The following is a 119061-nucleotide window of genomic DNA, read 5'->3' on the forward strand; positions in this document are numbered from 1 at the left end:
ATTGAAAAAAGAGTTCGCTGCTCCCACCAGGCAAAAGCAAAGCCAGGAACTGAGCCACCAGAGTGGGCAAACCCTCTAGGAACCACTGCAAGCTCCTGCTTGCCATGCAGACATGGGCCGAGGGACAGAGAACAGGAGCAGAGGGACAGAGAGGTGGGGAATAACCTGAGACAGGAGCAGACTGGTTCTTCAGCTGCCTGGGAGGTGCCTGTCCTGACAGGGGAGGTAATGAGCCTGGCCGAGTTCCACCTCAGAGCAGATAGGGGGTCCCTCGGTGTTTTGAGGGTAGCAGGGTGTAAGGGGGAAAGGTCTCTTTACTGGCCAGCTCTAGATGACTTTAAGGACCCTCCCAGCTGTGATGGGAGAGGGGACATTAAAATAGTCCCATGGTACAAACCAAAATAAAAACATCCCCTCCCCACGGGCCGAACACTCTCTGGTGAAGTGGGAGATGGTTGCTGGGTCTCAGAGATTCATTCCAAAAGACATGTTGGGGTTTTACCTTGAGACACCAGTTGCTTATATCTCCTCTACCTCCCCACACAACCCTCCTCCATCCCGTCATATTCTCTCTCACTCCTGGGGGAGAGAGAACTTGGAGAAAGCTCTCTCTGACATGGATTACAAAGAACCCCTCTTGATAAAGTCCCCCCTTTCCCCAAACCTAAATATTAGGCTACCCCAACAGAAGAGAAGCTTGGGAGATGGGAACCCTTCCCCACCAAACTTCCTATTTACAGTATTGCTTTTGCTCGGGACCATGGAGTGAGAGACTTGCCCAGCTCCTCTTTGTGCTTCAACTGTGACAGGACCTATCATTTCCTTCCCCTCACCTCCACTAGCTGCTAGCCACGTGCCACGTACAGCGAATCACTGGGAGAGGCGCCAATGAGGAGGCCTGTAGACAATATACACACACAGGCACATAGATCACGCAACAGCTGGAGTCTCAGCTCCCTCCCATAACAGCTCCTCCTCTTTTCAGTGCCCGAAGGTGGCAGCTCTGAGAAACAGCCCTTTAAAGATAGACACTGCAGATAAAAACATGTATATAATTGTGTACAAAGGAGGGGATTCCTCACTAGACAGTTCCTCCCCCCATTTTGGGGCTGCGTCTCCCTATTTCTCCTTCCCCCGCATTTGGGGAGGGGTGTGTGGCAGGGGAGGAAGCTAGTAACCTAGATCAGTGGTTTTCAACCTTTTTTCATTTGCAGACCCCCTAAAAAAATTTCAAATGGAGGTACAGACTTCTTTGGAAATCTTAGACATAGTCTGTGGACCCTCAGGGGTCTGCGGACAACAGGTTGAAAACCATTGACCTAGATGTTTTGCCCTGCTCTCCTGGCAACCCAAGTTCAATTCCCAAACCTGGCAGGAACTAGGAGTCCTAACAGTAAGTGCTCTGCACTGCAGGGCCGCCCAGAGGATTCAGGGGGCCTGAGGGCAAAGCAATTTCAGGGGCCCCTTCCATAAAAAAAAGTTGCAATATTATAGAATACTATATTCTCGTGGGGGCCCCTCCGGGGCCAGGGGCAAATTGCCCCACTTGCTCCCCCCCCAGGCGGCCCTGCTGCACTGCCACCTAGCACACCTGTGTTCCATCCTGGATCTCTCAATTCCTCAAGGTGCTCTGGAGAGTGGCCACATGGTTATTGTTCTGTACTATCATACTGCCCTGGTTCTGCTCCTGATCCCTCCATCCTAGAGGCTGTGAGCTCTGCCCAGCTCAAGCGTGGTAGCCTAAGAGTTAATATTCTGCACACCCATATGAGATACCTAAGCTTTGGTTCCTGGCCTCATTTTCTTAGGGCTTGTCTACATGGGGAAATTGCCCCAAATAGTTATTGTGGAATAGCTCCCACTGTGGACACTCTATTCTGGAATAAAAGTCACTTGTAGTCCGGAATAATTAGTGTACTTCCAAAGCTGAGTAAGGATTCTGGGATAAAAAAACCCATATTTTATTCCAGAACAGAGTGTCCACACAGGGAGCTATCCTGGAATAACTGTTCTAGTGGATTTCCCAGTGTAGACAAGCTCTTAGGCTGCCAGGAGCTAGGGGCTGAGGATGGAGCACTGACATCTCTGAAGAGCTGTAAGATAAACAAAGACCATATTTCAGTGGGAAGAGAGTGCAGCATGGCCCGTCCAGATTTTGCAACGGCAGGGGGAGATGCTCCCCATTCAGCTCACTTAGCAGAGCTGCTGTTTAAAGATCCCTCTTAGGTTCCCTGATCCAGTCTCAGTCAGGATAACTTTGGGGCAAACACAAGAGCCCCGCTGCTGGGGCCCTTCTCATTGGTTACACCCACTCTAAGAATGTCTAGACACCAGCTGGCAGAAAAGCAGCAGTATTTCTTTCCAGCAGGGCGAGAAGCTCCATTGGGAGTCCTGCCCTGTTTCTCTGGGCTCCAGAGAGCGTGGCACAGATGCCCAGGATGATCAGTCTAGGACAGGGGTAGGCAACCTTTCAGAAGTGCTGTGCGAGTCTTCATTTATTCACTTTAATTTAAGGTTTCGCGTGCCGGTAATACATGTTAACGTTTTTTAGAAGGTCTCTCTCTATAAGTCTATATTATATAACTAAACTATTGTTGTATGTAAAGTAAACAAGGTTTTCAAAATGTTTAAGAAGCTTCCTTTAAAATTAAATTAAAATGCTGATCTTACGCCACCAGCCTGCTCAGCCCGCTTCCAGCCTGGGGTTCTGTTCACCTAGGCCTGCAGCGGGCTGAGCGGGGCAACTCGAGGTCAGGGCAGAAGGCTGGGGGTGTGTGGAGGTGCAGAGCAGAAGGCTGTGTGTGTGTGGGGAGGATCAGGGCAGAGAGCTGGGGTGTGTGGGGGGGTTCAGGGCAGAGGGCTGGGGGTGTGTGGAGGTGCAGGGCAGAAGGCTGGGGGTGTGTGGGGAGGATCAGGGCAGAGGGCTGGGGGTGTGTGGAGGTGCAGGGCAGAGGGCTGGGTGTTCCGGGGAGGTCAGGGCAGAGGGCTGGAGGGTGTGGGGGTGCAGGGCAGAAGGCTGGGTGTTGGGGGGAGGTCAGGGCAGAGGGCTGGGGGTGTGTGGAGGTGCAGGGCAGAGGGCTGGGTGTTGGGGGGAGGTCAGGGCAGAGGGCTGGAGGGTGTGGGGGTGCAGGGCAGAAGGCTGGGTGTTGGGGGGAGGTCAGGGCAGAGGGCTGGGGGGGGGGGTGTGTGTGAGGTGCAGGGCAGAGGGCTGGGTGTTCCGGGGAGGTCAGGGCAGAGGGCTGGAGGGTGTGGGGCGGTGCAGGGCAGAAGGCTGGGGTGCTCGGCTGGTGGGGGTGCTCCCAGCCCCCTGCCCTGAGCGGCTCATGGCAGGGGGCTGGGAGGGATATGCCCTGTTCCACCCCCAGGCCCGTCCCTACCTCTCTCTGCCTCCTCTATGGAGCAGGGAGCACGCTACCGCTCGGCTCTACTTCGCTCCCGCTCCCCTTCGCCGGCAGGGAGAGGGGGGAGGAGGAGGGGGCCGGAATGCACCACGTTGTGGGAAGAAACGGGGGGGGGGGGAGCTTGGCTGCCACAGGACCAAGCTTCTGCCTCCTGCCCCCGCAGGGGAGAGCGGTGGGTGGGGGGGCTGAGTGGGGCAGGGGGTGGGACCCCCCGCACTGTTCTCCCCTGCAGGGGCAGGAGGCAGAAGCTTGGTCCTGCGGCAGCCAAGCTTCCCTCCTCCCCCTTTTTCCCCCCAGCTTGGTGCATTCCGGCCCCTCCTCCTCTCAGTGGGCAGCAGTGTGCCACTCAAAATCGGCTCACCTGCCCTGTTTGGCACACGTGACACACGTGCCGTAGGTTGCCGACCCCTGGTCTAGGAGCACAGGGTGGGTGGAATCTCTCTAACTCCACCAGGGATGTGGATTCAACAGGACTATAGAAATGAAAATTCACCCATTTTCGTCCTGCACCTTTATTCTGGGCAAAGGCCACAGCGCTACCAGAGATGGCTGGCAAAGTTCCCCTTCAGCTGGTGTGAAGCTGGCTTTTCCCCAAATCAGCCCAGTGCCTTCCTCCTCATCCCGTGCTAAGCCAGTTGTGATCCCTAAGCGGAAGAAGCAGGGGACCGAAGGGAGTTCTCAGGAGTTTCTCTCAAGACATCTTCCCCACCCTGAGGATGCAGCTTGGTTCTGGTTCTCCCTAGAGGAACGCAGTGTTAACCTCAGAAGGGTGCTTACATGGGGATGGGGAAACACCTCCAATCCAATCGCCTGGGGAAAGAGGGATTCTCATCGCATAGCCCATCTAGTCCAGTCCTGATTATTGTCTTGGTTTAAATTCTACCAATGTCTTTGTAGTTTTCGATGGTGCCTGCAAAACTCCACCCCCACCCCATTTTCTCTTTCAACCCCCCATCCCCCACCCTCAATACCACTCTTCCCTACACCCCTGAAGATAAACCACCAACAACTTCCCATACTGTCTTGTACTGCTGAGAGGGCAATACCCCATGGGACAAAAGGGTTGTGATCTGCCCCATTGCTTGCACATCCACCCACCCCCCACACTTGCACGCCTGCATGCTTGCTCTGACCTCTCCCTCCCTCACACACTCCTCCCCCATCTCCAACTCTCCCTTCCACACACACAGACACACACGCATCCGCTCCAACACTGTAGTTGCCACCTTCTCTCCCCACCCGCCAGAACCGCTTGAGCCTCTCCACCTCTTAGGCCTTTGCTTCCTGCACTGGTGCCCTTGTCACCCTCCCCTGCCCACCAAAAGACTGAGCTGGATTCTTGCCCAAAGCTGCTGCTCACTCCCAGGTTGCCAGGGGAGCTTTTGCCAAGACAGGGACAGACTTGGGAATACACAGTTTGGGTCTGGTGGACAATTCAGAAGGAGGGAGGAACAGTTAGGGATTTTTTTTTTCTTAAAAAAAACCACCAATAAATAAAAACAAATGGCCCAGAAGGCTGGAGCATGGCCAAGGGCCACCTGTTGTGCTGGGACACACCTGTCTGTTTTGTGCCGCGGCCTCCCACCGGCAGAGGGAAGGGGGCAGAGGGGAGGGGCACAGGAAGGGGCACCAGTGTAGCTCAGTAGTTCTGTGTTTGGTACCCCTGCGTCTCAGCGTCAAAAGCGTCTACCGGAGGGGGCTGCTGGTACGTCCCCACCGTGTCTGTGGCATCGTCCTCGTTCGTGTAGGGGGCGTAAGGCAGGCCGGAGTCCTGGCTTGGGTCCGTGTAGTCCTGGGAGAAGAGGGCCGAGTCGGCACCAATCCGGTAGCGCTGGTACGCCAGAAACGCCTGGCCCACCTTTAAGGGAGGACAAGGGGAGAAGGGAAGCAGAGAGAGAACAAGGCAAGAGAAAGGGAAGGAAACACGCCAAGGAGGAGAGACAAACAAAAGCCGAGTTAGTAGTGGTTAAGGATTAGTGCACAAGGCATGACTGGAAATCACTGGTTAAACACACCCAAGTGCAAGAAGAGTTAGTGTGCCCCATGGAGAGTGTGAGCCCAGGACAAGAGAGAGAATGCGTGAGTGTGCCACCCGCTGCTTGCACTTGCTTTGCCCAGGCCCACAGCAGTCGCTGGGGTATGCTGGGTCCATCCTGCCCAGCGACGGGGTTCAAACTGTGCAGGCATAGACGGCCTGCAGATATACATGTATAACGTCCCCTCCCCAGCCAGGTGATCTGCTTCACATCCACCTCAGAGGTCTTGCTCCTTTGGGCTGGATCTGTGACCCATTTCATCTTAGACCCCATTGGGGCTCCAGACTGATCCGCCGGAGGGAGGAGATGGACGTGAGGCAGTGGCTGTTCCCATTAACCCTTTCACTGCCAGTCATCCACTGAGCGACCCACTATGCTGCCAAGAAAAAAAATCACAGGCCTTGCTGGGGATGGGAGGAGAGGAGAGGGGAAGCAGATGCCTTCCCTCTGGGAGAGCAGTTAGAGTAGGTCCAGCCTTGTTCCTGCTCCCTGCCTCTGACATTGCTTTTGGAATGCTCTTTGGTGTGACAAGGTCATTGGGGCTGGGGCTTATTGAGGGTCAGGGACCAGAGGACTGCATTCCTGCAGCGTCCCAGACATGTTTGAATGGGTCCAGCCACCCAGGGACCATCCCAGCGTAGTGAGTGAAAGGGGCAGAGGAGTGAGAGGAAGTGGAGATGGGAAGTAGGGATTGTGGTGAGGGGAGCCCTGCCTGGCTAAAATATTAAGACTGAGCAGATTCCAATAGAAAGGTTTACAGGTGTTATTCAGCATTAGTCAGGTGTGGGAAAGTGGAGGAGGAGAGGTGGGTCACTTCCTTCCAACTCCCCAAAGGACAATTAACGTCCCATCCCAGTTCCAAGGCACATCGCTTCTCTCTCTCCCCACCATGTCAGCTGCACCGACATGGCAACGTGCATCTGTATTCTCAGCCCCATCCCCCACCCCGATCCTGGGAGTTGGAATCATCTGCACTCCGACCACCTCTTCCCCTATGCACACCCCTTCCCCGCCAAGGCCCTGGAGGAATGGCGCTAAGCGCCCCCCTGGGGAATGGCCCTAAGGCAGCGGTGCGGGGGAGCTAGGGAAGAGAGTGTTGTATTCTTCCTGAAAGCTAATGTGTCTGAATCTCCGGAAAGCCAGAAATGTCAGGAGGCCCTGTGAGGAGAGAGGGGGAGGGGATAAGGAGAAGAGTCAATGAGGGAGACAACCAAACAAAGTCACGCGACTGAAATAAAAACCCCAAGAGACACCATTAGACTCCCCTTCCTTCAGCCAAACAGGGAGAGGAGCTGGACCCACACCTCCCTCCTCAGGCCTTTCATCTCATGGCCCTCTCTTCCTGTGACTGAGGAACCCTGGTCTGTGGGGAGAGCCCTGCAGTGCCACTCATTGGGTACCTCTGCACTGGAACTGGAGGCATCATTTCCAGCTCCAGCGGATGTACAGGTGCTAGCTTTGATTGAGCTTGCGTGCTAAAAATAGCCATGTAGCAGTCATGGTGCTGGCAGTGGGATGGACCAGCTCTCTGAGAATGACCCTGCCCTGGATCCTAGGTACTTACTCAGGTGGCTAGCCCATCCTGCCATGGCAACACTTCTATTTTTAACACCCTAGCTTGATCAAAACTAGCATGGGTATGTCTGCCTGAGCTGGAAACTACACCTCCCACTCCAGTGCGGACACACCCAGACAAAGTTTGGGAGAATGTGGCAGGTGTTGCTCTCCTTTGCCACATCTCTCAGGGGGTGAAGATGCTGCCTCCACAGCTCTTCCAGCCCCTGATTTCCCACCTCCACTGACAGCCCCATCTGCACTAGAACTACAGAGAAACATCGAGTGAAAAGAGCAGATTCTGGTTGAGTGGGATGGCAGCTATGCCACTGGCATGATCTTATCATCTGCGTACCACACATTTTCATTCCTAGGAGTGTGTTGGCTGCTATTTTGTGCGGGGGGGGAGGGGGATGACACAGTATCTTGCAAAAGACAGACACACTGTGCTCTCTTGTGCAGACTTTACTTATGTTCTTTCTTGTTTTGTTCCATCTCTTTATTTGAAATAAAAGACTGAAAGTACAAGGAGGCTGTTTGTGTATGGAAAAAACCCAATAGGTTACATTGAAATGGAGCCCCAAAATCTGGACAAGTAGAGAAACTCCGTGATGCGGGTTGGGGGATAAAAAGGGAAGGGAAAGGAAGCTCTGGGAAGGCTCCAAACAAATTCTACCATTTTCTTCCTACCAAATGAATAAATGAACTAGGGATGCCAGCAGGGGGGCAAACCAGATACAGAGAGGGGGAAGACCATATGCTGTGCTACAGGATGTTAACAACCATCCCCTCCCCCAACACAGCTGCTGAAGCCCCTCCTGATGTCAGGAATGCTAACAGCACATCCTGGAAAGAGAAGCAGACTCTTTGTATGGTACTTATACAGTAGGGTTACCATATTTCAGCAAGAAAAAAAGAGGATGGGAGGAGCCCCGCCCTAGCCCCGCCCCTGCCCCTCCCACTTCCCGCCCCCCCAGAACCCCCAACCCTCCCCCCGTTCCTTGTCCCCTGACTGCCCCCTCCTGGGACCCCTGCCCCTAACTGCCCCCCAGGACTCCACTCCCTATCTAAGCCTCCCTGCCTCTTGTCCCCTGACTGCCCCAACCCTTATCCACACCCCCACCCCCAGACAGACCCCTGGGACTCCCACGCCCCATCCAACCACTCCCCACCCCCTGACAGCCCCCCCCAGAACTCCCAACCCATCTAAACCCCTCTGCTCCCTGTCCCCTGACTGCTCCGATCCATCTCCCCACCCCTGCCACCTGACAGACCCCCCCAGAACTCCCAAACACTCCCCCCCTGCTCCTTGTCCCCTGACTGCCCCCTCCTGGGACCCCTGCTCCTAACTGCCCTCCAGAACCCCACCCCCTACCTAAGACTCCCTGTTCCTTGTCCCCTAACTGCCCCCTCCTAAGACCCCCCCCAACTGCCCCCCAGGACCCTACCCCCTACCTGTACCCTGACTGCCCAAAACTTTCTCCACTCCCCCCAAAAAGCCCCCCCCGTTTCTTGACTGCCACCTCCAGAACCTTCCTGCCCCCTGACCTCCTTACCCTGCTGCTCAGAACAGAGTGTTGGGCTCTGTGCAGCCGAGCCGGACACGTGGCTGAGCTCCCCAGCACAACAAAACCCGGTCCCTGGCCCTGCACAACAAAACCCGGTCTGGCCCTGCACAGTGCTGCTGGACTGGGCTGCAAGGGAGCTGCCGGCTCAGAATGCAGGGCGGATCCGGCTCCTCTACAGCTGCTCCTGAGTCCAGCCCGGGACTTCCCTGCAGCCCTCCCAGCCACTCGCTCTGCTAATCCCGGACATTGTGAGTGCTTTACAAATTCCCCCCGGACGCTATTTTTAGCACACAAAAGGAGGACATGTCCGGGTAAATCCGGACGAATGGTAACCCTATTATACAGTCCCCATTGCTACAGTATCTCACAACACCTCGGTGAAGTAGGGCAGGGCTATTATCTCCACTTTACAGACGGGGAGCTGAGGCACAGGGAGGTTAAGTGGCTTTCCCAAAGTCACACAGAAAGTCTGTGGCAGAACAAGGACTTGAACCCAGCTCTCCTGAGTCCTAGGCTAATGCCCTACCCATTTCTTCCTCCATTTCTTCTACTGGTCCTCTCCCAGAAGCCACTTCAGCTTCTGTTCCATTGGAAATGCAGAAGGAGTCAGCTCTAGCCAGGGGACCTTCCATCTACAGACGGCTGGGCTAACCCTAAGTGGGGTGGAAACCGCTATGCAGGGGAGCCCTGATCCAAGGGCCCTAATCAGGGTCCCGGCGGCTTTACTCACCCAGGTGAAGATGGAGAAGAAAGAGAAGGTGATGGCTGCTCGGGCTGCATCTGCCCCCTCATTCAGCGGGTTGTTCTCATGCTTTGAAACTTGCCACTGGTTGGCCAGGAAGCAGAAGCCAACAAACCAGAGGAATGCCCAAAAGGCTGGGAAAGGACAGCATTAAAACAAGATAGAGAGAGAGGGGTAGGGTACGGGTAAACAGTAAATACATTAAGTTTCTCCAGCAATTTCTATCCTGCAAGACCCCCAAGTGTTTTACAGAGTAGGCCAAATTCTGATTGTGCAGTCCCACTAAACTCAGCGGAGAGGCATGGCTGTAATTGAGGGCAGAGCAGTCACTCTGGGGTGTGCAGCTGCAGAGAATACATTTAAGGTATGGTGTGGTACCAAGGTTTTATCAGCATGAGCTTGGAGGGGCACATGATTCACGGGAGTGAGTTCTGCAGGGCCTCCCAAATGAGGCCCTGCAGCCCTTCTGAACCAGTTACGCTACACAATATGGTCCTGGAAGGACAAGTGAAGAGCAGATTCTCCAGAACAAGCGGCAAAGGAATTGTAGGCAGCCAGACTGAAATTACACAGTGATTGGAATTTAGACAGGACACCAGGGCTAATGCTTTTACACTTATAAAAAGTGCCATGGGATCTATAATACAGCTATATGATGACAGACAGGCCCTCCGTTTTACATCTCTTCCAAAAGATGGGCCATACACACTGGTAATACACAGAATAACGGTGCTCCTGCTCAAGGGACTGGAGAATGAGTAAAGAGAGCAAGAGAGCAGCAGCATTTTGATGGAAGAAAACCCCTGGATCACAGCTCCCCTGGGGAGGGATGATAAATGAGCAGGATCAGAGTTCTAAGGGGAGAAAGGAGTGTGGATGATCCAGATCGGAGCATCAGGGCATGGGAAAGGGGCTGGCCTGGAGTTCCTGGAGGGAACAGAAATTGATGCATTTACCCCCTTTCTGAGGTACGACCAGATACCTTGGGAGAACCAGGTAGGATGTTTGTTCCGCTGTACTGCACTCAGTTTCTCTAACACACTCCCTTCCGCTTCTCTGCATCTCACTGTTATTTATAAAGCACTATCGCTGTGCCCTGGCTAGACAATGCGCAACGTTTGCTAAACAAGCAAAAAGACCCCTGAAGGGCTTGCACACTTAAAGGCCAAAAGAGGTACAGGAGAGTGAACAGACATTGGGCCTGATCCTCTTTGTGCAACCGTTTTCCAGTGGGGTAACTCCATTGGTGTCAGTGGAGATACTCCTGACGTGAGCTGATGGGAGTTCAGAATCAGGTCTGCAGAACGTGGGGGGGTGGATGTCATGTTGGGAAGGCTTTGCAGAACAAGTGATTGTGTATTTTATTTTAAAGGCAAGAGGGAACTGTCTCAGTGCACATTCTTGGGAAGCTGTTCCGGGTGTCTTGGGGCTGTGAAAGAAGGGATGAAGTTGGGAGGGAATGAGCCAGACAAAGGGAATAGTGAGGAGCGAAATGTCAACATGAAGGAGAGCGCGTGTGGGGACGTCGGAGGAGACAAGGACAGATGAATGAGGGAGTAGAGGACAGGAAAACTTTGGAAGAGAGATGAGGGAACTTGCTGCAGAAGATGATGAGACATGGTATGAAAGAAAACAACTTTCCCTGTGACACCCACTACTCATTGAAGCCTCCAGCTGAAGTACCAGGCACACAGGTGCTGCTCTGCAGCTCCAACAAACTAGGGACCATGGGAAGCAGAATGTAAGTTAGAACACCCCTGGGTGCCAGGAGCTGGGCAGGGGCCTGCAATGCCTCAGAACATGCACAGAATTTATAGTCAGACTATTTAAAATTCTGTGGATTTTTTGGGGGGGATGGGGCGGGTTCTCATTTGATTCAAACGCCCGGCATTGGAAAGAAAAACCTCAGTTACAAGATGTGTCCCCCTCTACTCCTTCAAATAAGGGCCTAGAAAGATCCTACCCCAGTTTTCTGGTCTTCCAAGAAGACCTCTAGCAAAAACCAGGGAAAATGAGACTTGATATTTCTAAAGGAAAAAATAAGGGCAAAAAGGCATCCTTTCAGGCTGTTTTTATGCAGCATACAGAATTAAAATAAAGGGGCATAATGTTTCTTTCCTTTGCAGGTCATTTTTAAGGCTTGCCATTTTTAATCACAGGAATGCAATTTGTACATATGCTCACATCTCCCACATTGTGTGAGGAATGCTTGAGCTGCCTGTGGTGTCATTATCCCATCATCAAATCATAAGGCAGCAGCAGAGGCCAGAGAGAGGTCAAAGAGAGACGGGGCAAAGAGGAAGAGGATGAGAGGAGGGTGGGGGAAAAAGATGATGAGTTAAGAGGAAGGAGAGGATAGGGGACAAGAAGAGGAAGGAGAAGGAAAGAAGAGAGGGAGAGGAGAAGAGGAAAAAAGAGGAGTGGGCGTAAGAAGGGGGCAGAGGAAAAGAGGACAAGGTGAGGGGGGACAAGGAAGGAGACCAGTCAAAGAGCTCCTGTTCCAGGGATATCTGGCCAGCTAGCTTATGAAATAAGACAGGCTCCTTCCCTCAGCTCAACTCCCTGAGGAAAGGGGTTCTATGCCAACCAGCCAGGAAGCTCACCAGAGACACCGATGTCCGAGAGCACTGCCTTCTTGCGGTCCTTGACGCTGCTGATCTGTGGGAAATAGACATCCAGAGCCAGGTAGAGAAGGCAGCTGAGGAAGGCGAGGACGCCCACGGTGATGCCATAGTTGCAGGCGTTATGGTTGCGGTTGAAGATACAATGCTCCTCCACCTCACTGGGGCTGTTCAGGTAACCTTCATTCACAATGGAGCCGAAGACAACAATGGAGAACACCTGAGGAGACAGAGGCAGGAGGAAGGTGAGGACCATGCCTGCCTCCAGACCACCAGGTGACTAGTGCAGTGGAGAAGAGGTCTCCCAAGACTAGCTGGTCCTCATACTCCTTCTCTGTCTGAGTTGCGAGCCTGTCTTGTTAGCTTGTTTGGACTACATCTGAAAAAAACTGAGTCACTTAGAACCATAACTGATTTTGGAGGATTTTGGAGGGGGGTTCTCAACAAAACGAAAAACTGAAAATGGGTCAAATGCAATTTTGAACATCAATATGAAACAATATTTGGAAACAAAGTGTCAATTCCAAACCAAATGGTTCATTTTGACATTTCCAAAATTTTTGTTTTCAGGGATTTTTTGTTTAAAACTATTTGCGGAATTGGACATGAACTCAAATAGTTTGGTGCCCCCCAAAATGCACTTTTCTGTGAATTTACTAATTGCTAAAAAAGTTTTTGCCCAGCTCTAGTTTGGGCAATAGTTGAGGGGAAGTTTACCTGAAAAATGTTACTTTATTTCTAAGAATTGCCTCATAATAGGATATTCTAAACTTATAGTTTTATTTTATTATTATTTTTACAAATTGAAGCTAAATTGAAATAGGTAAATCTCCATCTGAAATCAGAGTGCCCACACACAGCCTAGTGCCAGATTAAGGAAAAGGGTGAACTAGGACTGGTTTCATTTCTTCGGTTTTAGTTCTTGGGTAGGTAATCTCTGAGGGTTGGTCTACACTGAAAAGTTATATTGGCATAGCTACAACTCTCACGGGTGGAAAAATCCACACCCCTGAGCAACGTAGTTAAGCCGACCTAAGTCCCCATGCAGACAGCACTAGGTTGATAGAAAAATTCTCCCATCAACCTAGCTACTGCCTCTCAGGGAGGATTTACTACAGATGGCAGTGTCTTCACTGATCCATTACAGCGGTGGAGTTGCAGCATTGTAAGTGTAGACAAGCCCTAAATCCTCGCAATCCCATACTCTATAGGCAGCCATTCACCCTCCCACTCCACCCTCCACCCACCAGCTCTCTCCAGATGGCTTTCCCTTCTATTCATTGTTCCCTCCTCCCCGTTTATTCACTTATTTTATCTGTCCAACTTCTTCTCCATTTCTCTCTTCCCCATTCACCCTCCCATTATCCACTACTCTGCATTCTCTACTTATCTGTTCTCCTAACAATCCTTCTATCCACACCTCCTTATCTTTTCTATCCATCTACTCTGTTCACTACATCCTTCCCTCTATCCAACACATAACACTAGCCATCTGTCTACTAATATTCTCATTCTATCCATTCAGCCACTGACTGATTCACTCTTTCCTTAGCTATGGATTTCGCAGACATTTTTGGATTGGAGCACCGTGGCCCATGGATAATCACATAGCACATGCAATACATTCACTTCTGGTACTCCCAAAATCACAGCCCAGCCTGCTCCATGCGTATCAGATCACTAACCCAGCAGCATTCTGCCCATGTGCTCCTTTCGTTTGTCCTCCCTTCTCTCCATCAACCCAGAAAAGGTAAGTGAATAGGTGACTGAATGGACTGTCTAACCCAGTATGGCCATTCTTATGTAAGCTGATGATCACTTTCCTCTCACTTTTTACACACCAGTGTAAAAAATAAGAAGAGTAACTTCAGTGGGTTTCCTGTGGTATAAAGGATCAGGTCCTCTGTGCCTGTAGTGCAAGATGGGCATAAATCTGGTTTAGAGGAGTCAATTTACATCCACACAGAGGGTGAATCAAAACCGAGATTCTGCAATCAGTAGTGACCCATACAGTGTGCAACTCACTAACTGATAGGTCAGAATTCAGGTGGCTTGTTTCTTGGTGCGGTAGCAACAGGTGTATCCATGTGAACAGTGTCCCCCATCCCCCATTAGGTGCAGGGAGTGGAGGAGGCACACAACTGTCCCACTGTACATATCCCACTGAGGTGCCAGCTCACAGGCTGGAGCAGAATACACAGGGCTGCAAGAACACATGAAAGACCCAATTCTGCTCTCATTTGCAGCAGTCTATCCTCACTGGCTCTAGTTTTCAAGTGAAAACCTGACTCACTGAAGGCAGTTTTACTCCCACTTTATACAACAATGGTGCTGTTTAAATGATAAGCATTCAGAAGGGGAAAGCAGTGATTCCCTTTGCCCTTGCACTGGTATATGCGGGGACAGAATGTGGTTGAATGAAGGCAGTGTACGACGGAAATCAAATAGGGAAATGTAGAGGGAAAGCACTCAAGGCTGGCACTCTCACAAAACAAGCTCACAGCCACCCACAGACATAACAGTGCCTCTGGCACTGATGGATCCATTTTAGATTAGTAGCCAGGGGAAGCTGTCAAATTGATTGCCTGTTCCCATAGGGCCCAAGCTATATTAAAATTAAACAGCTGAACTGTCCAGTCAGGGATCTTGTTCCTGACCTATAAACTGACATGGACTTGTAACCAAGTGGGTAAACCCAATTGTGGGGTTTGAAAAGACCGACACCTACCAAAGCCCTAAGTTGGAGAGGGGTGATCCCTAGTAAGCTTTCAGCACGAGTGTAAGTCATTTTATTGTTTTTAGATGTTTTCTCTGTAAAGCGTTTACCCTAAGAAGAAAAGCAGTTTGCTGTGTGAAGGCTGGTTGGTAACTGCTGTACCCTGTTCTAGCCCCTGGAGAGAGGTTACCCACAGGGGCTGGATGGGACCCTGTCAAACCTGCTGAGGAAACCACAGTGAGGAGCAGAGGGGCTGTGAAACCCCTGGTCTGGAGGGAGAGAGACAGGGGCCTCTGACTGAGAGAGGTGACGCTGGGAGCCGGAAAGCTTAAGAGCGTGCCCTCGAGGAATCCCAGGTGGTAGGTCACAGGTGCAGTTAACCCTGAAACTGCGAGAGGCACCAGTAAAAACCTTGAAAGAGAGAGAGAGCTAGAATCATTCCCCACTCCCATGACTAAAACTGAGAGCAAAGAGATGTGACTATCAAGTTTCAGACAGTGAGCAAAGATAGCCAGGGGCCCGACTAACAGGAATCATTCAACTAAAACACCACCCATTCCCCTGTGTCACTTACAGGGTATAAGCACCATTTGAATTTTTGCTATCGCAATGGACCAAGAAATTTGAGACGCTGTAGTGCCAGGGTGGGAATAAATTACTGGTCAGTTATTTCCAATCTGATACATAATCAGCCATCAGCAGGGTTTGGAATTTGAGATCCAAGCACAGGCATCTGCTCCTTGACTGGAGTACCTGACAGCACTAGTAGGTTGTCATCTGCTACGTGGACCAGGTCCAGCACTAGAGGGAGATTAGATGCACACTCTACCAGTGCATTTCACAAATGTTTGCTGACAGCAGAGGAATGGTGAGACTCAGGAAATCTATGGTTCCATTCCAAGTTCTGTAGTGGAGTGTGCTCTAGTGGGCACAGACCCTTCTGCCCCATTCCCCCCAGATCTGACCCCTTTTGCCCATATCCCCTCCAGCCTGTCCCTATATCAGCACTGTCTCTCTCTCTACCTTAGCCCAGGCATCTTGTCTCTTCTTAGTCTCACTTCTTTCCTGGTCCCAGGCCAGGTCATCTTGCCCAGCCAGTCCCGGTCTCTTCCCCACAGCTCCTTATCTACTCTCAGTCCTCCCCTTCCCAACACATAAGCCCCCAGTCTCTCACCCATCTGCCTGCCCATGTTCCCCACCAGCTCCTACTCCCAGTCTCCTTGCCCAGCCAGTCTTAGTTTCCCCCTCACCTCTTGTCTCCATCTTCCAGTCCCAGTCTCCTATGAAGCTCCTTTTCCTAACCTATTCCTTCCATTGACCCCACCCCACAAGACAGGCTCTTGCGGCTCTGTACTCCATTCAGGCTCCTTCTCCCTCCTCGTTGCCTGGGCACCAGCAGGGGTCGCATTCAGAGCACAGGAGCCAATCTCACTGCTCTCCCTTCCTGTACCCAATGCCACTGTGAGCTGTAGCAGCCAAGAGAAGCAACTGCAGGGAAAGTCCTGCTCAGTTCCTCCAGCCTTGGACTGGCGCATGTTCAGTGCGAATGGAATCTTCACAGAATGTAGCTGCCAAACTCCAACAAGCCTCTACTGAGTATGTGCAAACAAAGATTTTTCAGTGGTTTATAATTTGGGCAGATGGCAAAAGACACACCCTTAACAGCACGACGACCCCCTGCTGAATTTCAAATCCCTGCTCCACAGCATGGAGTCTCTCTAGCGTCACAACAAAACAGAAGAATATTTTTTTTTTCATACAGAAAAAATATATATATTTTTCCTTAACCTTGTTCTTGGAAACAGATGAGGCCTGAGGCAGATGCCCAGAATGGAAATTTTCAGCCCAAACACAGTTAAAGTTTGGGAAAGTTATAAGCAGCTAAAAACGGTCTCTTACAATGGGAAGTGTCAAGCAAGCTTAACTAACGATGGTGCTAACAGCTCTGCCTATAATTAGGGCCCTACCTATTTCACGGCTATGAAAAACTCGTCATGGACCGTGAAATCTGGTCTCTCCCTGTGAAATCTGGTCTTTTGTGTGCTTTTACCCTATACTATACAGATTTCACAAGGGAGACCAGCGTTTCTCAAATTGGGGGTCCTGACCCAAAAGGGAGTTGTAGGGGGGGTCACAAAGTTATTTTAGGAGGGTCATGTATTGCCACCCTTACTTCTGCACTGCCTTCAGAACTGGGCGGCCGGAGAGCAGCGGCTGTTGGCCGGGTGCCCAGCTCTGAAGGCAGCGCCCCACTAGCAGCAGCGCAGGAATAAGGGTGGCAACACCATACCAGGCCAGCCCTACTTCTGTGCTGCTGCCTTCAGAGCTGGGCAGCCAGAGAGTGGCGGCTGCTGACTGAGGGCCCAGCTCTGTAGGCAGCAGTGCAAAAGTAAGGGTAGCAATACCGCAACCCGCCCCCTACAATAACCTTGCAAACCCCCCTCCCAACTCTTTCTTGGGTCAGGACCCCTACAATTACAGGTTTAAATAGCTGAAATCATGAAATTTACCATTTTTTAAATCCTATTACTATGAAATTGACCAAAATGGACGTGAATTTAGTAAGGCCCTACTTATAATCATTTGCAATAATTGTTACAACTCCTACCCTGATGGAAAGCTGGCAAACTTCTCAATGTGATATAAAAGCAAGAGGATGCAACCAGAGGTGACACTGGCATCCAAGTTGCCTGACCGCCTTGTACTAGGTGATGAAATGTGTATGCCCTATTTGCCACATAATCAGACAAGAGAAATTTAGAAGACCAGAAATGCCATCCAGGTAGGCATAAACTAGAGCTCATCTTGGTTTTAGAGCTGGAGATGGGTATAATTTATATTCCCCATTATGATCAGATGATTGCTTCCTTTAGGCAGCTTTTGGGGACTTATTTTCACTCCTGGACCTATTGCAATACCCCTCACAGAGACTAAGGGTTGCTGTGGAGTTCCATTCCTCACTAATGGACTACATTGTCCAGGCATTAGCACTTTTGGCCTAGCAGGACACTATACTCATCTGCCCTTCACAATGACACAGAAGCACCTAGACATATTCTTGCCCATTGTCCTTGCAGGTCACCTTGGCTTACAGATAGCCTGTGACATTTAGTTGTATAAGGTCCAGAGAGGGGGACAGGGTTTGTCTTTGTATCTGTTCTTTCTATTAGTATATTCCCACCCTTTGCAAAAATGGTTCAGAGACTTGAAATTGTACAGGACCCATCACTGCCCCTCTAGTTTCAGACAGCAGTGGTGGCTCTAACCACACTTTTCCATCTGCAAGTGGTGAAGAAGTTGTAGCCTTTCCTCTCTGAGGTGGACCTTGTCAGGGTCATCCAGCCAAAGGCATGATTTACAGCAAAGCACACTATTGAGGGCTACCCTTGTAGATGTCTCAAAAACTTGTGATTGCAGAATGCTGCTACTCCATCTCCTGAGTGGATCCAGCCCCTGAAAACATACACCACGCATGCTCTGCACTGGCTACCCAGCTCTTCCCAGTGCGTCTCTAGGTGTTGGTTTTAATCTATAAAGTCCTATGTGATTGGGGACCTGGAAACCTGAGAGGCCATCTCCTTCCTTATATACCTTCCCCACAGCTGAGATCAGCGGAAGCATTCCTGCTGACAGCCCAGAGAAGGAGTGGAGAGCTAGTGGCAGGGTGGGAGGCTTCTCAGCTTTGAAACTGGCTCTCACTGTCAGCCCACCACCACTCTGGTAGACTGACTATGAGAGCACAGTGCAGTGAGACTCATCTATTTCCGTAAGCATTCAACTTGATAGGGGGCCAGAATGGGGTGATTTGAATGGATGGGCACAGTTGGGCTGGCAATTGTTGCTGCCTACAATAGGCACCAGCCTTGGTGTTTTTCCAGTTATGTAAACATGCCTAGAGGATGCGGGGCCGGGCGTGTAATAAATCATCATATAAATAAATAATGGCTTGGGAGAATCCACATTTGGCAGTCTTCAGAATGGAGGGTAGGGCCTACCTAGCCCCTGGCAGTTAATCCTGCACATGAACAGTGAAGGTGGCTTATCGAGAAACCCATTTGGATAGGTCTTACATTTGCTTGATTTCATGGTAAAGTAATGATATAAATGTTTAATTAGATCACTAATTAAATAAAACTTCCCCCTCACCCCCCCATAAATATCCCTGCATTAACTCAGCACTCAGGTTTCACAGCTAAAATGTCAGAAATGCCAAAAAGTTACAGGGATACCAACATAAAAAATAGGACACTCTGGCTGATAGTGTTGGGCCTGATTCACCACGCCTGCCAGCCACGTAAATCAGGAGTTACCACGCTGAAGTCAGTGGCGTTACATTGCAGTAAGCAAGAGGAGATCTGGGCCCTTGGTACCTGTTACTAATAATGCCTAATGTTGCTGTAACAAGACGACTAGAGAAAAAATATTACATATTTTCAGCTTGCTTGCATCGTGCACTTTGGGTGTAGTCACTTTCCCTGTGTAGTAGCATTATTTATTATTGGTGAGTTTAGGGGCCCCAACAGAGATCAGGACCCCATTGCCACAGGGGTGGCGTATATACATGGTAATAGACAGCGCCTTTCCCAAAGAGTTTACAATCTCAACAGACAAGACAAAGGAAGGATTATCCCCATTTTACAGATGGAGAACTGAAGTGCCGAAAGCTGAAGTGGCTTGCCTGTGGCCATACAGGAAGTCTGCGACAGGCAAAGGAATTAAATCCTGATCTCCCAAGTGCCAGCCCAGCACCTTAACCACAAGGCTATCCTTCCACTCTGCATAGTTAGTTAGGCTCAATCCTGCAAACACATGTGCCTAACTTTATGCAGATGAGCCATCTCATTGACTTCAAATTGGACCATTCATGTGAATAAAATTACACACGTTGGTGTTTGCAGGATTTGGGTCCGGCTGGTTTCCACTGGTATTTGTGAGAGTTTCTCATGCTGCAATTGAGAAAGAAAAAATATTTTAAACATAGAAGAATGTGATTGTAAAACTTCAAAAATTGGGGGGTGGGGGTCTGAGAGGCAAGGGCATTACCTAAACCTACTTTGAAATCATTGTTGGAAACTGCCTAGATTTCAAAGCAGATAGTACCCTTTTAAGAGTCCAAGAACAACTTTCCTTTGGCCATGTTGCACATTCTGTACTGTATGTTTTATGCAATATATTTTACAGCAGAAAACATAATATATTAAGCTACCCATTCAACTAGAAAAACAGGGTTAGCACATAGTATTTCCATGTGATTTGGCTGAGTTAGCACTGCTGTCGGAACCCTAACTTTTATAGTTCTTGGCTTCTTGTGGTTGTGAGCATGTAACCTTAAACAATGAATTAACACAGGTTTTTGCAATTACTTTTCTATTCTTATTTTTAAGAAACAGAAAAAATAAACAAAATCCCAGAGCTAGTCCTTTTGCAGTGCTAATAAGCTCTGCCAGGAAAACTTGTAGCTCCTTGCTATGCAGCTGTTTGGCTTGCAGCGCTTGCAAGGTACTGAACCAGAAAGCGCTCCCCTTGGGCTGGGTCGCGCCATTTAGGCCCAGCTCTAGGCACCGTCCGAGGGAGAACACTGAAGACGTTTTCCTCAGAGAGGCAGAGTTCCTCCTGCGGCTGCCCAGCATACAGAGGAGTGCACAAGCTGCTCCAGGTGCTGCATCATTCCCACTGGATCAGGGACTGTGAGTTATATGGGCCTGTGATGCCCTTGCTCCAGCAAATTCAGGGCCTGGGGACCCGGCCCCACTAATGTTCAGGGCCGGGTCTCTTCCCCGGCCCCCCTGGCTGCCCCGCATGCCTCCCCCGGAGTGTCCCTGCCTGCGCCCTGGGCGGCTGCCCTGACGCTCCGCGCTGCGCTCCCTCGCTGGCTGCTGCTGGCTACAAAAGGGAGCGGCGGCAGGCTGAGGCAGGAGGCACATACATACGATGGCAGCCCTCCCCCCCGCACCCACCACAGGGGAGGTGAGCCTGGACCTGAGAGGGGCCTGGCCCCTAAGAGCATGTGCAGTGATGGTGCCGGGTGAATGTGCTGTTGGGGGGACTGTGGAGTCCTCCTCTCTGGCCCCAGCCCCTGGGGCAGCCTGCCTGCATCCCAAACTCCTCATCTCCAGCCCTGCCCCACCCCAGAGCCTGCACCCCCAGCCACAGCCCTCACCCCCCTGCACCCCAACCCTCTGCCCCAGCCCTGAGCCCCCTCCCACACCCCAAACCCCTCATCCCTAGACCCAGCCAGACCCTTCATCCCCCACACCCCAACCCTCTGCCCCAGCCCTGAGCCCCCTCCCACACCCCAAACCCCTCATCCCTAGACCCAGCCAGATCCTTCATCCCCCACACCCCAACCCTCTGTACCATCCCTGAGCCCCCTCCCACACCTCAAACCCCTCATCCTCAGCCACACTCAAGAGCCCTCACCCCCAGCCATAGCCCTCATCCCCCCATACCCACCACATTGTGCAATATAGGGAAATTGTTAAATGCTTACTGTTTCCAGTCCATTTTTACATTATTTTAAAAATATATATATCAGCTTACAAGGCAGGTGTGGGGAGGAGGCGGGACTTGGACCCATTCTGGGCACCACCAAAAATGATACAAACCTGCCGCCCCTGCACTGGATGGTGACTAACTCTGCTTGCTGGTGCTGGGATGCTGTGCCATTGCTCCACCAATTCTCTGCCCCCTTCCAGGCACTGTGCACTGCTGCAGGAATAGCTAGGGATCAGTCCCTGCACGCCTGGCTGGCTCTGACACGCCCTGCTCCCACCCCTCACTGCATGCTTGCATAAAGACCAAGCAGAATCTAGTGCTTGTCTAGCACTTGTTCAGTTAAACCCGTGGGCCCTAATTCTTTTCTCACGTCAGTCCAGCAGTCAACATAAGCCAGGGGTTCTCAAACTCGGGGTCATGACCCCTCAGGGGGTCACAAGGTTATTACTTGGGGGGTTGCGAACTGTCAGCCTCCACCCCAAATCCCACTTGGCCTCCAGCATTTATAAGAGTGTTAAATATAAAAAAAGTGATTTTAATTTATAACGGGGGTTGCACTCATAGGCTTGCTATGTGAAAGGGGTCACCAGTACAAAAGTTTGAGAACCACTGACATAACCCCACCGACTGCTGTGGAGTTATGTCGGAAGTACACTGGCCTGCAAGTTCGGTCAGGCAAACTCAGAAGTTCCGACCGTGCTCCTCACCCACCCTACGGTGGACTCGCTTTATCACTTGCAGCCAGTCCTCCTCTTAGACACCCACAAACTATTACCATGCATTCCCATGGCACATCCCCCGTATCAGAGTGCAGTAACGAAGGAACAGGGCCGGCTCTAGCTTTTTTGCCGCCCCAAGCAGCGAAGAGGGGGGAAAAAAAAAAAGCCGCGATCGGCGGCACTTCAGCGGCTGCTCTCCCGCACCGCTTCATTATTCGGCGGCCAGTCCTTCCCTCTGAGAGGGATTGAGGGGCCTGCCGCCGAATTCCCACCGAAGACCCGGACGTGCTGCCCCCTTCCATGGGCCGCCCCCAAGCACCAGCTTGCTGCGCTGGTGCCTGAAGCCAGCCCTGCGAGGGGGCAACTGACAGAATGGCCAGAGGAGATCAAATGAACACTGGCGTGTTGAAGGGGGAAACCAGGGAGCTGAACCTGCTGATAGAATCGCATGCTGTGCAGAGCGTGTGTGTCGTGTGCCCGTGGCAGGGGAGAAGGGGCAGGGGAGCGCCTGGGGAAAGGGAAGGCAGCTTCCTTCCTGAAAGACATTTTCCTCCTTGAATTGAAGAAGCTGATTTAAACAGCAGCAGAGGGAGGAACCACACTCTGGGAAGCAGAGATTCCCTCTGCTTGAGGCATTGCTTTCCCCTCCGCCCCAACACTGCAGGCTGAGCCATGTAGCCAGCATAGCAGAACCTCCTGAGTGTCATGTGATGCTTCCATCATGCTGCCCATTTTCAGCAGTGCATTAGGCCCTCCTGAGCATCACATGATGCGTGCAGAACACTGCCTGCTTTCAGCGGTGCATTAGAATTTAATGACTATCCCATGAGGAATCCAACACGCTGCCTCCACTCCAGAGATCCCCAAGATTGCCCTACTGTGGAGTTGTCTGCCATGCTTCCTGCCCTAGCTAACTCCCCACAATTGCCTGCAGTCACAAGGCTGTCACGCTGCCTGCTTTCTCCCCTTCCCCTGAAGCCCTTATTTCATTATAAAAAGGAAATATTTTAGTGACATACTATTCCTCATGGGGCTTATAATTAAATCCTGCTCAGACAAACAAAGCAAAAACCTCTCCTGCGTTTGCTATCGGTAGTGACCCAAAATAAATAAATAAATCAAGCTAGGCTAGCAAAAAGAAGCAGGAGAAAGACAGGCCTGCTAGAGATTATCCAGCTTTTATTTTCATCCAGGCACCCACAACTAGAGTTCCTGGAAGGCTCTGGAGAGCCCAACATAGATACATTTCTTTCTGCGTCTACTTTGATTTATTGCATCTGAAGAAGTAGGTTTTAGCCCACGAAAGCTTATGCTCAAATAAATTTGTTCGTCTCTAAGGTGCCACAAGTCTCCTGTTCTTTTTACTTTGATTTAGGTAGTTTTGAAGAAAGCATATACTTAGTTTCTTTGGTAAACGTCTGTGACAGGTGCTGGATCACCAGTCTGGCAGCTAAAGGCCTGTGTTTACCCACACAGCAAGGTACTGTTCAGGCAGCCAAAACTTCCTAGATGCCACCAGTGTTCCCTCTAATTTTTCCCACCCATGTGCGGAATGAATTTTGTTATGTGAGGCTGGGCTGGGCTGGGTTGGGGCCAGGGGAGGGGCACTTCTCCCTTGGCCATGGCAGGTCTGTGGCTGGGCTAGGTTGGAGCCGGGGGAGAGGAATCTCTTCCCGCCGCAGCACTAAGCACCTGCCCTGTGCTTAATAAGCTGCTGCGCGGCCCCGCAGCTTAGAGAGAATTTACGATGCCACCCTCCTGTTGTGACTGAGCCCTGACCGGGAGGGTCACCTCTGTGCAGGACAGTCCATCTCCATGACCCATTACTTATTTGGTTGCTCTGCTGAGACAGTCAGCTGGGGGTGGGGGGAGGGAATGTGGACAGCAATCCCAGTAGGAATTGAACAAAACCCACTAGCTCACTTCATCCTATCAGTAGCCAGATAACAGCTTTTAGTCACTGCCGATCTGGGGCTGACCTGGAGCAGGTGATATAGAGGTAGAAGGCTCTGGAATCCTAAATTCTCACAGCCGGTTCCCACTGTAGGACTTGAAATGGTGTGACTGAGCTGGCCCACTTTGCTACACAGCGCTGAGGTGCTGCTCCCTAGTATTAACCCTGTTACATCCTGCCGGAGTAGCGCTCGAGAAGTCTATATAACAGAAGAAAGCATCCTTTCTCCGCCATCGTTCTGTTCCTCTCCCTCCTTGGCAACCCAACCCAGCTTCCACTGAAGTGCTCCTCCTACACTCGACAACAGAGACAGAAAAGACCTACTATGTGACCTAGGCCTGGTAACTGCACCCAACAATACATTTTCTAGTGCTTTGTACAGGCCGTCTTATGTGTCCCCTAAGGGGCTTCTATCACGTCTCCTTTGGAGAGTAAGGATGAGATTTTTCGAAGGGATCTGGATTAAAAATTAAAGGGAATTAAAGGGAATTGTTCATCCAGATTCCCATAGGCAGCTTTGAGCTCAGCCTAATCCAACGGATCCCCCTACCAAACATTCTTCCTGATCTTCAGGCTAAACAATCTTCTTAATTTCATCCCATTACTCCTAGTACCACCCGAAAACATTCCTCTCTAACTTTGGTGTCAATACCCTTCAAATGCTTCCAGATGGTTATTCTATTCCTATTGGTTATTGTTCAACCTAGCAACTGTACACATATTTAAATCAAATTTCATCTTTCCTCATAAAGGGACTGGAGGGCTTAATGATCTGTGTGATTTCCCTTCTCACAACACCCTCTAATTCATCAATATCTTTCTAGTAATGAAGTTCTCAGACTGAATACAGTATGCTAGGTGCAGTAGCACAACCTTTGTAGAGAACTATTATCTCTGTACCCCATGATGTAACTGATGTCTCTGCATACATGCCTTAAAGGAAAAAAAAATCACACTGGCCCTGTTTGCTGCCATCTCCTATTGTGGGTTCATGTCTAATTTACAATCCACTATCACCCCTAGGTCCCTCTGCTTTATTGCTTCCCAATGGTCTCCCTTATTTTTCCATCAGTGTATTAGCCTGTATTTTTCCAAGATGAATCTAATTTTATTACTTTTTTGCTCATGTTTCTAACTGCTCTTGGTTCCTTTGTGTTATTTCTCCTTCCTCACTGGGGTTCGCAACTCTGCCCAATTTAGTGTCACCTACAAATGTCAGTAACATGAGGCTTACTGCCACTCCCGGATCATTACCGAAATGATAAACAAAACTCGACTTAACAGTCCCTGCTGTAACCCACCCGGCATCTCCCCCAGATCAATCTAGTGTTATGTATCGTTATTCTTTGGTTATTGTGGTCTGTTAGCCAGTTCTCAGTTCACATGACAGCGTCCCTGCCCAAGCCCATTTGAATTGTTGTTGTCAATAAGGCTTCATGAAACACTGCACCCACTGCTTTAATTAAATCCAAATACATTTTATATGCACTGCTGTGCTCCCTTCAGCGGCCTATCTGCTGACATACTAGAAGGCAGCCAGCAAGCAGGTGTGGTGGGTGTGGTGAAATCATGTGAACAAGATGAGGCAGCTACCACTCACAGCACTCAGTGCTATTTCTGGCAAAAACCGAAGGGAAGAACCCAGGCTGAGCAAATGTGGAAACTCATGAATGCCGCTCTGCTACCAGAGTGAGACTGGGAACTCACTGTGGGGAAGCACAGAGCCCAGCTTTGAATCCCCTTGTCACCCATCAGAAAGGTGAGGGGGTAAGTCCCTCTCCCAGAGACTCAATAGCCTGAAGTAAGTGGAGGCACCACCAATGGAAATGTCTAGGCTGAATTCAGCAGTGACATACATGGGCTGTAAATTACAGCCAGTTTCTGACCAACATACATCTAAAGTAGTAACAGGGTCATTTGCAATGATTTAGCAGTCAGCATGTGTAACTTCCACACCTGGCCACAGGGGTGGGGTGGGGGGAGAAAAAGGGAATAGCAGAAAAAGCCCCTAATAGGGTTGTAAAAGAAGGCTGTTTCTCTATTCTCACACACACCATCCTCCACACCGTCAGGGACATTCAGGTCCTAGTGGAAGTGGGTATAGCTGCCACTGACTTACAGTACTACACACCAAGGACTGGATCTGCTCCCCAAAAACCAAATCACTGTAAATTTCACTGCTTCACTATTTACACCCATTACTTGACTAACCTGTACTCCGAATGCCGCTTACACCCTCATTTACATTCCCACTGGACTTGGCCCCAACATTTAGCAGTCCTGTAAGTGCAGGGCTTGGAGAGAGTATGATGTAGTGCATAGGGCACTCAATTAGGCACCTGGAGATCTAGGTTCTATCCCAGCTCTACCATTGACCTGCTGTGTGACCTTGGGCAACTTATTTCCCCTCTCTGGGCTATAGTTGCTGTGTCTGTTTTGTGTATTTAGACTGTAAGCTCTTTGCCGCAGGGACTCTCTCTCACTATGTGTTTGTAGCGGGCCTAGCACAACAGGGCCCTGATCTCAGTTTAGATAGAAGCTCTAGGAGTTTCTGTAATTAAAAGAGATAAATGATAACAGCAACATGGAGTGAAAGAGGAGAGGGGATAGTAAGGGGCTGTTTTTATTATCCTATTATTATTTATTAGCTGATTCTGGAGCTTACATATGGTTGAAGGAAACTTTGCTTTTCTAGTCGCATGGCAACATTTTATTCAAAGCTTTCACTGAGCAGCTGCTGTTTGAAATGCACAGAACCAAGCCACCTAACTGAACCTATTTCTAAAACAAAGAGACACTCCCAAGCTGTTTATGTTTTTTAAACTGAATGATGCTTCAATCTCTGGAATTAACAGTGCCCAGCAATCAGGAAACCCTGAACAATAAGCAACAAGCCTTTTCTCAATTAACACTTTATTTATTTGTGGAGTCAAAGCTAGATTCAAAAGTGGGCATGTCCTGGGTGGATTTGATTTAAATCAAATTGATTTAAATCACTATTCAGGAAGACTCGATTTAATCATGGATTTCTACATAAAAGTGCATTCTTGTTGGTTGTTATAACCTTAATACATATTCTTCACAACTCGGAGATAGATGTAGGCTTCATTTTTAGAAGGTACACACTATACATTTTTTAAGTGATTTACTTTGAAAACTTTTCAGATTAATTTTACAGCTATATCAGAAAATGAATGATTATTTGGATGTTTCATTTACCAGAGCTAACTGAAGCAGACATTTATGAAGTCATTGGGAGGTGAACTATCTCCAATTCAACAGGTTAATCATTAATATTTGGAGGATTTTCTTGCCATGCTGTATTAGGAGGAGAACATCACCAGACATACATTTAAATTGTTTTATTTAACTATTTCTCACCCCTATTTATTTATTTTAAAACATTTTTGCTGTTAACAAGCAAATCCACAGTTTGAGAACTGCAAAACTAAGTATCTCTAATGGTATCTTCTAGACCAGAGGTGGGCAAACTATGGCCTGCGGGCCACATCAGGCCCATGGGACTGTCCCGCCCAGCCCTTGAGCTCCTGGCCGGGGAGGCTAGCCCCCGGCACCTCCCCTGCAGCCTCAGCTCGCCGCGCCACCAGTGCTCTGGGTGGCGGGGCTGCGAGCTCCTGCCGGGCAGCTCAGCTGCGAGAGCCGCAAGACTGTCCCAGTGCTCTAGACTGCACGGCGGCGTGGCTGGCTCCAGCCGGGCGGCACAGCTGCCAGTCCTGGTGCTCTGAGCGGCATGGTAAGGGGGTGGGGAGCGGGGGGATTGGATAAGGGGCAGGGGGTCCCAAGAGGAGGCAGTCAGGGGAAAAGGAGCAGGGGGGGTTGGATGGGTCAGGGATTTTGAGGGGGGCAGTCAGGGGGTGGGAAGTGAGAGGGGGTAGATAGGGGATGGGGGCCAGTCTGTCTGGGGAGGCACAGCCTTCCCTACCCGGCCCTCCATAGAGTTTCAGAACCCCGATGCGGTCCTCAGGCCAAAAAGTTTGCCCTCCCCTATTCAAACTAAGCACTGAATCCCATTGGGTAGATAGAAAGATTAACCTAAATAATCTATACAGAAGCCCCTGGAATCCCATAAGATTGGGTCCCTAACCCATGAACTATTGGAACTCATTAACAAAACTTTTCTTAAACATTACATGAATATATTGTCTCTATTTCTATAATTCTATAGAATTAGAATTTATAATCCCTATTTCATGATGATATGAAAAATATCTTTGAGCTATAATGTATCTTAATTAAAACTATCTTTAGATAGGTTTTTTCCTCAAAAAGCATTTTATCAAAAAAATCCGATTTAAATAAAAAAAAAATCCCCCCCCCCTTTTTTTTTTTTTTTTTTTTTTTTTTTAAATAATTGATTATTATCCACCCTGGGCATGTCACATCCTGCCTTAAAGACTTACACAGGCCCAAAAACCAGCATATGTAGCTGTGTGGAAGAAGATGGGAATAGCTTCTTATCTGAAACGTGGAACAGGGAATGGCTTGTTCAGTGTAGCTGACAATGGTATAAAGAGGCTGTCATCTCTAGATCACTGATTTCAGTGGAAATCACAGGTCAGGGTAAGGGTGTGACTGGATGACTCAAGCCTGGTTTCTGTAAAGCTTTCCAATGCTGCTAACACTTATGGGAGCTCTAGTATAGAGCCACTGGCATTTTACCCACTGTGTCATCTAAGGCTAGATCTATACTTGAACTGCGGCAGCTGCACTGCTGTAGCAGTTTAAGTGTAGCTGCTACCTACATCGCCAGGAGGAATTCTCCCATTGCTGTAGTTAATCCACTGTCTACACTGGGGGTTAGGTTGGCTTAACTATGTCTCTCAGGGGTGTGGATTTTTCACATCTCCGAGCAACGTAGCTGAGTCGCTCTAACGTTTTAGCGTAGAACTGGCCTGCCTACTAAGAACAAGTCTACGTGACATGGTGGTAAAAGCCTCATCTACACTAGGACTCCTACTGTTGCAGCCGGAGGTGAAACTGCACAAGTACTAGCAAAAGTGGGAGATTTTTTTTGAACAAAAAGACAGGGTCTGTGTGAAGGGGAGACAAAGCCTTTTACCTCTAAGGTAAAATACAAATACAACTCCTGTCAATGTGACCTAGTGATCTAGGCCTGAGACTCAGAATCTGTGCGTTCTATTCTTAGCCCTGCCTGCTCATTGGATGATGCTGGGCAGGTTGCTTAACTTCTCTGTGCCCCAATTTCCCTATGCGTAGCATGGCTTGTGTGAACAGAGTTGGTTGTCTCAGTCTGGTTGTCAGTGGACAAGTCCCCCCATCTCCACTGGCCCCCTTGTGGGGGGGGGGTCTCCACAAGGAGGCTAGGGACTGAACAGATCATGTACAATTAACTCCTCCACGCTCCAGTAGGTGCTGCTTTTTCCAAGCTGAGGCATGTTGATGGAGAGCAGTGTGGGGGAGGTTTGAGTGGTTACTGCCCTTGGTAAGCAGGTTTGGGGAAAACGTAGAGGACTCTGTTCTCCAGGACTGTTGAGCCAACACCTATTGCCTGCACCAAATTGGTTTAATTTTTTTGTCAGGTGTAAAGAAAGAAAGATTCTGCCCACGTGCTACAACAAGCATCCTTACGTGCGTACTGGGGAGCTGCTACTTCCTATCACCAGCAGCAGTCTGGAAACATGAGCTCCCTCACACCAATGTCCTGACAGTGCCCAGAGTCTCACTCTAGTGAAGCCAACCTCTCTACACTGGCCTAAGCCTCCTGTGTGTCAGACCCTGTCACCAGGAGCTCATCTTCTTCTCAACGTTAAACAACATACGCCATCTTCTACAACCTACCTGAGTTCTTGTGCCTCATCCTTTAAAGGTGTGTACTGCACTCATCGAAATTAGATAGCATGCTCTATGGGGCAGGGGCCAGGCAGAGGTGCTGGAACAATTTGTATAGTGGGGGAGCTGAGAGCCGTTGAACCAAACTGTAAACCTTAGATATGATGGAAACCACTTCAAGCCAGGGGGTGCAGCAGCACCCCAGCACCCCTAGTTCCAACACCTATGGGGCCAGGTGTTACTCTGTGATGGTAAAGTGCCAGGCATATCTCAGGTGCTTCACAATAAACCCTAATAATACACAGCATATCATTACAAATGCTTTGGGTGAGCCCGTGAACTCAAGGCTCTGTCTCAGCAGCACTGGGGGAGAGGCGCTAAAAAGGGGATAAAATGGGCCAATAGGAATTGGTGAGAAGAAAATGAAGTAAGGGGGAGAAAAAGGAGCACACCCCCTTTCTCCCCGTGACTAACAAGCAGGCTGTCCTTGTTGGGATGCTGACCCCAGGGTACTGCCAATGTTCTGCAGTGGGACATTTGTTTCTATAGCTAAGTGAAGGTCTGTAATGTTCTGCATAGGGTCAATCCCATTCCATCCTCTGTCAAGGTCAAGGAGACAGAGCTGGTGGTTGTGTGGAAACAGTAGGGCATCCAAGGGAATGCTAAATGCAGGGTAGTCTGTCATGGCTGGGCAGTCATTATGGAACAAGTATGGGAGTTCATGGAGGAGCCGCCAGAGTACAAGAAACAATGGAGCAGAAAGAAGTGCACAGCAGAGACCGTCTCTTGTTCTCTCTCCCTCCTGGCTTTGGGAAGCCAGAACCCTGCCTGCAGTGTTAGAGTGAAGTCGTGGTATTACAAAAAAGGGAAAGGAAATTCTGTCCCAGAGATTAGGGTTGGAAAAATCCTTTTAGGTCACATCATGTCCATCATCCTTGGCTGGAACACTCTCTGCTGCTTTCCCCAAGCCAGGCGATGGGGGTGTGTGTGTGTGCATCCATCACTTCATAATGGATTTCCATAGCAGCTTTGCGCCAGATTTACTGAACTCCCCGTCCCGCAGTAACAACCACGCTGTACTGTACCGTACATAGGCCCGGTCCGACAGATCAACTGACCATATTAATCATATCCCCAGGGATCTCAGGGTGCAGCTAGGCTTTGCAATCAGGCTGAAGGGGCATCTTCCTTGACAGAAATGGACTGTGCCACTTTGGTCACACCAGCAGACGGAGCACCTCCTTTGCACCGGCACAGAGCTTGATCTGGCTATGGGATGTTAGTGCCAGCAACAGGCTGGCCAATCCGATCAACCCGTGTCCCCCCCACCCCCTATCTGCCCTTTCCTTTCCATTTTTTCCATATACATTTAAAAAAACAAAAACAGGGAGCTGCTTTGGGGCACCTCAGGCTCATGCTTGTCCACCTTAGTGTGTGTGTGTGTGTCTCTCTCTTCACGCTCTCCTCCTCACACTGCCCCCCACCCCATTCTTAACGCAATCTCTCTCTCCAGCTCTGTGTTTGCAGCTCGCTCCCTTAATCCCCATGACCTTCCCGCACAGAGCTACAGCCATGGGATCAGCGTTACAAGATGAGAGACCCTCCTCCCCCCACCGTAGCAAGGAAAAGAGGCCGAAAAGACCCTTCCCCTCCCCCCTCTCACCGAGCCGTCCCACCCCCTCCTGCACAGAACCACAACACATTGCAGAGTGGGAAAGAAGGCAAGGGAGCCGGGCGGGCGAGAAAGGACAACACGCTCCCCCCCGCCCCGCGTAATCTCGTTCAAGCCCCCTCCCTCGCTGCTCCCTGTCTCCAGCAGCAAGCAGAGCAGACAGAATTAGACGGGCTGGCGAGGCAGAGGGGCTGCCGTGCAGAATCATCATCTCCACCCCCCGCAGACACCAGTGTTTCCAGGTCCCCCTTTTCAACAAAACAAACAAGCTCCTCCCTGAAAATGTCCCTACAACACTGACTGACCCGGGGGGACGGGGACGCCCCCACTGCACCAGATCCTACCCTGGGGAGGGGCCCCGCGCCCGGACGGGATCCCCCCGCGGGATTGTGTTTGGATCACGTCCCATTTTCCACCCTCCTCTCGGCTCCCGGGTTCTGCCCCCACCCCGCTGCAGAAACACCCCATTTTCGGGCAGCCGCAGCGGGGGACACGCGCGACCGGCACCGGAGCCGCCACCTGAGCCGGGGTTCCCAGCGGGGCGGCCGCCTCTGCCTGAGCAGAGGTGACTTTGCAGCACCGGCTCCAGCTTCGCCCCCCCCCACCCCTCCCGATGGGGCCCGGCCGGTGTGCGTGGGGGGGTTGCGGGGCCCGGCAGGTGTGTGTGTGGGGGGGGAACGGGGACCCCCGAGCGCAGGGCACGCGGCTCATTGCGGAGCGCGGCCGGGGAAGGGCATTCCCCCCCAGCCCGCTGCCTGCCCCCAGGGATCGGCCCCCGCCTCGTGCCCTTACCCAGGAGAGCACCCGCAGGACGGTGTGAGGCTGCCGGAAGAAGGTCTGGGGGTCGAAGGCGCCCCCGGCTTTGCCCGCTCCATACGCGCCCCCTTCCATCCTTGGGGCGCCCCGTGGCACGCCGCTGAGCCCCTGCGTGTGTCTGAGCCACTCCGAGCAGCTGGCCGGGGGTGCCCAGGAACGCTGCCCCGGGGGTAACGGAGGCAGCTGGGCGAGCGGGCGGGGGCTAGCTGTGCATGGCCGCGCTGTCACTCCCCGCTCAGTCACCGCTGCCCGGCTGGAGAGATACGCACGCTCCGCTCCAGGGCAGGCGCTAGTGCAGGGGCCGCGCGCTCCCTCGCAGCAGCAGCTGAGTGACGGGAACGCGCCAGGCAAGGGGTTTCTGAGTGCTTACGTGTGCTCATTTCATGTTTTCAAGAATTTCTTTGAAACCACAAAGGCTAAAAACATACTTTTGAAAAAATGAAAGCTGAGATTCTCATATAATCACCAGCTTCCAAGAGCTGGGGCTTGAAGAAAAACACCAGTTATTGAGACTCGTGGTAAAATCATGAGAGTTGGCAAAGCTGCTGGTCTGAGGTAAGACTCCGACCCTTGCTACCACCAGTGGAATTGCCTCGGTGGGAAATTGTAAAGAAAAAAAATGTAGTGGAGACATAGCTCAAGTTATTGGGCTTGATTTTCCTGCTGCATACACTGGTTTTATGCCCAGACGCCATTTGCTTCAATAGAATTACTTCTCTACACTGGTGAATTGAAATCAGAAGCAGGTTCACTGGGTTTTTAACAAACAGAAGAACAGGAGTACTTGTGGCACCTTAGAGACTAACAAATTTATTAGAGCATAAGCTTTCGTGGACTACAGCCCACTTCTTCATAGCCCACGAAAGCTTATGCTCTAATAAATTTGTTAGTCTCTAAGGTGCCACAAGTACTCCTGTTCTTCTTTTTGTGGATACTGACTAACACGGCTGCTACTCTGAAACCTGGGTTTTTAACATTTGTAAAAACCATTGTGTAGAGAAAGTCAAAGCTGTTGTGAGTATGAGCAACATTGTGGATTCTTCGTAGCAAAGCTCTGTTTCACTTTTCTTTTTCGCTCTCCTCTAGACACATTTTCTAGAAAATTTGAGCTTCTTATTTAATAATACCTAGTTTTTCATCAGCAGATCTCAAAGTGCTTCCCAACCTTTAACATACTCAAGCTCTCAACATTCCTCTGAGGTAGGGAAGTACCATTATCCCCATTTTACAGAGGGGGAACCGAGGCACAGAGGGGCTAAGTGACTTGCTTAAGGTCATACAGGAAGTCTGTGACAGAGCAGGAAATTGAAGTCAGGTCTCCTAATGGCTGGGCGAGGCTAGTGCCCTAACTGCTGGACCATCCTTCCTTCCATTTTTGTGGATTTATTCTGATGTATGAGCACGCAACCTCCTAGAGCTTTAGGTGCAACTGAATCTATTACAAAGAATTTAGGCTGAAGCAATGCCAACAAAGAAAAAACATTGCATACCGAGAGTAAACCCCTCTTCTCTCAACATAGTTAACCCACCCCCTCAGTAAAAGCCTGGAGAAACAGATGTTACAACATGCTCGAAGGTGAACAAACTTAGGCTTGTTTAATTTAGCATATTCGGACATGTGAGCTCTGCCTCTTCAAATCTGAGCAGTGCTGACGGGGGAAACTGACATTGTAAGAGGTTTTCTTAGATCTATCACATCAGGCAGACTGGCATTGGGACTAGTGATTGCACATTGCACCTGCCAGTTCTGCAGAGCTCACCGAGAAACAGGGCCGGTTCTAGGTTTTTTTGCCGCCCCAAGCAAAAAAAAAAAAAAAAGCTCAGAGAGTGCAACTGCCAAAGCAAAAAAAAACAAAGAATGGCCGGAATGCTGCCCCTGTAATTGTGCCACCCCAAGCACGTGCTTGCTTTGCTGGTGCCTAGAGCCAGTCCTGCCGAGCAACGAGAATACAGTCTGGGACTGCATTGTCTTTTCCTGGGTGCCTTCTTCTCTGGTCCTGGGGACAGCCATGATAGGGGGAATGCTTGGTAGCATGGCTGCAGTGAGGGATCAGGGCCTCCACACAGAAGGAGCTGGCCTCTGGGCTCTGCCAAATTGCGGTGTGGGTCCTGAGGCTTTCTCCACATGGAGCAAATCCCAGCCCATGGTGTGGGAGATCTCTGTAAGGGGATCTTCATGCAGATTTCTTCCCATAAAGCCTTCTTCTGTGGGTGTCACTGAGCCGGGAGAGGAGATGGAAGCTCTCTGAGAGTTTATGAAGCTTGTCTAATATTTTATATGCTAGGTGCATTCCTTAGGTATGCTTTACATTGTGTTGTGGAAGAACAACTATCTCGGCACAGTATTATACCATTCTGCTCTCAATTACATCAGTACAGCTGACAGTGGAATTTGGCTCTATATGTACATGTTTTGTTTTAACTATTAACTTAGGGTTTGCCATAATTATCAATATAATAATAATACACATCCCATTTTACAGGCTAGATTCTCATTTTTACCATATAATTATAAAATAACTCAATTGGAATATAAATCTTGTACTTACATTTCAGTGTATAGCATATAGAGCAGTATAAACAAGTCATTGTCTGTATGAAATTTTTGTCTGTACTGACTTTGCTAGTGCTTTTTATGTAGCCTGTTGTAGAACTAGGCAAATATCTAGATTAGTTGATGTACCCCCGGAAGACCACTGAGTGGTGACAGACACTGGAATCTTGCAGTCTAGCTTCCCAATGGAAGAGAAATCAGCGTTGCAGAATCTGGTACATTTTAAGCGTAAGTTGCTTTATTTACATATGTACATCAGATCTGGTATGAGACGATCAAATAGCCTACAGGGCAAATCCAATTTCCAGGAATCTCAACCCAACCCAAAGCCATGGTTCCTGGAGAGTAACTCTGCTTCAGGAATTGACTCTAATCTGAGACCAAGGCAGACAACAAATTCTCCTGCCACTAGCACAGCTCCCTTTACCTGGTAACGTGGGTAACCAAAATCTAACACAAACATTTCTTCCAATACTCAAAGCTTGTCTGTATGCGAAGGAAAAGAATTTGGGCGACCCTTGGGGATAACAGGGCTTCATGTGAACACCTGCCATAACAATAATATATACATTGGTTATCCGTCATTTTAATCTGAGTTTATAGCAAATTTATTAACACTTTCTGCCTTTCCATACTGTTTCCCTTGCTCTTTTCTTCCTCAGTTCCCTTCTTTCACTCCACTTTTCTTCTGCTGTACAGGGGCAAATCCTGCCCCCTTACACCTATTGGACACATGCCACTGGAAAGGCAACAGAACTGTGCTGTGGGTGTGGGGTTCCATTGAGCAGGGAGGATTTGCAGGGAAGATGGGGGCATGAATCCCTGATAACACATATATGTGGGTCTGCTGACCAAACTCCTGTGTATGAACTGCTGCTCCCTTGGGTGCTACACTAGTTGTAGAATAGCTCTGTTTCTCTCTGGCTGTGGAAGGGGTGAGGGATTTGTTCTCCTTACGCTCACCCTGTTTACTCAGGCTTGGTGCAGGGCAGAGGCCTTACCCCATCTTAATGTATCCATTCCTTCCTTCACACTTTTCAATATCTGTTTATCTTTAGCTTAATTTTTTCTCTTTATTGAATGTTTCCATCTTTTCTTCTCCTTCCTCCCTTTCTGCTCAGAGCACATCTAAATGATACACTGTTAAAAAACACCAATGACTGCTAATGCCCTGTCATTGCTCCTATTGATAGAGTGGCACCAATGTTAGCAACAATGGGAAAGTTTTGCCTCCCAAATCCTGGTGTAGACAAGGCTCTGTAGTGAGCTGTGTTTGCAGGAATCAGAGTTTGGGCACAAAATAATTTTTTTTCCTCCTGTATCCTCAACAGAATAACTTGTTGGTGTTTCTTTCCTCACCCCTACACTGGCAGGCCAGGGAAGGGGGCTGGAGGAACTTATTCGCCTGCTGATGACTCAAACACTACTGGGTTGTTGGCAGAACAAGCCAGGAATTCTGATCTGCTTTCCTCTTCCTCTACCTGGTGTGGTTTAGGATTTGGGGCCAGATTATGGCTGGGCACGGGCCCAGCAGTGATGCAGGTGCAAGGGCAAGGAGCTTGCACTGAAGAATTGTAGCTGTTTGGCAAAAGCTGTGTCTGAAAACAGCTACACCTCTACCCCGATATAACGCTGTCCTCGGGAGCCAAAAAATCTTACCGCGTTATAGGTGAAACCGCGTTATATCGAACTTGCTTTGATCCGCCGGAGCGCACAGCCCCGCCCCCCCGGAGCGCTGCTTTACCGCGTTATATTCGAATTCGTGTTATATTGGGTCGCGTTATATCGGGGTAGAGGTGTAGTTAAACGGGCACTAGCACAATTTCAAATCTAGACAGACCTTAGAGAGCTTCTTGACTCCAGTACTATCTGATTTCCCTTTGCCAAAGGAGGAATTAATAATTTATCTCATCCTCCAGTTCCCAATTAATAACTTTTCAGGTTGCAACTCAGCCCTATGTAGCTAGCAGAATGAAGAGATGCCTTATCAGAAACCCTTGTATAAACAAGTTATGGACATGATTTGAGCTAGCTTCTACCATCCAGCAGTATGACTTTGATTTTTATTATGCTGATTTGTATGTTAGAAATACCAGTAGATGAACTGAGAGTGATTTAATATTGGTAGTGTATGTATTACATTTTCTTATGAAGAGGTGATAGTCTCCATCATTAAGTTGTTGCAGACAGGTTCCATGATAAGGCTTATTGTTAGCTCTCCCTTCCCTGCATAATGTTAACTCCAGAGCATTATTTTGTATTGTTTGACAGAGTAGTACCCACAGGCCCTAACTGCATTCAGGGTGAATTGTACCAGGCACTTAAAAATACGAGTACATGCTTCCTGCCCTGAAGAGCTCACAATCGGCTTGATAACATGTCCCTGCTGGGACAGGAGATGTGAATTATCTTATGTCTTTTTTTTAAATCTTGAGGTGTTCAGATGCTAAAATAATAGATTCCAATATAAGAAACTAGATCTATTTTATCTGATCAATTGTTATCTAATCTAAGGATGTTTTGTTTTTTACAGTGTCTAGGTACTGTATACTGTATCTTTTTGCAAAGTATGAATAAATTAAAGGCTGTTTTTGAGTTACAAGGCATTACAAATTACCATGAACATGGAGCTGTTCAGTAGCAGAGTTAAAAGTTGCAACACTGCTCTGTGATAGGCCCTGTATTCACTTGTCTTATAACTGCAGAAGAAAAATATTTTTTGTGATTACTTAAAAATAAAACATGCTAGTGTATCCTGAACGTGAAGGCAATTGATCAAACCTTTTAAAACTTAACTCTAACCCCATATCACTGGGCCATTTCCAGGTGTCATTAAGGTTGTTCTGGGCTATGTAATATGATGACTACATGTGTACATTTATTTAGGAGATTGTATGTATTGCGAATATATTTGGATATCTGCCTTCCTCTAATTGTTCAACGGTCATACGTTTAAATGTTTAGTATTTTTAAGATAATATTTCTTGGAGTGGGAGCGTAGCAGTGACCTTCATTTAAACTTCACAAAGTATTTTGTGTGTTAATTCTCTTACGTCATTTTCAAAGACCTTACCCAAGAAAATGCTAATTGACTTTGAGATTTTTCTTATGTAAGGAATTCAGGATTTGGCCCAGTGATATCTCCTGAATAATGGAAAATGTATATTTTAAGTGTCATGCTGGAAGAAAAACAAATAAATCTGAACTCTCACATTCAGCCAATGGACTACCAATTAGTAGCAGCAGTTCATCAGATGAATCACCCATTGGTTGATCATGTCATGAGCACACTGCACTTTTTATAACAGCTTCTGAAAGGGTTCCTCCAAAGGCAGGAACCTTTCGCTTGGGAGGGTTCCCACCACCTTTTAAATTTGCAAGACAAATTCATTTACATCACAGCATCATGGGATGACATTGCATTATGGTGCCATCACAATGCAAGGCCGCTGTAATTGCATCTGTCTCATCTTCCCCACTCTTAAGTAAGCGGGGGACAATTCACCAGCCAGCTGCATCAGTGACGCTGTCACCAGTATCGAGAGTCCCTGCCCTTTTCCCAGAGATGCAGTTATTGTTCAGGCATAAACACAGTTCAGCATCAGTCAAAACTGGTGCGGCTGCCTGGTTCCTCCAACGGCCTCTGCCTTAGAGGGCTTCTGCTGCCTACACAGCCAGCAGGTATCCCCAGCCAGGGGTTTCACCTAGCTAGTGTGGCAAGCCCCCTTCCAGAGATAGGGTGAAGAGAAAGGTGAGAGGGAGGGAGAGAGAGAGAATAAGGAATAGGGGGAGAGAACTGAAGAGTCATCACTGCTCAGATGCTCCTTAATTATATTATCCAAAAGGGAAGATGCCAAGATGTTTGGGAGTCTTAAACAGTCCCTACCCTCCAGATATCCTTCTGCACAAACACTTCAGATATTCTAGAGGCTCCAGCTGCTCCTTACTCCTCACTCCATCATGCAAACTGCACTCTATAAAATGGGAAATAACCTCCCCCACACAGTTTCCCTAACGGTCAGACCCCATTGGACAGCCCTCCATCAAATAATGCAGAATGGCACCATTAGAGACGGGAAAGACCTAGAGGCAGTCAAAGATGGCCAAACTTCACAATGCCAAGGGCCACACTGGCAACTTGCATAAAAAAACCACTGGAGAGAGTGTCGAACTTATATCTGTTTTAACTTGTAGCAAAAATAAATGCCATCCAATGGAAACTGGCTTGGGTACTGCATTTTTACCGAGTGTTTTTTAATAACACTGATTGGATATTGAGACTCTTCCTGCTTCTTTATCACCTTCTTCTCTCCTCATATACTGCTTATTCAGACCTAATTCTTTTGATCTTTAAAGACCTTTTCTCTGCATTCATAGGGTGGGTTGGGGTTGTGATTTTTGTGACTTTTTTATTTGTTTTTGTTTTTTTGTTCTGCTGCTGCTCTCATTCCCTGAATACTGCAGGAGCTCAATTAGTGCCAATTGTGATGGTGGCTTTTGCAGTGTGGTCCATCTCTCTGCTAGGACTGAACTGAGATCACCCAACTCATTGCACATACTGTAGAGCACTGAACAACCTTTGCCAAAAGAACTACATGCCTATTTGATACAGATTGCTCCCTATGCTGGTACTCTCAGGAGAGAGGCCAACGACTGGGATGGCCACAGACATTGAATTGTCCCTGCCTCATCTCTCTCTACTTCTCTGTTTTCTTCCTGTTTATTCTCTCCTTTTGTCTCTTACCCCCTTTGTCACTCTTCTGTACGGTCTCTGTTTTCCTCAACTCCCTTCTCAGCCTGTCCCTCCCTCCATTCCTTCTTTTTCTCTCCTCACTCCCTTGCTTCCTCTTTGTTCCCTCTACTCTCACTGTGTCCTCCTTGGTCTCTTGCTTCTCTCTGCTCCCTTTGTTCCCTCCACAGCCCCTCACCTTCTTCCTTTACTCCATCTCGTCTCTCTGGCTTCCCATTACACTATATCCCACTTCCTGCTTTCTCCTCTTAATACCTCACTCTACATATTCTTCATTCCTTGATGGAGTTCTTATGACACATCAAGAAATATGATGAGGCCAAATTCTTATCACTTGTCATCTAAATCAGGATTTGTACCCAAATCCTCAGAGATGGTCCTCAGAGATGGACATCTTATGCTTAAACCACACTTCACCACTGGGACTCTTCCCCCTGCATTACACACCTTGTGCTGTTAGGCCCCTCCCCTCAAAAACAGGGTTAGTGCAAGGACATCTTTCATAAATAGAATACCACAAATATATGAGCTGGTCCTTTATGTGACTCACTGGACAATGACAGAAAGTATGGAGAGGTAGAGCACAATGAAAACCATGCAGGCTATCTTCAGCTGCCTCACTGTAGTACTTCTGGATTGCGCAGAAAATGGCTCTCTCATTCTCATATAGCTCTGGAATCTTACATGCAGGGGAAGAGCTGTGCCTTCCAAACTATACCTATCAGCACCCCTGCCTATGTTCTCACTGACAACCACAAACTGAAGCATGTCAGTGGATGAGGGGAAGTCTTTGAGGACTGAAGTTGTAGGGCCCTTGAAGCGGTGACTCAAGGGAACCCGGGCAGGGGGGAGGACAGAAGTGATGGTAATTAAGCTGTTGTCCTCTGAGGCAGGGTCCCATGTAGGCCTGGCATAGCTGAAGATGTGGGTGATTCCATTTCTCACTGCCAGCGCTGACATGTGGAAAACTTCTAGCACCCCATCGAGGAACCCAAAGAAGAGCGAGATGCTCACCTGACGCATGCCTCCTCGCAGCACTATCTTACAGTCCTTGCTGTCCTCCCGGAAACAGGCAGCCAGATGAGGGTGGACCCACTGGGTACTGGATGACAAGATAGCCCAAACCACTTGTTTCAGGTGCCCCAGCAGCTGCACAGCACATCTCCTGCCACAGTGCAGCAGGATGGTGATTACGTGAAGGCAGAAGACTCTGGCTGCTGCCAGGGACTGCCATAGTGCCTTATTTGCTAGCATCTCAGCCCAGAGCTTCTTGCCCAGAATTAAGAGTAAAGCAATTGCCATCTCTAGGCTGCAGCGCCACAGGATGAAGAGCCTGATCACCTGGGCAGTGACCCATTGGGACACTAGGTCTGCTACAGTGGTGAGGGGATGGAACAGTGGTTTGTAGATGTTCACAAAGATAGAATAGGTCAAGAAGTAGAGTAGCACCAGGTGGACTCGATGCAGCTCCCAGTCCATTCTGCTCTTTGTCTAGTAGTCTTCTTCACTGGCAGATGGAGATCCAACCTTTTTGGCCCTGCTCTTCACTCTCCTAGAACTCCAGCTCCTTAGCTGTGGGGTGGTGCTCATCTCGACAGTAATGTCCTCCCCTGCCATCTGTCCCCTGTATTTGGTTCTGGATAGTCCCCTCAGATGACTGGGTGATGACACCACAGTCAATTGCATCAGAAAGAGAGGAGGGGTGATGGGTCATGCTAGAGTACACTAGTAGCTTGAAAACACATGGTCCATTTAAAGGGAGTGGAAGCTGGTGATAGAAGAAAGTGGATAGGCAAAAGTGAAGGAAAAGTGCTTGCAGAGGCTTTGTGCACTGGTACACCTTGGTCCCTCCTATTCTCTGACTATGACACACCATAGTTTCATCTCCTAAAGGCTGTAATACTTAGGTCTAATTCTGGTTGTTGGGTTTGATGTGAGTGTGGCTGGGTGTTTGGTGGCCTGTGATGTACAGGATGATCACAGTAGTTCCGTTCTGGCCTTAAACCCTAGGACTATGACTAATGCTGCAAAGATCATACTGTAGCTGGCTCACATCAGGACAATCAATCCTGAGCAGTTGCCACTGCTACTGGAATGGTTTTTACTTGCCAAGGTTCTACCCCAGTTCCTGTATATATCCTGTGACTATAGCAACATATAAAGTAGAGCAGAACTCTTTACAATGTTTTAACCATCAAACTTTTAAATGTTTGTAATTTGCAGTGGTGTCAAACAGGGATTTGTTTTGCTACCAACACTCTTCAATATATTCTTCTCTCTGCTCCTTCGTCATGCTTTCTCATATAACATTTCCATCTCCATACAAGATCAGATGGGAAAACTCTCCAACAGTGCAGGTCTAAGAGCAAAAAGCAAAGTCAAAAACCTGCTGATAAGCTAACTTATTTTCAGTGATGATGTGGTGCTCATCACACCCAGTGAAGAGGAGCTCCAGCACCTTTGCAGTAGCTTTGTGCTAGCTTGTGATGAATTTGAACTAATCGTCAGTCTGAAAAAAGAAAAAAAAAGAACAACCAAAAAACCAAAACCCAATGCTTATGGCAAAAGGTGTGTTTGACTGCCCCAGAAGTTCTAATAGCTAGCATCACGCTATAAGTTGTACAGAAGTCCTGTTGTCTAGGATCGATTGTATCGGATAATGTAAATCCAGCTGGTGAGTTTAATTTTCATAACAGAAAGGCAGCCACCATATTTGCCCAACTGACCAAGTGCATGTGGGCTAGCCGGAAACTGGCACTGCACAACAAGATACAGGTCTACCAGACATATGTTTTGAGCATGCTGCTATATAGTGGTGACACCAGCTGCAGCAGACATGAGAGCAGGCTAAACACTTTCCATACCCTCTGTCTTTTCTTTATTTTGAATATCAAGTGGGATCACAAAGTTCCTGCCACTGAAATACTTGAGAAAGCAAAATTGCAAAGTCTTATCATTATTCTCAAACACAGACATCTGCGTTGGCTTTGTCATGGGCACCAGATGGACGAAGGATTCCAAAGTATCTCATGTATGGAGAACTTGTGGATGCTCCAAGGACACTGGGTCGACCTAGGCTCAGGTGCATGGTCATTTGCAAAAGGGACCTGAAAACTTTTGACATCGACACAGCAAGGTGGGAAGATGCAGCTAGCAACTGACCGTGCTGGAGGGAGTCAAAGAGACTGAAGAGAGGGGGTTGAGAGAGTGGAAAGTGAAAAGAGTTAAGAGGAAAGCACAGCAGACCTGAGGTGCTAGCAGTGCACTGGCTTCATCTTTCGGCCCTGCGCTTTACACCTGCATTATCTGTGGCAAGGACTGTCACTTGACAATTGGGCTTTTAACCACTTGCAGTGCTGTAGCACGGCACATAGCATCTGATCTGCTTTGGCATTACACCATTGTCTTTTCAGACAGATGGTTGCCATTCATTTCTAATTTTTAAGTGCACACATATATAGCTGTGAATTTCATGAAATCCAACATAGATTTTATTTATATATTTAAACCAAAAGAGAGTTCAGCTTATCTTTGAAATGATGCGAGGACGGCTTTGCTGTTCTGTCCCTGTGTTTGGCCCAGGAATAGAGGCCAAGAGGACGGTGGGAAGTCAAGAATAGTTGGAGTGCACTGCACTCTGTCCTCTCCTTAGCACACTCCCCACAGCAGGGGCCAGAAGAAGGGCTGGCAGAGAGCATTTGTGCAGATGGAATTCCCCTTTAAGTGGGAGATATTCCTTGTAAGCTGTTACTTTGGCAGTAAGGTAAAGGTACAGTAGTGCTCCAGAAAACCAGGTCTAAGGAGTTAATTATGTAGGTATAACCACTCCCCTCAGCTCCTGGGACAGGAGCGAGCTGGGTAAATGTATCATGGAACAGGAAAAATTCTCTTGTTGGTCCCTATTTCTTCCATCTGCTGTTGGAACATAGATCTACAATGCCAGCCATGTCGTTGAGGCAAAGAAATTAACAACACTGAGTGACTGAACATTTATATGAATAAAGATAATATTCTGTTATCATAGAAGCAATCTTGGAACCACTCGCAATTATCATGGAGAACTTGTGGAGGGTGAGTGAGGTCCTAAAAGACTGTGAAGGGCAAACATTGAACTGATCTTTAAAAATGAAGAACAAAGAGGACCCAGGGAGTTACTGACCGGTCAGTCTAACTTCGATACCAGGAAATTATTAAACAATCATTTTGTAAGCATCTGGATCAGTGGTTCATAACCTCTTTACCATTGTGGGCCACACATGCAGCTCTCTATGTGTTATGTGGGTCACATCCACACAATATATATACTACCTGTATGCTGAGGATGTCACATGGGCCGCAGCTGCATGCTGATTGGGTAGCAAGTGGCCTGAGGGGCATTGGTTGAGAACCACTGATCTGTAGGATAATAGGGTTGTAAGAAATAGCCAGCATGGATTTGTCAAGAACAAATCAGGTCAAACCAACCTAATTTCCTTCTTTCACAAGGTTACTGGACTAATGCATGGGAGAAGCAGTAGATATATGTGTGATATAACTTGATTTTAGTATGGCTTTACACAGTCCCATGTGATATTCTAATCAGCAAACTAGGGAAATGTGGTCTAGATGAAATTACTATAAGGTGGGTGCACAACTGGTTGAAAGCCCATACTCAAGTAATATTTATCAACGGTTATCAAACTGGGAAAATGTATCTAGTAGTATCTAGTCAGTCCTGGACCTGGTACTAGTCAATATTTTCATTAATGACTTGAATAATGGAGTGAAGAGTGTGCTTATAAAATCTGCAGATGACACCAAGCTGGAAAGGGTTGCAAGCACTGTGGAGGACAGGATTAGAATTCAAAAGGACCTTGACAAATTGGAGAATTGCTCTGAATTCAACAAGATGAAAGTCAGTAAAGATAAGCGCAAAAGGAAAAAATCAAATGCACTACTACAAAATGGGAAATAACTGGCCAGGTGGTAGTATTGCTGAAGGATCTGGGGATTATATTGGATCACAAACTGAATATGAATCAACAGTGTGATGCAGCTATGAAAAAGGCTAATATCATCCTGGATTGTATTAACAGAAGTGTTGTATGTAAGACACAGGAAGTAATTGTCTCACTCTACTCAATTCTAGGCACCACACTTTAGAAAAGTTGTGGATAAAGTGGAGAGAGTCCAGAGGAGAGCAACAAAAATGATAAAAGGTTTAGAAAAATGTGACCTTTGAGGAAAGATTTAAAAAAAATGGGTATGTTTAGGCTTGAGAAAAGAAGACTGAGGGGGTCTGGTAAGAAGGGCCCTACCAAATGCATGGCCCGTTTTGGTAAATTTCACAGTCATAGGATTTAAAAAATCTTAAATGTTATGGTTTCAGATATTTAAATCTGAAATTTCACTGTGTTGTAACAGTGGGGGTCCTGACCCATAAGGGGGTTGTGCAGGCCCTGGTGCCCACCTGTAAAGCCAGCCCTTCCCCTCCTCCCCCATAAATGACAACTACCCCCCCTACCATGCCACCCTCACTTCAGCGCTGCTGCCGGCAACAGTGCTGCCTTCAGAGTCAGCCACCCAGTTCTGAAGGCAGTGCAGAAATAAAGGTGGCAACACCACGACCTCTCCTACAATAGCCAAATTTCACAGAGGAGACCAGATTTCACAGTCCGTGACACATTCATATGAATTTGGTAGGGGTCTACTGATAAGTCTTCAAATATGTTAAGGGTTGTTGTAAAGAGGACTGTTATCAGTTGTTCTCCATGTCAGCTGAAGGTAGGACAAGCAGTCATGGGCAGAATCAGCTTCAAGGGAGATTTAGGTTAGCTATTAGGAAAAACTTTCTAACTATAAGGGTAGGTAAACTCTGGAACAGGCTTCCAAGAGAGATTGGGGAATCCCCATCTTTGGAGGTTTTTAAAAACATGTTGGACAAACATCTTGCAGGGATGGTCTAGGTTTACTGGGTCCTGCTGCAGTACAGAGGGCTGGACTTGATGACTTCTCAAGGTCCAGCCATACATTTCTATTATTCTGTTGTCAAAGCTTACAAAGAGTATTGGAAGGGATATAAATCCTCATGCTTCAAAATTTAAATCAATCTCTAACTAGTAGAGATTAGGATTAGACCTTAATGGGGGCAAATTACCCTATATCTGCCTACTGTGAGGTCTCTAACACTTTCCTCTCCACCATCTGATCCTGGCCCCTCTTGGACACAGGATACTAGTCTAGATGGATCACAAGTTTAACTCAGTGCTGCAATTCCATCCTGTAGTATCTTGGGTAGTTTAAGATCCTCATTTTAGGAAGTGTGTTACGTGGCACAAAATAACTTCTGCCACCACACAATGCTGTCCGGGCACTGTGCTCTCCTTTCCTAGTTCAACATCCTCCACGCCATGACCCAGTGTCTGCCAACCTCCCAAGTCCTCCTTCAGCTCCCTGTCGTGACTGAACATCCTCTTGTCACTGTCTCTGTGTTTCTTAAGGGCTGCTCACAGGGTATCGACGCTGTGCGTGGGGACTACAGCGTGCTGGGAGCACCTGCTTTCTGTCCTGCTCTGGTGTAACAGGGTCCCTCTTTTGAGGGTGATATCAGCTCTCTGCCCTGCTCTAGGTCTGATCTCGGGCTTCTGTGGCCAACTTTCTAATAACTGGACCACCCCGCCCCACATATTCCCCCCAGAGTACCTGCCCTGACTCTTCACCCATGGCCCTGCCCCTGCCCCGCTTCTTCCCCCCAGGCCCCACCCAGCCCCAACTCTTCCCTCGAGGCCCTGACCCCTTCCCCCACCCTCGCTCCTCTCCCCCCTCAACTCCAGCATGAGCAGCCTCAAGGGACTTTCAAACCCCAGCTCCAGCAGGCCACCTGGGAGTGCAGGTCAGAAGAGCCCTGTGGCTGCACGGGAGCAGTGAGGCAGCTTTGCTGGTGAACTAGGACGCAGCCCTCCAGCACGGCAGCCAGGGCCGGATTAAGGTTGTGAAGGGCCTAAGTATGAATTACATATTGCAAAAAAATTATGAAGTCATCAAACTTTTATCTACATATGTATTTACATATTATTTATTTATGTAAAATTAACAAGTTTATTCTACTCTCACTATACTCCATTCTTCACACAATTTCCCCCCCCTAGCTTTAGCTGTGGCAAAGTCATGAATGATGTAATTGTAATTCAAAGACCTGATGATTTCATTCTCAATGATCAAGAGGGACAAAGCATTGAGATGCTCTTCAGTCAGGGTGGATCGGAGGACATTTTTGACCCTAGTTAGAAGAGAGAAGGAACGTTCTCCACTACCGTTAGTGATCATTAGTGACAAATTCAGCCGTAATGCAGTTTCAACATTTGGGAAACATTCTATCACAGAGGTGGGCAAACTACGGTCTGCGGGACCCTCCTGCTCGTCCCCTGAGCTCCAGCCCCGGGAGGCTCGCCCCTGGCCCCTCCCCTGCTGTTCCCCCTCCCCTGCAGCCTCAGCTCGCCCTGCTGCTAGCACAATGCTCTGGGTGGCTGGGTTGCAAGCTTCTGGGGCAGCGCAGCTGCAGAGCCCGGCATGACCCGGTGCTCTGTGCTGCACAGTGGCATGGATGGCTCCAACCGGGCGCCTGTCCTGGTGCTCTGAGTGGCACGGCTCTAGCGCTGCCAGCCATCGGTGCTGCAGGCAGTGCAGTAAGGGGGCAGGGGAGGTGGATAGAGGGCAGGGTAGTTTGGGGTGGTGGTCAGGGTCCGTGGGTGTGGATAGGCGTTGGGCCGGTCAGAGGGCAGGGAACAGGGGGGTTGAATGGGGGCAGTGAGGAAGGAGAGGGGGGTTGGGTGGGGTGGCAGGGGGCTGGTAGGGGCAGGGGTTCCAGGGACGGTCAGGGGACAGGGAGAAGGGGTGATTGGATGGGGCAGGGGTCTGGGGGGGGCAGTCAGGAATGAGAGGAGGGGTTGGATGGGGTGATGGGGGGCAGTCAGGGGCGGAGAGTCCAAGGGTGGCCAGGGGGCAGGGAGCAGGATGGTGGTGGATGGGGCAGGAGTCCTGGGGGGGCTGTCAGAGAACAGGGAGGTTGGATGGGGCAGGAGTCCCAGGGGGGGGCATCAGGGGGCGAGAAGCAGGGAGGGATAGGGGGTGGAGGCTGGTCCACACCTGGCTGATTGGGGAGGCACAGCCTCCCCTAATCGGCCCTCCATACAATTTCTGAAACCCGATGCGGCCCTCAGGCCAAAAAGTTTGCCCACCCCTGTTCTATCATATTGCATTCAGTGATAATTTAATACATCCGAATAGATTTGCTTTTGTCACCTTTTTCTCTATATATATGAGAGTGATGTGAATTCAACAAATAGAAGAAATCCTTTAGTAAAATCTACTGGGAGATCATCTGGGTACTTCTGACACAGACGTTTGATATCTTCACTGACTTTGGAACTTGAAATGTTAGGCGAAAAATCTGTTAGTACACTAAAGGTTTTGTCAGTATTTTTGTGAGCCTCGATCCAATGTTCTAATGAACTCTTCAGTTTGTCAATGATTGTGATGAAGGTATTAACGCTGAAGGCCTCCTTGTCACTGAATGAGTGGGCAGTTGCATTGTTGCATGTCTTCTGTCTTTTGTGGTGTTTGGCTGACTTATACTCATAGTTAGCAGTCCTTGCAGCCCCCTGAATTTCACACTCATCAAAACTATCCCGCATTTGTGGAAGAACAGTTCCAAGACTCCTCATTAGATTTACAGCAGTGGAAAGGTCAATTTGAGTACTTTGCAAGCTTAGACTGCACCTGCTGAATGGCTGAAGTATATCATTGCAGACCACACACAAAATAACAGTTTCCAAAGTGCACATTGCATCACTCAGGATCTTTGCATCTTTTTTTGTTGCTGATTTTTCAGATTCATCATCCTTGATGCTCTCTAGCGCTTCAAGGATGGTGGGGATCCCAGAACAACTGCATTCACAGCTTCAGCGTTGGCACTCCACCATGTCCCTGAGAGTGATTTGGGCACTGGGCATCCCTTTGGTAGTGAATCTCTAAGAATCATCCAATGACTGGTTGATGCAGAGAAAAAATTGTAAAATTCTTGGACAAATCCAAAAAAAGAAACTGCTTCAACACAACAATCCATGGCAGACTGGCCAACAAGGTTGAGTGAGCGTGCAGCACATGGTATGTAATCAACCAAAGCATTGCGCTCTTTTGTCTTTGCCTGCATCCCTGAATATTTACCACTCATATTGCTTGCATTGTCATAGCTTTGGCCACAACAAAGGCTAATGTCAATCCAATTTTCGGTGAGGAAATCGAGTAGGTACTAGGCAAGTTTCTCCCCGTGTGGCTGGTGATGTTTATGAAGGTCATGAAATGCTCAACTGGTACTCTGGGTAGCACATAACGCAAGATGACAGTCAGCTGATCTACATGTGACATATCAGTTGAGTTGACGAACACTGAAAAAAAATCGCACATCTTTGATCTCATCTACAATGGCCGATAGCGTCTTCTTTGCCAGCAGTGCAATGCATTTATCACAAATAGTCTTTGATAGATATAATGTATGGCCTTTTCCATGATTTGCATGTTCATTGATGTGCTGAGCTAAGAAAGGGTCGAACTTAGCGATTAGCTGCTGGGAGTCCCCCATCCCCCGCCCGCAGTAACCGGACTTTTAGTATCCGCTCAGTACATCTCACACCGAAATCGACCCTGGGCAACCCTATGTCCTGAGCCAGCCTGGCCTAGAGCTGCCTCAGCCAGGAGCACTATCCTCCCAGCCCAACTCAGCAGCCTCCTGTCGCCCAGCCCCACCTGCTATGGAGACCTGAGGGCAGCTGGGGGGGGGGGGAAGAGGCGGCTCTTATCTCCTCAGGGGAGTTCAGTCAGGGCTGGTGAGCAGCCTCCACCCCCTCACAGGAGCTGCTGTGACTTTAAGAGGTTCCCTCCCACCCTGAGCTTGGCTCACGTTACTGCCCAGGTGCCCCCCGCAAGTGAGTTTCAGTGATGTTCACAGGCCTATTGGCATTAGGATTGCGCATTCTCAAGAAGTATGGCCCTAACCATGAGCCATAGCTCCTCGCGCACCTCAGTTCTACGGTGGGGTGGGAAGGAGGAACTGACGTGTGAACGCGCATGCGCAACGGTGATCGTACGCCCTTGCGTAAGGCAACGTGGAAGTGGCTATAAATAGCGCGTGCGCGGCCTAGCCACCCCTTTCTACTAATTCGGCGCGGGTGCTCGCCGGGATGGTAAGTGGCTTTGGAGCGGGGTGTTGGGCCGCGTCTCGCCATCCCCGGGCATCGCCGCCATCCCGGCCCCGGCCGCCTCCGCACCTGCCCCCGATGCCAAGTGGGCCCTGCTGCAGGCGGCGCGGGGCCCATTTCTTGGGTTCGCGGGGCGGGGAAGGGGAGACGGGGGCTAGAGAGCGGCCCCCGCCCGGGCGGGAGGGACGTTCGCTGCCTGGGCTTGGGGAGCGGGGGGTGGGGGAGGACCATGACAGGCCTGGGCTGAGGGCGGGGAACTGCAGAGCCCCGGGTTAGAGTCGTTTGTAGGTTGGTCTCACTCGTGCTCGCTGCTGGGTGGGGGAATGACTCGGGGAGAGCCCGCCTGCCGCCATGCCACCGACACCCGGGCTTTACAGCGCAGTCGCATGGCGTTCTCCTGTCCTCGCTTTACTGCCTGGGGCCTGCTCTGGCGTCTTGCTCCTCTTCAGGAGATCGGGGGGACAGATGGGCTGCAGCACAAAGCTTATGGATGCAGGCTTCAGCTGTAGTTGATTCACTCCCCTCACTCTTAAGTGAGGTTTTGCTCTGAAAAGGGACAGGCAGTGGCAGATCTGCCTCCTGTATACGTCAAGGTCCGTGATGCTGACTTTAGGGTTAAAATGAGCTGTTGCTGACTTGAATTTCCCTGTCCTAGACAGGCAGGGCTGTTGAGTGTAAGGGGAAGTCTCGTCTAGCTTGTGTGTCACTAGTATTTGCTAATGGAATTCCAGTTGCAGGGCCAGATTTTCTTAGTGTAATAATGCTGTTTTGATTGGGGGGGGGGGAGTTTGCACAGGTGTAAAGGACAGCATTTGGTCTTGCAGAGCCTGTTATTGTTGGTGCTAACAGGCAATTTGCAAGAAACTGGGGACAGCTTAATGAACTTTAAAAGGAACACAGTCAAAACTGTTAAAAATACTTCCTGCCCAATGTGACTGCTATAGCAGCTGCCACAAGATGAAGCTAAAAGTTTATTAGAATTCAAGGGGTTTTGACTTCTGGAAAATGGAGGGCACTGTAGTTAAATGACAGAGAAAAAGCCCAGAATTGTCCATTATAGAGGTTTTTTCACCTTCCTTAAGCATGTAGTATTTGCTACCATTCCAGTATGGATACCAGATTGGATGGACCATTAGCCTGAGTTGGTCTGACAATTCTTAGGATCTTATGTAACCCATCTTGGGATGAGTGCGCAGAGCTGGCAGTTGAGAAAACCTTGTGATTCCAACCAAGTTGGACTCCACAGAGCAGATTTTGTCACTTTTCAGAGTAGAATCACATTTTGCTATTAATTTCTGTAATCTGTAAGGACTCCCATGTATGTCCATTCACATGCACATGGTGGGGGAGGGCGAGAAGGGTTTCTTTGTGGAGAACTGCCCTGACAAAACATTTGTGGCATTTTTGCTTTCCTCTTAGTAGACATTTAACTAGAATGGCACTTTAGGGGTTCAGAACCTCATCCTCCAAAAAATCTTTGTATTGTCTTTAAATTTTCCTCACTCATGTGAACAAATCTGATTGACACATGTAAGGCCCTGATGTATTCACCATTCTAAAATGGTAACACACTTAAACTCCAAACAGGAGAGTTGGTGGAGAGAGGAACTTCTAGAAAGCAGGACATACTGGTATGCCTGTGTAATGGCCCTCTCTCTCAAAGGGAGCAAGAGAGAGACAGCAACTAGTATGCTATTAAGGGCAAATTAATCACTCAGGCAACATGAGTGTTAAAAGTATGTCTCTTTTTTTGTAGTCGCATCGTAAGTTCTCAGCTCCCAGACATGGATCCCTTGGCTTTCTGCCCCGCAAACGCAGCCGTCGACATCGGGGCAAAGTGAAGAGTTTTCCCAAGGATGACCCCAGCAAACCCATCCATCTCACTGCCTTTCTTGGGTACAAGTCTGGCATGACCCACATTGTCCGGGAAGTGGACAGGCCTGGATCTAGTATGTATTTCTCTGCTGCTCTTGTTATAGGAGGTCACTGTACAGCTTTTTTTCCTACACTGAGGCAGTGGGAGGAGACTGTCAGGTTCACATGGGTCCCTAGGTTTGATTCCCAGTCTGATTTCTGCCACGTCCTTGATGTTCTTTACAATGGCTCCTCGACTGTTGTTTCCAGTTGCTAGTTATAAAAGCAAGATCCCAATGGCTAATGGATATGTCCTCCTCACCAGTTCCAGACTTTGTGCCTAGCTGGTGGTCGGTGTCTTACTTTACTGTAACTGCTGTTCTTGGGGTGTGTGGGTGACTTGCCAAGGAGCTTGCTGGGCTGGTAGAGCTGTGTTGTAGCAGACTACTTATGATGATCTTTTCTCGACGGGCGGACATAAGGAAATCGCCTCTGGCGCTTTTTGCTGACTGTCGAGTCCTGAATGTAGTTCTGTTACCAGCCACCACCCAGCTCAGTTAGAATGGCTTCTCCATTTTACACCACAGGGCCAACCTTGGGTTTTAGTATAGCATCTAGTCACCATTATACCTTTAAGGTGCCTAATCAGGGTCCCCTGGTCCGTGAAGCCCACTGACTCCAGTTGCGTGAAGACCTTTAGGGGTCACTGGACCCTCCTGATACTTGGGGGTGTGTGTGTGTTTCATCTGCTGTGGTGCTAACTGGCACAATGTGTTTTTGTCCTTCCCAGAGGTGAACAAGAAGGAAGTGGTAGAAGCAGTCACTGTGGTAGAGACTCCTCCCATGGTCATTGTGGGCATAGTGGGCTACGTGCAGACTCCCCGTGGCCTCCGCACCTTCAAGACCATCTTTGCTGAGCACATCAGTGATGAGTGCAAGAGACGCTTCTACAAGAACTGGTAAAAAAACATGGAGCGAGGAACCTCATTTAATCTAGCCTCCAGAGCCTGTTTCTTGCATTGCTGGTTTTGTTGAATGAGCGTAGTGGTATTGTAGTTTAGTCTGAATTGTTCACTTCAGGGCTCCCACATCACAGCCAATGATTGGCCCTTGGGGATCTAGGTGCTAGGCTGAAGTTTGTCTCATCACATAATAGTATAAAACAGCAACTGGCTGGAATAGGGATTGCTTAATGCTTGTCAGGTGCTGTTTATAGTGGGGCTTGGAGATAGAGTTAACTGTCTGATGTCTGCATGAACACACTATGCATGTTTATTCCATGAATGGACATAAGGAAATTGCCTCTGGTGTTTGTTGCTGATTGTTGAGTCTTGAGCATAGTCCTTTTTTCTCAGGGAAGGGGTGAAGATTTTTTTCTTATCACTCTTCCATGCATTGCTGTCATGCTTTCACATAAGGTCACTCTGACAATAGGGCTCCAGTGGGGTTGTCAGGTTCTCCTTTGCCTATGGGATTAGGAAGGATTTCTCCTAGATGCTCTTCTTGAAGATCCCACACTGCCAGGATAAAGAGGTCCCCAAATGAACGCATGAATGGTGTTTTGGGTATTGCATTGGTGTCCTCTTACATCAACCATAAGTCAGGGTTGAAAGATGTAGGACTTTGTAGACTTGGAAGCAAGGCAAGAGTATTTACAGCAGTATTTTAAGGCAACAGATAATCAACTGATAGGCACTGTATTGTTGCAGAGCACTGCTCTGATATCTTGTGAATGTTTTATACTGTTTGCTAATATGCTTTGGATGAATTCATGGCAGCTCCGCTCAGCTCTGGCAACCCAGCCTCTGTCTGATGAGCTCCAGGCTCCGCTTGCTGGTGGAAAAGATTCCTTAGAAGCTGGCAATGAGCCGAAACCAACTCGGGTGGCAGCTCCTTCCGCTCACCCCCCTTTCCTTGGGGGACTGATGAAGGGCTAAGCCATACCCTCTCTGTACTCTGCTCCTGAAGGCACAAGTCCAAGAAGAAGGCCTTCACCAAGTATTGCAAGAAGTGGCAGGATGAGGAGGGCAAAAAGCAGCTAGAGAAGGATTTCAATAGCATGAAGAAGTACTGCCAGGTTATCCGGGTCATAGCTCACACTCAGGTGAGTGTTCTGCCTCCTTCATAAAGAGGGCTCAGACTTGGGGGTACAGAATCCACAAGGGCTAGGGGTGTCCTGCCATTGTCCACAGAAACTCACTCCACTGCTGCTCTGATTCCTTGTCCCCCCAAATCTGGTGTTCAGTGTTCATACCTAATATTTATAGAGGTAGTGTGGTCTACTGGATAGCTCACTGGACTGGAACTCCAAAGACCTGGGTTCTATTCCCAGCTCAGCTACTAGTCTGCTGAGTGAACTTGAGCAAGTCACTGCCCCTCTTGTTTCTTGTGCCTCGGTTTCACATCTGTACATGGGGCTAATGGTACTGAGTTCCATTGTAAAGCACTTTGTTTTTTACTGATTAAAAGCACAGTATAAAAGCTGGGTATGGTATTATGCTTGACTTCAAAGTCTTATGCAAACCACTAACATCCTTGCTGTACCCCTCAAAGGTAAGGCGCCCCATCCCCATTTTACAGGTGTGAAAACTGAGTTTGGATTGTCAACAGCACCCTGGTGCGTGCGTGTATATTTTGTGTGTCAGAGCTGGCATTGGAACTTGAGTTCTTGGGCTCCATTCTGTGCTCAGACAACTAGACGACCTCCTCTCTTTCCGATTATAGTTACAGCTAGAAATAGGATTGAATGTTTTAGCCTCCTGTCCTGGGAGCCTCTGGCCCCCCATGGAAATCTCCTTTACTTGGTTTTAAAAAATGGATGGCTACTATAGCTTCAGACCAAGGATATGTGGGCAGTGCTCTCCTGTGGAGACCATCAGTGGCTTTTATTAATCATCCAGATTAATCAGGTCGTTGCTAAGCAGTGTGAAGCTCTCTCTTCCCCCCTCTCCCCCTCCCAATCTCACCCCTGCATGAGTGCCAAATACTTCCAGACTGAGGAATGTAACAGGATCTCCTGTGTGGCAATAAGTGGAGTAAGCTGTCTGGTCACAAGACTTTAATATATTAGAGATGGCCTCTTGTGGCAAGCAGCAAAGAGGGAGCTGCAGCTGCTGTCAGCATTTTAATGTCAGTCCCCCTTTTCCCAAATATAGTATAGAATACTGGGTGCATTATGTGACCTTACTTAAGCCTCTGGGACTGGGTAACAGCCTTATCTTCAGTCCTTTTTTAAGATCCTCAGCCTGGCGACCAGCTGTAAAGGCGGTGTGAGGCATATATTACTTGTAAGCTCAAAAGCTTCTCACCAACAGAAATTGGTTCAATAAAAGATATTCCCTAACCCACCTTGTGTCTCTGCTGCTTTTCTTCTCATTCCCTTTGGTGATCTGGCTGCTAGAAACTTAGGCCTGTCTGCCATTGTACAGCCTTGATAACTCTTGCCCTTAACCCCAGAGCTTCAGTCTTCCAAGCATTGTGTATATTGTGACTGGGATACAGCAGAGGTGGAAAAATCCATCAGACCCAGGATGTGAATCTCAGACAGAGATTGCACTAGAGATCTCAGCGCTTTGTCTGGGTTATAGAGCTAATTTTAGGTCTGTCTTCCAGATGCGTTTGCTTCCGCTGCGGCAGAAGAAGTCTCACCTGATGGAGATCCAAGTGAATGGTGGCACCATTGCTGAGAAAGTGGACTGGGCCCGGGAGAAGCTGGAACAGCAGGTGCCTGTGTCAACTGTCTTTGGCCAAGATGAGATGATAGACGTCATTGGAGTCACCAAGGGCAAGGGATACAAAGGTAGATGTCATGGCTGCCTCCCTCTTGTTTCTCAAATGCTTCAGTCTGACCAGAACCCAGAGTTTAGTGAAGAGTTGTTTGTAATCCCCCCACACTCTTGCCCTGGTACATAGGGCATGGGTCAGATGGGGTATCTTCAGTTTTGCTCTCACATCAGAAGTGGACTGTTCAATGATGAGGCCATGGAATACGTGCTGGACACAGCATCCGACATCCATGAGGAATCATTCCATGCTGCCTTCCTTCTGAGAACAGCACCCAGGGAATAGTTTGGGAAAACATGGGCAGCTGTGGGTGGGTCTTCCACAGAGTCTTGTAATTCACAACACCCGTACCTAATCGTTACACTGATCCAAATTTCTGTTGGTGTTGCACTGGATACACATTCTCCTTACGTAACAGCCACAAACAGTGTGCATAGTGTTGTCCCAGGTTAATTATAAACACCTCTGTAATGAAGGCATATGCCACAGCTGAGCAGTTATGACAGTCCTACAATGCTGTAATGTTTTGTTTTCCTGTTTCAGGGGTCACCAGCCGCTGGCATACCAAAAAGCTGCCTCGCAAGACCCACAGGGGTCTGCGGAAAGTAGCCTGCATTGGCGCTTGGCATCCTGCTCGCGTGGCTTTCTCTGTAGCCCGAGCTGGTCAGAAGGGATACCACCATCGCACAGAAATTAATAAGAAGGTAAGAGTCTGAGATGTGTATTGAAGTGTCCTGGACAAACTAGAGTCCTGGTTCCCCTCAGTGGATAGTCAAGGTCACTGCAGAATCGCCAAGCAGACGGAAGGTTTCAGACCACAGTTCAGGGTTTAGTTGTTTGACTAGAGTTGGCGGCCAGCAACCCTGCAAAGTAATTCAGCTTCCCCAGCTTACTATTACTTGCCAGTACTGCAACTTGTTCGCATGTATCGGTGCTTAATGGAAATGGCCAGATCTGCGCGCGCGCACACACACCCCCGGTTGGGCAGGACACAAGGGCAGAAAGGGCCAGACTTACTCATATTGGTTAAAGATGAAGGTTTTCTCTAGACTCCTGTAATCAGCCTGAAAGCTGAATGTACAGTGGTCTACAGTGAGCTCAGGCTGTGCCTAGGACCAGCACTTAAGCTGCTTAGTTGTATTTTATATTTAGGGCCCTACCAAATTCGTGACTGTGAAAAATGTCTGACAGTGAAATCTGGTCTCCCCCATGAAATCTTGCTATTGTAGGGGGGTTGTGGTATTGCCATCCTTATTTCTGCGCTGCCTTCAGAGCTTGGTGGCCAGAGAGCAGTGGTGCTCCCAGCCATCCAGCTCTGAAGGCAGCGTTGCCAACAGTGGCAACACAGAAATAAGGGTGGCATGACGGGGGGTGGGGTGGGGGGAGATCACATTTTTGCAGGGGGGCAGGGATGGCCTTATGAGTGGGTAACTGCCCAGGGCACAGTGGTTGGGGGGGGGGCACTGTGGTCACCCCCCCACCTCCATACACACACAGGCAGCCCAAGTTCCCTTTAACCACTGAGTGCTGCGGAGGGGTAGGGTTGGGGGCACACCAACTGGGGGGCTCCTACTGTGTGCCAGACTCCAGCTGCTAGTCCTGACCACGCTACGGAGGGATGGGACTTCCTCTTCTCCTGCATGGGCTGCTCCCGGGGCCAGATCAGACCCACCTCCACTGCCAGCACAGAAGTGAGTGTGGCACTATCGTACCAGGCCATCCTCACTTCTGCACTGCTGCTGGCTATGGTGCTGCCTTCAGAGCTGGGTTCCCCTCCAGCATACGCCACTCTCCAGCTGCCCAGCTCTGAAGGCAGCAGCGCAGAAGTAAGGGTGGCAGTGCTGCGACACCCCTCCACCCCCCTTTTTTTGGACAGGACTACCATGGTACAACGCTGAAATTTCACATTAAATTTTACCATTTCAGATATTTAAAGATTTTTAAAATCTGATGACCATGAAATTTACCAAAATGGACCGTGAATTTGGTAGGGCCCTATTTATATGCAAACAAATATCACAGCAAACCAGTTGGAGTAGGAGAGGCTGATGAATAGTCACACCAAAAAGGGAGGCAGAGTTGTCCAGTGTGTAGGACACTTGGGTTCTGTTCTCTGCTCTGCCACTGCATGGCTGACCTTGGGCAAGTCACTGAGGGAATGTCTACACAGTAAAGAAAAACCCGCGTCTGGCCCTGTGGCAGCTCAAACGGGCTCGTGGGACTTGGGCCCTAGGGCTGTTTCGTTGCTGTGTAGACTTCCGGGCTTGGGCTGGAGCCCAGGCTCTGGGACCCTCCCACCTCACAGGGTCCTAAAGCCTGGGCTCCGGCTCAAGCCCAGAAGTCTACGCCAGTGGTTTTCAAACTGTGGGTCAGGACCCAGTACTGGGTCGCAGAATGTCAGGAACTGGGTCGCAGCAGCTCTGGTCAGCACTGCTGACTGGGCCGTTAAAAGTCCCGTCGGCAGTGCTGCCCGGCTAAGGCAGGCTAGTTCCTACCTGTTCTGACACTGCGCTCTGGAAGTGGCCAGCAGAAGGTCTGGCTCCTAGGCAGGGGGCCTGTGTGCTGCCTGAGCACCGGCTCCACACTCCCATTGGCTGGACAGCAGCCAATGGGAGCTAGGAGGGAGACGGGGGTCGGTGCCTGTCGGCAAGAGCCACACAGAGCTGCTTGCACGCCTCCCCCTAGGAGCCAGACCTGCTGCTGGCCGCTTCCGGGGCGCAGCGCGGTCCATGGTGCCAGGTGGGGCAGAAAGCCTGCCTTAGTACTCTTGCTGCGCCGCTGACTGGGAGCTGCCTGGGGTAAGCCTGCACCCCAATACCCTGCCCCAACCCTGAGCCCCCCAAACCCTCTCCTGTACCCCAGCCCCTTCATACCTGGCCCCACCCCAGAGCCTGCACCCTCAGCCCAGAGCCCTGACCCCCCTCCTGCACCCCATGCTCCAGCCCAGAGCCCCCTTCCACACCCTGAACCACTCATTCCTGGCCCCACCTCGCAACCCTCACTCCCACACCACAACCCTCTACCCCAGCCCTGAGCCCCTCCCATTTGCAGACAGAGAAATGTCGCGGGCATTAAAAATTTTCTTCAACTGGGTCACCGGAAAAAAAGTTGGAAAACCACCGATCTACACAGCATTGAAACAGCCCCGCAGCCTGAGTCCACATTGGCTGGCACCGGCCAGGTTTGGGTTTTCTTTCTTGTGTAGACATACCCTTAAACTTTTTATTTTTTTCCCCATCCATAAAAATGGGGACGAAGCTACTTTAACCCACTCACATAAAACACGCTGTGGTACTGTCAAAACAGTAGGTATTGTTTCAGTTAGTAATGAGTTGAAATCAGGAAATTCAGCATAATTGAAATTAAGACTTTTTTTAATGTAATGAGTAAGTGGCCAAGAACATTTGTACACACGAGTTTTCAGGAAGTTAAAATACTATTGATTTTTCTGTTAATAGGATGCCCCGGTGACAAGTTAAAATGCAGTGACTGAGGCATTGGTTTCATGGTAGAGACAATATTTGAGGCTCTTAATTACTGCACCTAAACACTAGCCACATTTGTTTTCTACATTTCTCTGTGCTCAGCAAACTTCAAACTTCATATGGGTTTGAACTACTGTTTCTGGATTAGGTTTTTCGCTTCTGTCAAACCATTTCTCCCAGCACATGCGAAATAGCGTTTTCTTTTTGTCATCGTAGGTCTACAAGATTGGCCAAGGTTACCAAGTCAAGGATGGAAAGCTGATCAAAAACAATGCATCAACTGACTACGATCTGTCGGACAAGAGCATTAACCCTCTGGTGAGTGGCTTTCTGGCTGTTACAGGTTTGGTGTGTGGGAAGGATATGGGAATTCAGTCTTGGACTGTGATCTCATAAACCACACAGTTTATTCTAGTGTAGTCAATAAGGAAACGCTCAGGTACTGCAGGGAATGATATTGATTCCTTAGGTTGCATTCTTCTCTATCAATATTGAACAAGTGTAGCAGTGTAGTACTGTGGATTGTTGAGCTGTGTGGGTTGCAACTTAAGAGAATGCTGTCAACTTAAAAATGACACTTCTGTGTCTGAAGTTTTTTACCTATGATGGTTACAAGTAACACCTGTGGTAAAACCCACAAGGATTGGAGGGAGAACTCAAGCAAGTGTAGGACCAGAAACAGCTAGTTCATTAAAATTGTCTAGACTTCAAGTTTGTCCCTTAACCATGGTCCTGATCACTCTTGGGCATTAGAATCCCCAGGCAACTTTTTGTAAAAATTGGGCTCCTGTGTTTTCAACTTGGATAATTCTATCAACCTAAAATTCTCTGCTGTTTTCAGCTGGAGAAGCTTTCAGTTTCGTTTCCATGACAGTGAGCTCTTGCTGTGGATCATTAAATGGTTGCTTTTCAGTAGTGTGTAACTAGAAGGTCCTCACAGAAGCTTCGAACACTGAATTTTTAGCCAAAAAATTTAAAAGAAATGTTAGCCTCTTTAGGCCTGAATTTTTTTTTAGTTCTCGTCTGAAGAGAGAATCAGTCGTAGCTGGGGATTTCATTTAGGGCAAAGTGGCTAGCCAGGTTGTAGCTCTGGAAAGTCTTAGGAAGCTGAGTGGTGAAGCGTTTATAAGTCATGCTGTCTGCCTTCGGGGATGAGCCACTGTAATGTGCCAGCTCTGCGCAGTGGAAGAGCAATATGCAGCCAGGCAGGACAAGTGGAGAGGTGGGGGCAGGAAGAGCTAACTGAACAGTAGCTTGTGGCTTGCAGGGAAAGCATAATCCCTGTGTTGGAGCCTATGACTTAGCAAGGTGAAAGGACTAAAAGTTCCTGAGGCTGCTCTAGTATATGTTGTGCTGCCACAGCTCCCTGTGGAGCCGTCCAGCAGCACAAAATAGCTGCAGCTCTGGCCACACTTCTTACTTACCACCTCCGGTCTGCCCTTCATGTCAGGCTGCACAGGGCTGCTGTTCCTATGCTTCCAGGGACTCTCCCTTGCCCTGGGGGTTTCCCTGGTAGGGAGCTCTGCTGGCCGTGACCTCTTTACAGCCAGCACGTGTGCTGTGCAGGAACCCCAACACCGGCAAAATCAGAGGCACTGTTCAGTTTAGGCCAGAACTTGCTAGTTCTGCATGGTACAGTGTGCTTAACCATCCTCTCTCTACTCAGGGCGGTTTTGTCCACTATGGTGAAGTGACCAATGACTTTATCATGTTGAAAGGCTGTGTGGTTGGAACCAAGAAGAGAGTCCTAACTCTGCGCAAGGTGAGCAATGCAAGAATATTGGTTTTGCCAATCTGTGGGAGGGAGCCAGGATTCTCTGTTCTGCCTTGCCTCACGCTTCAGATTAGAGTCCCTTTACCCCCAGAACATTGTTTTTGATAATTGGGGGTTTTCCATAGCAAGCTAGAGGAGAAGACGACTTGGGAAGAGAAAGTGCTGCCCTAACACAGGAGCGCACGCTGCCTAATGCTAGTGAAATGCTCTTCTGAAACATTTACCGGTGCTGGGACACTGGACTATTGGTCTCTTCAGAATGCTACGTCCTGTTTGGGTGTTAATGAAGGACCCCACTGGGTTTGAGAACTCTTGTGGCTCATGAAGCTTCTCTTGTACAATAGCTTAGCTTTTCCTTCTGCCTATTAATGCTAACTCCAGCCCCCTGTGCTCCCGCCTTGGTTAGTGATATAACTGAGTGACTTGCTGACACTGCTGGTGTGTTACCAGGCTCTTCAGCTCCCTGCCGTGGTGGTGGTTTGGAATCGTGTATGTTGCCCATAGAAATTTCATTTGAAAATATCCAATTATGGCAAATTCTAGCAGGGAATGCAGATCCTGTGCTTAAAATTGGTGACTGGGCTGCTACATTCTAACATGTCTCTTCCCCCACAGTCCCTACTTGTGCAGACAAAGCGTCGGGCCCTGGAGAAGATTGACTTGAAGTTTATTGACACAACTTCCAAATTTGGTCATGGCCGCTTCCAGACCGTGGAGGAGAAGAAGGCTTTCATGGTAAGGACATAGATATCCTGGAGCTCAGCTTTGTATTGCATACCTTTGTATTGTCTGGCTGCACAAGCATGGGTCAATGCCAATGCAGTGTGTTTCCACAGTGAGAACTGCAGTTAATAACTCAGCCATTGGGTCACTGGCACACGTGTACTCATGAAGCACAGCACAGGGGTTTGTTCCAAGGCTGTGTAACTGTCCAGATGAAGTTTGGAATCCTGTGGGAGGTTCATTTTTTCAAGACTTTGTGGTTGTGAACTCATTTCATCTACGTAGCCCTTGTTACACGGGGCTGGGTGCGGCTTGGATGCTGCCCCCACCCCAGTATATGGGCTGTTCAGTGATGAGGCCATGGAACTAGCACTGTACACAGTGTCCGACAGGCATGAGGAGACATTCCATGCTGCCTTCCTTCTGAGAACAGCTCTGGGGAACAGTGCTGAGGTTGCTGCAGGCAGCAGCGTAGGCTGTCTCTGCCCATGGCACATTGAGTATCTGATCTGTCCTTGGTGAGAAGCAGCAGATCTCTGGTCCCTTCTTGAACCTTGAAAGTTTTTAATGTGGCAAAACCAGTTTTTGCCTAAGACTTCCTCCACCATTTCACACTGCATGCTTTCAAGAGGTGGAGCTCTTTATAAGCTGTTTAGTGCTTTCTCAGAAAGAGGAGGCAGTGATGATGGCTCTAAAGTTAGCTTTGCCACTAGGTGGTGCCAGATTTTATATTTAAATTGTTAATTTGAGATGGTGCATAGCAGTGTAGCTTCACCAGCCTCCATTTCTGCTGCTTGCTTCAAGTTCAGCCACACACTTAAGCTAAGATCTGTACCACAAGTAGGCCTTTGATCGTTGTCTTCATTGGTGGTTCAAAGCAAAAATAACCTTCCACAATGAGGTATTGAGGACGATGGGGTCTCCAACATTGGGGAGATGGTTAGTTCTGCTAGGTAACTGCTTGTTTGGTGTTTTTTTTGCAGGGACCACTCAAGAAAGATCGTATCGCTAAAGAGGAGACTGCTTAACATCTGGAACAGTCTCTGCAGCTCTGGTCTGTCTCAGACAAATAAAACTACAGATATTTTCAAAAATACCAGCCCTCTTGCCTCTTGCTTTATGAATGTCTGGGTAAAATCTGAGATCGCTTTTCCTGTGGGTCTTATTCATATTTAGCTTTAGTTGGGTCACCATGGTAACTTGGGGCTGCATGTCCTGCTTTCCACAGCATACTTTCTCTGCAAGAGGGCTTCTACAGCAGAATGAAAATTCCCTTCTGTCCTCCGCAAATCCCTTTTTGAGGGTGTGAACAGGGAGCGGAGATACCAAAAACACAAGCCCTCATGCTCCAGGATGTAAGTCATCCTCTTAGGAGGAAATTTTCCCTACAGGGGATGTTACTCCATGATAGCCCACTTCAGGATTTCTGCACCTGGAATTAACCTTTGCTGGGGACAAGAAATTGGACTGTTACCCTGTTGTGATCTGATATGGCAACTCTTGTAAATGTAGTGCTTGGAGAAGGTACCAAGGAGACAGTCCCTGGAATTCAGAGTCCTCTCTCCATAGAGTGCTCTGCTTCCCTCATACCCTACCCCCTCCACCAGGTGCCTTATGCCTGCCCTGGAAGGATCATATCTAGTAAGTTTAGTCTCCATGGTACTTAGGCCCCTCAGACTGCTAAGAGGTGAGTAAAGCCAGGTGGAGGGCTGCCCTTGGGAGATTGACCCCCATGATCTTTACACGGGTCTCCTTTGACCTTGTCACTCTAGGTTTTTTTAAGGTGCTTTAGTGGGGCAACAGCCAAAGTATTCTGGTTCCCCAGCAGGAACTGGTGTGTGAGGGGAGAAGCAGAACAGGCTTCTCCCTGCCATGGCTGTTATCTGGAACAACCAGCTGGGGAGGGGCTAGAAATCCAATCTGAGGGAACTGTGCTGCCCTGCATTCTAGAACAGAAAGGGGAGATGCAAAGCTTCCTTGAATTGCAGATTCTTTGAGCGCTTGATCATGCGGATTCCTTGCTAGGTGTGTGTGCCACATGCAGTTGCCAGAGATTTTCCCCTCGGTGATATCCATAGGGCAGGCCCTAGTATCCCCTGGAGCCCCGCTGGTATAAGGGCATGCTAGCTCCACACCCTCTTACCACCCGTGACGGTTGCTTGGAACGACTGTACACTTGCAAGGCTTTCACTCTGATCTCAAAGAATCTCGTCCCGGATAGCCACCTGCATCTGAGCTTGTCAAGCAGGTGAAGGTTCTGCCTCTGACCATTGTGACCCATCGCTCTACAAAAGCACAAGTTTCAGCTGCGTTCCTCATGCAGTTACCAATCCTGGATATTTCCAGGGTCATGACATGGTCATCAATTTATACCTTTGCACCCCACTACACCAGTCAATAGGTCTGTGACTATGCCAGTTTTGGTAGAGCTGTGTTGCAATCGGCACATCTGAATTCTGAGCCCACCTCAGAGGATACCGCTTGTCACCTAGCATGGAATGGACATGAGCAAGCACTCAGAAAAAATGGTTACTGACCTTTGGTAACTGTTGCTCTTTGATGTGTTGCTCATGTCCAGTCCATGACCTGCCCTTACCCTTCTGTCAGTTACCCGCAAGAAGGTTGTGGAGCCAGCAGTGCCCCTTATATTGGCATGTGTGCAATGCTCCAGGGGGCGCTAGGGCCAGGCCTACAGATAAAACTAGGGGAAAAATCTCTGGCAATTGCATGTGACACGCACACACCTAGCATAGAATGGACATGAACATCACATCTTGAACACAGTTACAAAGGTACGTAACCATTTTAAAAAAAAGTGTGATAACTTCCAGGTTTAGACTCTAAAATGAGTTGAAAATCTCTATACTTCCTGTCTGGACTAGAGAGTGCCTTGAATTTCTATGGCAACAGCTGATGTTACTAACACCCAAGTGGTAGCAAGAAGAATTGTGCTGCATGTTCTGTTCCTATGTGATACGTGCCAGCAATGCCCCTCTGCCATGTACACTGGCCAAAGCGGACAGCCTCTACGCAAAAGAATAAATGGACACAAATCAGACATCAAGAATTATAACATTCAAAAACCAGTTGGAGAACACTTCAACCTCCCTGGCCACTCGATTACGGACCTAAGTCTCAATACTCCTACAAAAAAACACCTTCAAAAATAGACTGTCGTCAGTAGCTACTGGTGTGGTGCTCTGCTCTTGTTTGACGATAACAGTCGGCTGCGTGTGTGTTCCCTTTGTGTGCTGCCCCAGCTCTGCGCAGATAGCTGACACAGCAAACCCTGAGAGAACCCCCAAAGACCACAGACTCTAGTAGGGTACGAAGGAACCCGGCCAGGTTTATTGTTAAACAAACAAAGCACAGTAATAGTTTCCTATAGACTCTACAGGAAATACTACGAATATGTGCCCCCTGGCAATGGACACAGCTCAGTCAGTGGCGGGACACTCCACTGCCCCCTAGGCTGGACAAAGATGCGCACTCTGGGACCTACTTTTATACAGTTACAGGACAGATTACTCATCCCTACTGACATATTAGGTACAGCCCCTTGGCTCATTAGGGTGCTATCTCCCCTTTGATCATGTTGTTCCAGACAAACAGATCTATCCATCATGCTGTCCTGTCTTTAAGATGTACCTGCCTGTTGCTTGTTAGGTCTATGGAGTGTCCTTGTATCAGGCTGTCCAGGTGCCATCTTGGCACAAGTTCCTCTTATTAGCCCTTATATGTGAATGCACCTGTTTCGAACAACCCTCTTCTCACCAATTTCTGAGAGCGAGGCCTGTCTGTGGCTCACAGCCCAGCTTTTGCTTAGCAGTGCCTGGAAGTACTTTGGTTCAGGCTTCAGGTCTCAGACTAGGCCTCTGACACAAGAGTTTATATTTCAGGGCCTCATCTTACTACAGACTCCAACAAGAAACTGCTGGATTGGAATTAATTTGCAAATTTGACACCATTAAATTAGGGTGACCAGACAGCAAATGTGAAAAATCGGGACAGGGGGTGGGGGGTAATAGGAGCCTATATAAGAAAAAGACCCAAAAATCAGGACTGTCCCTATAAAATCGGGACATCTGGTCACCCTAGCTTGAATAAAGATTGGGAGTGGAGGGGTCATTAGACAAAGTAAAACTATTTCCCCATGCTAATTTTTTTCCCCTTACTGTTACTCACACCTTATCAACTGTTGGAAATGGGCCATCCTGATTATTACTACAAAAGTGTTTTTTTTTCTCCTGATAGCCCACTGAAATTGATTAGTCTTCTTATAGTTGGTATGGCAACACCCATTTTTTTTCATGTTGTGTGTGTATATATATCTTCCTACTGCATTTTCCACTGCATGCATCTGATGAAGTGGGTTTTAGCCCACGGAAGCTTATGCCCAAATAAATTTGTTAGTCTCTAAGGTGCCACAAGGACTCCTTGTTCTTTTTGCTGATACAGACTAACACGGCTACTACTCTGAAACTTGTTCTGAGGTGTTAATTATGGTACTGGCTGTTACCAAAGGAGCAGTAGGGAGGTTGGCATGATACATTCATATGTATGATATCAGTTTAATTTTCCTGAATCCTCTGACCCATCCTTGCTTAAAGGTTTTTCCTCCAGACAGCCTGATGTCACAAAAATAGCTTGCGAGAGAGAGGTCACTTCCATGTTAGTTTGACTTCCTTTATAAATGTATAAAGGGGAGAAGAGAGAGATACTGAGCTTCGGATCATTATTCTGACCCTTTGCTATGGTAAGAATATGCTTGGTAAGAACCAAGTGGTATTACTGTGCCACTGAAAATAACTGTTCTGCTCTCGAATAGGAAGACTGGTCATCTTGAGTTCCAGACTGAACACCCGCCACCCACCTTTTTTTTTTTTTAAGTCAGGTAAAAAGTGCCCTCTATCAGTCATGGCACTGAAACCAATCCAGATTTGTCACCTGCTGATGCATAAGTACATGTATTGCACCTAAAATAAGTACTGTGTTTATGGGCACTCTAGTGATACTGGCTAGGAAAGCACTGGAGCTTACAGTGATGGGGGCCATACAAGTGCTGAGATTATCTATTCTCATGCTTCAGAGCACAAACTGATCACTATCAAAGGTCAGGAAGAAATTTTCCTTCCTGCCTGTAGCCCATATAGAGGAAATAATAGGTTACTACTTCCTCTGAAGCATCCAGCAGTGGCCACAACTGACGGTACTGCATTCGACGGAGCCACTGGCTTAATCCTATATTGAATGAGACTAATAACTGCTTTTGGTAGACTCGATGTAGCAACTGTTCCTATTAAAATGAAAAGAGCATGAAAGGGAGAGATTTGGGATCCTGTCTGGCTAAAAACTTGCCACGGCTCAGATAAGGTGACCAGCACAGGCAGAATAAAATGGGTTTTTCCTATTTTAAAAGAAAGACCTGCGACGGTGTTACAAAATTCTATTTCAGGCCTTGGTGACTGGAGATGAAACGAAATTGATGTCACCAGGGGTCAAGCGAGAGCTGAGCAATTGAGGGAGAAGGGCTTTTCCGTCCAACTTCTTAATTTCATTGACTAAAACAGTCTCTAGAGAATGTCTGTTAAAGATTCACCCCATTTACATTGGTGTATATGGGGTGAGAGGCCATTATATATTTGTGAGACCTCAGTTCTAGCAAAATCAGGGAAGACCAGAGTTGACATCAAATTCCTGATATTTTTTTTCCTATGTGGGTTTTAAATAAATATAGATATATTCAGGCTTTCCTCTTAAGCAAAAAGCCCAAGCACAATTTTTAAGCATGTTCCTCAAACTTCACTTTAAGGACAAAAGTGTAATGGACAGGTGTGCCACAAGATGGTGCTCTTACCTCTCAAGCCGAATACAGTAATTATGCCTGTCGTGATGGCACTTGTTAGAGGAATTTGACAGTAGGGGAGGCTGTGGCGTGTTGAATGCTCAGAGTGGGTGCATGGGTTCCTTACTATAGCCTGAGGCAATGGGGAATTAGGGCTGGGAGAAAGCAGGCTGACAGTTCACTTAACCTCTGTGACTATTTCTCCCTCTGTAAAATGGGGAGAAGATATTTCCCTGCCTGTCATGCTTTAAAGCCGTTTGGGATGCTCATGTGGAAGGCGCCTTAGAAGTGCAGGGTAAGCTATACAATGAGAAGTTTGCTGAGGCAAACTAGAATGTGCTACTTGAGAATTAAGTGGGCCAGCAGGCAGTCTGCACTCTCAGTGCTCGGGCTTGTCTAGCAGAGCGCTCTCCCCAAGCTCTTCCTTGTCTTGCAGTAAAGTCTGCATCCTGTGTTTAGAACACAGTCTCCATAGCAACAGGCCACAATCAATTGAGGTCACAGATCAGGGTTTCTCTGGGCTCAGCCTGGAGGAGACTTGGCTGTGAAGACAATAAATGGTTTCTAAAACCTAAAGCTTGGAGAACTGGCAAGCAGGGCAGAAACCAGATTGTGTGTGTGTGTGTGTTGCAATTTGTTGTTCTCATGTTAATTGTTCTGTTATGCAAGTCCCTCTTAAAAGAAATGAACACTTGGCCCTTCTGAGGCTCTCCAAGTACCTTACCCACATTGATTAAACCTCTGCCCCCTGTGAAACAGCCAGGGGTTATCTACATTTAATATAGGGGGGAGCTGAGGCAGAGCTGCCCCCTACATAATGACTTGCAAAAGACCTGACAATCTGGTAAAGCTAGGAGTACAGCCTGGTCTCCTAACTGCCAGCCCGTTGCTTCCATCTGTTCTGAGGGCTGTGGGAATCCCGACCCTGGGGCACCAGGCCTGGAATTCACACTTCCGCTCTGAGCCAGGACACAAGTATTGGAATCCATGCTGCCCACTTGCAGGCAGAGCAGGAATCGCAGTGCAGAGCATCTCGGGCTGCTCCAGGAAGAGGCTACGAGTGCATTTTTATCGTCTTGCTGAGGCACATCTGGGCAGGAGCTGCCTGTTTCCAAGCTCTTCCCCTTCTTAGAGATGAATCAAAAAGCAGCTGCAAATCTCTAATGAAGACATTAAAAACATCTGAGGATGCCTCAGGGGCAAGAGGGGGTTCAGGTTTGAGGTCTTGGCTCCCACAATTCGCTTCACAAGTGGCCTAGCTGATGTTCTTGCATTTCACCCAGGTCTCTGCCTTTGATCACAGCGACAGGTGGAGAGCTTCAACTATGCTTAATGTGGAAGAGGAGCTTATTAATATGCCCAAGGGGGATGGAGCTGGGTTCACGCAGCATGTGGCTGTTTTCTAGCACAGGTTTAACCCAAAATGAATATCTAACACAGTACTTTTTGTAGTTTGGTTTGAAAGTGCTGCTCCTCAGTCCCCTTCACTGTTATGTATATGATGGTAGCCCCTACTGAGCTTGGCCCCCATTGTATTAGGCACTGTACAAGCTGAAATAAAAGATGGGCTCTGTCTCTGAACCCAGATTTTTGAAGTCTCAGGCCTGTGTCTTAACCACATGATTATCTGTCTGCTGTTCACCTGCTCCCTCTGTACCCCCAGTTCTCCATTATCACATTCACTGGCTTCCCATCACCCCCCGCCCCACTTGCTTTTCAGAACTGTCTGCAGATTGGCTCCACCCAGCCCTTTCTGAGTTGGTCTCCATCTGCTATCCGCCTTCCTATTTGGATGTCATTTTTAGTTGTGCTGTCACTGTCTGGAAACTCCCTCCTGCAAAGTCATTGCTTGGTCTCTTTAAATCTCCCCTAAATTTTTCTTTAATTCATTATCAGGACTTCTTCTTTTAAATAGAGGCAAATTACTCAGTAGGGTACAAAAATAGAACTACACATTACCATCTGCAATTGTGCTAGGATAAAAGTGTCTAAGGGACATCAACCCACACGCTTGGCAATCTACTAACTACTGTCCCTGGCATGAGGAAGCAGCTTTGGGTGACCGGATTTTATAGGGACAGTCCCAATATTCAGGGCTTTTTCTTATATAGGGACCTATTGCCTCCCACTCCCGTCCTGATTTTTCATACTTGCTATCTGGTCACCCTAAAGCAGCTCTCACAATGAGCATAACTTAAGTGTCCTTTGTGGCAGTTTTACACCTTGCCTCTGAAATGGCAACTGCTACTGGCCATTACTGGAGATGGGATACTGCTTAGCCAGACCACTGGTTTGATCCTATATAGCAGTTGCTATCAATTCTGTGACATGTTTTGGGGCTACTGTGTGCATGTGAAAACTATATACAAAGGACTGCGTGGCAAGCTTGGCTTGTTCCGGTCCTGTTCTTGTGGAAGCCTCCATCCAGCTGTGCTAATAGCTCTGTGGGATGTGGACCCTGGCACATGGTATCAATCATTCTGACACTCCCTGGGAGAGTGTTGGCACATGGACGTTCTCGGTAAGGTACGGTCACTGGGCAGGTCTTAGAGTGGAACTGAGGCGCCCCCAAGGAAGGTGCACAGGGTGAAGACTATCTGTGCTGGTCCTTGCATTTGTTCAGTTGGAGCATGGAAAACTAAAGGGGCTTTTTCCCCCGCAAGAGTATTTTCCTCAGGTAGTGGTGTTTCCCATGAGCTAACACTACCTGTTCCATGTTAGACCTGGGAAAGGGCCCTTAACATTTGACATGATGGTCTGACAGAAATTGTGGCCTTGAGATGGACAGGAGAAGCTGAAGGACATTCCCTGGGTTCCCAAGTCCATCTTGATCACAGGGTACTTTGCACATGCGAGTAGCTAAAACACCGTCCCTGGGAGGAAACTGCCACAAAGCTTCACTGACTCAGCAACATTGGCTCCAACTTGGGCAAGAATCACCAGGAAGAAGGAAGATGCAGCTCCACTGCCTTCAGCTGGCTTGTTCTGACGCAGCAGTTGGTTGGCTTAGAGGGCAGCCTTTTCACTGGCTTAGAAGATTTCCATTCTGTTCAGATAAGGGACTATGGAGTCAAATCCATGTGGGGTGGGTATGGGTGGGAGGATGTGTGATAGCAGTTTGCTAGAGCAAAATATAGGGATGGACATTGGAAATCACATATGGTGCTCTGTTAAACACATTGCTGTCCTGCCCTGCTAGTCCACTCCTACATGTGCTTTCTATAGCTATGCCAATGCATCTCACTCCAGATCTGCAGTGTCTTGTTCTGTTCTTCTCTTGGGGTCCCTACATGCAGCTCATAGAATCATAGAAGATTAGGGTTGGAATAGACCTCAGGAGGTCATCTAGTCCAATCCCCTGCTCAAAGCAGGACCAACCCCAACTAAATCATCCCAGCTAGGGCTTTGTGAAGCCAGGCCTTAAATACCTCTAAGGATGGAGATTCCACCACCTCCCTCCATAGTAATCCATGCCAGTGCTTCACCACCCTCCTAGTGAAATAGTGTTTCCTAATATCCAACCTAGATCTCCCCCACTGCAACTTGAGACCACTGCTCCTTGTTCTGTCATCTGCCACCACTGAGAACAGCTGAGCTCCATCCTCTTTGGAACCCCCCTTCAGGTAGTTGAAGGCTGCTATCAAATCCCCCCTCACTCTTCTCTTCTGCAGACTAAATAAGCCCAGTTCCCTCAGCCTCTCCTCATAAGTCATGTGTCCCAGCCCCCTAACCATTTTCATTGCCCTCTGCTGGACTCTCTCCAATTTGTCCACATCCCTTCTGTAGTCGGGGGACCAAAACTGGACACAATACTCCAGGTGTGGCCTCACCAGTGCCGAATAGAGGGGGGTTTCAGCTTGTGGGGGTGACCTGCACTCACCTTTTATAAGCCACAATGTTTTGGGGGAGTATTTCCCTCTACTAGGTGAAGCTCTGTCATTTGTGATGAAGGTCTATCTACCTACCACAGAGGAGGTGACTTGTGTGTGTGTGTGTGTGCTTGTGCTTGACGCCCACTGGCGTGCCATTACCCACTTTGGCTTGGTTTGGGAACCGCGTAGGTTATGGTAGTTCCCGTGACTTTGGGGAAGTCTTTCCCCTTCCCCTATTGCACTGTTGAATCATGTGTTTTTTCAGCAGTCATCAGCAAACTGCGGTGAGCGTTAAATTTAACTTGTGCTGTACTCGTAACTTCCTCGAAATGCCACAATGACGTTGCCTGCCTGAACTGAGCTTTCGGGGCAAGCAGGGGTTTCCACTGGCTTTGAATTGGGAGGAGAGGACATTCTAGAGATGGAAACCCCACATGTTTTCTTCCCTCTTGCCCATACCAAAGGCAGCTCCAGGGCAGGACTCTAGGTGCTCTGTGGTAAGCTGGATCTCAGCTCTGTGCCAATCCCCTGGGTTTCTGCAGTGCTGCCACCCAGTGTATCACATGTTCTGTGGCAGATTCAGCTGCGTTCTAAACCAGAGGATTTTACTCAAGTCAGTTTCGAAATGAGTAGCAGGCTCAGTGCAGCAGCACCGTGTTTCTTTGCAGTGTGCTGCAATACCCTGCACCAACATGAAACTGCACTGTGCAAGCTGTCCGGGGGAGGGCAGAAGTTGGAGGTTTTGACACTGACCTAGAAAGGTGCGGGCGGTGGTATAGGTGTTTGGCGCCTGGGAGGAAGTTGAAGCTTTTTTTGCACTAGGGTGAGGAGGTATCTCCTCATTTCCCATCATGTACAGGCAGGTTCAGAAGTGACTGTACATTTTGAGGAGAGAGTTTGAACTCTTTGTTCCCCAGCAAACCCTGACAGCAGGTGTCCTAATAACCACTGCATCCAGTATGATAAGAAAATTAATTGGAAGTTTATGCTTATATACCTGTTGTGAAAAAGTTAAAATATTTATATTTAAATTACAACATTCGGCTCCAGAGAAAATGCCCTATAGAGAGAACTACTTCTCAAAGCTATTGTTTCAGGCAGTCTGCAGATTCAGGCAGCCAATACTGCATCAATTTGCACCTGGTTCTCCTTTTGAAGGAGTTCTCTGCAACCATAAGTGGTAGAGCCTAAATTAAGAAAGAAAGAAAGAAGCTGAGATTCTGTGGCACGAGTCTGCAGCTGTGGAATTGCTTAACTTGGTGATAGAAGCTTCCCCTACAGAAGAGTAGCTCGCTACCAAATACTGAAGAGGTAATTTTCCAAACTGTGGTCATCTCTGTGTTATCCAGCATTCTTATCTGCTCCCATATCTGAAATCTGGGTCAAAACCAATGTTCTATTTTGTCCCTGTGGCCCAAGCAGTTAGCCAGTATTCGGGGCCAGGCATGTTGCTTCCATTAAGAGGAGAAATCAATCATACGAGTCAGATATAATCTTTGCGATTAAGCCTGGTTATTTGCAAAGAACACAAAGTCCTGTTTCCCTGAACACAGAAGAATCACACAACAGCAGGCAGTTTTCTTGCTGCAAAATCCCCAAGCCTGCTCTTGAGCAAGCTTTGTGCCTAAGAAGCTCTGTCCCTTTGCTTCCTCCCAGCGTCACAATCTCACCTGCTTCTCTGGCTTTCTACCTCCAACACACACAGACAAACAAACTTAATCTCTAAACCCCTGCCTTTGCAATCAGGGAAACCTCTGTTAATCTGATGCACAGGCCTTGCCATGTGGCTGATAGCCTTGGGTGGTAGCTTCTACTGTTTCTGGCTATCCCACTACAAAAAAGTGCTTAATTGTTCTCTCCATTTACCCTGAAAAAAGGAATGCTTAGCACACCTATTGATTTTAACCAGGTCTGTGATCAGCTCTGATGGCAGCCCTTAACAACTTGCAGCACAACAGTTGGCTTTTATGAAACTCCAGTTTGGCAATGTTTTCAGCTATGCTCCATGCCCTTCGTAAAACTGGGGTCTTCCTGGGCAGCCATGCGGAGCTTCAAGAGCTCTCTTTGAGTCCTGATGTCTCAACAAAACTCCTTCTATTCAATGCTCCTGACCCCAGCTGTTACTCCCAGCAAGTGATTGTGAATAGTCTCCTAAAGAAGAGGGGCTGAGCATGCTGCTTCCATAGTGCTCTCAGCCCTCTCCATGCTTCTTGGCATGAAGGGCAGTTAAGTGGAACTGTTCTCTGATATAGTAGTTTAATGTGGCTTGCCAGATGTCTCCTGCCTGTGCCTGCAGCTGTAAACAGCCCAGCACCCTGACATCTGTGATGAGGCCCAGATCATCAATATGACTTTCTAATGTTTTTTGGGGGAGGGAGGTTGCCTCTGTCCAAGAAGGGAATTTCCCAACCTTGTTCTCTACCTCTTCTAGGTTTCATTTTATAACACCAGTGGGTGAGTGGAAACACGAGGCTGATGGGAAGTGACAGAAGGGGAACACACGAAGTCAAAAGTCATGTCCAACTTCCTCAGAGGGACTTAAATATTAAAAGTGAAGCAAAAATTCAACAGCCACCAAAACTGCCTTTCATGCTAAAACAGCCACAAAACAATTCTTTGCTTTCTTTTTAAAGGAGAGAGAGTAACCCAGTTTGGGTAGCAGGGCTGTCATTCTTTAAGCTGTCTATCTTGGCCCCTTGTCAAAATTATAACACTTTGCATGGCCACATGGGGCCTTCAAAGCCCTTAATACAAGCAGGGGCAGCTCTATGTATTTTGCCGCCCCAAGCACGGCAGTCAGGCAGCCTTCGGCGGCGCGCCTGTAAGCGATCCGCTGGTAACGCGGATTCGGCGGCATGCCTGCAGGAGGTCTGCTGGTCCCGCGCCTTCGGTGTACCCGCCGCTGAATTGACGCCAAAACCGCGGGACTGGCGGACCTCCCGCAGGCATGCTGCCGAAGGGATCCTGACTGCCACCCTCACAGCGACTGGCACGCCGCCCCAGGCACGCACTTGCTGCACTGGTGCCTGGAGCCACCCCTGAATACAAGTCCCAACAGCCCCGTGAGCATCATTTCACAGATGAGTAACCTGAGGCACTGAGCAGTGAAGTTTCCACTGATTTTGGGGTGCTTCAATATTTGGGAGTCTGACTTGACACTCTGAGTGTGCTTTTTCCGGGGTGCTAAGGACTCTGAGCTGGAGAGGTAGCTGCTCAGCAACTCTGAAATATCAGGCCTTATGTGTCTCTTGTCATGCCACTTTGGGCTGTAATCTTTTATGTGGTAGGTAGGCTCAGAGTAAGCCACTACTTGGATGGGAGAACATCAAGGAAAACCCAGGGCGGACTCCAAACAGGGACTGCTGTTGCTCCTGAACCAATGCCCCAGTCTGGTGTGAGGAGGTGCTGGGTTGTTGGAATGCCATAAAACGCTGAGTGCTTGGCCACTCATGATGAAATCTCCCATGGCAAGATGTGGAGTTAGCCCTGGCCAAATTCTAGTGCAGGGTCTTTCATGTTGCCAACCTAAAATTCCCCCTGCAGTGTCAGCTGGATACAATACTTCAAAGCTGTGCAGCATTATGGACTTGATGGATTGGTTTCAGTGGTGGGTTAATGATCCTTGTGTTTGGCAAAGTGCTTGGAGAATCCTCTGGGATGAAAAGTTCTGAAAGAACTGCTCTGGTCCTCTCCCAGGTGCGCTGGTGAACTGGTTTCTGAATCGGTTTGCCTCTCGCTTTACCTCCGCTGTGTCGCTCCCTCCCAGCCCCACGCTCCGTGAAAAGAAGGCATTGTCTCCTCACTGTTATTGTTGGCACTGCTGGGATGATGAAAAGTGATCAAGAAGGGGGAACGAGAGGCCCCAGCCCCCTCCTCTGGTCCCCTGGGAATGTGGCGTGGCCAAGCCAGGTGCTGAGTGGGTGTTGGAACCTTTCTCCCATGTTGACAGTGATTCAAGGGGGGTACTCATCTGAACCCATCACACCTGTCTGTGCAGTGGGGGGAGAGGTGGGAGGACCGATGGGGAGTGAGACCCTGTTGGAGGATCTGAAACAATCTTTTGGGGTTTTTTGGCCAGTTTAAAAATGTTGTCTTTGTTGTTGTTTTCAACAATCTATAATAAGCAGGCACCTGCAGTAATATCACTCCTAATACCAATCATGCTCAAACAACTCTCAGCCAACTTAAACCAGTGCCTTGTGGCCACTGTCATCCAGATGTTTACAGTGCATTTAAGAACTGAAATTTAATGTTTCCTATTTCAGATGTGCACAGAACATTCAGAAACTGCTTTTTAGGTCCTCCTATTCTAGATGTGCAGACAGCATTTGAGAACTGACCTTTAGTCACTTCCGGTCCAGTTGTGCACAGAGCACTCAAGAACTGCCCTATAGTATCTCACTTTCCAGATGTGAACACAGCATTCAAGGACTGTCCTTTGGTAACTCCCATTCCAGATGTGTCCAGTGCAGGTGAGTGATGCTTATTTAAGCACTCCCTGTCTGAGAAGTGAAGAGAGCATCCAAAAACTGCCTGTTGAGCTTTCACCATCTGAGAACAGCCCAGGTTTAGTGTTCTCCATTCCAGGCGTGCATGGAACATGTGAGAACTGCTCTTCTGACATCTCCCATTTCAGATACCACCAGTGTCTTGTTGGACTCATGTATCTTATGTGGTTCAGGTCCACATGACCACAGAGCATCCCTGACCTGCTCATTTAGTATCTGTCCTGCAATCCAGATGTGCAGACAGCAACCTGGCCAGATCCAATTTCTCCCTCCCCTGATCCTGCTGATCATGATGTGCCACTCGTAATGTGCTCTTTTTGGTCTTCCCCAACCAAAAAGAACCTTCTGTCCCTATTTAGCATGTTCCATTCATTGATCTCTCCCCAGTCCTCTTCGGCACAATTCACTCTTTAACCCCCATCACTAGAAGGAAAAGGATGTACATATCATGCTGAGGTGGCAGGTGGTTGGGAGTCCCTCCCTCTCCTCCCCCAATCATTCCCACTCCAGCCCCATTTGGCCGTTGTTCTGTTTCTGCCTTTGGGAGCTGGAATTTGGAGCAGCCCTGACGTGCATGCGCTGCTGCCTGTACAGGCTTCTCCTCTGAAGCTGGGCCAGGAATTCCTCACGCCTGTTCCCAGCAGGCCCTGAAGGAGGGGAGGAAAGAAGGCGGGAAACAGCAGCCTTGACCTGGGACATGGGAATAGGAACTTGCAGGAATGTGGAGAAGAGAGCACCAAACATCCAAAACCCTGCCCCCCTCCAAGCCCAGAAGTGGGAATTTGTAGGAAAAAGGGCCAAAACTGGCTGGAAATCCTGGGCATTGGGCCACAGTGGTGTCCTTTGGGGTGGCCACAGAGGAAGGTAGGGTACCTCCCCCTCCTGAATCCCAGATCCCAGCTTCCACTTGAAAATGACCTGGTGGAATGACTGGAAAAGGCAAACAACAAGGTGGCCTCAAGCCACCCATCTGGGGATTTTTCTCCGAATTCAATTGTCAAGAGGGGCTTTTTGTTCCCTTCAGAGATCTATATGCGCCTAGTGAACAGCGGAGTATTGGGATGTTGCTCCCGGATTTGGTAGGGGCTCCTTGCTGAGCTGGACGATACTGTCTGTCCTGCAGCTTCTCCAGACAGAGCCCCAGAGAATACAGGTCACAGGAATTTGCTCCCAGAGAAATTCAGCTGCTAGAACTTAGGGCGTGAGGGTGAGTTTCAAGGAGTCTGAGCTCTCATCCCAAGAACTGCCCTTGTCTCCTTCCATCTGATAGCAGGGGCCCTCTGCTGTTCCATAGCTCTGTTGTCACACTCAAGGAGAGAACAGAGGAAAGGGAGATATGGGTATTTTCCTCTGGCATTTTCTACTTGGGACTGGGAATCTCAATGCACTGTAAAAAAGTTAATGAATAAATCTGCACAGTACCCCTATTACTTTTACTGCCTTTTTACCAAGTGACATACCCAATGGCACAGAGCAAGTCTGTGAGAATGAAAACCCTGACCTCCTGGCTCCCAGTCCTGGGCTTGAACCACTAGGCCACGCTTCCTTTGTCCCTGTTCCTGAGGGGGCAGACTAGCAATTGAGAGAAGAGGTAATGAGACAACTAGCTGAAAAGAAGGCAAGAGAAAGACATACAAGGTCAGAAACACACAAGGGGAGCAGTGTAAATATTCAGATGTGTGTTTGGCCCTCTGCATGACAGAGGAGCGAGGAGGACAAACAGCGACAGGGGAGGGGTCTTGTGGCTGTCGGTCCTGAACAGGTCAGGGCACACAGGTGCTGGTCTTCCCCGGCCCCTGAGCTCTCTCTCACTCTCTCTGCACACTGCAATATGGATTGGGTGCTGATGGATGCTTTGCCCAGGAGTCCCTGTTGCCATGGGAGCCTGCTGGAGCAGATGAGGAGCCCGGTGAATGCAACCCAAGCAGGAGTTGGTGGTTTCTTTTCATGTCTCCCTCTCACTCACACTCGCTCTTTCACCAGGTTGCCATGATGTCTCTGGGTAATTAACGGTGTCAGGGTTGGGGTAGCCAAGAGGGGACTTGATTTTAGAACAAGGCAGGGGACTCGGGGGGGGGGGGGGGAGGGGGGCTTCCTGGGTAAGAGGTCTGGGGAGAGGGGCCATGGGGAAGGAGGGACCCCACAGGGAGAGAGGCTGAGGGAACAGCTCTGGGTGGAAGGGGGATCCATGAGAATAGGAGGCGCCCAGTGGAGGAAGGGTCTGATGTGGTAGAAAGGTGAGGCAGAAAGGCCCTGAGGACATTTTTATTACACAGTCTTACTCCAGACAAGAGTAATGTGTGTGTGCGCGAGGCTGTGTGTGTATGGGGTGTGTGTGGCAGGTGTGTGTGTGTGTATGTGCATTCAGTGTGTGTGTGTGTGTGTGTGTTTGCGTTGGGTGTGAGGTTGTGTGCGTATGTGAGTGAGGCTGGGGTGTGGGTGTGTATGTGTGCATGAGGTTGTGGGGGGTGTTTGAAGTTGTGTGTGTGTGTGGTTGTATGTGATGTTGTGTGTGTGTGTGTGTGGTCTGTCATGGAATGCAGGAGGAAGGGACCCTCAGCAATGAGCTCTGTAGGTGCCCCCATTTTCTGAATGACGCTGTGTGTATCTCTGAGCATGCCACTTTCCTGAGAGCCGATGTTCATTCTCTCCTGCCCCCACCCAAAGTGGACCCCACAGCTCACTATGGTGCACATATGACCTGATCTCTTAGAACCCTGCATCCAATTTGGGGTGCACAGGGGAACCATGACACTAGGCAACTTATCTGGAGGGAGACTATGGCTACCACCCGCTGTGAATTTGATAGCAAACCTCCTTTAATGCTCCAAATCGCAGGGCAGGGAAGATCCCCAGCTCTGAGGCTCATCACAGAGAAGGAGGGAGGCAAGCTGGCCTCATGGTGACACACTATGTATGTGAGTGAGAGAGACACACGGGGAGGGAATCCCTCTCACTCCTCTGCTGGCCAGTGGGTTGTGGGCCCTGCAGAGACAATGAGGGAAATTCCTAGTTGTGTGGTGCTCACTTTACAGCGGCAGCTGAAAGGGGGTCTCCCCGGCAGGCGCACAGCCAGCATAGCTGGCTCTGGGCCACCTACTTCCACAGCAGCTCCTGGCACAGCTGTATGCTGGGGACAGGAGAAGGGTGTGCAGAGTGCTCCTACGCCCCAGCTGTTCTCTGGTACTGCAATGGTCCACAGGGGCTGCAGCCGGGATGCAAGATAGGGCAGTCCTGAGGACTGCTCCAATCAATGCTGAGGGTGTGGGTTCAAGCTGCTTTCCCCCCTCGTTATCAGTCCCCGTGTCAAGATCAGCACTAGTGCAGGGAGAAGTTCCCTTCAGTTTGCTCAGCCCTCTGAGCTGCATGTCTCTCACATCTCTCACCGTGCAATATCCCCTGCTTGGCAATCTGGGAGCTCTGCTGTGCCCAGGCGGACGGAAGAGCGCTACATTGTTGGGCCTGGAGGATGTGCATGTGGGAGGTCTGAAGGGTCTGAGGAACACCTCTGGGAATGTGAAAGGCAGAAATCCTCCTCCTTTCAAAGCTTCCAATGGTGTGGGGTTAAGGAGCAACCGTCTGGAAGAAGAGAGGAGACATGCCCAGAAGGAGAGAACTCACATTCCTCGACGTCTCTGTACATTCCTCCGGATGAGTGGCAGGGGGCATAGCTAACAATAGAAGGGGAAGTTCCCTTCCTCCCTCACAGGTGCTAGTTGCCCTGGTACCCGTTCACATGGCTCCCATTGTAGTCTGACTCAATGTTTCCCTTCCCCTGTATGGCTGGCTGCGGATTCTGGTTTGGGAATACACACACACACACACCCTCCCATCCATGGAGGCTGATATGATTCAGGATTCACTAATGCCCAGTTGTGTCCTTTGACTGTCCCCTCTAGTGCCTCCGGCTGGCAGAGGTTGAGAATGGAGGAGCAAGTGAGCACTCAATAGCCAGCACTCCTGCACCATTCCCCCTAGTGCTCTCTGCTGGGCGAGACTGGGAATGGCAGTTCCCCATAGGCAGTGCTCCAGAATCACTTCCTATCTACTAAAAAAAGAAGAACAGGAGGACTTGTGGCACCTTAGAGACTAACAAATTTATTAGAGCATAAGCTTTCGTGGACTACAGCCCACTTCTTCGGATGCATATAGAATGGAACCGAAGAAGTGGGCTGTAGTCCACGAAAGCTTATGCTCTAATAAATTTGTTAGTCTCTAAGGTGCCACAAGTCCTCCTGTTCTTCTTTTTGCGGATACAGACTAACACGGCTGCTACTCTGAAACCTTTCCTATCTACTGTGCTTCTTCTTGAAAGGGGCAGGAGTGGCTGTGAGCGCCTCACAGCCAACATTTCTGAACCCTTCTCACAGTGCTCCTTGCTGAGAGCAGCTGGGCAGGAGTAGCTGGTTCAAGGACTGAGACTGATGAATGTTGTGCCGGCCTGTACACCTCTCTGCTCATCTCCCTCTCTTGCCTTCATGCTCTCCACTGACAGTGTGGGACTTGCTGAGTGACATCATTGCTACAGTCCAACCTACTCTGCTGCCTGCAGCTGTTCTGCATTCATACATAGAGCAGACAAGCCTGGACCCAATCCCACGCTACTAAAAATACACACACTCTCCTGGAGGGGGGGCAGTCTGGGCTCCCTCCCGCACTCCTAAAAATACACACAGAGCTAAATACACAGACAGCCAAGTGGCCAAAGTGGGCTCAGTCCCAACAGGTTGACACTAAAACACCCACATGTAGGAATTTGGCCAGGCTATGGAGAGTGGCGCCCCTAGTCTTGTGAACAGTGCTCTGGGAGCTTCAGGGACCATAAATGGTCATGGCCTTGGTTTTAGGTCTCATTTGTCAGCGGAGCATCCTCTAGCACAGGGGTTCTCAAACTTTTTTACTGGTGACCCCTTTCACACAGCAAGCATCTGAGTGCGACCCCCCCCTTATCAATTAAAAACACTTTTTAATATATTTAACACCATTATAAATGCTGGAGGCAAAGTGGGGTTTGGGGCGGAGGCTGACAGCTCGCGACCCCCCATGTAATAACCTCGTGACCCCCTGAGGGGTCCCGACCCCCAGTTTGAGAACCTCTGCTCTAGCACCATGCTGGGGCCTGGGTTCAACACAGATTCAGCGGGACAAGCGCCCTCTTCCGAATTACCAGCACCACTTCTTGCAGCCCCTGAGGTTTCCTTGGAGGTATCCATTGTAAGAACTAACTAAACCCAGCCCTGCTTAGTTTGTGAGAGCAGCCCGAGGTACCGTGGCTCACTCATAAGGGTCCCTCTAGTCACCCTATGGGGAATATTGGGTGAAGGGATGAGGGAATAAAACAGGCTTGGCTAAGCCACAAAAGGAAGTGAAAGAGACAGTTTATGGTTCAAAGTGTCTGTGTGAGCCTGTCTCCCTCACTCTCTTGCTGCTGTCCAGGTGCAAGTCAGCCCAGGTAAAGGAGACCTGACTCATCTGAGGGAGAAAGTGCGCTGTGTCTCAGACACTGCAGCCTGGGAGGGATCAATCAGTAAACAACTCAAACACACAGCACACCTCTTGCCACAATCCAGGACAGCCTCGGCAGCAACGCAAGCTAAAGTACCAGTGACAAAGGCTATTGCTCCTTATGCTTCAAGGCATAATCTGATTGCCAGCTGGGGCCAGGAAGAAATACATGCACCCTAATTCACAACTGTTATAATTCTCTACACTGAGACGGGAGGGCATTCAGGGAGCATTCAGCACTGACTACCTTTGGGACTCCTGATCAGACGGCCCACGGCGCTGTTCTAATACATGAATGTCTATGTTCCTAGGCAGGTGGGAAATTTTGACCCCTCCCTCCCTTTCCATGTGTAAGAGGTGGTGGGTAGAGAGTGACGAAGAATCTCTTTTCCCTTCTCTCCCCTTTCCCACAAAGAGTTAACACCTCACTGTGCTCTAGCACCCACTCCCCCTCCACCCCACAGCTTCCCAGGTTAATGTTTAAACGAGCCCCATTGCTAATTAAATATTGATGACCTCAAGCAGGTTTTGTTATCACCTCTGAACACCTGATGCATGTGTCACCGGCGGGCGGGATTAGTTCTCCTCATTGGCACACCACAAACTGTACATGGACTAGCCGTGAGGTCTCTATTGAAGGAGAAAGAACAACCACAGAAAGACAGACAGTGATTAGTGGCAAATGGAGGCTCCAGATGGTGAAGTTTGCAGCTACTTCAACCCAAGCCTTTCCCTGCAGGGAGCAGTGTAGGGAATGGTGTTGTAGGAGCACTGACTGTGGGGAAGCTCATGCCTGCTCCAGTCCCAGTCTTCCCTGGCAGCAAGGGGGATGGCACAGAATCACTGGCTGTAGGGCACATGTAGCTACTTCAGCTCCAGCCTCACAGCAGGAGGCACTATAGGGAAGGGTATGAGAGTTGAGAAATAGTCTGTCTCTTTAAGCATGGTGACATCACCTAATTCCTCCCATCCCATCTACAGACCAACGCATTGACTGAACAACTTACCCTGCCTGATCTTCCTCTCTGAGGCTTGACATCTGACCTCCCACCCACAAACACTCAAACAAGGAAGTGCCTCTTTGACACGCAAGGCCAAGATCAAGAACTATCTTGAAGGTCACTTGCCAAGGGAGGTGAATCTCCCCCAGAACTGGGCTTTTCCATTCAGCTCATCACTACCTGCATCTCTGAATGCTCATACAACTGAACTGTAGCTGCCAGGTCTGCTGACCCTGCTGGCGGAGCCATGCCAGGATGCTATGCTCTGTATTTTTCAGCAGAGAAGTCCTTAGGCAGTAGCAGAAACCTAGGTGGGTTTGATGCTGCTTCAAACTTGTGATTGAAGAGAAAGAGGTATTGCAGGCCAAGCTACAGGTGCATTGGCAGAGCTGTGGGGTGGTTTAGACCTGAGGTGTGCATGCACACACACACCCAATGGAGAACTAAATGACCCTTGTCAGCACAGGCGGAGCAGAGGCAGTGAGGCCACTTGCGAAGAACTGGATCCTGCAACCGTAGCAGGGGCCCTGGCACGACCTCCCCATCACCTCACTGTCCAGAGGCCCGAGCCTCAGTCCCATTGTTTAAATGTCAGCAGATTTTTCAATCTTTCATCCAGTCAACAATGGTGTTTTCTTGCAGACACCCTCCCTCATCCTCCCCACTCCAAAATCTGACCTACATGACCCTTAGGGGGTGCTGGCCGCCAGGGGCTCGACAAAGCAGCTGCTGCAGGGAGACGAAATTTTCCCAAAGCTGCTCTGCCAGTGAAAAGCGGGAGGGATGAAAACAGAGGCAGGAGAAAAAGAGATAAAGGGATAGCGAGGGGAAAAGAGAAAGGCAGAAAGCAGTGATTCTCAAACTTTTGTTCTGGTGACCCCTTTCAAATAGCAAGCCTCTGAGTGCGACCCCCCCCTTATAAATTAAAAACACTTTTTTATATATTTAACACCATTATAAATCCTGGATGCAAAGCAGGGTTTGGGGTGGAGGCTAACAGCTCGCAACCCCCCATGTAATAGCCTTGCAACCCCCTGAGGGGTCCCGACCCCCAGTTTGAGAACCCCTGGCAGAAAGGATGGGAGAAAGAAGGATAGAAAAGTTTTGGTGGACTTTGTGAAGTTTGTCAGAGGTATGATGGACTTCACAAAGTTCTCCCATAAGAATGGATTAAAGAAAACTTTAACCCATACAGAATTTGAGTTAACACGCTCCTGAATCATGCCAGGTGCACTAAGGTGAGATAAACTCAAGGGCCATACATGAACCAGCAGGTATTCCCCAAGAATTTCAAAGCAACTCGGGGATTCCTGCAGACATTACCAACATAATGGGGTTCCTGAAACATTTATAAGATCCTCAGGGACTGCGTTGATGTTTCTAAGCCCGGCAGAAGGCTCAGTGCTGGTTTTCCCAGCAGTAAGTGGTAGAGACGTCATTGAAATCATTTTCATATTCAGGGTTATAAAAAGCTGTTTTAAAAAACAAAGGTAGTTCCCTAACAAGACCATTTAGGGCAGAGTTAAGGGTATAAATACACCATTTATTTACAACCAATGCATTAGAACATTGTAACTGTTACCTCCCAGTGTTGGTCAGAGATCCCACACTTCAGATAAAAGCCAGAGGTCAACTTCTCCACATCCATTCTGAACCTATTGGCCAGAGACCCCCAATACCTACATGCCCTTACAAGACAGGCCTGACATCTCCCAGTATTGGCCCCAGTCCTGCGAGCTGCTCCACTAGCTTGGACCCATGCACTGGTCTGTAGCCGTATTCACTGGGGCTCAGGAGTCTGCCTGCACAGAGTAGCTTGCAGGACTAAGTCTACTGATTGATGATATAACCCACACTCACTCACCCATACAGCCAAAGGTCTGTGATTGGGACCCTCCCAGATTCCAGTTATGGGACAGAATTACTTCAGGGATAAGGCTGGGCTCTGTTTTGTTACCCTTCCAGGCTTTTCCCTGATAGGACTTCCTTTGTCCTGCAAATTGCAGCAGCCTCTGTTTCTTTTATGTTCCTCTACTTTCTTAAATCAAGACATTGGTCAGCTTGTCTCTCCCTGTTATTCTTTCTCAGAGGCTAGAGGTAGGTTGGATGAGCTCCATTAGGAAATCGTGTGAGTGCCCTTTAAAAGTGAGCATGATGGGGACCATCTCTAGACTGTAAAGTCCAATGGTACAGAACTCACTCTGCTGATGGTTTTAACAGAGAAAGGGCCTGGTGATGTACTTGGGACCCCAATTCTGTGGGTTGTGGGCTATGTCTGATTTGTTTTGATTGTTTTTTTTTTTAGTGACAACAAATCAGAACTGTATAAAACTGGCTCCCCGTGGGTTAGTGTGTGACAATCCATGTCTGCTGGCACACAGAGGCATCACAATCTTAATCTAAGCTCAGCACTGGGATCTTCAGCTCCCAAAACACAGGTCTCTATTACTTGTGCCAAATGAGAACTTTTACCTGTGAAAAAGTAGTAGGCTGTTATAGTTTCTGGGGTCAGGCACTAGAAAGAGACGTAAACACACACACTAAGCCAGTGTGTGTCATATGGACTTCTTGTTAGAGAAGCCAGACCTGAGAGTCTAAGGGCCACAAAAGTTCAAACTCCACCTGGAGTGCAACATTTTTCATTGAACAAAAAAACTTCAGAAACAGACTTCAAAGAGAAACAGCAGAACTAAAATTCATTTGCAAATTTAACACCATTAATTTGGGCTTGAATAGGGACTGGGAGTGGCTGGCTCATTACAGAAGCAGCTTTTCCTCTCCTGGAATTGACACCTCCTCATCCATTATTGGAAGTGGACTACATCCACCCTGATTGAACTGGCCCTGTCAACACTGGTTCTCCACTTGCGAAGTAACTCCCTGCTCTCCGTGTGTCAGTATATAATGCCTGCATCTGTAAGTTTCACTCCATGCATCTGAAGAATTGAGGTTTTTACCCACGAAAGCTTATGCCCAAATAAATGTTAGTCTTTAAGGTGCCATCAGACTCCTTGTTGTTTTCAACATTTTTTTGACTCTCCCTCCTGCATATATGCTAAGGGAGGGTTATAGGTGCATTTCATGTCAGGAGTTCTGGGGATGTCACAAGATCATGTTATAGGAATTCATATGCTTAACAGGGAAGATGCAATTGTTTTATGTGGCAACCAGTAGGGGGTCTTCTTTTCCACGTGCCCTGGATCACTAAGACCCTATCTAGTATCAGGGGGTAGCCGTGTTAGTCTGTATCTACAAAAACAACAAGGAGTCTGGTGGCACCTTAAAGACTAACAGATTTATTTGGGCATAAGCTTTCGTGAGTAAAAACCTCACTTCTTCGGATGCAAGACCCTATCTATCCTAGGAAATGGGGCTGCGTTTGAATGAGACAAAGTATGTTTGAGGATAATAGTTTGGTCCTGTCTGTACAAGCTGGTTTACTGACATTTGGTATTGGACTGTGGTTGGGAGGAAGCCATGTTTGGAAATGTTTTTCCACTATAGCTTTATTTTCTAGTTGTGGCATTCTATACCTTGGGGGAGCGTACTATAACCCCCATATTCCTCATTTTCATATACTCGTGACCTTACTTATAAAGCATGCCTTGTAAGGTATCAGGGGAAAGGTTATGATCTGCTGAAAAAGTCATTTCTCTATCCATGTATCTGTATCATTAATGCATATGAAGTTATGAGAATTGTGTAGTATGGTGGTCACTAAAACATGCTGTAAGTTGGGGAATCAGCCAGCTATTAACTCTCCAGAGGCAACAGCAAGGAAAGTAACCAGCGCCCGGGCGGGGTGTCAAACAACCCATCAACAGCCATTGTCCAGCAAAGGAGCTACAATGCAATGACTCACCTGCATGAGGCCACACCAGGGGAATTGCTCAACCTTGCTTGGAGAGACTCAGCAATGCCCCCCAGATATTCCTGGACTTGTGCTCCCCAAGCACATGGACTGAGGGTATAAAACAGACAGAGGGGACACATACTGGGGCCTTCTCCTGGCCCCATCTTCGCTGCAAGCAACTAAGACACTGAGAAGACTCCAACAGAGGAGATTGGCCCAGGTTTAAGGAACACGCCTGTATATTAAGGACTGCAATATCCAGTGGGGTGAGAAAAACTGCTTAATCTTGATGTTGCCCAGTCTAATAGGTTTGAGAGTTTAGACTGCATGCTTATATTTTCTTTTCTTTTGATAACCACTTTGACTTTTTGCCTATCACTTAAATCCATCTTTGTAGGCTACATCTGGGTATGAAAATTGTATGGTGGGCCATGAATGCTCATGAAATTGGGGGCTGGGGTGTAGGAGGGGGTGCAGGCTCTGGGGATGGGGCCAGAAATGAGGTGTTCAGGGTGTGGGAGGGGGCTCTGGGCTGGGGCAGAGGGTTGGGGTGCGAGTAAGAGGATGAGGGCTCCAGCGGGGGGGGGGGGGGTGCAGGCTCCGGGGTGCAGGCAGGGGTGAAAGTAACTTAAAGGACTTACCAGTACGCTGGAGTCCTGAGCAGGGGGGCGGGGTCTCAACCGGAAGAGGTGGGGCCTTTAAATCCCCGGGCCCTTTAAATCAAGATTTAAAGGGCCCAGGGCTCCGGCTGCAGTAGTGGCGGCTGGGAGCTCCAGGCCCTTTAAATCACGGCCGGCGCACCATGGTAATGTTAGATGCGGAGGCGGCCGGGAGCCCCGGGGCTTAGCTGGCGATTTAAAGGGCCAGGGCTCCGGCCACTGCTGGAAGCCCCAGGCCCTTTAAATCGCTGCCCGAGCCCCGGGGCTCCTGGCTGCCGCCGCTACCTCAGGGATCTGGCAGCAGGGCTCTGATGGCGATTTAAAGGGTCCGGGGCTCCGCTGTAGTAGCAGCGGCCGGGAGCCCCGGGCCCTTTAAATCACCGCTGGAACCCCGAGCCACCGCCGCTACCCCCAGGCTCCGGCAGCGGGGCTCTGGCAGCAATTTAAAGGGCCCAGGGCTCTGGCTGCTGCGGGGAGCCCCGGGCCCTTTAAATGCCGGCCTGGGGAAGCTGCCCCTAGCCAGTACAGTCGGCGGTGTACCAGCTCTTGCCAGTACGCCGTACTGGACCGTACTGGCTTACTTTCACCTCTGGGTGCAGGAGGGTGGGACTAAAGGGTTCAGAGGGCAGGAGGGGGATGAGGGCTGGGGCAAGGGGTTTGGGCGCAGGAGGGTGTCGGGAGTGCAGGCCCCGGGCAGCGCTTACCTCCAGCAGCTCCTGGAAGCAGCAGCATTTCCCCCCTCTGGCTCCTATGCAGAGGTGTGGCCAGGCGGCTCTGTGTGCTGCCCCATCCGCAGGCGCCACCCCTGCAGCTCTCATTGGCCCCGTTTGCTGGCCAATGGGAGCTGTGGGGGCAGCGTGCGGAATCCCCTGCTTCTGGGAGCCATGCAGAGCAAGCCTCCGATCCTGCTCCCCAGCAGGAGCTTGAGGGCAGTACTAAAACGTCTGAAGAGTTGGATGCGGCCCCTGGGCCGTAGTTTGCTTACCCCTGTGCTAGAGGCTGTGCAAGAACAACCTGGGAGTGGGGGTTCTCACAGCAAAGCAGGGTAAGGCTGGCTCCCAGAGTCGAGGATTGGAATGACCTAGCAGATCACTGGTCCAGATAACGCCAGGAGAACGTCACACTAGTGTAGCCAGGGCTTAAGGAATATATTTATGTACAGAGAGCATCTGGGTCTCTTGAGAATTCAGCTACTCATTCTCTTGCCTGAAATTCTCACCTTCTGAATGTGCCATCGGTACTGACTGGCTGACATGGAGATAATTGGGATGTCAGCGATAATGGTGATCTTGGGCAGGGGAATTAACAGCTGGTGAATTCTCAAGAAACTCAGATCCTGTTTTTGTGCTAATATTGCCTGAGTTCTAAGAATAAGAGAGAGAGAGAAACATAGGAAATTGCAGCGACAGAAGCAGAGTCGCCTCCCAAACAGAATGAAAAGCTGCTGACGCCTGTCTGTGAAACAAAGAAAGATTCAGAAAGGCCACTTTCATGGGCTGGAACTACATACAGCTCTGCCAAAGCATCGCACTCCCTGAAAATCTAGTCTTGGGTTCCCCACATATACAGCTCTACCTGGGCACCTTGGTCCCGACCCGTAGCACCCCCGCTATTCCAGTCCAGGGCTCCCCAGGCACAGTCTTTGAATTCAGGGGGGTGAAATCATGGCCCTACTGAAGTGAATGGGAGTTTTGCCACTGACTTCAATGAGCCCGGATTTCACCCAGAGTGCCTAGAGGTACAAGCAGTTTCAGTACCACCGTGGATCAATTCTCTGTATCCCAAAGACAGAGAGGAGAACTTGGAGACTTCATAAGAACCCAACAATTTCTTGGGGGTGGGAAGGAAAGGGAATAATGCTGACATTTTTGGAATGGACTCAGCTCTGGGGGAGGACACGGGGGAGGGGGAAAGCCCTTGGACTTCCTTCTAACCTGGATCCAGCTGCTCTGAAAGCTTTGGCTGGCATGTCAAAGGGGGTGGGGAGTGTGATTACAGTAATGCATCTCTGCGGCGTGGGCGCAGGTCTCTCTGCCATTTCAGACGGTTCACTTTCTGCTCCAAAATGCCAGGGCAGCTGTCTCTCTGCTTCTCACACACAACAGACCCTCTGTCCCTAATGCGCAGAAGGAAATTTTGAGCAAAAAGGCCCCAAGGCCAAAGTCCGGAGGAAAACGTCAGCATGTTATTCTGTGGGTCCGTCTCTTTCAGAGCTACGTCCACCCCTAGTCAGAGACAGTTTGATGGGGGGGGGATGACAGACAATGTACCCCCCTCTAAATCTGATCACCCTGCCAGTCTTTGGCTCCTTCCACTGACAGATTACACAGAACAGCACTTCCTGCCACCAGTGATGTTACTTCCTGTATGCCAGTTACTCTTTTTTTTACCCCTCTCTCTTCCACCTCCTCACAGATTCTGTGGACGTGGCTCAGTGCAGGGAAATCACTTTGCAGGCCCAATGCCTAAACATCCCTAGTCACGTGGCATCTTGGTATCCCCCATAAGTCTTGAGCAGAGGGTCTGGGAAAGAGCTGCACTGACTGGTCAAGTCTGGTTCTGACATCTGAGTGCCGGATTTAACAATGACCAGTGTCAAACCCCTCCCCAATCAAAACCACCCCTGCACCAAGGAAGTTCCAAGAAACCAGCGTTGGTGTCCAAAATTCCAAGAATCTGGCAATAAAAAACAGCTGCCTGTCAGGATGGTGAGAACTGTTCTGACCTCTCAACACCTTCCAAATTAAAGGGGATAATGGTAAAGTCTTAGGGCTAGATTGTTCTCTGGCCTCAGGGCTGCCCTAAACTGCAACAAAGGCCAAACCGGCACCCACAGCCTCAGAACTAGGAAGGCACATGCCCCTGTCCCTCAGACCAGACACTGTCCCTAGTGCTGGCAGACTGATTAGGGTTGCCACCTTTTTAATTGCTGGTAACCAGGCTCCGCCCGTGGCTCTGACTCTCCCCCAAGACCCCGCCCCTGTTCTGCCTCTTCCCCCATGGCTCTGCCCCCATTGCTCACTCATCTCCCTTCCTCTTCTTTCCCCATTGTTCACTTGCTGGATCATCGCAAGGAGTCTGCATGCAGGTAGGAGGTAGCCCTGGCTGAGCAAAGGGCTGGCCCAGGTTAAGCCTCCCACTGGACTTTTGGTTCGGATGTCATTTAGGGTTACCAGGACTGGACTTTCCAGTCAAAAACTGGGCACCTGGCAACCCTAAATGGCACAGAAGCCAAAAACCGGACTGTTCAGGTAAAACCCATATGGGTGGCAACCCTAACATTGATGAATTTACCATGAACATGGGAGGAAGAATGCCAGATGGGCACTGGCTTGGGTACCAGCTGAGCTCCTGCCTGGCATTACGCTGAGGAAGCTCACATTGTGGAAGGCCTGAGAGAGCACAAGTGTTAGGAAGCTCATGGTGCCTGCCCCCCGACTGGCACTGACAGGGCACCACTGTGAGGAAGCCCATGGAGCCTGTACCCCGGCTCGCACTATGTGCGAGGGCTCACTCACACTCAGAGCACCCCCTTGTGTCAGTGCAGCAAGCTGCCACTATCTTTGGCTCCAGCATCTCCTGCCGGCTGTCTGCCTCTGGCCCCAGGTCCTCTGTGGCTCAGCCCTCCGTCCAAGTCCCCTAAGTTCAGATCCCTTCCAGGGAATCAGAAACAAGTCCACACAAAAGTCCAGTGAGACTGAATAGTTCGCCGACCCTCTTGGGCTACCAAAGTCTTTTCCTCTCCACTTACAAGATGTATCTCTCAGGGCTTCCCTGGCAGGAGCCTGCACTGCCCCCTGCACTGTCTCTGTCTGTGCTCCCATAACCCTGGGCTTCTCTCAGCTAGACTAACCTGTCTTCTCAGCCATCTCCCCCTCAACGGAGCTCCTTCAGGCTACTTATTATGGCTTAGTTCCACCCACTCTGGCCAGGAGCCAGTTAGCTTCTCCCCTCTCCAGGTGCAAAGCATGAGTAATTGGGTGCCTTCGCTAGCCTTGCGGGTGATGGAGGGTAAGCCCTATTTCACACACCCCACCCCCAAGGTAGTACTCGTTACGGCACTCTCTCCCCTTCCCTGTACGCAGCCCTGTAGTCGCTCCAGCTCTTCCTCTATGTCATGTACTCGGGTAGTAGACAAGAGATTTTTATCATCTGACACGTCTTCATAACTTCTTGGACGTGTATCTGCAGGGCCTCCTCAGCAGCAGTGAATCGCTCTGGAAGTTCCCGGACCAGTGCACTCTCCATGGATGATCTGGCCTCCTGTGGTTGCCCTTAGGGTGGTGGTTCAGGGTCCACAATCAAGGCAGCTTCTCCCATCTCCTCATACAGGACTTCCATTCCCCACGAACTCACCAAATCCATTTCCCTGTCTGCAGGGGTCTATTCTTGGCTTCTAGAGGCTGGGGCACCCTTGTTACATGTTTCCTGGTTTGAAGTGCAGCCAGCTCCCATTCGAGTTGCTGCTGACAATTCTTTTTATACATAGATCTAGTCTTGTCCAAAGCAGTTCTTGCTGTTGTTTTGTGGCCTCCTCTATTATTTTCTGTTGTGCGGCTTTCACCTCCTCCAGCTCTTGGTTTGCCTTGTGTAACTGTAGGGCCTGTAGTTGACTTGGCATCTCTTGTTGGACTCTCTCAACTCACTTCCCCAACTCCATTGAGTCCCCGCACCTTGGCCCCAACTCTGGGCTGCCCGGCCCAACAGCCCATGTCCGGGTGAGGGTCACCTTACAGATAACTCATTTACATGGTCCTCTTTCCTGTAACAGAACTAGGAAATCAGGCCAGTCACTGCCTACAATTACTGGCCAGGGAAGGTCTCTGACTATACCAACCCTCAGCTTGTTCCTCTTACCTTGCATTTCTCTATTCACCTCCACTGTGTGTGTGTGCACGGAGAGACACAAGTCTACCCAAGATGTGCACCAGCAGATGCTGATCTATTTTCACAGTTGGAAGACTACTCCCTTAAACCAGTACCTGTACCTGGAATCAATTAGTCCTCTCATTACATGTTCAGCCATATTAACAGTTATCTGGCAGGCTGTAGTATGCCCCCTGTGATGGGTCCAATCACAGAAACTCCCTTGGGACTGTCACCTGATGTGCTGAGACTACCTCTGAGCCTGTTTTCTCTGCCAGTTTGGGCCTCCAAAATCCTGCCTTGTTGAGCCAGACATGCCAGTCTGCTCCAGCACAGACCCATGGTCTGAACCACATGCCCCAAAGCTGCAGACTTAACTGAAAACAGCTTAAGAAGTGCTCCTGTCTCCAGCACTCAGACACCCAGCTCCCAATGGCATCCAAACCCCAAATGAATCCGTTTTACTCTGTATAAAGCTTATACAGGGTAAACACATAAATTGTCCACCCTCTATAACACTGATAAGCAAAAGTGATTTTATTAAGTATAGAAAATAGGCTTTAAGTGGTTCCAAGTAATAACAGACAGAACAAAGTAAGTTACCAAGCAAAATAAAACAAAACAAAACACGCAAGTCTAAACCGAATACATAAAGAAACTGATTACAGATAAAATCTCACCCTCAGAGATGTTCCAATAAGCTTATTTCACAGACTGGACTCCTTCCTAGTCTGGGTCCAATCCTTTCCCCTGATACAGTCCTTGTTAGCTCCAGCTCAGGTGGTAACTAGGGGATTTCTCATGACTGGAACCTTCTTTGTTCTGCTCCACCCCCTCCCCCAAAAGTGGGAATCTTTTGTCTCTCTGGGTCCCCCCCACTCCTAAATGGAAAAGCACCAGGTTTAAGATGGATTCCAGTACCAGGTGACATGGTCACATGTGCTGTGAGATCCCAAGCCTTCATTCTTCCTGGCCTGACTCACAGGAAGGCTTGCAAGTAAACAGAGCCATTTACAACCAATTGTCCTAGTTAATGGGAGCCATCAAGATTCCAAATCACCATTAATGGCCCACACTTTGCATAATTACAATAGGACCTCAGAGTTATATTTCATATTTTTAGTTTCAGTTACAAGAATGATACATTTATACAAATAGGATGACCACACTCAATATTATCCGCTTCCCTGTAGGCCTCTGCTCTCTCCACAGCCTCATCAGTATGTGTCAGTCAAAATCGCTGGCCCAACTCTGGGCTCCGGCAGGCAAGCCTCTAGGAATTGTTCTAATATTACAAGGTCCACCAGCTTGTCTAAGGAGATCATGTTGAGCTGTAGCCATTGTGTGGCTAAGTCCTGTAAATGCTGTGCTGCCACTCTAGTGCGCAGCCCTGGGGGAAAGGCTCTGTCCTAAACTGGTGTTGAGGTACTTCGAGGATCAGCCACAGCCTATCTAGAATGGCTTCTTCTACACTCGTGCAGGACTGCGCCTGCTCATCGGACTAAGCTCGGTAGGCCGCTTGAGCTTCTCCCAAGAGGAACAGGGCCACTCAAGTTGCCCAACAGGATTTAGCCCACCCTACTGAGGCTGCTACTCTTTCAAAAATACACAAGAATGCCCCTAGGTCATCAGTCGAGTCCAATTTTGCAAAGCCAGGTACTGGACTGGCAAGATCTTCTTCTCCAGAAACTACCCAGGGCCCTGGGATCCATGGCTCTAGGCATTGCAGGAAACGTTCTTGCTGTCGTCGCTGCCCTTGTAACAGATTCAACAAAAGAGCAAGCGCCTGCTCCTGTTGGGCTGCTGGCATGCAGACTACCTCCTCTATGTTCCCAGAAGGAGGAAAAAAAAAAGGGGGGGGTGTAGTGTGCTGCCCCTCATCTTTAAGGTAGTTGGTATCTCCCTCTGTCCACAGAGGGGGTCCCCACAATCCCACTTCTAGTACCAATAGGTGGTGGGGTTCACTGACCCTTGGAGCACCCCATTGTGTCAGTATGGGATGTTGCCACTATCTTCAGCTTCAGCATCTCCTGAAGGCCACCTGCCTCTGGACCCACAGACCTTTTGTGGCTCAGCCCTCTGGCCAAGTCCCCTAAGTTCAGACTCTTTCCGGGGTATCAAAAACAAGTCCAGCGAGACTGAATAATTCTCTGATCCTCTTGGGCTACTGAAATCTTTTCCTGTCTACTTACGAACTGTATCTCAGGGCTTCCCTATATTGCTGCCCCTATAGTGCACTGCTCCCATTGCTTATGCCTGTATAGCCCAACCCTGAGACACCTGTCTCCTCTACCAGCTCTCCCCCAGCTGGGCTCCTTCAGCTTACTTATTACCACTTAGCTCTGCCCCCTCTGGCCAGGAGCCAATTAGCTACTCCCCTCTCCAGGCGCAAAGCATGACTAATTGGGAGCCTTCGCTAGCCTTGCAGGTGATGGGAGTTAAGCCCCATCATGCACTGACAGGGCACTGCTGTGGGGAAGCTCATGGTGCCTGCATCGCAGCTAGCACTGACAGGGCACTGCTGTGGGGAAGCTCATGGTAAATGCTGATTGAATTAGTTCTCGGTGTCTCTTTGTCTGTGAATATGTCCGTAGTGGAACACTGGTATGAAAATGTGCGGGTCCTGTTAATACCCATTCAGTCTCTAAAAATAGACACAGCACAGCAAAGAATGTATCACCAAAATAGAGTTGACACTGGATCAGTCAGCGCTGAAGTTGATACGGGGAAAGGTTCCCATTGTGGCTCTGCAATGAGAGTCTGCTCTATTATTGTTTGCATTTACACTCCGAAACCACAGTGGTGACTTTACTGCCCACAAGACCAATGTACAAGCAGAGGCTGTGAAACCCTCCCATGGACACGCAGCAGGGCTCTGCCAGTGCACCTCATTCCAGCCCTGTAGCAACATCGGCTATTCCCTAGACACAGCCCTGCTATTCCCTATTCCTGACTTTGGGCCCTAGACACAGCCCTGCCACAGTAAGTTGCTGCACTCCTACCACAAGCCCTGCTTCTTAGATTTGCACCTCAGCTCAGCAGCACACAGTTCAGCCTCTGCACCTACAGCGCCGCCTCCGGCTCCAGCGCTCGCGGGGAAGTGTGAAAATGGGCATTCAGAAACAGTGAGTCACTGTCCAGATGTAATGGACAATGTGGGAGGAGCTGTTTGTCACTGCACGCCACTTTCCCTGTCTCCCAAAAAGGAGTGAGCAGTGGAGGAGGAAGATGGGGGCAGGAAAGCCCTTGTTTGTCCGTTCCCAGGAAAGAGCAGGAATTGCCAAATGAGGAATCACCTGGCCTCAAGAACAGCTCCGGATGCTCTACACTGACCTAACCTCATCCCACTCCGTTAGAAAATTCTCTCTTGGCTGATGGGATGCTCCACTTCCTTCAAGAAATCTCTTCTCCTGCACTGCCTCTTACTCCAGGCTAGCAGTTAGCAGCAGCTGGTTTCCTCTAGGCTGAGATCCACTTCCTGCTCCTTAAACTCCAGCTTTTCTGCACCTGCTGCTGCTCCTGGAGCTCCCACTCTCCCCCACCTTATGGAGAGCTAGAATAGCTACTCTCCTGCAGAGTCACATGGCCGAGTGGTTTGATCCTGACCTCTGGAAGTAGGAAATTCTGAGTTCTAATTCCATCTCTGACACACACATCTCTGTGACCTTGGACAAGGCCCTTAAGTGCCATGTTCCTCAGCTCCCGGTCTGTGAAGATAATAATGCAGTGTCTATCTCACAGGGCATTCTGGGGTTTAATTCACTGATGTTTGAGAAGTTCTATGCATTATTATTGGGACCAAACTCTGAAACACAAACGTCTTCATATCCTTTATACGCTATGGCCTTCTTTATTGCCCTGCTCCCACGCAGAGTTAGGCCAAGATAGAGTTGCAGAATCTGAGAGGCAGCTGGGATGCCCGAGGAGTGAGTGTTGGGATAAATGGGGAATGAAGCTAAGAGCAAGATCTGGGTCGCACTGTGTAGAAAGTGGAGCCAGCAGTGAGGATGTTCATATAGAACAGCATTCACTAGGAGATAGAGTGGGACTAGGGTGTCCATGGGAAATGAGAGTGGAGAGTCATTGGGAATGGGAGCGTGGGATGAGGCTGGGTGTACATAGGAATAGGAGTGTTGTTATGATTCTCCTGAACTCGGACTCAGGACTTGGAACAGAGGAAGAGTGAGACTTAGCTGAGGAACAGGACTCCGGAGGCTGGGATTCTCTTGAAACTGGCCACAGGAGTGGGGTTGGGAGGCACTGGAAATTGGGACCTGGAATGAGAAGCTCCAGGGATGGACGTCAGGGACTGAGTGCACTAGCTGGAGATTGGAGCCAGGACATACATGGGGAATGGGAGAAGGAAGGTGAGATTTTTTCAGGAACGGTGCTGGGATACTGAGAACAGGAGTTGGGTTGTATCAGAAATGGGAACTTGGAGCAAGGGAGGGAGCACTGAGTGGAAACTGAAATGGGAAGTGGGGATGTACCCAAAGAAAGGAAATGTGGGATGCAATGCACTGGCAAGCTGAACCAGGAGTGGAGCAGGGATACAGCAAGAGTAGGGAATGGTGTGTGGTGAGTGGTAATCTCAGAGCCACTACAGCTGTGATACTTTGTCAACTGCTCTGCTAGGGGGTGTTTGTATTTTGTATTGCGATAGCCGTAGAGACCCTAGTGAGGATTGGGGCTCTGTTACTGTAGGTACAGTATAAAAGCATATGAAAAGACACCATCTTAAAGGGGACATAATTCAAACCAGAGAGGATAGAGCCCTAAAAGAGAATAACCTCATGAATGGGAAGGATCAGCTGAAGTAACAGGTTATTTCTAGACTAGGAAATGAACGAAGTGGCTTGATGACCCAGAGGGAGCATGGGGAGGTCTGAGATCATCAAGCTCATGAAGCTATTGAGAGAGGTTATATCATCACTCACATTCCAGAGGATAGGAACTGGGGGAGGAGGAAGGGGGGACCGGATGCCAGGCCGGAATGCTTAAAGAAGTGATGTTAAGGATATCCCCTCTCCTCCTCCTCCTGAGCCAAGATATAAGGATTCCTCCCTGGGCCCCTGGAGCAGCAGGGGAAATCACAGCAGGTGTTCCAAGGAGGGGGAGCCATGAATTCTTCCCCACCTCACACACCACTCCACTAGCTCCCACTGCTTCTCCCAGGTGCCATCTCTTCACTTGGCTTTGCATTTTTTTCTGGTTCACATTTAGAAATGGAAAATAAAGACAGAAAACATATGAACCCACCCAAAGCAAACGGGGACCTGCTATTAGGTCAGGACTGAGGGGCTGGCAAGTTGTGGCAGAAAAGCAAGACTGTTGCAGCAGGAGATACTGCAGGGCAGACTGGCATGCATGGGCAGAGGGACAGAACGAGAGTAGAAAGGTGCCGCAGGACAGGGTGGAGGAGCCTTGACAAAGCTGTGTCAGGGCCAGGGCTGGAATAGCTGGGGATACAGTAGGTCAGTGTTAATAAATGTTATAGATCATTATTTATTTGAATTATTGCAGTCCCTAGGAGCCTTCCTCCTGGGCCAGGACCTCCTGGTGCTTGGTGCTGTACAAACACAGAACAGAAACAGTCCACACCCCAAAGAGCTGACAGTGTATAAGACAAGAGACAGCAGATGCATACAGATAGATGGGGGAGTATAAGGAAACAATGAGACAATACTGGCCAGCTCATCTTCAAAGGACTTTATAAACATTAACCAAACAATTCCCTCTCTGTCCCTGTAAGAGAGGTTAGCATCATTATTCCACAGGAAACAGTTAAATGACTTGCCCAAGGTGATCAAGTGAGTCACTGTCACAGTCACAGGTAGAACTCTAGGCTCAGATCACTGGACCCTGCTGTTTTCTCTCAGACATGGCACAGCTCAAGGCTGAAGTATATTGGCCAAGCTGTGCAGGGGAAGCTGGCCTAGCCGCTATCTGGCTCTTCATGCCTCCCTTTTATGAATAGGATTTTTCAAATGCTGAAATCCCACACCAAGCCGTATGTGCATCTCAAAGGCATCCGGATGTGTGTTTGCAGCAGGGGCCTCCACAGGGCCGATGCAAGGATATTTTGCGCCCTAGGCGAAACTTCCACCTTGCGCCCCACTCTCCTCTTCCCCTCCCCCCAGAGCATTGCTTATTATAAACTTTCAAAAATGAATACTGCATAATATGGCCTTGTTCATTAGAATTAATACACGTTATTGGACCCCATATCTACTCTGGTGACACCATCAGAGGACCCAACCACATCAGACACACCATCAAGGGCTCATTCACCTGCACGTCTACTAATGTTATATATGCCATCATGTGCCAGCAATGCTCCTCTGCCATTGTACATTGGCCAAACCAGACAGTCCCTACATAAAAGAATAAATGGACACAAATCGGACATCAGGAATGGTAACATACAAAAGCCAGTAGGTGAACATTTCAATTTCCCTGGACATTCTATAACAGATTTAAAAGTCACTATTCTTGAAAAAAAAACTTCAGAAACAGACTTCAAAGAGAAACAGCAGAACTAAAATTCATTTGCAAATTTAACACCATTAATTTGGGCTTGAATAGGGACTGGGAGTGGCTGGCTCATTACAGAAGCAGCTTTGCCTCTCCTGGAATTGACACCTCCTCATCTATTATTGGGAGTGGACTACATCCACCCTGATTGAATTGGCCCTGTCAACACTGGTTCTCCACTTGTGAGGTACTCCCTTCTCTTCATGTGTCATTATATAAGGCCTGCATCTGTAACTTTCACTCCATGCATCTGAAGGAGTGAGGTTTTTTACCCACGAAAGCTTATGCCTAAATAAATCTGTTAGTCTTTAAGGTGACACCGGACTCCTTGTTGTTTTTATAAAATTAGAATGGCGGATACTCCATCGTACTGGGGGATTGGGTTTGGTGGGGAAGGGAAGCAGACGGGGTTTGGTCAGTGGGGGCTTGGGTTTGGCTGGGGAGTGCAAGGGGAGCAGACTGGGTTCGGTCACTGGGAGGATCGGATTTGGCTGGGGAGGGGAAGGGAAGCAGACCAGATTCGGTCAGTGACGGTTCGAGTTTGGCTGGGAGGAGAAGGAAGCAAACTGGGTTCCGGTCAGTGGGGGATTGGGTTTGGCTGGGGAGTGGAAGGGAAGTAGACCGGGTTGAGTCAGTGGGGTATCGGGTTAGGTGGGGATGGGAAGCAGACTGGGTTCGATCAGAGAGGGAATCGTGTTTGATAGGGAAGGGAAGCAGACTCGGTTCGGTCAGTGTGGGTTCGGGTTTGGCTGGGGAGTGCAAGGGGAATAGACCAGATTCGGTCACTGGGAGGATCGGGTTTGGCTGGGGAGGAGAAGGGAAGCAGACCGGGTTTGGGTGTGGAGGGGGGAGAGGGCGCAATCTGGGTTTGGCCTGGGGGCGGCGGGCGGGGTAGATTCAAAGAGCTGCAAGGTGAAATGGGCGCTCTCCTCTCCAGTCCCTGGCATGCAGCAGGGGGCCAAATGCAATTGCAACAGGGCAATGGGAGCGGGTCGCCTGCTTTGCCTTCACGAGTCCATCCTGCACGTGGGCTGGAGAGTTGAATGCTGGGCTCTCGCTCCGGCAGGGGGGCGTGGGGCAGGCAGGACTGTGAGGCAGAGAGTGCACGGCCCTCACGCCAAAGCACAGTCAGGAGGGTAGAAAGCTGAGGCGCAGGGAGGTGGGTTAAAGCGGCTTAGCCGCCTCTCCACACGAGAGAGCCCGCAGGACTGCCAACCGCGGCATCCCTCCCTTCTCTCCCCAGGCAGCAGAGCCTCTGCCTGGAAATCCTGCAGCCCGCTCTCCGAGCATGCCATGTGCAAGCCGGCCCTGGCCTGCACCGCACTGACAGCACAACTCAGCCCCAGCAGGGGTCTTACCCTTCCCAGCGCAAGCTGCTCCGCTCTCCTTCTGGTTGCTGTGCAATCTACAAGACAGAGGGGCTATTACTGTAATGTACCTACCAACACAGCAATATCTGTACAATTATCGATTCACAATCAAAGGACTTCGCTGGCTTTCTAAATGGCAGGAGAGCAATTCATTGGGAGCGTGGTTCTTATCATATATGTCCTCCCTACAGTCTGCGATCTGCAGCCAACGTCTTGACTGGCGGTGGCGCTCCCAAATCTTGGCGCCCTAGGCAGCCGCCTAGTTTGCCTAGTGGTTGCACCGGCCCTGGGCCTCCAGGGGAAAATGGGGACTTGCATCAGCAATCCCAGACCAGGAGGGAGAGATGAGAGGCATGCTGGCTGATCACCCACCCCCCACCCCGGGGCACATCAGTGGAAAAGGGACAGCAATTTGCCACGTGTTTACACAAGACATGTGGCAAGTCTTGAATCATGCCCCTAAGGAAACCTGTGACTCCAACATGAGCCCTTGTTGTATGACTTCCCCGCTTTTCTCACCCCGTCTCTCTTTACTTAGCTCTACCTGTCAGGACCTCTGTGGGACACAGATAAAATTATACAGCTGTAACAGATGCGTTAAGTCTCCCCAGCCATCTCCCTGCCTCCAGCGCCTGATCACTGCTCACCCTCCTCCCAGCTCCATCCAGAGCTGGGAATACACACCCAGGGCCGGCTTTTCAGAGCTGCTGATTGCCCGCCGTGCAATGTCATTTGGAGTTGTGGATGTTCAGCACTTTTGAAAACGAGGCCCACGGGGTCCCTTAGACTGTGCGAGAGGTGTTTAATGGTGGAGCTCTCCACAACTAAGCTTGGGGTAGGGGGTTACTCTTGTCTCGCTAAGGGGGATGGATGAGTTCATTCCTGAGCATCTTACCCTCCAAATTATTCTCTGCTCCTATTGGAGAAGGACTGAGGCCAGATGGGGTTGAGTAACAGTGACAGTTTTACAGAAATGCAGGGGAGATGTGAATACAGATGAGACACCAGCATCGTTCTCTCTCCCAGTCCCTCCTTCATCCAACCCAATGCTCACCTCATAACCCAGCACCAGCCCACTCTTACCCAGTCCCTCTTCACTGAACCCAACTCTCACCTCTGACCCTACCTGCCACCCCTAGAGCCCCACGGGCACAGTTACCAGGCTAACTGCTTCTCCCACCTATCCTGCTCTCTGAGCGTGCACCTCCCTCCGGCCTTGGGCCTGAGCACATGGCCTCTCTCTCCAGGTGCAATCCCACGATTCTCCCACTCTCAGACCAGGCCCTGGCTGCAGTCCCCTGTGATCAGCCCTGATAACCTCGGCAGGCTGACGTGTCTTCAGTGTCTGCCGTTCTGTCCCTTCTGTGACCAGTGACGGTGCTATCCAGTCACCAAGCACACTTCCTAAAGCAGAGTGTTATTTATTTAGAAGCAAAGCTTTTAAGACAAAACAGATCTTAAAACAATAAACCAGTCTGTACACACGCCTGCTTCTCCCTAAGGTTCACCATTGCCAGGGTCTGGGGAAGATCCAACTTCTTCAGCCTCCCTCCGCAGAGCCTCTCTCTGTGTCAGCCTGTCTCCTGGACATCCCCTGCTAATTCCCCCCCTTCCTGTCTTGAGAGTGCTTTTTAACTATTTAGGCCTGGTGTACGCAACACAGTTAGGTGGATGTAAGATGCCTTGAGTTGACCTAGCTGTGCATGTGTCAACACTTAAATTTGTCTCCCACTGACACAAGCACCCCGTTACCGTGATGCAGGAACACCACCTCCCGAGCAGTGTTGGGCCATGGTTGATGTATGGAGATGAACGCAGTGCAAGTGTAGACTCGGCATTACTTAACAGTTCTTCAGCTGCTGTCCCACAATGCCTGGCAGTGATCATTCTCATCACAATTGTGAACTTCACTGCCCAGAGGTCATGGAGACAGCAATCCCCTGCCCCTTTAAAGCCCTGACATTTTTGAAATGTCTTGTCCTGATTGCCCAGCTTGGCGAGCACACTTAGCAGCTCTCCACTGCTGCATGCCACTGCCCAGCTCACAATGCCAGCTACATGCTCCAGATGTGCTCTGGCTTGGAGTAGACAGGAGACAGTGGATCTCCTGAGCCTGTGGGGAGAAGAGGCTGTGCAGGCACAGCTATGGACTAGCTGGAGAAACGTGGACATCTACGAGCAGATTGCATGGGGGATGCAGAAGAAGGGGTACAATAGGGACCAGCAGCAGTGCCATGTGAAAGTGAAGGGACTGTGGCAAGCATACCAGAAGGCCAGGGGGGGCAACAGTCAATCCAGTGCCGAGCCACAGACCTGCCACTTTTACAAAGAGCTGCTTGCCATGCTTGGCAGAGACCCCATTACAACCCCACAGATCAGCATGGATACCTCCGAGGAGCCAGAGTCACAGGCCCCCTGGCCTGAACAGAGAGGAAGAGGAGGAGGATGGGGGACATGCAACTGGGAGTCTAGCTATGCGGGAAGACAGGAACTGTCTGAGACTCCATCATAGTCCACTCAGTCCAGGCCATCAAACATGGGAGAGCCTGAGGCAGGGGAAGGATCCTTGGGTAAGTGTGTAAATTTATTTCCCTCACAGTGATGGCGCCCCCAAAGACTGTTTATTAATTTACTCACACTACAAGAGGTAGTGGTACAACAAAGAGCAGTGGTGTTACTGTCTGCTTTTCATTCCCCTGTCCAATTAGGTAAGGGGGGCATGCAGAGCAGTTGGCTTATGCACACAGGGATGTCCCTTGAATCCTCCTGAGAGATCTCGATGAAACTTCCATGGAGCTACTCTGCAATCCCCTCTCAAAAGTTTCTAGGGATGACAACCTTATTTCTCCCTCCATGGCAGGACACTTTCCCACACCACTCAGCGATAACTTTGGCAGGAACCATTGCATTACGCAGGCTAGCAGCATGTGGGCCAGAGAGGATTCGGGATACCAGTAGCAGCTGTTCTCGCTCTGCCTTTTGTTCCCCTGTGGGGTGAGACATCAGCTAAAATCACCACCACTTGTGGAAAATGGTGCCAGTATTCAGTGCCAGGGCCCTATACTCTTAGTTTCATGCAACGAAGCAATTCCCTCCTCATTTCCCACACCCCTGGCAGGTCATATTCACCATGGCCAGCGCTGTGAGTGGTGCTGTGCACAAGTGCTCCCAGCCTTAAGTGTCAATAAGCATGTCTTGTTTGAAACTTTAGGGGAGCAAGAGAAGGGAGTTCTGAATCTTAACTTTCACTTTCCATTGTGACTATACTGACAATGGTACCGTTGTGTGTCATCTGCAGCTGCTGCTGTTGCAGCCTTGCCCTCCTCCACACCTGTGGAATGCCTGAGTTAGATAAGGAGGAAAAAGAAGAGGACTCAGGATGAGATGTTCACTGAGATCCTGCAAGCCAGTGCTGCATCAAGCCATCAGCAAAGGGTCTGGAGGGTGAATATTGCAGACAACCTGGAGAAGGAAAGAGCACGCAGGAGAAAGGCCCAGGAATCCCAGCAGGAAGAGGAGAAGGAGATGCTCTGTTAGAGGGCTTTCCCTCAACCCTCCCTCTTCCCTGGTTCTTGTCACGCAGACAGCAAGCAGCAAAAGACCAGAAGTCCGAAGTGCAGACAATGCAATGTTTATTGGGGTTAATTTCCAAGCAAACATATTCCAAAGCCCTTCACACCAGTCGGGCTTATCTCTATACACCGATAGAGTCTGTTCCCCAGTGTTCCCTTCCCAGCTCTGACACCGCAGAGCATTTACCCCGTATCCCCCTTCCCAGCTCTGACACCGCAGAGCCTTGCCTGTGTCCTTGTTCCTCGTTCCCTATTCCTGTTTCCCCCCCTTAGCAAGCATGATTCCAGTTGCCCCTTCCACTTCCTGTTTGACCCCAGTTTATATAGTAATATTCTCATCTATACCTTAACCAATCATTTTACTGAAAATTAACCAACCAATCCTAACATATTGTGACATAATTCTCTAACCAATTATATCCCACTATTTTAATTAACTTACACCTAGCAAAATTAATTATACAGCAGACAGAAACAATTAGAGAACCAGACAGATTAACAACAGAAAAGTGGGGGCCATAAAGATAAAACACTGCAGAAATTAGGATTTCACAACTATAACCATTGATAAGTGATTTCTTGCCAGACAGGATGCTATCAAACTAAGTTTTCCTTAACCATCTTAAGATCTGTTTCTTTATCTGGTGGTGATAGGCACAATCAGGACAGGATTGTATTCCTAACAGTCCAATACCACCTTATTTCAATGTGACTGCTCACTGTTAAAGTGCTCTTTCAAAGCCTCCCTGGGCCACTGAGCTCTTCTAATAGCCCCTGTGGCTGTTCAAACTCAGCAGACAGCTGCTCCACCTTCACATCCGCGGCAACTCTTCCCCCTTTGTTTCACAGATATTATGCAGGACACAGCAGGCAGCTATAGCCATTGGGATTTTTTTCACTGAGATCCAATCTTGTGAGTAAACAACACCAGCATCCCTTCAATCTACCAAAAGCATGTTCAACTGTTGTTCTGCACCTGCTGAGCTGGAAGTTGAATCTTTCGTTGATGCTGTCAAGGTGGTTGATGTACAGTTTCATGAACCAGGAGAGCAAGGGACAGGCTGGGTCCCCCAGGATCACTACTGGCATTTCAACATCACCAATGGTAATCCACTAGTTAGGAAAGAAACTCCCTGCTTGTCACTTTCTGAACAGTCCTGTGTTCTTAAAGACGTGAGTGTCATGCACCTTCCCTGACCAGCCAACGCAGATGTCAGTGAAGCATCTCCAGTGATCCACCAGTGCTTGCATGTACTTTGTGGCAAAGTGGCCTGGTGCCAAAATAGGGATATGAATGCCGTCTATTGCTCCACTATAGGCACCAACTCTGTGGGTGCTTCAGGGCTGGAGCACCCATGGAAAAAAATTAGTGGGTGCTGAGAACCTACAGTAAGCCAGCTCCCTCCTTTCCCCCAGCGCCTCCCGTCTGCCAGCGGTCTTGCCGATCAACGTCTCCCTCTCCCTCCCAGCACCTCTTGCCCGCCGCAATCAGCTGTTTTGCAATGTGCAGGAGGCACTGGGGGGAGGGGAGGAGTGAGGATGGGGTGCACTCGGAGAAGGGGTCGGGTGGGGGCGGGGCCTGGGGCAGAGCGGGGGTTTGAGCACCCCCTGGGGCCTGGAGGAAGCCGGCACTTGTGTACTCCACCACAGTTCAGAAACCCCATTGTTGCAAATTCACCCACTATGTTCCTGCACATTGCTCAGAGTCACAGTCCTGCGCAGCAGGAGAAGATTAATAGCCCTGCACACTTACATGACAACGGCCCCCACAGAGGATTTCCCAAGTCCAAAATGATTTCCTACTGACACAACAGTGGATTGCTACCGATGTTTCCACAGTGCAATCACCACTCACTTCTCCACTGTCAGTGCAGCTCTCACTTTGGTGCTCCAGCGCTGGAGGGCTGGAGCGAGTTCTGCACACAGATCCAGGAATGTGGCCTTGTGCATCCGAAAGTCCTGCAGCCACGACTCATCATCCCAATCCTGCATTACGATGTGATCCCACCAGTCAGTGCTTCTTTCTCGGGCCCAGATGTGGTACTTCACAATGTGCAGCTCCTCTGTGAACACCACCAAAAACTTTGAATTGGTTCTTGCTATGTGCTACAGCCATCTATCCCCCAAGAAACTGTCATGTTCCACCGGGGCAGTGCTTTGGGGAGCTTGCAGGAGCGATGCTGACCCCCAAATTTGCCTTAGCCACCCCCTGTAGCCACCCCATAGCAGCTGCTGCTCTCCAGCTGCCTAGCTCTGAAGGCAGAGCAGAAAGAGTGGTGTCTGCTGACCGGGTACCCAGGTCCAGCAGAGAAGTAAGCCCAGGCAGGGGGTCAGAGTGCCCAAGAGCAGCCCCTGGCCCATGTCCCCGCCAGGGTGCACCGCCCAGGGCAGGTGCAGGGTCTGGGGCTCCCCACAGTGGCCTGAACTGACCCACTCCAGCCCAGGCTCTTGGACCCTGCCCCCCACGGTCACTGCTCCCCGAGGCCCCTACTGACCCTGGAGCCAGGTACTCCCACCCGGGCAACTCTTACCGGTTGCATAAGCAGCCAGAGCCGCTCACTGCCCAGCTCCGGCTTCCAACATGGCCAGAAGTTGGGACCTCAGGGGGAACAGAAGAGGAGCAGAGGGCAGGGCCATGAAGGGGGTGGGGCCTCGTGGTGAGAGGGAGGGGCTAAGGCTCATCTCAGTCCCCCCCCCCCCACTAGGAAGAGGCTGGCGCCGCCCCTGTGTTTCACACTGACTGTTCTTCTTGCAGTTCTTCAAACAGCAGAGGATCACGTGCCCTGGGCTTGTAGTGCTTACAATAATAGTGCAAAGCTGTGCAGGCTCCACACTTCTGTCAGAGATGGCGGACAACAAGTAGGGCCATGAGAATTTGTGGGATTTGGAAAAAAAGCATGAAAATTATGGGATATAGATTACATTATGGGATGGAGACCGTTGCACACTGGGAAGTTGACTCCTTGCTCCCAGTCACCCTGGCATGACTCCTTTCTGCCCCACTATGCATCACCAAAACTTCCCAAAAGACAGTGTGCTGAATGGTGATAAGTTGCACACTGGGATACCTACCCATGGTGCATTGCACTGTGCATTGATACAAGCACTCTTTGGTGAATACACGCAGCACAGACGCAAGGAGCCAAGTATGAACATGCACAAGTGATGTACTAACTGCAGCAGCTTTATGCTGACATAACTTGTGTTGATCAAAGTTTGTAGTGCAGATATGGCCTAAGTGCCCAGCCTGGCAAAACAAGGCTTGCATCTTCGTTGGAGACAGGATATTTTGTTGGAGACAGGATCCTTGAAGCTAATAGCTTTTCCCATTGTCTTTCAAGTGTGTGCTCAGATGTTCTCATCTGGGGAGACATTGTGTTGCTTTCCTGCTTGTTGTTCTTCCAACAGCCCCCCGTTGAATTAAAGTATAATGAACATTCCACTAACTCTAATCTAGTTATACAGCCTGTCTCAATAACAAGATCATATTCAATATTCATAACATTATTGCATAGCAGCTCCACATCTGCCACAACCACCACACCCAATTCCCCAACCTTCCCCTGGCGTTGTGCCAGCTTCCCCTCAAACCTCCTCAGCTTTTGCTCTATTGTTCCCTGTTCTCTTGTCCTTTTCTGCATCCTCTCCCCTCTTCTTTCCCCCTGTCTACTCCCATTTCTGTCTTCCTGCCCTCTCTCTGTTTTCCTCAATTTCTCTCTCCACCTCTCCTCCCTTCCCTACCTTCTTCTCCAGTCATTCAGTCTTGCTTCTCTCTGGTTGCCTTGATGCTGACATTTCTGTTGCTCATGTGTGGATGGGAACAATGGCAGGAATACCAGCATAGGCAGTGTACTGGTATTGTGCCATCTAACTCCGCTTACAGCAGGTGTAGATAAACCGGTAGTAGAAAGCACCTGCAGCTGGTCTACCCTAGTGCCACCACCTTTGGTAGCAGCACTGGAGCTGCACTAGCATTAGAAGAACAGTTGGAGAATTTCAGTAAATCCTCAGTAGAGACAAGTCCTCTGAATCTGTCCTCCCTCCCTGTCTATGAGCTCACTCAAAGGCATTTTCTTGATTAGATTCCCAAATTTACAGGCACACAATAAGGCAAGGAAACCCTTGTTTTTCTAAGTTCCAGCCCTACTCTCCTGGGTGCATTTACCCTTCCTATCGCTTTCCTGCCACTCCAGAGCTGCTCAGATGTCCCTCAGCTGGAACAGCCACCTGGGCTCTAGGACTGAATCATCCCCTCTTCCTCCCAGATCCCCCATGTCAACTGGAGTTGCAACAAACAACAAAAAATGAATCACACACCTACGGAAATCAAAGGGACCTTGGCTAAAAGACAGGACCCTTCTAACCCATCTAGATGGGTTGGCATGTATATTCCAGTGTTGCCACCACCCACAGCTGTTTGAGCCTGGCTTCCCGTACTAAACACAATATACACACTTGAGTTCACTTGGAAACAAATCTAGTTCAGGTACTCCTTTTCCCAGGGTCTGTACCCAGTATTCATTCCAGGGAGCACAGAAATCCACTTCTAGTAATAGTTCTCCTATCACAGCCGGCGTTCAAAGTCCTTTCCAAGAACAGGGCTCCAGTTCAGGTCTTCCCTACCTCCAAAGAGCTGGGCCCAGAACCCATTCCTGGCAGAATAGAACTCCAATTCAGGTTCTCCCCATCTCCAGAGGGCTACACCCAGAGCCTATTACTGCAGTTAGAGTCAGAACACCAACTCAGTTTTTTTGTCTTGTTATTTCATCGGCTAACACAGGGGTGGGCCAACCTGAGCCTGAGAAGGAGCCAGAATTTACCAATGTACATTGTCAAAGAGCCACAGTAATACGTCAGCAGCCCCCTATCAGTTCCCCCCCCCGCTCCCAGCACCTCCCACCCACCAGCAGCCCCGCCAATCAGTGCCTCTCCTTCCCTCCCCATCAGCTATTTCGTGGCATGCAGGAAGCCCTGGGTGTGAGGGGGGAGGAGCGAGGGCATGGCAGGCTCAGGGGAGGGGGTGGGAAGGGGTGGAGTAGTGGCAGGGCCTGTGGCAGAGCCGGGGTTGAGCAGTGAGCACCCCCCAGCACATTGGAAAGTTGGCACCTGTAGCTCCCTCCAGCCCCGGAGCCAGTGCCTATACAAGGAGCTACATATTAACTTCTGAAAAGCCGCATGTGGCTCTGGAGCCACAGGTTGGCCACCCCTGTGCTATCAGTTTTTTCACTTGAAGCAATCACAAGTAAATCCTGGTCTGGATTTCTGTGCCCACCTAAAAGAGATTTCATATCACTCCCCAGACCTGGCAAAGGAAATGACCACTCTTAGAATTCCAAAATGGGTCTGAACAGCCCCAGTCGGGAGAGGAGTTAATTTCCTGTCTGCTGTACAGCAGGGTAGGACGCAATTCAAATTCATGCTCCTGTTTGTTGGTCACATCTGCTGAGGAGTCAATCAGCAAGGATGCATTAACTAGCTCAACCACAAGATAAGAGCTTGATGCAAGAATTACTGGGTGAAATTCTCTGGCCTGTGTTATGTGGGAGTAGGGTGACCAGACAGCAAATGTGAAAAATCGGAACAGGTGGTGGGGGGTAATAGGAGCCAAAAATCAGGACTGTCCCTATAAAATCGGGACATCTGGTCACCCTATGTGGGAGGGTCTGACTAGGTGATCACAATAGTTCCTTCTGGTCTTAAATCTAGGACAGCCATGCTGGGAATCATCTCCCTATTCCTGAGGTGAATCTGATGGCCTCAGAACTCTCTTGTGATTTCGGTAGGTTTTCCTCCAGGCTTTTCTTTCCAGAGCTCTACCCCTTCAAAAACCGCACCTATGGAAGCAGGAGATATATTTATAATTTGGCACCTAGTGGGAAAGACCCAGGCCTACCCCACTATGAGCCCATCCTCATTAGGCAGAAACCACTGGCCTTTCAGAAGTGTGTGCAGCCCGCTCCAGTCAGCAGCAGCACACCCACCACACAGTGCGGGCGTGTCACTATGGAGACACAAATCTGGCCACACTGCAGTGCCCCCTCTGGCTGGTTTTGAGAGTGGCAATGGCAAGGTCAGAAGGGAGAGGCATGCCGGCAGAAAGACAATCACTGTGATGTGCATATGGGACCTTCCTAAGGAGCCCTAGATTCTGAGACCAGAAAGAACCATTCTAATCTAAACCGACCTCCTGCACAACACAGGCCATAGGACTTTAGAGAGTTGTTCAGATGTATCCATCCTCGTGCCTCCCCGCCCCACCAAGGGGTGGTGATGAAATGTGCTATACAAATGTTCTCTCATCTTTATCAGTCTTGGCTTTAACATCCTCCTCATTTCATTACCTGAAATCTTGTTTCTCTTTTCCGAAGCACCCCTCAAGTTACACAGCCCTTACAATAATCAGACAGACATCATGCAGGGAACAAGAGGACATGGGGAGGGGGTTCTTGCCAGAACTCCCTCAAGACCCCATCAGTGCTATTCCCTGGTTGGCAGAAGAGAGAGTGAGGGGGAAGAAACAGTCACAGCTGCTCTGTCACTTGTTGGCAGCTCTGGAAGCAGGTAGATTGTGCGAGGCCTGGCGTTATCTCTGGCGAAAGACAAACAGAAAGGGGAAAGTGAGAAGAAATTCCTGATCCAAAAGGGCCCTTATCTCCCTTCCGTTTCCCTTGCCCCAGAGAGATATGGCGGACTCAATGCACTGTTGTTTCTTAGAGGGCCCTCCCTCCTCCCTTCTCTCCCCTGTCACCTGCAAGCGACTCTGGCTATGTGGTATTGGGTTCTGACCCAAAGCACACACAGCTCCTCTATTCCACACAACACACCATGCACACACAGAGACACTCCCAATGTACCTCCGTCCTGTCCTGCAGCACACACCACTATCCCAGCGTTGGGGGACCCTCCTCCCTTAGGGCTTGCTGCCCACTCCAAAATTCACAGGACACAACTGAATTCCCAGCTCTGTCCTGAAAGATGATCATTTGCAGGGACACAAAAGGTTGTTGTATTTATTTCAGATGTCATGGTACAATGTTATCATCATACGAGTTTCTAAATGTTGTGATGTAGCATCATGGCCTGGCAACATGAGCCTTGTGTTTGACAGGCCAAGTGTACAGAAAGGTAGCAAACCCTACAGTTTTTCTGTGTTAGGTTCTTAGGATCTATGATGGGATCATGACAGGTCAAGAGGCAATTCTCTCTTTATCCAGGGCTCTAGCACTTTACAATAGGTAGGAAATTACAAAAATCAGAGCTTGGTGGGGAGGAGAGAGGAGGAGGAAGGGGGTGTGTGAAATGTATTACTGGATACCAAAGTGTGGCCAAAGCACCCCTTTCTGAACAAATGGCCTAGTCTCAACTCTTGACTCCTTGTTCATTTCAATATATGCACCAATTAGAGCACAGCCCTGTAACAGAAGCCAATAGAGTCAGTGCATATTGACCCCTGCCATGTGACAGTGACCCTTTGTAATCTTGACCCATGCCATGTGACTAGGGCCAAGATATAAAGATCAGTCTCTTATCAGTACTTCTGCCGGTCACAGAAGTAAACTAAATCTTTGTGGGAAATTCAGCAAATGAACTCCCAGGCAGAGAACTGGAGGAAGTTGTAGCAGCGATATAGATATTCTCCTGGAAACAGGTGGTATTGAAAAGCAATCAGAGAAGGTGAAATTGTCCACACTGCTACATGTGGCAGACCCAGAGACACGGGGGATCTACAGTACATTCCAACGGGAGCAAGAAAGGGACTGCAAACAGCTAGACAAAGTCATTGCAAAATTTCAAGGTGACTTTGATCGATGTAAGAACAGTATTTCGGAAAGACATTTTCTTTATTAAATATCAGCTGCCAGCCAGCTAAGGCTATGAATTGTTATGTTACAGGCCTATGAAATAAAAAGCAAGATGAATCTGAACAGTTAACGAAAGGCTGGTCTGAGTAGAGACAAAATTTTACATGGTATAACTGATAACCAAATCAAAGCAACATTATCGCAAGAAAAGGATTTGATTTGGCAAAGTCCAGTGGGTATTAGCAAGGCTAGTGAGAACTGTCCTTATTCTGAACAACTGCACAAGCTACTGTGAGAGGGCATCTCATTTTGGCACCTGGTGTGGGTGGAGTTTATTTTGTGGGTGGAATTTGGAAGGGTAGCTCTGCACTTCTCCCTGCCTCCTGCCCAGTTTAAATTCTGCTTATGTTGGAGACTGTTCAGTGACAAAGAAATTTGACCAGTCTGAAAAAAGGTGGAGACAATAGTACAATAGAAAGATCCCCAAACAATGTCGCCGTATGCAGATGCATAGACATGTTAACCTAGCTAAAAAAATGCATTCCTAATTTGTCACAATTAAGTTGTCCAATCAGAATGCGTCTTGCAGCCAGTACAGAATGGCACTGGGATGACTGGCACAAGGAAAACTTTTGGAAATTGAAAATACTTGTTATAGAAGCACCAATACTGAAATACTGAGATTAACAAAAAGTCTAAAATCTCACCGGATGCAAATTTGCAGAGATTAGCAGCTGTCTAAATGCAAGGTGATCACACAGTGGTATATGCATCCAGAGCACTGACTAAAACACAATAGAACCATGATAAGATTGGGAAAAAATGCTGGCAATTGTTTTCGTTTACGAGTGGTTTCATGGATATATTTATGGGCAGACATTAATAGAGGTAGAAGTGGACTATAGGCTGTTGGAAGCCATATTACACAAAATATTGTACAAAACACTGCCTAGACCTCAGAAAATGATCATGAAACTGCAAAACTATTTGTTAAATATGAAATTCAGGCCCAGTAAACAGCCTCTTATAGGAGGCATGCTTTCAAGACCACCTCCAGACAACAAAAGGAAGGAGATGCGGGAAGTGGAGTTTGATGTAAATATGACTCATACATGACCTCTTTCTGAAGCAAAATGTGACGAGTTCAGATGCAGAACACAAAAAGACTCAACCTTAAGAAACTGAGGATAGTAATTTTAGATGGACGTTCAACATAAATATCCCAGACACTTCTAAGCATAAACCCTTACTGGGACTAGAGAGATTAAATTGTTGCATAGGACAGGGTTCTGTGCAAAGGGCATTCTATCATAACACCACCCAGCATGATGTCAGAAATACCAACCATAAATCACAGTGCTCACCTGGTATACAGAAATGTAAGAACTGAACCAGAGATGTCCTAGTCTACCCATTAGTTGTGATACAAATACCATTCAGCCCCCCTAGTACTCTGCAGGGGACAGAAGATAGAAGGAAAAACAGTTATGGGAAAAACAGACCCACAAAGATATCTGATTTGCTTCCAGTCTCCAACTTCATGGGGTAATAATTTTTCCAGTGAGGGTCAAATTCTGCTGAGTTATACCAGTGTAAATCAAGCACAACTCCACTGAACTAAGCTGAGTCATCACTGAGGTCCACATTGATAGCAGACTCTTTTGCAAGTTTCCTGTATGAAAGGGGAAGCCAAAGGCACGCTGAATCTTCCACCATCTCTCATCTATTCCATCACCACAGTTGTCTTTGCCCTCCCCCCTACTAAATTTCCCCATGTTGAATCATTCCAATAGATTCATATATTAATATATGTCAAGGCCAGAAGGGACCATTGTGATCACCTAGTGTAATCTCCTGTGTAACTAGGCTTGGCAGAATTCAATTTTCAGTTTTTTATCATTTCAATGGGCAACATTAATGTTTACTTGCAGCACTTTTTTAGATTTGTGTTGGATTTGTGAGAGCTGCGCGCTCCTGCCGAGCAGAGCGGCAGCGTGTCTGGCTCCGGCCGGCGCAGCAGCCAGCTGCTCTGCATGCTCTGCTCGGCGTGGTTAGTGGGCCGGGGCTGGGGGGTTGTATAAGGGGCGGGGGACCCCGAGGGGCAGACAGGGAGCAGGAGGTAGTTGAATGGAGTGGAGGTTTGGAGGGGCAGTCGGGATGGGGAACAGCGGGGATTGGATAGGTGTGGAGTCCCAGGGGGCCTGTCAGGGGGCGGGGGTGTGGATGGGGTCAGGGGACTGGGAGCAGCGGGGTTGCATAGGGGGTGGGGTCCCCGGGGGCAGTTAGGGGCGGTGGGTCCCAGGAGAGGGCAGTTAGGGGACAAGGAGTAGGGGGGGTTGGATGGGTCGGGAGTTCTGAGTGGGGCAGTCAGGGGGCGGGAAGTGGGAGGGGGCTGATAGGGGGCAGGGGCCAGGCTGTTTGGGGAGGCACAGCTTTCCCTACCCAGCCCTCCATCCAGTTTTGCAACCCCAATGTGGCCCTCGGGCCAAAAAGTTTGCCCACCTCTGTGTTAAGACTGAAGAGCCCATTATCAACTATATTCCTTGTGTCGAGACTTATAGACTGTAATCAAGTCACCCCTTAATCTTCTTTTTATTAAGCTAAATAAATTAAGCTCCTTGAGTCTATCACTATAAGGCCTGTTTTCAAATCCTTTTGTCATTCTCATGACTCTTCTCTGAACACTCATCAAGTTATCAATATCCTTCTTGAATTACAGACACCAGAACTAGCCACAGGATTCCAGCAGTTACACAAGTGCCAAATACAGAACGGGTAAATGTATATACCTAGGAACAAAGACTATCGGCCATACTTACATGATGGTGGACTCTGTCCTGGGAAGCAGTGACTCCAAAAAAGATTTGGAGGTCATGGTGGATAATAAAATAACCTCTTTACTCCTACTTGAGATTCCACTGCTTATTCATTCAAGGATCATATTAGCTCTTTTGGCCACAGCATCGCACTGGGAACTCGTGTTCACTGATTATCCACCATGACCTCCACATCTTTTTTCAGAATCACTGCTTCCCAGGATAGAGTCCCTCATCATAGAAGTATGGCCTAAAAAAGATATCAAGTTAATTTGACAGGATCTATTTTCCGTAAAATCATGCTGACTAGCATTAATTATATTACCCTCCTTTAATTCTTTATTAATCGAGTTCCATATCAACTGCTCCATTATCTTGCTCAGGATCGATGTTAGACTGACAGTCCTATAATCTCCTGGGTCATCCTGTTTATCCTTTTTAATAATATATTCCATATTCACTGCTGCTGCAGATCAGAGCCTAGCAGAGTATCTGGTTTTGGTGACCTTTCCCCAGGACAATGGCTCTATTGAAATCAGTCAGGAATGCCGTTTATGACTTGCAACAGCAAAGGCATTGCTCTCATACATATAAAGAGGGTTCCGCTTAGCATCAGCACAGCTGGGTGCGGGGGAGGTTGGCTTGGAAAAAGATTTAAACCATGAGCCTGCCTTTCATTTGCACCTGATTTCTCATGCTTTTCCCCATGGTGTCAACTCTCTGGGGTCACACAGATGCTTCCATGCTTAGCTATGCTCTTTAGCAAATTTAGTACCAGTGCAAGGTGCCAGATCAACCACTCCGGAGATTGAAGTCCTATGTTTACCCACTGCATGACCTGCAAGAGCTGACTGCATGGGTAACAAGCTTTTCATCTACACCACACACCACCACTGTACCTCAGCCCCGCCAGAGAAGGACCACCTCTAGAGTTCACCACGGAGTTCAGTCTCCATGGCTCACTGAGTACTTGATCCCTTTACCAAGACTGCCAACAAGCAGCAAATTAGTGCTTGGCGACTGTGACAGTATTTTTCTTTTATGCAGACATCTGGCTTACTTGGAATGAGGAAGGCAGCAGAGATGAGTTGTCTGAACATGGCACTAGGAGGCAGAAACCCCTGATTTATAATCTAGGTTCTGACATTAAATCTGTGTCACTTTAGACCTTTGTTCCTCTATGTATAAAATGGGGATAATGATACTTCCCTACCTAATCCAGTGAAGATGAGTTAGTCAATCTATGGACAGAATTTTGAAGATGGAAAGTGCTATATAAATTATTATTATTATTATTATTATTATTATTATTATTACTGGTCTTAGAATGAGACCACAAGATGATTTTATTATAGCACAGTCTAAATAAATCTCTTCAAATCTGAACACTCCTGAATTTTGGGATCTAAACTTTTCACCCGGGCTCATTTCTATAATGGGATGAGCCAAAATCACAGCTCTGACTTGCCCCACCTTTGGGGAAAGAACTTTGTGACTCCAATCCATCGCTACAGCCCACCCTCCAACTCCCATTTGATTATGACCAAACGTAGTCAGGATTAGAAATGCAGAGATGAAAGATTCTGTATCCCACCCCCAGTCTCTTGAAATGCAATGCCCATGGAGAATGGTGCCAGCAAAGCTTCAGGTTTTAGATGCTCCGCAGAGGAAGGGGGTGTTAAGGTGCCACTTTTTAATGCTTCTGATGAAACCCGCTCCTTTAGAATACTTGTGAGAAGACAACAGGCAGAGGGGAAAAGACTCCCATCCCATTGAAAGCCAAGTTGAAAACCCTGAGCTCAAAAACACAATCAGCAAAATAAATAAATGGCATTGATGTAGTTCTTTAGCTCAGTAATTCCCTTCAGCCCTCAGGGTGAAAGAGCGGTGGTAGGACTGAAATGTTTCTTGTGACTCTAAGGTCATGCAGGGATTTCAGAGCTTGTCTATACTGAGAAAACGCATGGTGTTGGAAAATGTGTTAACTAGCACATGTTAACTAACACAGCATTAAACATGCTTTTGCCCTTACTGTGGATAAAGACAGTCGTGTTTTAAAACATCTTCAATTGTCATGGTTAATCCTAGGGTCACAACGTCTCTAAATTATTTTTTCCTTTGCTTAGAGAGAAGGAAAAACCTCCCTCCAGAATTCAAGGGCTTCTCCAGAGAGAGACACAGAGACAGACAGAGAGAGAGACCACCCCACAGAACTTTAGTGAACCATAAAGCATGGACAGTCTGAGGTCACAAAGCCTTGGAATGCTGGGAATGCATTTTTGATGTAATGTGCAAAACCTGTCACCGATTAACAAGTCATTGCCCTGACTCTTATCTGCTCTATCCCTGAGGGGTCCATTGCTATATGCTGGGTAAGAGAAATACCAGTTACGCAAACCTCCTCCTGTCCCTTCCCAATGGCCCAGGAAATGTGTGTGTGTGTGCGTGTGTGTGTGAGAGAGAGAGAGAGTGCGCACTTGTGCATGTGTGTATGTGAGAGAGAGAGAGTGCCCACGTGCATGTGTGCTCACACCTTGGTGAGGTTCAAAGATCCTTTATCACCATACCCTCTCCTTACATGTATTACAGTTCATGCTCCCACACATGACCTTGGGTCTGAGCCCTCCCTTACAGCGAAGAAGAGACTTAGTCTGTCTGCTGGGAAGTAGGGGGAGTTTTATCCAGGGGCTTGGCTGTCAGCTGATTACAACAGAAAGCTGTCCGTTCTCCAATATAGGAATTTGTGTTGGGACCTGGGACAAGGTGAGGAAAGGCAGGAGGTTATCTGTAAAGCTGCTGCTTCTTTTAATGTCTCTCCTTTCAATTCATGTGTCGAAGAAGAAGAAAAATGATTACGCTTTTAGTTTCTCAGCTCTGAGCTGGAAAGAAGAGGACCATGTGACTCAGTGACTTGTGAAGCATCAATTCCCTGAGGACAAGATTAGTGGCAAAACTGTACACTGGTGCACAGGCACCTATGTATATGCATACATGCAGAAACACACATGAACTCAGATACATATGTATAGAGACACATACACATATGTACATGCATACACACACACACTGTACATGCAGACACATACACATGCATATATATATATATTCATACACCTGGACATACCTATGTCTAGAATCTCTCAGTACATTTTCCAGACCTGACGAAGAGCTCTGTGTAAGTTCAAGAGCTTGTCTCTCTCCCCACCAGAAGTTGGTCCATTAAAAGATATTACTTTACCCATTTTGTCTCTAGAATCTCACATGCACACAGACATGCTTATATGATCACGCACACATGTACACAGACTCACTTGCATTCATGTGTGGACCCATATAAAGACATAGACACACATATATGTAGGGATACACATATCCTTACTAACATGCATGAAAACAGAAAGACAGACTCAGTCACAGACAGACATAAACAATCATTGGCGTGCATGCGCGCACACACACACACACACACACACACACACACACACACACACCTACCTATCTCACCTGACCAGCCACTCAACAGATCTTGTGCCAAGAAGCTACCTGGGGGGGTGAAAGAGGAATTTTGCTCAGGGCATTTTGGAACCAAACCTAACCACAGTCCCTGAGTGGCAGGTCCCACACTCAGTGAGAGCAGCAGAAGTGAAGGAGGGGGGCCTGTTGTCACCAGAAAGTTATTTGCCCTGCTGGCATTGCTGACATTCCGACAGCCTGGACAGTGTGGCTGTATTCCCGCAGGGCAGAATGACCTAAGAGAGACTTGAGTGGGGGTGAAGGAGAAAGGAAGGCTGGGGCTGGACAGGTTGACAACAGGATTCAGGGGTCTTGCTGTGACTGGAACTGTGTTTTCTTGAGATAAGTGTGACCTATTCACACTTGCCCCAGAGCTGAGGCACGAGCTGGGGCTTTACGTATAACTTGACCTTCTATTGTGGCTACCAAACATTGGAGAAGATAAACAAGGTAATCAAACAATTCCCAAACTACCACACCACCTCCAAAACACACACACACAATGAGACTGGGGCAATGCTGCAGGGAACCCTTGACCTTGGACTGAAGTTCGGACTCCAAAGGTAAATGAATCTATGAAGAACAATCATTATTTTCAGGTAGAAAACATGTCCAGTCCAGTGAGACTCAGGCCTTGGCTACACTTGCAGATGTACAACGCTGTGAGTTAAACCTGACTTCGTGCAGCTGAGTAGGGAAAGCGCTGCAGTCTGTCCACACTGACAGCTGCCCAGCGCACTGTCGTGGCCACATTTGCGGCAATTGCAATGCTATTGGGAGCGGTGCATTATGGGCAGCTATCCCACAGAGCACCTTTTTCCATTCTGGCGCCATGGGTTGTGGGAAGGGGGCGTGGGTGCGGGGGATTCTGGGTCCTGTCCCAATGCCCCATGATGCATCGCTTCGCATCCCAGAAATCCCTTTGTTTCCGTCCACCTTTGGCACCATCTTTCAACGGTTTCTGTGCAGTGCGATCTGTCTGCGGGAAATGGAGTCCGAACTGCTGAGGTGTATGCTGACGAGTCTCACCAGCACGTCACGTTTGGCTGTCGAACTATTCCTTAAGATCCAAAGTGACAGTGAGAGTGAGGGTGAGGAGTCAGACGATGCTATCGAGCCGCGTAACGCGTACGACATGAAATTGCTTGTGGCATTCACGGACATGCTCAGCACCGTGGAACGCCGCTTTTGGGCTCTGGAAACAAGCACCGAGTGGTGGGATCACATCGTCATGGAAGTCTGGGATGACGAGCAGTGGCTGCAGAACTTTTGGATGAGAAAAACCACTTTCATGGGACTGTGTGAGGAGCTCGTCCCCACCCTGCGGCGCAAGCACACGAGATTGAGAGCTGCCCTGCCAGTGGAGAAGCGGGTGGCTATTGCAATCTGGAAACTGGCAACTCCAGACAGCTACCGGTCAGTCACAAACCAGTTTGGAGTGGGAAAGTCGACCGTTGGAATCGTGTTGATGCAAGTTTGCAAGGCCATTAATCGCATCCTACTCAGAAGAACCGTGACTTTGGGTAACGTGCAGGACATAGTGGATGGCTTTGCACAAATGGGGTTCCCTAACTGTGGAGGGGCGATAGATGGGACGCACATTCCTATTCTGGCACCACTCCACCTAGGATCCGAGTACGTTAATCGGAAGGGGTATTTCTCTATGGTTCTCCAGGCGCTTGTGGATCACCGTGGGCGTTTCATTAACATTAACACAGGCTGGCACGGAAAGGTGCATGACGCACGCATCTTTCGGAACACTTGGCTGTTCAGAAAGATGCAGGCCAGGACTTTTTTCCCAGAACGGAAGATCACGGTAGGGGAAGTTGAAATGCCCATTGTGATCCTTGGAGATCCTGCTTACCTGTTAATGCTATGGCTCATGAAACCCTACACAGGGAGCCTTGACAGCAGCAAGGAACGGTTCAACTACAGGCCGAGCCGGTGCCGAATGACTGTGGAGTGTGCCTTTGGCCATTTAAAGGGCCGCTGGCGATCTCTGTATGGGAAGCTGGACTTGGCCGAAAACAGAATCCCTGCGGTTATATCCGCGTGCTGTGCCCTCCATAATATTTGTGAAGG

The 119061-nt window shown here is 49.0% G+C and overlaps 2 protein-coding genes and 2 non-coding genes across 7 annotated transcripts; 3 read left to right on the forward strand and 1 right to left on the reverse strand.

Moving 5' to 3' along the window:
• Nucleotides 1-3897: 3897 nt before the first annotated feature.
• Nucleotides 3898-32430, reverse strand: SYNGR1 (synaptogyrin 1). Of its 4 annotated transcripts, none has more exons than XR_010597676.1 (5): nt 32082-32422; nt 11905-12142; nt 9290-9435; nt 4959-6595; nt 3898-4140 (listed from the first exon to the last, which is right to left on the reverse strand). XR_010597676.1 is itself a non-coding variant. In XM_005302523.5 (4 exons), exons 1-4 carry the CDS (start codon nt 32178-32180, stop codon nt 5041-5043), a joined length of 702 nt encoding a protein of 233 aa, XP_005302580.1. In that variant the 5' UTR covers nt 32181-32430; the 3' UTR covers nt 3898-5040. The 4 variants fall into 4 exon arrangements, 2 of the variants coding, with proteins under 2 accessions (XP_005302580.1, XP_005302581.1); XR_006172863.2 differs by having other exon boundaries at nt 4959-5259; nt 32082-32350; XM_005302523.5 differs by having other exon boundaries at nt 3898-5259; nt 32082-32430.
• Nucleotides 32431-49484: 17054 nt separating this feature from the next.
• Nucleotides 49485-62357, forward strand: RPL3 (ribosomal protein L3). The gene is made up of 10 exons (XM_005302522.4): nt 49485-49629; nt 51401-51593; nt 52289-52457; nt 53467-53602; nt 55111-55297; nt 55825-55985; nt 58983-59084; nt 60433-60528; nt 61156-61275; nt 62247-62357. The coding sequence occupies exons 1-10, from the start codon at nt 49627-49629 to the stop codon at nt 62289-62291; spliced, it is 1212 nt and encodes a 403-aa protein (XP_005302579.1). The 5' UTR covers nt 49485-49626; the 3' UTR covers nt 62292-62357.
• LOC112058758 (small nucleolar RNA U83B) lies at nt 55461-55553 on the forward strand. The gene has a single exon (XR_002887928.1). It is a non-coding gene; the product is annotated as a small nucleolar RNA U83B (small nucleolar RNA).
• Nucleotides 61605-61697, forward strand: LOC112058757 (small nucleolar RNA U83B). Its single transcript, XR_002887927.1, has one exon. It is a non-coding gene; the product is annotated as a small nucleolar RNA U83B (small nucleolar RNA).
• Nucleotides 62358-119061: the final 56704 nt, after the last annotated feature.

Source organism: Chrysemys picta, chromosome 1 (assembly GCF_011386835.1).
Source record: "Chrysemys picta bellii isolate R12L10 chromosome 1, ASM1138683v2, whole genome shotgun sequence".
Classification (NCBI taxonomy): domain Eukaryota; kingdom Metazoa; phylum Chordata; order Testudines; family Emydidae; genus Chrysemys; species Chrysemys picta.

What these genes read in the sequence shown, in the direction of transcription:
- SYNGR1 (XM_005302523.5), bottom strand. Translation starts at nt 32,180, where the DNA reads ATGGAAGGGGGCGCGTATGGAGCGGGCAAAGCCGGGGGCGCCTTCGAC. An exon ending in TCCTGCGGGTGCTCTCCTGG is followed by an intron (nt 12,143 to 32,081) that starts GTAAGGGCACGA and finishes CTGTCTCCTCAG; the next exon opens with GTGTTCTCCATTGTTGTCTT. An exon ending in CTCGGACATCGGTGTCTCTG is followed by an intron (nt 9,436 to 11,904) that starts GTGAGCTTCCTG and finishes GTCCTTTCCCAG; the next exon opens with CCTTTTGGGCATTCCTCTGG.
- RPL3 (XM_005302522.4), top strand. An exon ending in AGACGCTTCTACAAGAACTG is followed by an intron (nt 52,458 to 53,466) that starts GTAAAAAAACAT and finishes CTGCTCCTGAAG; the next exon opens with GCACAAGTCCAAGAAGAAGG. An exon ending in GCACAGAAATTAATAAGAAG is followed by an intron (nt 55,986 to 58,982) that starts GTAAGAGTCTGA and finishes TTGTCATCGTAG; the next exon opens with GTCTACAAGATTGGCCAAGG.